Source organism: Corvus hawaiiensis, chromosome 4, assembly GCF_020740725.1.
Source record: "Corvus hawaiiensis isolate bCorHaw1 chromosome 4, bCorHaw1.pri.cur, whole genome shotgun sequence".
In the NCBI taxonomy this organism is placed as follows: domain Eukaryota; kingdom Metazoa; phylum Chordata; class Aves; order Passeriformes; family Corvidae; genus Corvus; species Corvus hawaiiensis.
This window is the reverse complement of record NC_063216.1, coordinates 35841977-35966752: the sequence shown is the minus strand read 5'-3', so window position 1 is coordinate 35966752 and position 124776 is coordinate 35841977. Positions and strand designations below refer to the sequence as shown.

The following is a 124776-nucleotide window of genomic DNA, read 5'->3' as shown; positions in this document are numbered from 1 at the left end:
CAGACTAATAAAAGACCATGGCCAAGATTTTAAAAAATTACTAATGGTTTGGGTGACTTTTTGTGTTGCGTATCCAACCTGAGACTCTTTCCAGGACCTTATTTTCCGTAAGAGACAGCTAAGAATTTTGTGTTAATGAGGTAATTTTTAACTTGAGAAGCTGAGCGATCAAAGGCAAATACCAGTGAAACACAAAGTGCTCCTGAGACCATGAACAATCTCCCAAAAAAGTAACAGTATGAAAGGTATTTGGACAGCAATAAAAAGAAGTGGTAAAAAATATTACAGTAAAAATACTGTCGATACTCACTCTGAATTTTGGAGACAATTTCTAAAAGATACTGTTGGGATTGTTCTAGTTTGAGAAAGATGTCTCAAGCTAATACAGGATTTTACTACATATATCTCCTTTCAATCCACGCTGTTAATCAAGAGAAAGTGTATTAAAAATATATTAAAAAGTGAGGCGCATCAACAACTGCAGGGGTTGGTAACATCTCCTTGAGAAGAGTAATGTACATGCTTGAAACTAAAACAGCTCACAACCTTGAGAAAGACTTGAAGAGTAAAAAAGTAAGACCCATTGGGAGGAGATATGGACAACTGGGAGTGCTGTTTGGAGCTGTTGCTCTGTTTCAGCATCAGAGTTGCTGACAGTGAAAAAACGCATGGCTTTCTTTCAGTAATGGCTGCCATATGTCTCAGATTTAATTCGAAGCAAGGTCTGTTAAGCATCAAGCATGTGTATAGTTCATCACCAGCAAACCCAAGAGTATACTGCAAGCAGAGCTTATTCATTAGCCCTGTGGATTGCTCCATTTAGCAAAGGCTGCAGTCCACACTCTCTACTGCCTAAATTTGGGCAGTACTTTACCAAAAAGCTATGTGCCTTGTTCCACAGGACAATCAGTTCATCTGAAACAGGCTCTTGAATTATCTTCATGATTACTAGAGAAAAGGCAACATTTCAAAATCTGAAGACAGTAAGCCCAGTTTCTGTATCCTTCATCATATACTCCAATGGTAGCTCCAGACTTCTTCAGTGGGGTTCTGACTTTTACTCAGGGTTCAGTCTGCTTCTTTCACTCCTGATGACTGGCACGTAGACATCTCTCTTTCTGCATTGTGGGTCTGAGTTTTACCCAGAGTCAAAAAGACAAAACTTCTATTTCCAAACAGTTCCCGGATCACCAGACGGTGATATATCTCAATTAATAATATCTGCTGCTCCTTTAAAAAAAAAGCCTCAAAAGGTCAACAAGATCAAAGAGTCTAAAATAAAGCAGATGACTGAGCCCTTCAGGCTAGCCCAAGGGACACTGCAGGCAGATCAAAGGACCAGCCCAGATGCTCCAGACCCTGCTTCTATGGATGTATTTTACTCTACATCATTCCTAGTGAACACAAGAAATTAAAACAAAACAGACTTAGGAGCAGGAATGCTGCACCACTCCTAAAGCCTAGAATTACCCACTTAGACCTCTCAGTGGAAGAAATTGCATTTCTTATTTAAATAGGCATTTTTTTGTGCATATGCAGGCAGATGAAGTGTAGGGAATTTACCTGGGGAGCTTTCGGTTTAGATCAGAATACATTGCTTAAAGAAACCCTGGAGAACAGATTGACCAGCTTAATTTTTTAAATGGATTTTTTATATAGGATTTAGGAAGATAAGATCCTATTCTAAAAGTCCAGAAACAAAACTCTAGCGATTTACTTTTTGCACTACTTCACTCCCTTGAAAAAACCACAGTGGGAACTGAGTAGCTTAGCTTAAAGAGATCATTGTAGAGCAACACATTTCAGAAAAGAACAACTATGGAAAAGGGCTCAGCTTTTATGAGAAATATACTGGTCTTCTGAATATGCTTCATTAAGTAATTTTTTGGCACTCTGTTCTCTTTCTCTCTGTTTTGAACTCTTTACCACAGTGACACCATAAGGTTCCATGACACAATGCCAAGATCTGGTATTTGTCTTGGCTTGCTAGGTTTACTTTACCTACTATGTAAATGTTGCTGTCAATCTCTTACTTTAGTTTGTTTTCATGCTTTCAACAATTTCAACACTGAAACAAATCTGTGCTACCCAGGGTAGCAAGTTTTGATTTTTAAAATGCTAAATTTATCTTAAATTAAATACCTAACATGCATTTATCAATTTCACACATATATAGAGTTACTGGCCCACATGTGACTATTTAGATGATTTATATTTTCCAGACACTTAACAGTAAATTAAAACATGTATTAGTGTTTGGATGCCCATTCTATAAACCTGCAGTTTTGAAACATAGATCATCAATGATTAAATATTCTGAGATATCATAAGGATAGTGAAAACAAGCTGTTTTCACTATCATTTAATTATATCCTCATCCTTAATTTATGTTAACGTCTGTTTTCTTATTTTCTTCTGTTGTTAAAGAAGTCCAAAAATATTTTAATTCATCTTCATTTTGGATCCCCACAGATTACCAGAAGTTGAAACTTATATGAAGTTCTGTCCTCTAAAATAAATGACAAGGGTTTCATAAAAAAGAACTCTCACAACTTAATGAAAAAAAAAAATTCCCCTTATAGTAATGCTCTGCTATAGTGATTTTGCCACATGAGAAATTCAAGGTTCAGGGCTTTTTTAATATTTAGAAAGAAAAGCCAAATGGCATAAGCTATATGAAAACTCAGGTCTTATTTTCCATTAATTGTAGTCACTTTTGTTCTAATTTTTAATGCAGATACTCTGGGGAAATACTGAAATTAAACATTAAACTATGTGACTTTTTTTTTCTTAAATTGCGATATCAGTCATCGTTTCCAAGAGCTGGCGTTTCCCAAAGCTCTTGAGTTTTCTTCCAGAGTCCCGACTTCAAGCTCAAATCTCACTCACCATGACCACTCCAGTCACTGATTATCCTTTCAGATGGAACATGTTGAAACTAAGTCTTTACAGTGTAGATGAAATTCCTCACCACCCAGCACTTTGATGCAAACAGACACCACCTTTTTGTTTGAGGACAGCTCTGGAACCCATCTCCAGGGAGAATTCATTGTCCATCCCTGTCCCAGAACCATGCAGTGCTCCAGAGCCCTAAGTAATCAAAGGGATGTTCTTTAACACTTCCTGCTCTTTTCTTAGATGATTCCATGCTCTTCATGGTGACAGCTGGGAATCCTAGCAGTAAATGCTTAGTTCCCTTCTGCTTTCTGTGTATAATATATACCTCAGCTCAAGGCTGTGATTTTCATTAGGAACAACATACCTTTCCTTCTTTTTGAATCGAGGGTGGGAATAAAAATAGTGCAGGGGATGATTCTCCTTACCCAAACCTAGGAACCTGAATAAAAAAAAAAAATTCATTTTTTACACATGTAGATGTTTTACATATTTGACGCATGTACACGTTTTACACAAATTCGTCTTTAAATCAGTGCGGTATTGCACACAATCTTGAGAACTTATTAGTCCTACTGTTTATTTTTTTGACAGCAAAATGGCTGTAATCATGAAAGCTGAACAAGAAGTTCAGGAAACATTTGTTCATGGAGTTTGGAAACCAGTGCGCATAGTAAGATGGATAGCAAAATCACATTATGTGATACTGGAAAGATGATGGAAATATGAAAGTTGATAATTGTTTATCTTCAAGACAGCTTATTGTTAAATCGGTTTATAAGAGATGAAATTTCTAAAGACTTCCAGTACTTCTGTCTGAAATATTATGCATGTTTCAATGTAAGCATTATCATCAATAGAAATACATATTTTACAAGTATTATTTAATAAGTTCCAAAGTGTCTTTGAAATTATTTGAATATATGCTCTAATCTGAAATTATTTGAATATATGCTCTAATCAGGTGGACCAAATACCACAACAGTCTTGTATGCATTGCCCCACACTAGGACTCACAGAGTAAAGACAGATTTTGCATGTCTGATGAAGAACAGAAGACTAAAGTGAGCAAATTCTTTAGTATTAAGCAGCTAGTTAAGTTTTCTGGCAAATAAGTGTGTTAAATTCAACCATTTTAAACAATGTAGGTTTTTTTTCACAAACTTTAAAAAATATTTTTAAGCATCTCGTAACAGTGGATTTAGACACTGTAACTCAAAATATCACCAAAGAGCGCTTTCTTGGGAGAAATGAAAAGCTCCATGATCATTTATATCTTTCCTTATGAGATGAGTTTGCTTTGCACTCTTTTGTCAGAACAGTAGTACTTTTTCCAAAATAAAGTTTACCTCTTCTTCAGAAGTCAGGTGCATTTGACCAAATCCCTTTGTTTCTATACTGTTATATGGATCATAAATAATATTTCTCCTCTCATGTATTTCCCTAATTTCTTCACTGCCTTCTTAATTAGACTTTCTTTTCTGCTTTTCTTTAACAATTTCAGATTAAAAAGGTGTACTATACCACAGAGGTACTACATAAGAGAGATTATTCTTTAAAAACATTCTAGTAATCAAAACTTGTTAAAAATATTCTGCTACCTGATCTATAGATTAAGAATTCAAATTACAAAGAGGAAGATAATTCACCTCCCAAAATATGTAGAAGGGGTTACACCCACAAAGCATCATGGTTTATAACACTAAAGAGTAGTAATATGTACATTTTCAAATGTTTTGGTGCCCACTGAAACCCTCAGTACCTGATAATATATGTATACCTTTATAAATTAATGGAGGGATAAACAAACAAACAAAAAACCCAGCAGATAGAACCTTAAGGGTCCACAAAAGCATGAAACTGAGAGCAACTTAAAGTATCCAAACTGAAATTTTTAAAGCAAAGTATTCATGTTATTTAGTGGGCACAGCCTTGAGCACATCAATCTCACTTTTGAATTCATTCAAGTTGGGCACTTCAGGCAGGTCACCTCTCTGAGACAACAGATGGGATCCTTCTTGTGGTTCCAGTGTGTGTAGATATGGGCACAGTTACTTCCTGTTTAGCCCACAGTCACAGTCTTATCTCAGAACCCTGGTACAGTGTGATAAAAAGTGTTTAAGCCTCTAAAGATGCTTTTCTTTACATAATGAAGTGATAATTTGCCCTGGTACTTGAACCTGACCTTTCTACCTTCAAGGTGAGGAGTGTCCTAAAGTACAGTTAGCACTCCTTTTCTTTCTCTGTGCTAACTGATGTTGAACTGTTCAGATTAAGTAGAAAAGAGAGTTATTTATGTATGAAAGCCTTAAGGCCTACCAATTAAGTTCTTTTCTTACAGATAGAAAGTTTTTTAACCTAAGTCTTTTAACTTTTTTAGTCTAAATCTGAAAAAAAATTCAGAACTAAAATGTCCTCCATGAGCATTCTGTCCACTAGGATGGTAACATGTTTGCCAGTTCTGTCCCACATGGGAGAGTTAGATGGGATGGATCTTTGACTTCACTACTTAGTAAATCACAAGTGTTAGAATGGGAGCAGATTTGCACAAGTCAGCTAAGGTATCGAAAGAAAGATTCCACAGTTTCTGTCTATGGAATCAATATCCAAATGTCAGCTGAGTTAAGAGCCTGTATCATGGGAGTTGGAATTATGGATGGGAACCTGAAACAAATTTTCCACATGAATGTCATGCTAAATTCTTCAGATGTACAACTGGTTATTAAAATTGATATTGTTCCCCATTGGTTGCTAGTATTCCTAGAATCACAGATTCACAGAAATTATAAATAAGTTTGAAGAAACATCTGAAGGTTATTTAGTTCAACCTCCTTCTAAAACTAAGGCTAACTTCAAAGACAAGTCTGTCCCTCAGGGCACTGCCCATGCAAGTTATGAAGATTTCTGAGGATGGAGAGTCCACAGCCTCCTTGGGAAATCTGTGACAGTGCTTTATGAACTCACTGTGAAGAATTTTTTTGTATGCCCAGCTCAAATTTCTCTTTCTGGAACTTTTTCTTTGCCACTGTTCCCTTTGACCATGCCCCCCAGAACTGGACACTTTTTCTATAGCACTCTTTTAGGCAGTGGAAGACTGGACTGAGACATATGGTATATTCAGAGAGGCTAAGGGAAGTACCTTGGCATTACCTGGAAAGAAGAAGGCTGAGGGAAGCTCTCTTAACAGACTTACATCTTAGTGACTCTTCACCAAACTTCACTTTGCTTTTTAATCTCACAATTTCTTCCACCTTCAATCTATGCTTGTTACATCTGTATATGTAACAACTTTTGCTGTTTAGTCCCCATTTGTCCAAATAAGTTGGTTCATGCTAAACAACTACCTATTTATTGCCTTTCACTAAAGCCAAAGGTTTGCAGTAGAGATAGGACCCTGCCAGGTTCCTTGCTCTAGAAGTACAGCTCTATTCAACAGCTAACTGCTCACTCTTTTCATGATCCATTTGACTATGCTGGATTTATAAAGCAGTAGGGGGCATGAAGGATTTATTATTCCAGTAGTCCAAAAATTATTGTGTCTCTTCCTGTTCCTTCTAGGGAACTTCTGCAATTAACCTAAGATGAAAATTATCTTTTAAATCAGACAATGCTTGTCTACTTGAAAGGTAACTGCATCTTTGCAAATGGCTGTGCAACACATTTGCAGACCAGTTCCTAAAATTCCATGGGTAAGGTTTTTGTTGGTGGCATTTGTATATTGTTGTTGTAATACCTCCTTATATTTGTAGCTAAGTTTCCTTTTTACATCTGCTTTCCAATTCATGTCTTTCCTAGAGTTCTTAATTTTTGTGAGTTCTTCCATATGAAACTTCATGTGAAAGTTTTATGACATATTTAACAATTTTGACCTTAAACAAGGAGGAACATGCTATGGTCCCGTGCCGGCTAGCATGCTGTCGCGGGCACCGAGCAATCTTCTGCTTGCCCCGAGTGAGGATGGACAGAGGCCGACCGTGGCGCCGGGAGGCCGGCGAAGCACCTGCTTGGGTTTGCCTTGGCCATCGGTGGTGAGGGCATGCAAGGAGGCAGGAAAAAAGCAGAGGGACTTCCTTGTGGGGGAAGGGGTTTATTCGGGAGCAAAATCCACAGAGAAAAGACCAGGGAGTCGTGTACTCCCACGGTCAGGGCATGGAAAACACACAGTAACCCATGGAACATCAGCCAGGGGGTGTTACCGAGGTGGGGAGAAGGAATTACAGCAAAGGGGAGAAGGGGTAGGCAGGGAGGAGTAACAAGGACCAATTAACAACCGAAGGACATAGAACTCTCTGGAAATACAACCAAATATGAGAAATAAGGGGAGGGGAGGGCTGCGGCCCATGGTAAGGCACGGATTTATGTATTTTTCACAGCCTTTTGAATGCTCAGGGCTTTTGGGCTGGGGCAGCACCAAACCAATGGACCTTTGAGTCCACTTGATCCGGCTGACCCTGGCTTTGGCCATGGTTCACTGCAACAGGAACACATATTGTAAGTAATTGTATAGCTATACTATAGGTTGCATAGTATGTTGTTCTAGATTCAGGCTAATTTACCCATTCCACTGTCTCCATGCTACTGCAGCTGAGTTATCTGTTCACATTGCCTGCTTTTAAGTAACAAGTTTGCACCTGTACACACAGACATATCATAGTATGACCAGGTTAGGTGGAAACAGGGATGTGTGCATCATGTTTTTCAGTTTCCAGAATACTGAGGGCTTTATAACCGAGGTCTATCACTTTCCTTCCCAGGAAGGGCAGAAATTGCAAGTTATAGTGACTCGGTTTCCAAGGCATTAGCTCTGCTAAGTATTCCCCAACATCTAAATTTCTGCATAGTGTCTAGAAAATCATTTATGTTGCTTCCATAAAATGAGAGCTAAGGAACACGTATACTGTTGCCTGTTTCTGGAACATATGTAGAGATGGCAAACTTAAGCAGTCTCTATAGTGATTTAGAACACTTCATTAGTGCAAAAGCAGAAACCTGAGCTTTTGTGCCTCATAATATGAAAAAAGAAATATAGTGGCCCATCTCTCCTTTAGCATGTACTTTTTTTTCATAAATAACAAGACAAGCAAGTTGTGCAATGTCATATCTCCCCAACTAACCATGAACGTCTGAACCACAGAAAAGAGATGTTCAAGATAAAAATGTACTGCCAAATGCCATTTTCTTTTACTTGGCTGAGTGCTCATTGCAAGCTGTAAAGGTTCCCTAGTTTCTGAGGGAGGTCATTAGTACTGTTTGCTATTTTGACAGAGGGCTCCCCTCTATTTTATCCCTTGAACAGAACATCAGAATGCTTTGTAGACATATGTGAATTCTGTCTTTGCAACATAAGTGTATGTAGAAAATATCCTCAACAAGTTCTAATCTATCATGAAGTGGACTGTTCTCAGTCTCACTGTTAATACCTTTTCATTTTGCATAAAAGTAATTGGTTTGCTGAAACAAGCTGAAAAGAAGAACACACTTCTGTTGTGTTGTTAGATCACAGCAATCAGGAGACAAATCTCATTAACAGTTTGTGCTCTAGGAGTCTTAGTGTATAGTTAATTTTTCTATGAAGGGAACAGTTGGGTTAAAAGCTCCCTGGAAATGGTTAAATACCATATCCTGTACATTTTTCTTTTCTTTGAGGAGTTTTGCATGCACTTCCTTCTTCTTTTTCTATGTTATAATGCCTAGGTGCTATTCCACAGTGATTCGCACTCTGATGTGTTCCCAAAGCCCCAGATTTAGATTTCATTCTTCTATGAAAATTCTAGCCTACGTGTAACAAATTTTACTGTCAGTTCTTCCTGTATGTGGGTAAAAAGCAGAAACATTTATGAATTTCAAAACGAAAAAAGCAAGGAGGGAAATACTTCTATTGTTTTCTGAATCTCTCCTTTTGTTTTAGTCCCAGGTTTCTTTGTGAAATGTTTTGATTTTGGACATCTGGAATTGGCAACGTGTCAGCTAAATGGTTTGGTGTGAACTGGTTTGGGGTTTTTTTCAGAGGTGATAGCTTCTGCTTTTGCTATAGAAACTAGCAAAGTTTCTGTTTGAGTATTTAATAGTCTAGTAGTTGAAAAGAAAATAGTACCTGTGGGATGATCTGTGCTTGCAAGCAAGCCACTTGCAGCTCTCAGTTACTAACACATTTATTTTAGTGTGTTCCAGGATGCTGACAATATTTGGACTATTTATTGCTGGGTAGAATATACTACCATGTCTTTACCATGTGTAGCTGCATTTTACTCACCACCTGTGGTTTCTGAGAGATTCCACTGTTCTTTTGACTATACTGAAGCATTAATTTGCACGTTTGCATAGTGCCATGATTCCCATCCTGCAAACTTCATAAGGCTTCGATTTACTGGCCAACACAAATGTAGTGGTGCATGTTAAATTATGTTTACAAACATATTGAAACTTCAAAGTAGAGAAAACAGTTTATTTAACCTTACAATAAATTTTAATAATAATAGAATAGCTTAGATTTTCTTGTCTTAACCTGATTTTTTTTTTCATTTTATAATAGAAAGAAACATAGTTGACAATGATATGGACAAAAGAACACTATTTGATATGTTTTATTCTCTACAGTCTCGTTAAAAGTAGCATGCAAGTAATTGAATAAAAATATTTGTATATATGATTTATTTTGAAATAACAATTATACCAGCAATGAATAAAAATCTTACCAAGAAAGTTAAATGAAAGTATGACAAAAAGAAGAGTAAACAATTTTTAACCTGATTTTTTTTTCCTTATCTTTCACATATTCCATTAATTTAAGAAAGTCATAGGCTCTGAACAGATATTTTCATAAATTTTAAATTGTTCGAGGATTGTGAAATCATTTGTAATGGGTAACAATATATAAAAGGCATGATAATTAGGAAAGATGGACAGGAATCTTGTATTTACACAGGCCAGCTCATACTGCTCAGTATAACCCATGATGAAGCCCACCTGACTTCTCTGTGAGTCTGGAACCTGCTGGCATGTATTGCATGCATGGATATAGATTTTTATGAAGTTGAATCTTTTTCATCAGCTCACCTAGCCAGATGAAGGCATATTTTGCACCAGATTTGGTAATTCTTGTGCTTTCTAAATAGAGCCATTTGTAAAAAAATATGCACACGTTCCTTTAAGGTTGCCAAGTGCATGCTAAATATTAACGAACAGAATGGATAATAGGCAGATTGACACTTGCTTTAAGGCATATCCTAATTTTAAAGCACTATCATGGTGTTTTATTCTTGTAGTTACTCCCCCTGGAAGGGAACTGGATGATCCCAGGTATCTCACTCCAGTGAAATCTCAGCAGCCACCCGGAGGCAGTTGTACATCTCCTGTGGCAGGTCAGCCCGAGTGAGGTTGTTTCCGTCCAGGCGCAAATGTGTGATCTTGGAATAGGTCATTGGTCCAACTACCTTACAGAAGCTGCTCAATGGGAACTCTGAAGCAAAGGGAATAGAAATAAGAGGAGTGAATAATTAGGAAAAATAGGACAAAATCATTATTTTTCTGTTCTTTTTGATTTCAGTTGGAAATCGTGACCTTAATTCATTATACTATTTTCAGTATTTTGCATTTACACTGATGTAAATCCCCATAAGTTTATTGGAACTTGAGGGACTTGTGTTGGGAGAGGTTCTTTCCACTAGTTGTGAGAGGTTCAGAATTTCAAGACTGAGTTTTTCAAATGCCATTTGCTCCCAGTACAAATTTGACTTTTAGACTTCAGATTTTATATAGAGGTCTAATCTGGCATTTAGATAAAAGGAAAAATCAGTCTCCAGTAAAACTGGAGATGGGATAGCAGAGGGAGGAATCAGTCATGTTGGGTACATTACAATGGAAGGGTAAAGCTGTTATGTAAGATATTGAAGGAAGTAAAAAGTTTATGAAGAAATTGAAAGCATGATACAGTCTTACCCTAAAGAACAGGCAGTCTAATGGGTGTCTGTGTATCTTGTATGTATTTTATTTGAGCCATTTTGATTTACCTGTTTCAAAAAAAATTCGGGTTGGAGAAGAGTTTTGCTTTTAAATCGTGCAGCTGAACCTTTCCACATCAGGATTAGAAGGTAAGTATAAATGCAAAAAATGCTTATAAAAATATTTATATGTGTTGTAATTTATATTTCATGATTTATGTGGTCTCTATTCTGTTGAGGTATTATTTGGTTCACATAATACCAGACAGATCTTGAATGGAAATCTGTCTTGTATCCTATGATCAGTATTAACTGTAAGCTAGAAATTACGTGAATCACTGAAATTCTCTGCTCAGTATGCAGAGAGCATATATACCCATTATATAGACCTCTTACATGCAGAGAAGATCTACCCTCATGAGAGAATGTATGTGAATAAATCTGATGTCCCCTGCATACCACATTGTGTAATTTTTCAAAGAGGGTCTTCATTCCCACCTGTGTTTCCTTTGGGTCAGAGAGAGGATTAGTCTATTGAAAAGCTCCATAACTACTAAAGAAGCAGTCTGAGACTTCTTCAGAACACTGAAATCAGATGAATTCACACAGAAGATACTTTAAAAGGTTAAAGGGACTCCTTCAATGAACTCATGCATCTCATAATTTCCGAGACATCAAGTTAGTATTAGAATCAAATGCCATTTGTTTTACCAATCATAAATCACCTTATGTATCTTTTCAATCTGGCTACTTAACTCATCTAAGAAAATGTGATCAAATTGTAGTACCAAAGGAAGTGGAGGAAGTACCTTTCAAACCTCTTCATTAACTTTTGGATTAACATTCTTCTAATCGGATTCTTCCAGAACTTGCATTACAATAATTTTCTATCACTGATGAAACATGGCTTTTGTAAACTAAGTATAAAAGTACAGGCAGCTCTTTAGAGCAAAAGAGCTTAGGTAATTTTTGGACAGATATATGATGTTAAGAGTGGGTAATGACTCATGTATCTTCCACAAAATAATTTATTTTGAGAGGGGTTAAGGAAATATAATTCAAAAGGCAGATCTTGATCAGCAGTTTGATTAAAGCAAATCAAAGCAATTTCCTAGATTTTGTGTAGTGTGCAGCCTTGTTTTGGAAGGGTGAGAGATGAACGGCATCCTTTGGGCAGCCCATGTTGTAATATAGTAAAATTTTATGACTTCAGACCAATTCTGATACTCTTCTGGTTCAGAATGTACCAGCAGAAACAAACTAATGATTCTTGCGCATTAAGATCATAAAATCCTAGATGTTTATAGGATTATGTCTGTGTGGAATTTTGCTGAGTGAAAACATAAATTCCTGAGATTTTAACTCATTTTCTTGGGGTATAGGCTATACCATTGACTATTTAGTTCCAGTTTTCTTCAGATAACTTGGGTTTAATTTGTAAAATTTAAAATAAGCATGAATTCTAATATTGATTTCTTCCATTGTCTTGTCATTCAAGAATGACATGGTAAGTATAGTTTTGCTGACTAAAAACATTTAAAAACTTTATAAATTTAAATTTTAGGGGTTTTTTTTCCATATTGTTACTTTTGAGCATAAATTCTAACATTTGGTTGCAAAAGAAGATATGCTTATACAAGATGGATAGATGGTTAACTACTCAAAGGATGTAAACCTCATACATGTAAACCACAAAATTTAACTGTGTTACCAAAATTCTGATCTGTGCTGTCTGTTTATGAGACTAAAACCACTTTGGAAGTGGATGGAGATCTTGTCCTCTCAGAAGTCAAATGAACTCTGTCAGGGACCTCAGTATGATTTTGCTCCAGTATTTGGTCCACACCATTTGAATGTGGGTGTTAATTTTTTATACTCCTCATATAATTGTCAGTTGTTAAAAGCATATTAAAAAATGTTTCATTTTAATGGAAGTCTCCACTAGCAGAAAATAAGTGAGTTTTGTGAGTGCACTTGATGAGCTGTTACCTGTATAAACTATATGAGGAACTGCAATCCATGAGACTAGAACACTAGTGGTATAAAATATCTCAGTAGTTTACCTCCTCTTTTGTTACACTTATTAATGTTGCAGGTGAAAAACTGTCTTCCTGAATTTATAAAATTCAGGTTCAGAGGCAGTGTACCTGGAAATTTTCCCAAATATTTTCCCAACGCAGAGTTCTTACATAAGCTGGATACTGAGAGAATAAGAAGTATTGGATAAAAATTGGGTTTTCATCTTACAGTACAGTGGGCAGTCCTAACAGGATTTGAAGTTCTGTAGTCATAATTCTTGGTCTGTTGTCCAGTAATTGCATGTGAAACAATTCTAGACCGGTCATGTTAAAAAAATCCTTTGGGAATTGCTAGAGCAAACCAGAAAAAAGACCATAAAGCACCTCCACAAGTCTGATTAGAATAAGCACAGTTATGGTGTGTTTCTTGATCCAGTCGATGGACTGGAGCAGAATATATAGTCTCTTAAGTGTCTTCTGGAACGTTTTCATATTTCCCCTTTTATACTCCATTTGCATGGTGTAATCCCATTACTTCCTGGGGTTTTGTGTGGAAGCAGTAATTTTCTCCTTAATCCCTTACAAATACAAATGATATATGGAGAAGTCCATCTTTGGACCCTCTTCTTGTTTCACTGAATCTCTTTGATCCTAGCATTTTTTTTCCATCCTGCAGAGTTTCTTTTTGGCTTGAGGGAGATATAGCAAGTTAAGAACTCTGGAGAAGTATCTTTATGTTAGGTCTCAGTATAATGAAAACTTCAAACTAAGTAAGCATAATCTGAAAGATTATACCTTTTGTGTATTTTAGGACAAATTATCATTACTCCTTATACAGAAGACTCTCACTGCATATGTGTACCATGAGGCCACTGTATGGAAAGGAAGATGGCCTTGTTTACAGTCATCCTTACACAAATTACTGGTAAATTATAATAATTTATTAAACAAAGAAACTGGTCATTGTTTTGAGGCTAAATACTCAGAGATCAACCAACTCAATTTTCCAAAAGACTAAGCACTCACAGCTGTAGGTCAGATGTCATGAATGGTGAAAACCAAAGGCCTTGACTGCCCTATATATGGTACTTCATTAAACTGTAATGGTTATTTCTAATTAATTTTTATCTCACATTGTCAATCAGCATCTTAGGGAACTGTATATTATGCCTGTGAAATTAGATGAGAAAATTGGTTATTGAAGTCTGCTAGATTTTATGGTAAGGAAAAATCCCAGTAAATCATAATCATAATCTTGCATCAGTCCATACAACAGCAATGACAGTATAGCAGTAGCAGGTGAACACCCACTCCCCACACCATCCCCCTGGAAATGCAGCTTTCCATGAAAAGCTGAAATTGTTGTCATAGTTCCTGACTCTGAAGTCCTTGGAAAAGTGAATAGCAGCCAAGCTTGGTACCTGGGTAGGTTGCAGAAGGCTCGGATCATTCTAAGGAGGGAAAAGTGCCTCATATATCTCATGAGAAATTAAAAATCATCATGGTTAGCTATTTTAGGAGTGGCAGAGTATCTGGTAGAGTTCCACAGGTTGCTGTACATAGGGCCTTAGGTGGGATGCATTAACTCATTGCTTCCCCTCATCAAAACAAGGAACTGAGATGCATGAGAAAAAAAAAAACGCTGAGAAAAATGAAACATAGTAAATACAAAACATTTCAAAATGTCTTGCTCTTAAACCTTGATGGATACAAGAAGGCAAACAGAAGGGAGGATTTTGTGGTTTACTTTCTGTCAACCAGCAAGATTATATAAATCCTCCTGCAGAAACACTGTTGTGACACATCTCTCTCTCCATCAGGGATTACCATTGACAGAGGTGCAGCTGGAGAGCTTCTGACATGGTGGTGAGGCCTCTCCAGCTCTGCAACAGCTCCTTGTCAGCCCAGGAACGGGACAGCCTTGTAAAGGCCCCGTCTCAGCAGAAACCTCTGTGGTCTCATGCAAGGTGTGGCATTTCTTGACTTCAGAAGGAACATTTTTCAAATCATAAGTGAATGGAGACAAGCTTGCCACCTTATCATATGATGTGGGAAATGGGAATGAAAAGAAAGAACAGGGGCAGCTCTTTGGATTTCAAGACAGGTTTGGAGGGATACTGCGTGAGACAAGGGAGGAAAGAAACAAATGCAGTTGCTTTGATGTGTATTTTTCACTGAGTCTTGTGCCTGCTACCTTATGAGTTTGTTGTCATCTCCCTTTCTCCTCCCTCCAGCACTTTGACTACCAGCTCCTGTAAGGTTACCATAGTCAGATCCTCACCTGACATCTCTCTCTTTTTGTTGTCTTAAGAATTCTGAACATCTTTTGCACTGATCAAACATTTCACAGGTATTTTTTCCTGAATTATATAAGACAACTCCATTGGCTTCTATATGGTTACTCCAATTTAGATGAGATGAGAGTTTGAGCAATAATATCCACATTAGTATGAAACCAGAAGTTTCTCTCTCTAAGTATATATTGAGTGGCTGTTAGGTTCATGTTCTTTTAACATGAATGTGGACAGCTGTCAGGTAAATGTCAGTGTGCTAACAGTCTAGCAAGTACTATTTTTTCAGACTGGTTCATCTATCATTTCAGATACTTGCATTGAGCATCATTATCTAGTCTGTGGTAAACATTAATGAATACGTGTAAATTTAACTCACTGTTAATTTTGTTGACTTGGAGGTAGAAGTTTTCCAGATTCTCACTGACAGTTGGAATGCTCTTCAGCTGATTGAAGGAGAGATCCAGCTCAACCAGTGATGTGATGTTGAAGACATTACCTGGTATTCCAGAATCTGTTAATTTATTGTGGGATAAACGTAAATATTGCAGGGCTTTAAAACCTTGGAAGTACTCATCGGGAACATTGGAAATCTGGTTATTATCAAAATACAGCATGAGCAAAGAGTGAGGCAGTCCTGTTGGTAGCTTTGTAAGTTGATTGAAGCTTAAGTCAAGATATAAAAGTGAATTCAGGCCTTTAAAAGCCCCAGAAATAGAATCTGCTTTCAGCTGGTTGTTCTGGAGGTGAATGACAGTCAGATTCATCAGTCCTTCAAGTGCACCAGGATTGACTTTTGTGATCTTGTTGTGACTTAACTGCAGATCATCTAGAGTTTTGGGGAGTGGTCCAACAGCTTCAGTCAAATTGTTGTAGTTAATGTGAAGTTTCTTCAGGTTCTTTAGTTTAGAGAAGACTCTTCCCTTAATTTTTGAATTTTCCAAATGGTTGTGATCTAGGATAAGCCACTGTAGGTCTGTTACATTGTCAAACGTGTTTTCTTCAATTCCCTCAATCATATTGTTTCGAAGATAAAGGTATTTTATTCCACTTGGTACAATGGGAATGGTTTTCAGCTTAAGATTGTCACAATACATGGCAGTAGGGTAGCTTAAAGGACAATTACATTCTGGGGCACAGACTGCTGCGGATGGCCCAAAAGGATCATAACCATAATCATCTCCAGGACCGTAGTCATACTGGCAAAAAATGCCACTTATCAACAGCAGAAAGACAGGTAGGGAGTTTAAAGTCATCTTTCTAATGTGTCTTGTTCCTGTATGGTGAAAGGGAATAGACAAGATATTACTTCAATTTTTTATCTCTTTCAGCAATATTTGAAATTTTACCACATAAGGATTATCATTAAAAAACCAATTAGGCTTCCTATTTAAAGTTTTTAGTTCAGAAAAAAAATATTAGGTTGTTAGTATTACATTGTTACTCCTATAAACTTACTGCCCATGTCTTGTATAACCTTCCTTTGTAATGCAAAATTGCTGGCCATTCTGCTGTTGTAAGTAAACCTTTCTTTATATCTTTCTGCACTCATTCATTAAGTTACAAGAAAGATGATGAAGCACAAGGTTTTTAAACTTGGCACAGAAGTTTTCAGTTTTGCTGAAGGCCATATTCAGAGGCAGTTCAGCCATTTAAATTCTATCAAGCATTCCTAATGTGCTGAATTGTCTCATATCTAAACATGTGGCTATTTGACCTAAGTTAGAAAGAGACAGAGAAGTTAAAACTGAGGGTAATGTTCTGATTCATTGTGTGTTGTTAAGCTGTATGTAGCTTGAAACACCTTTTACTCATGGATTATGTTCTGTAAAGCATGGTCTACTAAGGTTCATAGCCACCTAAAGAAAAAAAACCTAATAGAAATATAAAGCATATTATGTTTAACACGCCAAACAACCAGTATTGCATATGTGTGCAGTGGATCTGAAATGGCTGAATCTGACAGTGGATCTGAAATGACTGAATTTCACATAGTGAAAATCTTCTTGCAAATCCTCTATACAACAAATGTGTTGGTTATATTGTATGCCCATTCTAAATCAATTGAGCAATAAAACACTGGCTTCACGTAGTTAGTCTTTCGGTTCACATACAGCAAAAGGACACCCCTGGGTGTCCTTGGGGTTATTTGTGATTCAGTATGACTGGTGTCACTTAACTTTTTAAGGCCATACCTTTCTCATCAGATACTCCACAGGATGTCAATTAATCTGTGAAGACTAGTATCTTGTTTAAACCTCTTACTGGCTAGATAGATGTTCTGCTGGAAAAGTAGGTCTACAGTCAATAAAGTCAGTAAGCTTATTTTGATTTTCACCAGTAAGAGACGAGGCTCCAAGTACTCAACTACTGTTCAGAGAATGAGAGGATTAAGAAAATCCTTAAAACCATTTTTTTTCTCAAGTAGTTTCAGAAAGAATGTGAAGCCCGTAAACAGACCACAAGACATTGATCTCAGATCTGGGCAATCTTCCAGCAGAGTAAGTTAGTCTTGCTATTGGAATTGTTACACAGAGGACTTAAAGTGCAGGGCCATAGCTACAAAGTTTTCCCTAATTCTGAATGTCTTTGCTTCTATTGATTGATAAAAGCCACATCACATTCTAGTGAGGTAACAATCTCATTTAAAGTACCTGTAGGCAGGGCCTATTTATCTCATTCAGTACAGCACAAAGGATTTTTAAAAAATGTTCTTATGCTACCTCCATTCAATAAACCACAAAGTCTCGCTGCTAGATATTAAGCTGCTGTTCCCTGAAAAAGGCATCTGATTACATAGTGTCTCTATGGTGTTGGTCCTATCATATTTACCTAATTACAAACCCAAGGACAATTATTGAAATATTAGTTGTCAGTGTAATTTTCTTTGTCTGTCTTTCATTACTGCATGAGAACATGCAACATGAGCATGAGCTCAACCCTCAGTCCCCTGCTGGTGTGAATAAGTACATCTCGTCTGAAAGCAAAGACTGCAGTAACACAATTAATCTCAAAGTCCGGTCCTACTTAGGTACTAAACATTAAAGAGAGGAAATCAAGTGCTTCTGTATTCAAAGTACAAAAAGAGTGTAATGAACTTCTTGGACTACACTCTTTGGCTTTAAAGTGGCATTTTTTTTACACACGTCCTTAATTTTATAGTTTTAAAATAACATAGACATTTTAAATTCAAATTCTATTGTTCTTCTAGTTTCAAATTATATTTGTAATGCTAAGTTTCATTATTGATATAATAGTCTGACAATCTTTTAAATAGTGTACAAACTCTAGCTGCACTGCAGAACCCTGGAAGTAATTAAAATGTTAGATAACAAGTGTTTTTGAATTAATTTATCGACAATGTTTTAGAATATATGTGACAGCTCTGTAGTTCGAGGGCATATAGGCATGCATGTGACATAAAATACCAAAGTAAATATCTGATGTATTTAACTTGTTTTATTCATGCATTTCTCATTCAGGTATCTGAATGTTTCTCTGTCAGAAGTGTAAAAGGTTAATAGATCATGCTTGTTTGTCGCACTGAACTACATGAATCCAAGAGATAAAATCAGAATATATTCTTAGACGTTTATCTTACAACATAAACATGCTTTAACTAATTGCCTATGCCTGTTCTAAGCAGTTGTGTTGCAAAATACCTGTGAAAATATTTGTGAAGTTACTCAGGCAACTTGCCAAAACATACTAAAGGTAAACCCTCGATTTTGGAAAAATGCTTGCTACATTAGAGTAGACATACTATTCAAACTATGTTTGACCTTGTCTATATTTCCTTAATTACAAAGTTATTGTGAAACAAAATAAATACAAAATTAACAGTCAATCAACCTTAATTCTGTAGCTAAACTTCTTATACAGTTTGCAGAAGATTATATTTTTAAAAGTTTCACTAGTATATTAAAAATGTGCTTTAAAATTAATTAGAAAATTTAAAATACCTACTGTTTCCCTCTCATTGTTTATGTGATTAATTATTTAAATATAAGGATACCTTGTCTTTTTGTAGAATGAAGCAAAATGATTTAACAAATGGGATTTACGGAGCTCTCACTAATACTATGAATGAAAAAGTAAACAGTGAGTACTCTGACAAGCTTCTTTGTACTGTATATCAAATCTTTTTTGGAAGTAGAACAAAACAGACTGTAAAAAATTGCAACACTGATGTACAAAATATGTGAAGTTGTTTTAAGGAAACTGAGAAAGCGAATCAACTAAGCAACTGTTGATTTGTGCTCAATTTACAAATTGGCAAAGTTATCCTGTCATGTTTTCACGTTCCCATTGCAGCTACATTTAAACAGCTGAACATTACCGTTAAAACATGCAGCAGCACTTACCTTACTGCCTTGAAGCTGCTTTCCTTAATTCCCAGAGCAGATGCAATAAGAGACTGTATCAACCAATATATGCTCTAAACAGTGTCAGGAGGTAAAAGTCTGCCAGATCCTCTGTGTTACAAGAGGGAAAAAAAAGCCCTAGTCACGCTGTTCTCTGAAGCTGCTATGTCATCATGGTGATCTTGTGGTGTGGCATGTACAAAAATGCAGCTCTCTAATGAACTGCAGGTGGATACCATATTTCGTACAAGGACAACCCATCTGTTCCTCCTGTGGAATCAGAGAATGATATTTCACAAACCTGAGAAAGTTTAAGAGCCATAGGTTTATACAAGAATTTTTTTGTATTTTAGAGGGAAACATGTTAGATTTTAAAACAAATTGCAAACAGGCTTTTGTTTTCCAACTTATTTTATACTGCTAGACATGAGCTAACACATAGCACTCAGACCTCAATGCTGCTGTTCTTCTTCAGCCAAGTGACTCATTCATTTTTCTGTCTTTTTCTTTAACTATCTTATGACCACAGTAAAATATCCTTAATAAAAACTTTAGCCTAAGGATCAGATTCAAATATTATCTTTGAATCATACCTTTTTCCACATTACATACTGAGTTCAAAGATTACATACTTGAGTTCAAAGATTCTTCTGCAAATCACTGGAATTGATTTGGTCTGGAGATTTTCTTTGGTGGTTGAATGTATGTTTGTTTAATAAAAACACAGGAATGGGTTTTCAGCAGTTTCTGTAAACTCACTTCATACATTTGTTCATTTTTGCATTTACAACTTTCTCCTGCTTTTCAGAGTCTGGAACTACTCAGCTTTATGTTGTCTGTTTCTTATTCCATGGATGTAGTTCAAGAATGCATCTTAAGGTTTGGATGAGATGTTACTTTCACCCAGCAATGTCGAAAAATAATGCATTAAGAAAGTAACTGTTTAAAGTGTATCTGAATGCTTCCATAAGAACCTTCCCTTATCTCTAAATGGAGGATATCTTCCTCTTAATGAGAGGTATCTTTTTTTCACAGATTTGGGTTGGGACAAATGTCAAATGTGCATCCAGAAAGCATGCAAAAGCCATTAAGCGTCTTGTGTGTTTAATTGCATTTGACTGTTACTCTTGGGGGTAGAAATTCAGGGATTTTGTCCATTTTCAACTTACTGTCTTTATGAAAAGTCATGGTACAGAATGTGTCTGGGCTGGAGAACCCTAACAGTTTCCTGAAGAGGAGGCTGGATATGATCTTCTCCCAAAATCTGCTGCTGATGCCTGTCAGTTTCCACAGCAGTGAAGGTTACTGGGAGCAGGGAAAAGCCAGTGCCCTTCACTAAGAACAGGAAAGACACCAAACAATTTCAGACCTCTGTGCTTCTGCAATGCCCCAATTAGCAAACAAATGTGCTCAACACAGAGTGCCATGTACCAGTGCAGCCCACAGGGAGTGAATGTTATGCTTTTGGATATTCTGAGATCATGCCTGTCTCCGTGGTGTGGGAGAACCATTCACACACTGGGAAACATGTTGGTGACAGATCATAACTACATTACTACTTGAATGGTGCCAAGATGAATGTGAAGCAGTGGGATTACAATAGTGAATTAATCTAAGTGAGAAACTGCATGGTATCAGAAATGTAGAAGTGGACAAAGCTGCTGTTGTTCTGCGTGTGAACAAATGGAGACCAGATGGAGTTTCTTATGCACAGAATGATATTTATCTGAAAACTACTTCATTAACTTTAGTTGACTAAGGAAACCTAAACTGTGACTTGACTACAAATGTAGCAACAAGCAGGAGCACTCAGCAAGAGCTCAGTTGGAATAAAAAAGTATATTTCATACAGAAAGAGATAACCTTTAAAGTAATACCAAGGTTTTCTCAGTGGAAGAACATATATCAAGGTGAGGAATGGAGCATAACTTTTGTAAAGAGAATTTTAAAAATTGTGGAAAAGACACTAATGCTTTCTCTATGGATTTTTTTTTTTGAAGGACAAGCCCAATATTATGATAAATTAATACATATTTTGAACTCTCAGTAGCAGGTGTAGTTTTGCTTTTGCAGTACAAATAGAATTGTACATTGGCTGTGAGTACAGGATAATCCAGGCTTAGTATATTTTTGGCACAGCTGTATTTATGAACCAGTTTTTCTGTACATCCAGTATACATCCTTTTTCTCATTCTGATAACAGAAATACAAAACATGCATATCTTTATAATTTACAAATCTTATTAAGCAAACTGATGTTATTTTGCAATTAACATATGGTAAAAGCTTGGGTCACATAAAGTTCAGCTCAGACTTGTTCATTCATATAGTTCCTGTCTTGCTGACTGTTTTAAATTAGCTATGGAAATTGCACAGTCAAGATGAAGTATCGCATGCCTTCCAAAGTTAAGATATAAACCAATAGATTTTCCTCCCTTTTTAATAGGATTTTTACCATCTCTCTACTCTGTTATTTACTACTGTTCCTTTGGCATCATTTTTATGCTTTTCCCAATCTTACTGTTCTGACTCATGAAGCTCTCACCTCATAAGCCTCTGTTTGGGAGAGCAGGTAGGTACTACAGCCCAGCAAATGAAGGTATTGTTGCTTCTGCATCAAAGGGTGGGAGTGTGGTTGGGTGATTTCTTTTTTTCTGGCCCTATTTTGTGTTCTGTGTAGGGATTCTTTTGGTAGCTTCAGAAGATTTGGTAGATTCAGAAGTCATGAAACAGCATGTGAATGAAGTCTAGCTAATTTCCAAGGAATACACAAAATAATATGTAAATTCACCCATGTCACCTAAGTTGTAAACTGGTTATGAGTATACTTCACACTGATGATGTCAGCACATATTAAGAATTCACCTTTACAACTACTGTGCTCCAGTTCTTCTTCAAAATTTATCTTCTTTTTGTACCTTATTTATTAATTTTTCTTTGATGGGAAATATGATCAAAACTTATTATAATCTAATTTTCTTTTTCTTGTAATACATGAATAGAAACACTTCTTTTATGTGATCCAAAGTTCCTTTTTTTTTTTTTAATTCATATTTTCCTGCCTGAAGATGGCCAAGTCTAATAGGTTGTAATGAAAGAATCTGAAAGCAGAACTCACAGCAAGAGTATCAATTTGCAGTGGCTGAGATCCAGCCTTCATATATTGTCGAGTTACAGTGTCACTATTTTGTTTCTACACTCATCAGTGATACCCTCTCTGCTTTTTCTCTCTTGTAAAACTGCCTTCTCTATAGCTTCCATGCACTTCTGCGTAAATGGAAGTTCCTCCCAAGCTATTTGCTTTTAATACCCTTTTTCCAAAAAGACTCAAGTTACGGAAACCTAATAGATATTATCTAAACCAACTGCTGCTTTGTTTTCGTCTTAAACCTGCGCACACATCTGGTACACAGAACCAAGAGGTTTGGGTGCCCAGGATCAGGTGTAGGGTATTTGTCATGGGAACATACAGCCCCAGAAAAATCCCTTGTTGAACTATTCACATTGCTACATAAAATGAGTAGTGAGGTTTTTCCTCTGATCACTCAGAATTTAAATTAAATATTACTCTCAAGATGAAATGAAGGTTAGCTCATTTTATTTGGCTACCTGCAGCAGGGGTTAAGAAACCTCCATTAAGGGAAAAGGCTGTTCCATGGACGACCTGCAGCAAGCCACTTAATTATAAAGAGGTGACATAGTGTTTATACATGATGTTTTCTATGTCTCAAAATAGTAAATATACAGCCTGTTAGCCTATATATAGTGAATAAACAAAAATATTATGTTGGCTCAAATCACCAGGAACAATTAGTCTTAACTAATTTTTGTAAAATTTTTGTAAAATTTTTGTAAAATTCTGCAGCATTTTGAAGATATTACTGAAGGTTGACTCATATTTAACAAGTTCCACTAAAAACAATTCAGTTCCAGATTCTGGAGGCTTTAGGTGTTTATTTTTTCATCTGAAAACTTCCATTCCTCCTAATTGAAATTTTATTTTTTCAGCCTCTACACTGGGTTTACATGTTAAATGGAAAGTGTTAGAGCACATATTATAAGCATTACAAAATTTGTGGTGATCCAAATCCTTCTTTTCCTTTCTCCTAAAAAGGAAATACCAGCTTTGGAAACTTACAAAAATGGTAATAGTATTACAACCTATTAGCAGACCACAACAGATATTTTAGTTGAGCATGAGTCTTTGTTTTTGCCCTTCCGAAACACTGCTCACTGTTTTGTTTCAAACTTGACAGCGTCTATATTTTAGTACTGTTATCCTCCTCTCCACTGCTTTTCAGACTGTTTTTTATTTGATTCAGATGGTCAACAGCAAAATTCCTTGTATTTGATTCAAAACTTGATCAAAGTTTTTTTATGATAGGGGCTAAACATGAAGGCAAGGGTCTGTTTTTAAACCAGACTCCTTAATATATACTATATGTTTTGTCATAGCATTTAAAATCTTCTGATCCACGTATAAAAGAAAGTTAAGTGCCCCTGGAGCATGAGACAAATCAAATGATTCCCAGTGTAAAGAATCCAAGAGTATCTCAAGGAGCTGTTGAATTCGTGGGAGAGTTGTGGTTGTAGGTGAAAATTATAGCAGCATCTCTGTATTGTAAACAGTACAGATAATTTATGGAAAAGGAAGAGTTGGACTTGGCAAACTTTGTTAGTTCACTGCCTATTGTTTGTGTATCATACTAAACATCTTTCCATAATCTAAGCATTATCAATGTCTGTCTGCATTCGGATCACTGCAGTTTAAGGCCAGAAGGGATGTTAAATCACCTGTATTCTGCTGTGTAACCAGAATACAACATTTGGCCTTCTTCTAGTTTATGTGACGCTGGACTTAAACAGATCCGCTAAGTGATAAATCGTCTTTGCCATGAAGCTGGGACAGTTTGGGAGCCACTTAATGTGCAGCTTTTAAAAATACTGTCCACTGTCATTTCTAAAATGAAGCACCTTGGACAAATCTACTGCAACTGCAGAAGATGCTTTGCCAAGTTTAAAACCTCATGAGCAAGTAAAGCTTGCTAGATAATATCTATTATATCATTGTCTACCTATTAGTAACTATTTTGATGTTAGTTGTCACTTAGTTCATTACCAACTGAATGCTGCATGGGATTTTATTTTCCCTAGGGCTGGTGGCAGGTTAATAGCCTTGAGGTAGAGCTCTTAAAGTCCATGAACAGTAACACCACATCAGTGTTCTGGTATTCCCAGGCTCATAAAAATGGACAGTAAAGGAACCAAAGAACATGTCTTCCTGAGATGTTTAAGTACAAGCTATTATGACAACCAAATCTAAAAGTATTTATCACTAGCAAATATTTTTTTTTGCTTTTTTTTCCTTTAGAAAGAACCTGGTATAATAAAAATGCATCACTCTGAAAAAACAAATCTACTTCTCTCTAATTGCAGAGAAACAATGATTATTTTTGTTCATATTTCATTGCTAACCATTGTCTTGTGTTTCTTTAGGTGTGCTTCTGTAACTTTACTAGAATTAATTTTCCTCATCAAAAACTCCATCTTCTTCCAACTATCTTCAGCCATGCTATCTGTCACTGTCACTGATATATTCAGTGAAACTCTTATTTTTTCCTTATTACTAATATGTACAGGGACACTATTACATATACTTAATCTTTCTTTTTTCTTCATGTCTCACAAGTTTTTCCCTCTCTAATTACATTTTTTCAACTGAAACCAAGCAAGTTATGGCTGAAACTGGCCTTTTTTGGGTATTATATCAAGAAGCAAGAGGTATTTGAGGACACACTCTTAAATTCTGTTAAAGTATAGGTATTCTTATTTTTCTTACCATTTTTTCCTCTCAGAAAAGTTTGTTCATCCTTTTCCTGTTTGGAGACATTGAGCTCGTCTGAAAGACTGGCTGGAAATATGGTTTTGGCCAAATTAAATGGTCAGCTTTGGCAACCACAGATTCCAATCCAGTGATTTAATTATTTTTTGTAAGGAGATCCAGAGTGGATTAACCTCATCCTGTACAAAACACCTTTTGTCTTAGGAATTGTGCAGTGTTGAGGAACTCTACTAATGCTTTACTCCAGGCTGCAAGGCACTGCTAACAGCATCTCACAATATCACATTTCCCATTAGAAAAGCTACTTGTTTTTTAAGTTACTCCACCTTATATCTCACTAAGATTGCCTGAACTTCTCTGTAAGATGCAGACTTTGTTATAAATGGTGTCAGGTATGTGATGTGCCTCACATTTTGATCCTGAGAGACAGCAAACCCAGGCATTTACATGTGTGACAGGAGTCCAGGCACTCCTCATGTTCAGTGGGGATGTAATAAACAGTTGTGGAGCCTGGGGAGTGATTCAGTTCCCCAACACAGACACCATAACAGTATTCTGTTACCTAAAGGTAGGTATCTAGTATTATTTTGAGAGGCTCTCAGGTGTCCAGCTCATCTTTACAGATTATGAGACAACTTTAACACTTGTGCCTTTTTCAAATGGTAGCTGATGGCAAAGCAAAGAACTCCACAGCGCTTGATAGCAAGGCATCTGCAATTAAGCAATTGCCGGCTGTCGAGGAGTTTCAGTCAGGTGATGAAAGAGCATCTAACTGACATGCCCTGGGCTGTACAGCACAGCCAAGGGGGGTCTGGCTACTGTGACTCAGGATTCTGAAGAGATCTGTCCTGTCCTGAAGTAGTAGCAGGAGGCCAGGCACATATAAGCAACCCAGAATGACATTAGACACTTATCGTTTGGAACCTAAATTGTGCCCATGGAGCTCTATTCCAGGAAATAATCAGTCTCCTAAGTAGTATCCTCACTTTCTGTAAACTGCCTGACTAGTATTTTCTCCAACAATTTTCTCTGCAGTCTTCTCTTAACTGAGTATTCAGCAGAACATGTGCAACAAAATGTCACAGAAATATAGCCAAGCAAAATGAGATGTACAAGTCTGGAAATAGTCATGATCTATTAACCCACAGGTATTTTCCGTTTTCTTACCACCTCAAAAAATCACAATAGTAAAACAACCAAAATAAGCAGTCCTCTGAAAGGTCAAATAAAAACTTAGAAGACAGTTCTCTGTTTCCATTAGACCATCACTTGAGGCCTCGCTGAACAGTTTTCTTTTTCTTTAGCCAAGCAAAGCTATTCATATATAACAGTATAAGTTATATACATTGGAAAGGAGAGAAACTATTCAAGATATTCTGTGTCACAGGTGTCCATAAACTTATTTTGAATGGACACAAATGTGTTTAAGGTCTAAGCTGATCTTCATCCAAGTCAAGAATGGCCCAGCTGCACTAACTTTTCCGTCATCCTGCAGTGTTTTAAGGAGAATACAGCATTTCCCAATTAAACTTGTTCACCTCCCATAGATTTCAGACCTCTGTCTAAGCCTAAATCTTTTTTCTTCACGTTATATTTTTTTGGACTTCAGCAAGCACCTAGCAATTGTATTTGGATAATTCTGTATCTATATATTTGTACAAAGGTGTGTCTGTTTGTTAAATGGCAAACTGAATTGGATCAAAAACTGGAGTCAACATCCAGCCCTTTAGCTTCCCAGTAGGCCTTTTAATGCTTTCATAACATTTTAATTTTTTTTTCATATATGAATACATTATGCTATATAACAGAACAGCATTTTGAAAGGTGCTGCATCTTTTTGGAATAACAATAGAAAGCTAACTCAGAGAGAATATCTTCCCTTCTCTCTTAGCAATGGCTTTTGGGTTGTGTGTATGGAAAGTAAAGCACTGCAAACAGATACAGTAACTCTTCCAAAGTCTCAGTCAGATCAGAACCCCATATTATCAGCTGTTCAAAGATATAAAAACCACAGAGATACACTTTACCATGAAGGATTGCAGAAAGCATTACAACTGACAGAGAAAAAAAAGTAAGGAAAGCACTCAGATAACAGGCAGATTAACAGCACTTTCAACATTTGGATAGATAAATACAAAGTATTGATGTCCCAAAAAAATTCATTGTATAAAAGTAAATCAATGACTTCTCTCCCCTTTAGGCTTTACCTGCACTAGTAAATCACATAATGTCCCTGACACTGGCAAGTCATTCTTCACAGCATTAGGATATTAGAATGGGTTTTTGCATGATTCTAGTCTGAACTGAACAATTCCTAACCAGGCTTTGGGACTTATCACTCCCACCAGAGAGCTTAAATGAAGCCACCGTGTTTCATAAGGCAAGAAAACCTTACAACAGAGATGAGGCTAAGCTGTGTTCCAGGCATGGAAAATGGCATGATTTCACTTAATAACACAAACGTATCTTTAGACTCTGGGGTATAACCTAAGCCATCAATAAGAAAGTAGACATTCAAGTCCTAAGGTTTCTGACGTGCCCTGATCCGCAATTTGAATTTTATCAAATTATAATTTCATAGTTCCACCATTTTCTCAAACATTATATGTGTTTGCATGTGTGTGGTTGTATTCATACTGATATATTGATATATTTTGCTTTACACTAAGGTTTTGAAGAAGATACATGGACTATTTTTAATTTTCAAAGGAGAAACAAGATCTGATTCCAAGATTTAGCAGAGTAATAATATTTAAGTAGAAAAGCTGGTTTCACATAGAACTACTGACACAAACTTAGCTACAGCAGTAACAGTGAGCAACGCTATAGTTTAGGTCATTTTCTTGGCCCATAGAAAACTTCTAGATAGATACAGATGATAACAACTTGCCAGTTGTGGTAGCAAACCCATTGCTCCTATTCAATCTCATGAAAATAGAATGAGACTTAGGATCACATATTTGTAATAACTTTACTCATAAAGGGAAGGGTTTTACACTGTGTTTTAGCAGTTAAATCTTTGCCATTATTATGGACCTTATAGCACAACCATAATTGAATAACCCTGAGACCCATCAGATATGTGTTATCTCCGAATGGTTACTTTTCCAGGGGGCCCATATCAGGCTCATTCTTTCAAGCAAGTAGGGAATAAATGTGCAAGTGATAGCCCACAACATTTTGATTCAAAACTTGGTGAAGGGAAGAAAATGTTAGCTTTACCAATTAGCAGGAAATCCCTCTTCTGAAAGCCACCACTGATGACTTGTCACACACTCACAATACAACATTTTTAGAAATGTGCCTTCCAAGGCCTTGGAAAACAGGGTTTGGATTCCTAATTAACTCAGGTGATGTTGAAGATTTTACTCCAGCCTCATCCACATTCTCCAGCCACACTGCCCCTACCCATTGTCCAGCAGCTGTATTCAAGCTGAATCCTGGTCCTAGCTCTGTTGTAGGTATGCTGTGCCTAGTTTTGTACCTGGAATTATATTATTGACTTGATATCCAAGCTGGACCTTAAGCCTGCCTTCTCACTGGACTTCAGTTGCCAGATGGTTGGCCCACCACAGTTCCAGTCATTCAAACAGCTTTGCTGTGCTTCATTGTGTGCTGTGGGACTGTCACCTCGCTCCTGAGGCTGCTGCCCTGCCTTGTGTAACTGCTGGCTCCCAGCTTGCCTCCCCTTGCACAGCTGCTCTCCTGCTGAACCTCAGCTGTAAGCTCAGGGAAAGAACAAGGAATTGAGCTTGAATGTAGCTCCTGGACAATGAGTGGTAGAAGTCTAGGTGGACAGAGGCTCTAGAAGAGATGATCATGGCAGCAAGAGCCTACTGGTGTACTCAGGGCCCTGATATTGCATTTGGAATCACAGAATGGTTTGGTTTGGAAAGGATCTTTAAAGATCATCTAGTCCAACCTCCCTGCAATAAGCAGGGACACCTTCCATGAGGCCAGTTTGCACAAAGCCCAATCCTCCCTGGCCTTGAACATTGTCAAGGATGAAACATCCACAGCTTCTCTGCGCAACCTGTTCCAATGTCTCACCAGCCTTAATTTAAAAAATATCTTCCTTGTATCCAACCTAATTCTACCATCTTTCAGCTTAAAACTATTGCACCTTATCCTGTCGCTGGTAAAAAGTCTCTGTCTTTCTTATCGTCCTTCTCTATATAGTGAAAGGCTGCAATAATATCTCTCCTTAGCCTTTTTTTCCCCAGAACAATTCCAATTCTCTCAGCAGGTCTTTGAAGGAGAGGTGTCCCAGCCTTCTGATCCTTCTTGTGACTCTCCTCTAGTCCCTCTCTATCAGCTCTTTCCTGTGCTGGGGACCCCAGCACTGCATGCATAACTGCAGGTGAGGTGTTCAGGAAAGCGAAGCAGAGTCGCCTCCCTGGACGTGATGGCCACATTGCTTTTGATGTACCCCAGGATATGTTTTACTTTCTAGGCTGCAAGTACACATTGCTGGTTCATACCCAATTTTTCATCCACCAGTATCCTGAAATCCTTCTCTGCAGGGCTGATCTCAGTCTATTCATCACCCAGTCTGTACTGGGATTGCTACAATCCTCAGGAGGTTCACATGTGTTCATGTACTACTTCACATGCTCTCATACCAGCCCAGAAGCTGTCCATGAGGTAATCAAGGGGCTAGGAAGCACTTTTATCTCATCTTCCTCACTTGAAATGTGAGGGAGGGTAGATCCAGGCTGGAGGCATCCTCAGCTTCCTCCTCTGTAGGACAGAGCTTTAGTAAATGGGACATGTCTTTTTCTCTTCCTGTTAATGCTATTTATTTCTCAGCTCTGAGGAATAATCTAAAATCCTCGTGCTGTTGCATTTTTTTCATAGTATGAGGCCATTTTCTCTGTCTAAGATGTAGGGAACAGGACAATCCTGTGTGTCAGAATTCTAGCAAGGAAGTTCAAAGGGAATATTACCACTTCATTGTAATTTAGTCCTTTGACAGCTGTAAAGAGACAATCTATTTAAGTTTTTCCATAACAATCCAATTATCTGTTTCTGTTAAAGAGAAATTCTCACCATCTTCTCTATCTCTCTGTAATCTACAAATGCAGAGGCTCCCTGTATACAAAAAAAAAAAGGTTGGTATGTCTTTAAAGAATTTGGTGCTGAAAATGAACAGTAAAGGGTAGAAAGCTAAAATATAGTCAAAAGGCTAATCTTTTTGTTTCATTTTCATGATGGCATGATGGAATATTAAGTCACTCGAGGTTTAGGATCTCTCAATCACTCTCTGTTAGCTAGCACTTCAAAAACAGTGCTTTGTTTCAAGAATTCATTGCAATGTATCCATGTTTTCCTTCCATGTAGGAATGATGTGTATGGACAAACCTCTGAAGATTTATTCTCAGAAGGGAATAAGCCTTTTGAAGCATTTCAGTTGTCTAGAGTTTCTAGCATAGGCAAGAAGTAGTTAGAATTATTCTGTCTTTCATGTCAAGATTATTTTATACATCTTTAAATTTATTTTCTTTTTTTTCTACACTCTGGAATTTGTTTTATTCTTTACAAGCTTTGGATTCCTGCAAAGATTCAATACCTTGAAATTAAAAGATTAAAGGATTCAGCATCAGAATGCTACGTGATTAGGTTTAATTGGTTCTGAGTTTTTCCTGTTGAAAGGGCTTTGTAACATGCCCTTAGTAGCAGACACATGGTCCTTATTTTCCATGCCTTTGTATAAGGATTTGAACACTTTCAAAAATTACTCTGTAGAGCAGGGCTAGCCTAAGTTATCTCAGTTAAAGTCTTCATCTGGAAACAATAATGTAACTTGTATAAAACTGTAGTTTCAAATATAGCAACAAAATCCTTAAGGCTTTTTTATTCAATTATAATATATACTCTAACATAATAGTTGAAAATGAATAAAAGGTGTAAGTAGGATTTATCATAAAATATGTATTTCAATGCTGTTGAGACAATAACATAAAGAGTTGGAAAAATTTTGCTTGATTTCATGTTAAAGATGAACATAGAAGGTTTTGTAAATTGTAATCTTTTATACAGAATCACATTTGGAAGGAACCTCTGGAGATCATCCAGTCCAACTCCCCTGCCAAGGCAACTTAGAGCAGGTTGCACAGGAACTCGTGCAACTCATGCTGAGATGAAACTTCTGGTGGTTTAATTTATGGCCATTGCTCTTTGTCCTGTCACTGGGCACCACCAAAAAGAGTCTGGCACCACCCTCTTGACACCCACCTTTAAGGTATTTATATGCATTAGTGAGACCCCCTCTCAGTCTTCTCTTCTACAGACAAATAGGCCCAGCTCCCTTGGTCTCTCCTTATAAGAGAGATGCTCCAGTCCCTTAATCACCTTTGTGCCCCACCACTGGACCCTCTCCAGTAGATCCTTTTCTTTCTTGTCCTGAGGAGCCCAGAACTCGACACAGCACTAGGACTGGCCTCACTAGAGGGTAGAGGGGCAGGATCACCTCCCTCAACCTGCTGGCCACACTCTTCTCGATGCATCCCAGAGTACCATTGGCCCTCCTGGCCACAAGGGCACTGCTGGCTCATGGTCAGCTTCATCCTCCAGGACTGCCAGGTCCCTTTTTGCAGAGCTGCTCTCTAAGGGGTCAGCCCCCAACCTGTGCTGGTACTTGGGGTTATTCCTCCCCAGGTGCAGGACCCTACACCTGCTCTTGTTGAACCTCACTGCGTTTCTCTGCTCAACTCCAGCCTATCAAAGTCCCATTGAATGGCATATCAGCCACCACCCCTCCTCCCCAGTTTTGTATCATCAGCAAAATTTCTGAGGGTACATTCTATCTCTTCATCCAGGGAATATCCAGAATAAAGCATTACATATTCTACTCTCCATTCCGCCAACAGCTAGGAGCAACACAACCTATCGATTAATATTTGTGCATCTAAACAAAATATCATGCCGTTTATAACTAGAAATCATCATTTTCAAGTATTCACCTTCTCTCCTTCTGGGTGTGAGCCAACGACAATACCTGGGATATTTTTTGGGACAAAAATTTCCTGGATGAAGGTGGTATAGACAGGTTTTTTTGGTTTGTTTAAAACCAGCCTTTTGTATTTAAAGAATGGACAGCATATTTTTTTAAATTTCTGTTCAAAATTGATGCCCATCTGTATTTTTCAGTTCCTCTGACTGAAAATATTGGAGCTATTCATGTGGATAAGTGTTTGCAGATGCAAGGCCTACAATTATTGCTGCTTTTCAAAAGCTTCTTCACTGTGTTTCATGCTGCAGACATACACATGGATATAGAAACACAACCATCACTGCTTCTCATCACACTGTTATAATTTTGTTATTAGTTTGCTGCTGTAGTCTAAAAAGAACTGTGAATTATATATATATATGCATGCATATATATACATATTTAGAACAATACAATTTCTCACAGTTTTGTCCATTCTTTCTCCCACAGATTTAAGTCCAATTCAAGCAGGCAGTAACAGAGCATTAACATTCTTCTGGTCTGCTGACTTAAAACACCCACATAGAGGTAATCTCCAAAGCTTTCAAGCAGCATAATGTACACATTGAGTAAGGAAACTGGCTGACAAAGCAGTTTTGAAGAAACCACATCTTTATATCTCAGAAAGGAAAGTGTGCAGTTTAACAGGCAGGGTAAACAGCCTTCTGTAGTGCCTGTATCCAGACTGATCCTCTCATGCACTTATGGCACACTAACAGCCCTGAACTTCCAGAGCAGGAAGCAGGGCAGGAGGCCAAAGGCTGGTTTGTGTCACTTAAAATGTAGCCATTGATGAGTCTAGCTGTTTGAGTGTTTGTGTTGAGTGTAATCCAAACACTCAAACAGTTTTTGTGCCTTTTCAGGACATCCGCAGAAACTGTGTTATTTTGCAGATGGAGCTGCTGGAGCATTGTTAAGGCTTTATGCTAAAAATTATCAACTACTTTTAATTTCACAATTTCATATTGAAGATGATGCAGTTAATATTGAACATCTATCTGACAGCCCATGTTTGCCTTTCAGTGCTCTGCAACTTTTCATCAATATGACTCTTTAATTTATTTTCCTTTTTATTGAATGAACTACTTTCAGCTAAATTAGGGCAACTCTTTTGAAAAAATCCCAAAAAACACAAATGTAGGCCAGTCTCTGAAGCAAAACTAACTTCAGAGCAATGTGTGCATATAGACAGAATGAGCAAAAACCCATCCTTGTTCAAAGCAAGCATATTTGATCTTAGGTGTACAAAAAGACTATTGTTTTCACAGCTCTGAACCTCTGGATTAATAAAAATAGAAAACCAAAACAGCAGAGTATGTGAATTTGGGTACCCTCTTCTCATAAAGCCTCATAAACCTTTTTCCTTCTGGTTTTCTCTAGTTAACAGTAACTTTGTTACTGTCCCTCAGTGACACTAGATGGCACTTCAGAGTAGTGGTGGGATCAGAAAGCCTGTAATCATTTTTAGTTATTTTGCATATGATATTAGAGACGCATTAAGTAAATGCTTGCTTTGAACAAACACAATTTGTCAGCTTTCTCCTATTTTTTACATATGAGTGTGAGGTAGAAAATGCTATCTGCTTTCAAAAATAGCTAACATAAGCAGAAATAGTTTGTAACAGAGTGGTTCACTAGCAGCGCAAAAAAACCCCTAAAATAAACCCCAAAACAAAACAAAAATAAAAACCCAAAACCCCCCAAACCAAATTATGGGCCAAAGAGCTGTTGCCAGACCTTGTGTTTAGAGGATTTTAGGAGCAGTTTCTGGAGGCAACTGAAAAAATGTATGGTCCTGGAAATGAGGGCAACACACTGATGCCAAGGATTTAGGAGCTGATCCTTTCCTGGAAATGAAATTAGTGTCATTTATACATCAGCAATTGAGTATATGATAACTGTCCATAACCTGGTGCACTTTAGGAGAAACCAGACTAAAAGATGTCCACACCCTTGCTGGAGGTAAGGGATATGATGCTTTAGGCTGCACCAGGAAACAAGGGTATTATTCTTTATGTGTTTGAGTCCAACAGTTGTGACCATTTACTGTCTTCATACTTTACAAAGAGATTGGGGATGCTCCGTTGGGCCCAAAGCCTTTCTGCCTTAGTTCTCTTATTTCTTTCCACCCAATTGTTTATGGATTTTTTGTGTTTGGCTTTTTTTCTTTCTTTTTTTTCTTTCCCTGTTTTAAGTGGAAGAGGCATCTGTTTTGTATTTCTATGAAAAGTAGTTTTAAAAGTAGTGGGCTTCCTGCTGCTTTGAAGTCTCTGCAGATGCTGTGTATGGATAGAATCCTATCAGTCAAACATCACTGGTGTGGCTGCACAATTTATGGAAAACCAACAGTGTGTTTACCTTTCAAATTTGTCATGATCTTGCTTAGGTCTCTTGTTACAGGATTTGCTCATTCTGCTTCATTGAGCAAGTCTGAGAATCAGGAAAGTCCTGATATCTTTGCAGCCCTTGGTTGTTAGCAGGGAATATATTTTATGAGGAATAACTTGTGCTTTAGCAGCAAGCAGCAAGCTTGAGAGGGGACATATCATGAGTACTACAGGGGAGGACCAAACTCAGGTATTTTCTTCTGGACTTAAAGTTTGTTCTAATTTCAAAGAAAAGTCTTAGTATGTGATATTTTAAAACTATGGATGGAGAAATGGAAAGCTTGTGCATATGTTTATATGGTGCTTTATGTAATTATTATTTGTTGTGTGAATCTCTTTCTGTAACCATGTACATACAAACCCTGTGGAGTTTTTCAAGCTAAGACAATGCCTTTGTTCTTGCTTGAAGTGCCAGTGCTTAGCTTTCTGCATGAAGTCTCTGTCTGTACAATAGCTGATATCCAACCAAGAACCAAAAGGAAAAAAACATAACTGCTGATTTTCTGGAGAGTTTTCCCTCCAGTGACAGAAAGATATCATATACTGTTTGTTTTATTTAAAAATAACACTCTGAAAATGTGAAACCCAGAAGAAAAACAGATGGAAAGCAGAGAAATCATTGGCTACTGTGTGAAGAAGACATCTCAGAACAGTGCAAGCATGTTTTTTCTGTGTAATGGCTATAGTGAGTCATAATTGTTTCCAAATATTTACTACTGAATAAATGACAGCTATAAAAAGACTATATTTGTTTGCTAAAAAAAAAACAAAAAAAACAAACAAAAAAAAAAAAAAACTATGAAAGTTAGGCATGAAAAAGTTCCTTGAGGCAAAAGAATTTCACACAACTCATTCTGTCTTTAGCTATCATCATGCCAAAGATGTTCAATTTTCAAGACTTAATTAAAGTTCTGACACACTATGTTATGCTATCAAAACAAAAGAAGAAAGACAAACACTTTGGAGTTTGCCTGTATTACATTATTCTTTAATATAAATGACATATAAGTTTTACAAATTAGAGAGATCGACCTTGGAGTATTAAGAGTCTGCAGAAGATTCTTTTCAGGTGATGTTTCTATTGAGTATATGCTTAGCTTTGAAGATTGACAGTAGAAATTTGCAGCCTACCTTTGATGTGCTTGCTACCCACCAGTATGGGTTGAAGAATCCCAATTTACAGAGGGCTCCAAATCACTCTAAATAGATACTTCTACAAATGATGCCCCAGCAATGTCCCTAATTGCAGTTATTTCACTTCATATATTTCTAGATTTACGATTTTGCTTATAGTCTAAATTCCACAAATTCATCAGATGGAGGAGCCTGCATATCTCTACTTCACAATTAATTCCTTTTTATAAAAACCAAAACCAGTAAAGGATGATGACAAATGTACAATGCAGAACAAGTGAACAGTGAACTGCTATGGTTTTTTGTTTAGATAAATACATGGAATGATAACAATTACTAAACCCTTATACCATACTCTACAAGGCAGTAAAGTAATAAAAACTGCTCTTGTGGCTAAGGTGAGAAGGATTTGCACTAGAGAAATTTAGTCATCGAGCTCCAGATACAGGTTACACATTTTTTACTGCAGACTACTCAATATTTTCTTCATTAGGATGATGTCAGGCTAATTCTGAATAGCATTGCTCTAGAAGAATGGCAAACTTTAAAGAACTATGTGTACAATATGAATTTATTTTATTTTTCCAAAAATAATGACATTAGCAACAACTTTATTTGCCTCTGCTAAATAGATACATTCAGAATTTTCTTAGAGTTATAGTGGATATTTTTAAACCTCCAGGGCTTGAAATAAATTTAAAGGAGGTAATTCTTACCTTCTCAAGTCTCAAGATGATTTGAGATTTTTTTTCCCTCTACTATTTTTCTCTGTGTGTGGCTATAAAAATAACCTCAATCATTATCTTTTTTTTTTTATATATCATAACTTGACAAATATTTACTCCGAATTTCATATACAGTGGAATCTGAAAACCTGTAGCATTCAGCAAACTGAAAAATGCCACAGAAAGCATGCTGGAAAAGAACGCCGAAATAAGTCAGTTTAAAGCACAGTTGGCAATTCTTTTTTGATGGTATGCTCGCTCTTGTACATCTGTAATGTCTCATTTATTCTACATCAATGGATCACCTCCACTTTAAAGTGAAGTTTCTGGCATTTGGCATTAATTGTTAGCAACGACTTTTTGAACAGGCCTATAACAACAGATACTTTATCTGGAACACAACCGAACCCCATCTTTAGACATCTATTTGTAATTTCCGATCTGTACTGCAGAGCGTTCATGGATACACCGGAAAGCAGAGGGCTGGATTTCCCAGTACTGCACGGGGTTGCTGAAGAGGCTCACGCCGGAATAGCTGGCCTTTTTGGTGTTGTAGCCAAGAGGGCAAAAGTCGTTGATACCAATGGAAGCAATCTTGTTGTTATGAAGATAGACCACCTGGAAAGCATAGAAGTACTGAAGTGAGAAATAGAGCTACCATGGCAAATTAGATAAAAGATTTCATATTAAATGCTCCGTATGTGTTTTTTGCAATATTATACAAATATATCTTCTTTCCAAACGAATCCTTGACTCTGTTTAGCTTTGAAACACCTAGCATACACCCAATTGGAATAATTTCTACAGAAAGTGCAGAAACTGTGCAAGGCAATCGAATAATGTTACTGGCAGCTGGCCATACTGTAGCCAAAAGAGGAGCCAAAGATGTGAAATTATTAATACAGCGCTGTGGCTCAGATGCAAGTGCTGTACACAGAGAATGTATTTGATGGTGATTGGTTTCTCTCCAGCTCTAATACTTTCATTCTCGTGAGTGCAACTATACAGAACTTAGAGCCAAAGTAACCACTAATGATGATTTAAAGTAGTTGATGTATATTATTTTGCTCCAGATTCACCATTTCTGAAGAATTTTTCCAAGCTACATGCAAGGGGTAATTTACGTTTGGTAGTCTTTATTCTTTGGGAGCTTTCTTTCCTGTAAAATATTAGTCTGAGTGAAGACAGACTTAGCTTGTTCCCAAAAGGCAATATTTCTAGATATCTGGTCACAAGGACCTCAAAAATACTAGTGATGTGAGATGCCTATTTGGTCTATTTGCCCTCCTGATGTCATTGTTTTGTGATATAACAAAGGAAAGGTTTTTGGGAAAGGCTGCAATATATCCCTGAGTAGAACTGAAAAAAAAAAAAAATCAACAGAAGAAATGTTCTCAGAATGTATTTTTTGAGTAAAGAGGAAACCAAAGTACACAAATAATCCCATATTTGTTGTGGCCCCTCAGACACGAAGAGACAATGAATGTACACCTCCAGGTCTATACACCTCCATAACCATTTCCACAAAAAAATCAGAATAAGAGTCTTGTTGTATGCAACATTTCCTTGATAATTCAAGAGTTTATGGAACTTGCATCAAGTTACAAATACGATGCACATTTCTGCTCAAGACTGAATAAACACACATCTATCATTACGAATCTTTCAACTATTGCTCTCTGAGACAGTATGATAAACTTTACCTGTATATATTTGTGTTCACCCAGTCCACTGGGTACTCTGACAAGTTCATTGTTGTTCAAGTGGAGCTCTCTCAGATGAGGTACATTGTTAAGAGAGCCATTCTCAACTGAAGAAATACTGTTGAAACTGAGACCCAGTCTGAAAAAGTAAAAAAAAAAAAAAGAGGAAACCAACAAAAAATATGTTAAACTTGTCCACATAACTATCTTTCTTGGGTTGATTCCTTCTCTACACTGCTGTTGCAGAACAGACCAGGCTAATTTTAAGAATTATGTGTGCGCTAGGTAGAGCTAGGTTAAATTAAAAAAATTAAATAAGCTTGACGTGTTGTGAATATTCATAGCTATCATTATAGCATTCAGCTTGTGCTTATGATACTGCATTTGATGAGCTGTACGACTAGTCCTGGTGTAAATACATACTGTGCACCTCCATAGGCACCAGCCTTTCTTTAGAAGCTGAAACACTGAATAAGTGATACTTGTAACTTTAGGAGCACTGTCTGTAACTTTTTTTGTCAAATTGCACAACCCATGTTCCCAGAACTGTTAACCTTAAAACTTCACTGCATCCTTCTAAGATAGTTAAGTAGTTAGAGCCATGTTACCTACTGGAAACAGGAGCTCAGCCATACTTTATGATCCCTTTAGCAGGACATCAAAGTGGGACTTACACATTTCTCCAATCCATATTTTTCATCACAAAATCATCCTTTCTGCTTTACACATCCACATACTAGGTTTATAGCACAGTTTATGTTCCATTTGGATGATCTGTTTCTATCTGTCTATTTCTGTGCTAATAGTATTCTGGTTTGCAATTACCAAACAGCACAAATTTTTCAAGAGACTCCCATAAATTGCAATACTCTGTGTTGTAGTAAAGAAATCAGTGACAATACTTCAGGAGTTGTCATCATCAGGAGTCTTGTAATTTGAGAAAATTATTTCTATAAAGGCTAAACCTAGGTCATCTATTTTTCTCTATCTTTTTTTCTTTAAGCAATCTTTTTTTTAATATTGAGGGGGAAAATGCTCTGAGATTTATTAATAGCTTAATCAATAAGAGAATTTAATATAGGTAATAAGAAATCTCATGTTAAAATAATTTGCTATGGATGAGTACTTTTAAAGAGAGCCTTCCTCACAGTTATTTAATAACCTGTAATTCTTTGTGGCTTGTAGCAGTTTCAGAAGTCAGGATCTGAACCTAGAATAAAATCACAGAACTGAAAATTCTTGTTCTATCTTTATGGCAGAGAAGTTTCCTAATATTAACTAATATTACATATAATGCAAATAGTCTTATCATACTCATTTAAACATGGCAATGTTTTCAAACTATTAAACAACGAAGGAGAGTTTAATGAAATCTCTCAGTTACATCAATAGGAATTTATTTCACTCAGAAATCAATTCACAGTATCCCATCCCCTTGCTAGAATTTGGTAATTAAGAATTTTCAGATGAAAATTATTAGAATGAACTTTCTTTTGAATATAGTATACCAAATTTTAGGAAAGCTTGGGGGATTGGATCTTACAGAGAAATTCAGTCTGAAGTTCTGCAGAATGCTTACAGAGGACTTCAGTGATGGGTATTCATAGTGGATGTCTTTGAAAGGATTGGGAAAAAACCCATCATGTTTTGTCAGAGGGCTATAAATTCTTGTTTGACACGTATCTAAATATGTGTTCACTACATATGCAGGTCTACAAGCAGATGTGTCACACCTGGGAGACCAGTATTAAAAAGACCTCAGTTCTGACTCTCATATTAGTCTGTTGAAGAAAAAGTAATCCCTTTCCATAGTCTTTTAGGGAAAGAATTAAATTATAGGAGTGCGTAGTGAAGTGGACCTAAATCCCAGGAGGAGTGAAATTATATATAATTACATCTCCTCTAACTGTCTTACAAAAAACTCTCAGTCACTTGGGGCTATGCTTACAGATGAAGTAAGTCAATATTATTGTGTAAAACAGAGGGTGATTAAGAGTGTTGGGAAAGAATACGGTCTTCATCATCCTTCCCATAGGAAAAAAAAGGGAAGAATTTGAAAAATCATTTTCGCTTCATACATTGATATATTACTTCCTTTTATATTCATGAATGAGTAACATTTTTCCTGTGTTTCAGTAGATCTAGCCCCAATGTTCTAAATCATTGAAGAGCATAATCAAAAACATATCTCAAAATTGAAGAAATTCTCAAATACTTTTTCACCTTTTTTCTCCAACATCCCTGCTGGACCATTTCCACCATTTTTTTTGAAAGAAACTTCGTGATGCTCAACATCATTATTATTATTATGGGCTTAGAATCAAAGAACCATTAAGGTTGGAAAAACCTCTAAGATCACTGAGTCCAAATGTTAATGCGACCCCACCATGTTCACCACTAAACCATATCCACAGGTGCCACATCCACATGACTTTTGAACACTTCCAGGGTTGGTGATTCCACCACTTCCCTGGGCAGCCTGTTGAAGTGCTGGACTAGACTTTCAATGAAGAATTTTTTTCCTAATATCTAGTCTAAAGCTCCCTTTGCTTGGTTCAAATTCCACTGTATGGAGCTAGACTATTTCAGTAAGCTTTAATAGGATATAGACATTAGTAATATCAGATGTGTAATGTGAATATCTTCTTGGAGCTCATTCCTGTGTGTAATCAGCAAAGTCTTTGTTGGGTTTACTTTCATAAGATTATTGGTTTTTCACTGAAGCAGTCTATGAAGACTTTTGAAAGACTTAAGAGTGATTTTACAAGGAAAACAACCAAATAAAAAGGACAAATATTGTACATCTACTAGAATGCAGGAAAACTCAAAAGAAAATGAGCAATAGACCTACACCAAGCTCTTGCATGAAACATTTTACAGTTTAAAATACCTTAACACACTCAGAAAAATTACCTGTTTCTCAAAGTTTAACTGTGCTTTAGGGCAGCAATTAGACTGTTGAACTTGAGTGGACATGAACAAGGTTGTCTGACCCTGTCCTAATATCTCTGAAAACTTCAGTGTGTAAATAAAAACTGGGGTTTGGTATGCTGGGCTGGAGCTCTTCCATAGCTCCCTCCTTCCCTCACCTGTGTGTTTTGTTTTGGACAGTGTCCTCCTTGTTCACCAAGCTGTGTTCTGCCTTACCTCTCACCTTTGCAAAAGAGGATCTCTGACTATGCTGAGGTTACCTGCTTAAGCACAGGGCAGCAAGTGGTTTAAAACTTGGTGCCTGCTCTGAGCAGCTCCACATTTCCACATCATGGTCAACAGAGTATCTTGTTGCTCCATACAGTACAGCCACAATAGAAGCAGCCCAAGTTTAGATATTTTTAGGAGTCCATTAGCACTTGCTGTTTAAAACTTTATGTCTTAAGGCAGACTTCCAACAGTGTTGTCCATGTGATGCTGCCTGTAGTGTTTTCCAAGAGTGAATGTGAAAACATAAAAACTGTGTCATCTGCAGGACAGCTCACACGCCCCACAACCCCCACATCCAGTAATGTAAATTACTCTCTACCTGAGCAGTTATCATCTTGTTTTGGTTTTGAAAGTTTTCATAATTTCTCTGACGAGTGTTAAATTCTATACTAAGCCTCTGTTACAAAAAATAACTGCTTCATAGTCCTCTAACCCCTGATTATAGTACTTTTATTTTTTCATCAAAATCTAAGACAAACTTTTTTTTGAGTCTGTGATCTAATATGAACGTAAAACATAAGATGAAATGTCTTAATTTATAAGCCCTGGAAAGCTGTTCTAAACTTTATATCTTGAAATTTTCAGATCCAAAATATGTGTTGTGTTACTATATACTTCACTTCATTGAATTGCTGTCCAAGCTACTATAAATACTAGTAAACTTAACTCCTGCTGCTCAGTAATCTTTCTCCGATTTCTGTTTTCTGCCTTCATTATGACAAGAGAATGATTGAGATGAAAATTCATTAATTAGATTCAGTAATCTGATTAACAGTCTTGATTATCAGTCGTTTTGATCCATTAAATTATTTCCATAGTAAAATTTAAAGTCCTAAATTATCAAAATAATTTGTAGTAAAGGCCCATTTTACTATGCTACATGTTTTTTGATGTGAATGAATTCCCAAATCATTCTGTATAACTGCTTTTTGGGAATTGTTATTTTATTTTCCTACAGTTAGAGAAACTTAATCAACAATGTAGTCACAGATTAGCAGAGTAAAATCACTCTGACAGTGTCAATTTTTCAACTAAATTTTATGATTTTTTTTCTTAATCATGTTCCTGGACTCATTGCAGTCTTGCCTTTCTTGAGAAACAAAGGAACCATTGTTGAAAGAAGTTGTGGTTCCCATATGCTTTTTCCTCAGTTTCTAGACAAACTGCATGAGCAATGCTGTGTCCCAAGAAAGCTTCATAAACCAAAGATGGCCATACAATGAAAGAAACATGCATAATTTAAAAAAATCTAATTATTCTCTCTTTTTTTTTTTTTTTGGTAAAGCAAATAAACAGTTGTCCTGAGCATATAGCACTCAATTGAAAACAAACAAAAAGTTTTGTCAGGAAAACAAGAGAAGTGTTTGTTGTCTTCAATCAGTACACAAATCCTTAGAAGCCTTTTCTGCTAAGTTATGGCTATTTCAATGATTCTAATACTAATGAAGCCCAGACTGATGTTTTCTAATTGTGTGTGTGGTGATTGCAATTTCAACTAATATTTTATGTGAAAAGAAGAAATTAATTCTTACTTTGCTAAGTTGGTGAGTCCAGAGAGACCTTCAGCATCAACTTTGCTGATTTTGTTGCCATCAAGGTGGAGTTCAGTAAGGGATGGAGGAAGGCCTGAAAGAGAGAATACCATCAAATTACTTTTGATTAAACTGGATTCTTTTCTTTTTAAAAAATACTTGTATTATACCAAGGGGTTTTTACAGTTGACAAAAGATTTTTTCTAAACACGCCCATGAACAATTCAGTAAATGGAATAAAGAACTTTCACAATCAGGGAAACTGAAAACAGCTAGTAGCAATTTATTTAGTGTGAAATAAGACCAAGCTCCTATAGTCATTATAAAACAGTTAACTCTTGAAAAATACCTAAATTAAATTCTTCTCAGTTATTACTTCTAGCCTTCATGATAATGTAAATAGCACATATAAAATATTGTAGGAGAAAGAACTTTCATTTTAGTCAGACTACCCACATACATAAATGTACAAACACCTGGCACCTAGATATTTAACAAGTAACAGCGGTAGAAAATGCAATTGTAAGTATGAGGCAAAATAATTCTAATGTTATTTTAGCTAGAGTCCATAACAGTTTACAAATTCTGTTTATCAGGGAAAAAAAAGAGGAAACATATTTTACCTATCCAAGGTCCCTCAAAGGAACATCCAAAACAGGAAATATGGGAAGAAAAAAAAGTGATAACCAATATTATCTTTCAAAAAGTTTGCAGCCATTTCAAAACAATCTGTTGGCTGAAGTATGAATAAATTGAATATAATTTCCTCTGTAACAGAACCATTCCTGTTTGTTTGTTTTGTTTTTAATAAATTACAATGAAATTGTTCTTATTTTGTAGGAATTTGCAATTAAATACTTTACTATTGAAAACTAGCAAAGGTTTCTGTTTTGTTAGAGGGACAGTATTTTTGGCTTCAAACCCACAGACTCATCGAGAGCTGATTTTATGCTTGTACAACTTCAGTTAATTCTACACAAATTTACAGTTTTGTAATGTTGATCAGGCTCAATAACCAGGCTTGGATGCTGAAAATGCTCCTCCATTTTATATTTCAGCCATGAGACAAGAAAAGAAAAATAACATAAAATGACATTTTACAGTGCACCTCTCGTGAACCCTCTCGTAATCAAACGCCAAAATTTTCCAAACTAATTAAGGTCATCTGATCTAAAAATAGATAGTCTAAGGACTAGGACTAAGTCAAAAATCTTCCATAATATGTTTTTTACCAACTGACTAAAAGTTTCCAAATTATACCTGTGCAAATCTCTGAAATAGTAATTGAATTTCTTACCTTTTGGGATGCTTGTAATGTTGGTGTCTGCAATACGGATGTAGGAGAGCCTCTTCATCCCCTGGAAAGCTCCATTTTCAATGCCTGAGCTCTTGATTGGATTGGTGCCTAGTTCTGCCAACAAAACATGACTGTGAGCTGTGCTGCAGTGTAGGTACCTGTATTCTTCAGGTCAAAGCTAATTCAGAGAGACAATTTATTGAAGCATTTGTTGGTTTTCTACATATAATCACTGATCAAACTAAAAACAACATCTCGAAAAAACACTCAGTAGTGTTTGTTATAATTTCTCATGCTCATACCTAAGACAATCACTTGATTCAGTCCGTTAAAGACAGCTTTCCTCAACTTGGAGATCTCATTCTCATGAGCCCGTATCTCCTGGAGAGACTTTGGCATGTTTTCTGGGAGTTCCTTCAGGTTGTTCTTAGACAGGTAAAGTCTTTCCAGTTTCTTCAGAGGAGCAAAAGCTAATGGGCTTATTTTGCTGATTTTGTTGTTGACAAGGATCAGTGCCTGTGGAGTAATAATCAAGGAGATCTCAGATGATCACAAGGGAAATTACTTTAGCGGTGAAACACTTAAAAATTATTACTATTTTCTAGTGCCTTTTGATGTCTTCTGATGGCAAATTATGTGAGCTGAAGAAAATGCAATGCAGTACTAAAAAAAAGATTATAATCCTCTGAAACAGTGAAAGATAAGTCCTAGAGAACAAATACAACTTTTATTTCATTGCTGAGACTGCAATGCAGCTTCTGTTAGCATCCATAATTTATGTTCAAGAATAAGTAAAATTGTTCCCATTGTGAAAGCTGTGAAGAACAAGACAGTCACAAAAAATATATATAATTTTTGTCTGTTTGGGTATTTTTTTCCTGACTTTGTTTATCCTAAGGATACTCTTATATCTTACCCATCATCACACAACACTTCTAACCAGTTTCTCCTGAACAGAAATATTCAATAAAGTGAAGTCACAGCCCAGCTTAATAAAAATATGCATAATATCACCTCGTTCGTCTTAGTCTTATAAGACTACACTTACTGGATTTCTGACCAAAAACAACCTCTTCTTTTTTTTTTTTTTTTCAGAGACATAACCTATCTTTTTGATAAGCGAAACTTTGTATGGAAGGGGAACAATCTGAAGCATCGTGCTCGAAGTCCTGCAGTTGGGCACCATGGAACATACCCACTTTGCCTTCCCTGTCAGTGCCTAATCCAGTTCTCACAACTCTGATATCTACACTCAGGGTAACTCTAAGCAAACTGGCTGTCTGTTCAGCCAGGGGAGAAAGGTCTCCATGAAAGAACTGTTATCTGTAACAGATATTCTCTGTGTGACTCTGAAATTGTACATTACTTCTAAGTCTCATAGATTAATTCACCATGACACAAAAGGAGAGAAGAAGGTCCCATTACTGTCATAGCACATTAATGGAAAGTATTTCAGATACAGTAGATACTGGAATGACTCTTATAATTCCATCTGTTTGCTATGTACTCATTACATTTACAGTGCTGCATGTTTGTGCAGTGGATTAGGTAGAATGGGCCATATTAATATTGGTATAATATCTACTTATATTTATTACTAGGGCATCTTTTTTCCATTATGCTAGCTTCAGAAACAGAAGACAAAAGTTGTATATACTATAGTGAACATTCAGAGCATTTTCATACACTTTCATTATTTTCAGAATTACACTTCAGTCTGTTTCTTGGAGGAAAATGGAGTGTTTGAATTATCCCACAATCAGTTAAGTACTAAAACAATGACAATACTATCAGTCTCTGTGACAGCACCTCTCCATCATGGAAACTGAAAGAGAAGTGGGAAGATAGTTTAAAATGGTGATGTGTGTTTTTCCCCTAATGGACTCCTCTTGCAGATCGCCCTGAGCAAAGCCAGCGGCGTGTACTCTGCATGGCTTCATCAAGTGCATGGAAGGCTGAACATATCTGGTTTTAATTTTGTATGCTGTTTAGAAATAACTCATATGCACGAGGAGGTAGAAGAGGTCACCCACAGTTCAGCAGAGTATTTCCCTCACAATAAGCCTGTCCCAAAATAAATATGTTGGTCAGTGGAAGCCATGGCCCCAACTATCTTTAATTTGGGCCTGTATTATAAAATCTGACATGAGAACACATGGATACTCATTGGGAGTGGTTTCCTGATTCATGATGGCCAGAATTGTGATACAGATGTAGATTCTGCTTGTAGAGAAATTCAGCTACCTGTACAGTATTAGGACATGGCAAACAATCCAGTTATTTAAAAGTGGTACAGTTGGAATTATGCTGATTAGTCTTTTACATTGTTTTACTTTCAATAATTGAATGTGCTACTGCTAATTACATTGTGCTTTATTTTTATTAATTTCACCATGGATTTCTTTTCCATAGATCTCTAACCCAACACTCAGTGAGTTTGGACTCATGTTACGAGCATTTGAAATTTTTATCCTGCGTCTTGCTTTGTACTGCTTAGCCTTTTGTTTCAGCTAAATATCTGCCTTACCTTTTTTATTTTTTCTTTGATTTCTTTTAACTTTGTTACCTCTTAAATAAAAAAAATTGGGCAACATTTATCACAACTGATGATTTGATGTGAAATATTTCTTGATGGAAACAGGTAGGTATACATTCAGCTAGGCACTGTAAATATTCTCTGAGTAGTTGATTGTTATATCTCTTCAGAGTGTAGCTGATACCCTTGATCAAACCCAGAAGTTATCTAGGTACCTAGGATGAATCTGTTCTGCTTTGCCAGTGCTTTCTCCTGAATATGTAAATGTTATCCTGGGGAAACACACAGAATTGTTTTATTCAAACACTCAAGGATTCTCTCATGTAGAAATGATGGTGTTATATCAAAGGTATGTATAAAAATACTAATTTCACAGTGGGAACATATGTTTGGTGGTATAAAGTGGGAAGGTACCACAAGTCAGAGTTTACAACTTTTTCTGTACCAGAATATTATTTCCCACTTCTCTGCAAGTCCCTGCTCCCAGTATTTTAAATCTGCATTATTTTTCCACATTTTTGTGCAGCTGTAAAGAGGGAAAAATAAACCCACACACTAGAGTTTGCAAGTGAAGTTTTACTGTCTCCCAGAGCAACAGCAAATGATGAGGATAACACACCAGTATAGCACCTGGCAAGCCATAGTCCTGGATTCCTTTCCCACTTCACAATAACGCTATTATATCCCATACTTAAAGAACTAAGTCATTAGCCTTGCAGCAATGATGTTTACTTTCCTGAGAATGTGTCCCGTATGGTTTGCATGTAACAAAAGCTAAACCAAACCAAAATAAAGTAAAATTAAAAACTCAGGGGATTTAGAGGTCAATGAAAACAGGAACTAGGGGACAAAAACCTAGGGAAAACATCTGCAGGCAGTGTTACAGAGGAATGGATCTTAGGCAAAAACAGGTCACATGGACCAGCTATCCTGAATAAAGCCCAGATGGCATGGTGGGACATTACATTCAGTGTGTTAAAGGGCATACAAAAAGTTTGTACATGGCAAGAAGTACTTGGAGAGAAAAATAAGGGTTGGTTTGAAAGTGTTCACAGTGCTGGAGCCCTTGATCACAGACATTGCTTGCAATGCTGCTGGTATGAAATGATTTGGCAGAAATATGACAGCCTAGAACAGAAGTCACAGGAACTGATGCTTTTATTTGAAAATCTAACTTCTTCCACACTTTCACTTTTAGTGGAAGAAAAAAGATATGTCATTTAGAATAAATATACTTCCTAACCCCTACAACCTCCTCACCCCAAAAATATTTGAAACACATCACAAATTCACAATACAAAAGACTGATCATACAAATGTACAGCCTTCAACATGAGCTGGTATGGGTGCGATGACATATGGCCTTAAGTAAAAAAAAGGCAATAAAGAAAGAAAAAATGAAGAGGCATAAATACATAAAGTATTAATACATCAGTTAGTCAGGCTGAGAAGGTTCATAGTAATTTGCCATGGAAAAGAGAAAACTTTACTTCCATCCTCTTTTTCCTGAGATAAAGTTTTTTTCCTTTGTCATTATATAGCATGTAAACTGCACTGTAAACATTGACTCAGTTATAATATCACACCACCTTATCATGACTGGCAGTTTAAGTGGTGTTCAGAGAGAAAAAAAGGTTTAAGCTTTTCTCCAAAGATGATTTTCTTTTTTAGTGAAACACCTCTGGTATTTCTGTAGTCAGGAAAAAAAATAAAAATCACTGTATGACAGGAATAGATGCTGGCTATGTTGAAGTCAGTGGGAGTCTGGCCATTTGTCTCCCTCTGACCTGGTTTCTACCTCAAACATTTATTCCTGACACAAAAAGGAGGATTCACAATTCGGGAAAATTTTGGAACCCTTGTTGGCAGGCTTTTGTCAAAATACACCCTGACAAACTGCAGCGGCAGAGTGCAGCAGTCAGGATGGAATTAGCATACGGTTGTTCTTCTTGCGGTTACTAAAACTTCCAATTTTTGCCCTGTCTAGGGGTGGGGAGCAGGGGATTAAATTTTCTGGTGTAAATTAATTATGTGAGAATCTCAGGAGACTGTTCTGAGGGGTTTCAATCCCCATTCATCTTAATTTAGTATAGTTTAAAGCTAGAGGCTTGCCAAAACCAGAATTAAACTGGAAAACTACCAGCAAACTGTTATCAGCATGTATTACATAGTGATACACCTGTTTTGCCAGCTGGGGATGGTACCCTTATCTAACATTAATTCTTTACTGATGCATGCATCCTTCGGGGTTTAAACTGAAAAGTCAATCTCTGACCCAACGGAATTTCTTTAATTTCCTGAGATATGTATTACATTATTACCTGGGTTTTATTACAGTTCTGCTAGGAACAGTTATATCTTAGGAACTTTAACCTCAGGAGCCAGGCATGCCAATAAAAATAATAATAAAATTCATCCCATTTGTTTACCTTATGTTTTCAGTTGTTAAGTCATACTTATAACCTGGATATATAGTCAAGGTTTTCTACCAAATTATTAAGAATGTATGTACACTTACAGAAAAAATAAAAAAAACAAACAACCCAAGAACAAAATAAAACAAAACAAAGGAAACAAAAAAAAACCAAAAACCAGAACTTGACATTCTTCTCTAATCATCCAAACCTAGGATCAAGAGGACATAGCTAAGAAAAGCAAGGAAAAAGGGATGGCATGGGAGCAATAGGGAAGAGATTAATGAATTGTGAAGGAAGGAGATGTCAAGGCATTGGAAAAACAGCCTGTCAGTACAAACAAAAGAAGCTTGTGTAAAGCAGCTTGATCACACACACAGTACCTTGTTGAATAATCTCACAGAGCAAACGAGTCTGCTGCAGACCTAGTTTGCCTGGCTTTTGAGCTCTCACTGGTACCTCTCATGCAACATGACATGCACAGACGATGAGGGAGCAGGCAGTTCTACATTTTCCTTTTCTTTCAATCCTGTCCTTGCCTACTATGACAAGAAATTTTGGTCATTCATTAAATTTATTACAATTGATCTGATTTTTTTATTGTTGTAGTCTATAAAAATTTCCTTCTGTCATTAGCCTAGTATGCTGACTCTCCACAATTTTAAGGACCTCAAAATATTTTGTCCTGTTGTTTTCCTCACATGAAAAGATCTTTATCCACTGTACAAGAAAGAAGTTTTCTGTGCATGTGGTGTGCTGCAGGCTTGTTCCAGTGGAAAATCGCACTGTGGGTTAAGCACAATGCAAAGGAGAGTCTGAGGAAATGAAAACTCTCTAAGGGAGTGCTCTATTTCAGAAAGATTAACTTTTTTTCCCCCTCTGAATATTTGTTAGAAACCTAAAGCTGCACCATCTTTTTATGCCTGGGAAAAAGGAACTGAAGCTGTAATGAGTCATCAGAAGACTGGATTATTTAATTAATATTTTTTGGTCTCTTAGGGGCTTTTCTGTATCCCTGAAAGATATTCTTAGGCTTTTCTTCACATTTTTTTTTGTTTGGTTTGGGGTTTTTTGAGGGTTTTTTTGGTTGGCTGTTCTGTTTTATTTTATTTTGTTGGGTTTTTATATATAAAAAAAGGATGGCATGAGACCTTCTAATCCAATACATTATTTTCCCACTTGCTATTCCTACAAAGCATGTTTCAGTTTCTCTGCCTGCATATTTAGTGTTGATAATCCTTTAGTGTGGATATGGCAATAACTTTAACGTCCAAATTTAAATCTTTTATCTCGTGGGTCTTTTCCTTCAGTTTAAACAAAGCTGGTGTTAACACTGTTGTATGCACAGCCATGGGTTTGCACAGTTCTGCTTGCTTCAATTAAGTAATATTCCATTTGATTTCAGGCCAATAGAACATTCATCTTCTTTCACTACACTAGCACTGTGCCAACTGAAAAATTCTTGTTGGAAAAGCATGCAGTCACTGTTCTGTTTTTTGTGCTGTTCTTACAGGGATCTAACCCAGAGCAGTTTCTTTCACCTCTTTTTCCAGGTGCCAGGCATTATGCTCGTTTGCTTTGGCTTTGCCACACAGCCTGCAACTCCATGTGCTGTTTGTGTAGACTCCTCCTTCAATCTGCATGAGGGCTTACTCATGTAGTATTTTGGATTCTTTATTGTGTCCATGGGGTCAAAGTACTGAACTCCATCCAGAAATGTCAGTCTGCCTGGAAAATTCTGACAGTTCCATAGAAATAGAGACTTTTTTCCTGGCTTTTCCAATAGCTTTCCTGTCTGACTTTTTTGCCACAGGTCTAAGCTGTGAGCAAATTTCTTACATAATATCAGACAGTTTTCTGAAACCATGAAACTCAGTCTTCAGCCTTTAAAAAAGACTGTCTTCAATTTTTCCCCAATTCTCTCAAGTGCTGTGCTAAAAACAAAAAAAAACCCCAAACCAACCAAACAAAAAAATCTTCTCTTTCATTTTCACATAGAGGGAAGTCTCACCCAGTTTTTACAGTACAACGTTTATAGTTTAGCCACTTTTTCCAGGATAATTTAAAACTGTAAAAATATCAAGTGCACTATAACTGTAGACTCTGATGTTTCCTGTCAGAAATCTATTATTTGCAGGTAAATATTCCTTTAGTTGCATCCTCTTCTAATTGCTTGCCATATTTCCACAGCTGCAAATTTTAGGTGCTCTTGGGAAATCTACTTAGGAAAATTTTCAATGCAAAGAATATTTTGGTAGGTTCAAATTTCTCTTTCATCTCCAGTGCTGTGTAGCATAAGCAGTTACATTTGTACTGAAAGAGAAGCCATAGGCAAGTTATAGGTAAATCCTTTCTTTTCTCTCTACTTATTCTGTGTTTCAGTACCAGCTGAACCTTAGGTTCAACTCTACTTGTCCATGAAAATCTCTTCTTAAACTAATGCACCTGTGGTTGGTGACAGCTGTAAGTATTAAGATGGTATTTTAATGGATTATTCAAAAGAAAAAAAACTGTATAAGCTTTTTTTTCCCAAGACTTGTGAAAATTGGTGTTTAAAGAATTGTTCCCTTAAGTGATCACTTCAAGCAAAAGATTAACTCCAGTTTCTCATTTTAGATTTTGGAACGATAATACTGTTAATTTTTGTAAATCTTCTTGTTTTAGTAGAGTACAAGCAAGTTTAGTAAAGTCTAAGAAATTTTTGAACATCACATTGTCAAGTGTGACATTAACCCAAGCCATATCTATCAGGAAATAAGATTAAAAAGCACATACATTTTATATATATATCTCACGCACTCACATATCTTTAAAATAAGTGAGATAATAGAGCTCTGTCTATAACAATGCTTTTGAGTTTTACTTTCTAAAAACAATACTCCCTCTGAAAATTATTTAATTGAAAGTTGGGGAATGGGAATCGCTCCCAGATATTACACAGGAATATTCCTGCTGAGAGCAAAGATAGTACCTAGTTACATAAATGTACTGCATGACTAAATTATTTTTTTGGGGAGGAGATCATAGAATCATAGAATGGTTTGGGTTGGAAAGGGACCTTGAGAGAACTGCAGTTTTGAAAGTTATTTGTTAAAATTTATGCTAATATATGATTTCCAGTGGTCCCTAAGCATGTACTGGGTACTTTTGTGTGTAAGCCAAACAAACAGTTTCTTCCCTGAGGAGTTATTTATTTAATTCACTATTAAATTGTATCTATTTTTAAAAAAGAAAAAAACAAAACAAAACAAAGAAAACCCCTTAGAGTTAACCTCAATGAGATAAAATAGTTCACAACAATGTAAGTCACAGCAGGATGTGTAATTGAGTCCTGAACCAAGTGCCAAGTGGGTAGAAGTCACTGGGAGCAGTGATTTTCATCTGCAATACCATGCTCTGACTCATTTAATGCAGCCTCATGAAGAAGGATTGCCAAAAGATTAATTTCACTGATAATAATTCTGTCTCTTTTAGAACCTTGTAGATAATCTTCACTGAAAACACAGGACTTTTTTCCAAGGTGGAAGAAAAGCAAAACAAATGGGCAGGAATTACAGTGTCAAATCTGTTCTGCAGCCAAAGAAGGGAATTGAAAAAAAATCTGGGTAACAAGTTGTCTTATTCTTAAACCTAGCCTACTGAAATGTGATGTGGAAAAACGTGTTTTATTGACTTTAGAGGTTATCTGCGGGAGTAGATCAAGTATAGACACCTATGCTAAAATTAGATGACATGAGCTTCATCATGATTCACCATGGAGATCCCTTCCCTATGGACAGTCTGGCACTCTATCTATTACTAGATACTTTTAAAAAACTGTCTTCTTGATGTTGCATTGAAACAAATATTTAAGAGGGACTTTGGAAGAAATTAAAAGAGGTGAAATTTTATAGGATTTTTTTTCCAAGTATGAGTGGTAGAAATCAGGTTCTTGTTTGAAACAGTGCTTCCTTGGGTGATGATATTGGCACCAGTAATGGACAAAAAGTGGGAGTTGGCTCCTTGTTTGTGAAAAAGAATAGAATAGAATAGAATAGAATAGAATAGAATAGAATAGGGCTGTAAAGAGCCAGGGAAGCAAAGCTAAATAATATATTGTTTATAATAATAAAGGATCAAGTGGAGGAATACACAGAATGAGTTGTTGAAAGGATAGAAAAATATTTTCAGACATATGCCTGAATTAGGGTATTACTTTCAAAGACAGAGAATAGCCTTTTTCTGCTCTATAAAGAAAGATATTTCAACAAAACTGAGGCAAAAGTATGAGGTATGAATTTTAAGATGTTGATAAAAACTATAGGCAGGGAAGACAACCTCAGAGCAAAAGAATTTAGAAACAGAGGAAGGTAGCTGTCTGATGGAAACTTGGAAAAGAAGAGGTGAAGCAGAAAAAAAAAAAGTAGTCACAGAAAAGGAAGGAAAATATTTCAGCAAAGAAGAAACCAGACAGCAGTGTTAGAAGAGACTGGCAGGTAAAGAACGATGAGGGTGGAGCTTAGCTAAGAGAAAGTTATTGCAAAAACACAGTTTCACTGTAGTGCAGGGGGCAGAAGAGTGATTTGGAAAGATTCTTGAATTAAAATTAGTACAGAATATCTGCTGACAAACATGGCACATACAAATCTCGGTGAACTCAGAGGTGGGAGGGGAAGAAATGCAGTAATAAGTGAGTGACATGGCAGGGTTGAGATGGAAATAACCAAGTCACTGTGCCAAAGAGACTGAAAACAGAAATAAATATGTGAGAGAAGTTATGATGGAGGTCAGGGGACTGAATGGACAGGAGACAGGTATAAAGAGCTGAAAAGAGATGAGAAACTTCTGTAGTAGGACAAGAAAGTTTGCGGGAGATGAATGGGAATAGAAATAAATAGGCTGGGCTGGTGGAGGAAGATCACAAAGTATTTAATCAGTTTTCCTTAAAAAACACAGTACCAGGCTAAAATCACATTTTCTCCCCATTTTTGTTGGCAAATACCAGTTCATTTTTACACTTACATGAAGATTCTTCAGGTTCTTGAAATCTCCTTCTTTAATTTCAGTGATTTTGTTGTTCTGTAAGTCCAACAGGGTTGTGTCTGGGGGAAGGTCTTTTGGCACCTTTTCCAGACCTAGCAACAGTGAGAAGAACAATTGACTTTGAAAGAAACTTTAAATAAGGGACAGCGCCTTTCTTAGCAGCATTTTCCTTTCAGTAAACACCATTTCTAGAACTAATTTCCTGAAGCAGCTTATGAAGACTTATTTGAAAGTGTTTCTGTCTCCAGCCAGTCAAAGAGAGTTTTATTTTGCTAAGTTGAACCAACATTTATTTATTCACATTTCCATTATGGCTTTTCTGAGAATATATCTGAGTTATAGCTTAAAGCAAAGGATTAATTTGGGAAAATACTTTCTAACATGTTCTATTCTACTCAATTGTGTGACTAAAATTTCTTTTGGAAAGAGATATGGCATTTTTTATTTTCACTGGGTGTTAGCTTTTGTGGACAGATAACATTTCCTGCTTTTAAAATGTACTAGGCTTTTTGAAAGAAGTACGATAGTTAATTATAATAATTTCCAGAAAAAATACTGTTTGTTTGACAGTAACTGAATAAATTGCAGTAAAGTCCACCTTAAAAAAAAACCAAACCGCCAGTCCACCTCCCCCTTTTCTTTAAACTGAAACTATGTCCAAGTTTTCTGGAGAACAAATCTCTTGGTTTCACTACAACTGCCAAAAGAACATCAGACAGTTTAAATTAAAGACTCTCTTTGGGACTATTTTCTGAATAGCTGATATGTAAGTCTGATGAAGTCATGGAAATGAAATTATTTAGTGTTAAATAACACTTGCTTTACCCAGCTTTCCTTTCATACTGTGACTTGGAATAAAACAAATTTTTATGGTCGTTCTGATTTACCACAAAATTAAAACGTTCTTTCCTAACTAGCCTTTTTTTTTTTTTTAAACAGAATGTGAAATGCTAAATGAGTAGTTGGTAGGAAAAAATTTCTAGACACTAATAAAGTCTCTATATGGGCAAGTAACAGAAGTGGACTTCTCTGAGTAAAACTGATTTTTCACCAGTAAATGTTTTAACTAGGATTCCTGAAGCTGTATTTGAACTCTTCTCGGAAAGATCTCTCTGCAAATATTTCCACTCTTTTCCCAGAATGACGGTGGACTGCACGATATTCTTCTCAGAGGAAAAATATATACATATATATGTTATCTTTTAAAGTCTATAAATTTAAATCCCAATCATGGCGTTGCAAATACAGTGAGATATACTTCCCAAAGATAAGATTTGATTTGCCCACAATGGCTGTAGAGATTCCATCCTTGGAGATACTCCAAAGTTGTGTGGATACAGCCCTAAGCAACCGCCCTAAGCAGGGGAGTGGCCTAGGTGGTCTCAAGAGTTGATGTCCAAATTCAACCATTCTGTGATTCTGTGATACTTAATGATCATCAAAAATGAGTTTTCACACACAGAATGCAGGTTTCTCTGTCAAAATCCTATGTATAGCAAAACTTCTATTTCAATCCTTTCTCAGAATATATATGTGTATATGTAAAGTAAAAGTACGGTAAGATAAAAAATATTAAAATATTAGGATCAGATTTTTATTAAAACTGAGTGCAATAAAAATTCACCTGACTGAGTTTTAATTACACCAGAATTCAAAAGGTTTAAAAAGCAGAATCATGCAGCCTGGAATGAATTAGTAAAAGCTTCATAAACTGACAACAGCTAAAACTCACATCTCATCCTGTTTACCTTACTGATATTCAGTGTACAAATATTTGATACAGATTGAGATTCTTCATATTACTAAAATAAGTTTTCCTCATTTAGGCATGGACTTTGTTTTTACTTCAACAGTTGCAAAACCCTCATTACTTTCAGAAGTGTAGTACTAGAGTTCCAAATATATAAGAATGTGATACTGTATAATTTGTATGTTGGTTGTCTTTGGACAGCTTCTGTCTTCCATGAACAGGACTGATGCCAGCAACTAAAAATTCTTTCCCAAAATACACTGCTTTTTCAAGACCATAATTTTGTTAAAACTTCCTACAGTCTAGCAACTCCTATAGGGTTTTTCACATATAAATAAAAAACCCCAAGGATTTAATTACTTATATTTAAAGTAACATTAGTATGTTCTGGTTGTCAGTACACTTGTATTAGTAGACTTTACCTCTAATAAGTGTTATGGGAGACAATAGGGTGCAAGAGCTGTACAGCCACACTTTATGGGATGCCCTTAGAACATACTTCATAAGAGCACTTGGGGAACACTTGGATTGCCACTGAAGCGATAATTTGCCAGAGACTAAACTTCAAACTAAATTTCCAGCTGTACTTTTCAAGCTTCCAATTTCAGTTTCTAAAAGCTTAAGTGTTATCCATGAATATGGTAGAACTGATAATTTCTCAGAGCAATAGACTTCCAATGTTTCGTATTATAAAGATAAGACAAATTTAATAGTAAGAAACCCATTTGTGAAAATGATTTGTAATATCACTTTCCTGTCTTGTACTAGAAACTAGAAGGATGTACAATTCAATAATTAGCTCTGCATGCAGAGTATAAGTGCCATTATTGAATTGATGTACAATTCAATAATTAGCTCTGCATGCAGAGTATAAGTGCCATCACCTGAGGTGTTAAATAACACCATAAAAATTTATTTTGTTACCTATCCCATGTATATTCTGTTATACATTCCTGGAGCTGTTTTTAAAAATGTTTTCAAAACCAGCTGTAAACATTATATTTCATTTTTTTCCTTGACTTGTGTGGGTTTTGAAGAGCAAAGCGATGAGTACAGGGTACACACCAGCTGCTGAGGAGACCTTGCATTATCAGAAAGCAGTTTAATACATCCTCCACCTGGAAGCTAAACCATCTGGAGCTCTCCAGTGGAGGAAGAGTTTATAAATGGGTGAATCTGGACACTGACTTGCAAAATCAGCATCTAATAATTCAGGACTTAACTGCATTTGAGGTGTAGACCAGATCCACATTTACTTTGGCTTGTGCTTCAGATTGCAGGTCTCTGTATAAGTTGATGTACCTCCAGATAGATACATGTAGGAGGAGCATTGGTGTACTGCAAAATAATCCCTGTGCTGAAGGCTCCCAGCCTGGAGAGCAAAGCTTCCAACCTTTCTGGTCAACAGCAGTCAGTTCAGATGAGTGGGGGAGCCTGAACTGGCATGACATTGTGAGAGAGTTTAAATCAAATGGAGAAAATTGTAATCCCACTGGAAGCTCAAATGGCTCCTGGGATACAATTATCATATTCCATGAATTTTTGAATTCCAAGATTTTTTGGTTCTTCTGTCTGGGAGACAGAAGTTTAGAGGGGAATTGTGTAATCGTGTCCTTACCACCGATTTCTAAGAAACTCAAGTGATGCCCGTGTACTTCTGAAGCCGTGCTGTACAGTGTGATCACACATCTACCTACAAACAACTTCCAGTGAGATTTATGTAATACCAACCAAAAGGACAACTGGTTTGGAAAATACCATTTGAGTCACCTCTCAACCATTTTAAGAACAGTATAGACAGATATTCCAGCTCTTGGTTGTGATGTTTTTATACATTAAAACTTGCTCCTTGAAAAACCATATTAAACTCTTATAACAGTCTGAGTTTTTATGTGAATAATCAGTGCTACACAGTTTGGTATTCAGTTCCCTGGAAATATTTCAGGCTTCTAGTTCCTAAAATTAACTTATAACTGATTATAAATTTAGATTCTTCTGCCTTTCCCACTGTATGTTAAGTTGAAAGTACATATATCTTTATTTATTTTGGTTAAATAAAATTAAGTCAGTTATTATTTAAGTTGGCAAATAAATTTTTTAAAAACAAATTTATTCACAAATACCAAGAAATGGTATAGCTCCACCCTTCCAAAGTCCTTTACACTGAGATTAGGAGCTTAAGGATTCTGGAAATAGAAGAGATTTAATTAATCAGTTCATGTATCTTAGTCAAAACAACCTTTTGATTTGCACTGAAATTTTTCTTTGGAAGAAATCATGACTTCTTTATAGAAGTTGAACAGCCATTAGTTCCTGTATCACAGCTCAGATTTCTATTATCCCTTATGAATTTTTGTAAGCAGAAATTTCCTACTGTTCTACATTATCAACCTGGAGCAAACAATTATTCCCACCAGTATACATTTATGTGTGTAAAAATGTATGCGCATGAAAACTCATGAAGAACAGAATAAGCCACAGGACTACAAAATGGAGCGGGGGGGCGGGGGGGGGAAGTGTGTAAGTAAGCTTGAATATTTCCTTTTCTTAAGATAAGATGAGTTTTATTCATGACAGGAAAACCTCATGACAGAAGTTTTCCTAATTTTTTGTACATTTACTTGCTACACCACAGATTTTTGAAATAACAAATACCATCATAATATATTCAATAAAAGCCAGAATAATTGGATCGTTAACCAATTTCTTTCTCACACGAGAGGTTCATCCAGAGTCACCTTTGGAGGGGAGATGTTACATAGACCAGGAATCCCTGTTTAGTGGGAGGTTGGAGAAGGTAACTTTGCAGAAATCAAGCTTGTCTCTGTGGGATCTCATCCATGTGGGTTGTAGCCTTTTATTATAATTTCTTAAACAAATGGCAGTGTCTGGCTGTGATTGCTTTATCTCCTGTAGAGGACAGAAGGCTGATAGGTCTGGAGATTTTATGAGACCAGAAATTAGGCAGAGAAGAGCCAAGACTGGTATAATTAATCCCTTATCTGGTCCCCGAGGGTGAATCAATCAGTGGCTAGCCATCTCCTGTGCAGCACTGCACCAGCCCAACTAGCACATGCTGCTGTTAGCCAGCCAAACAGGTGTAGGAGATGTAGCAAGAGTTGGGAATAGTGTGAGGATGTTATGGGTTTGGGTGTACACAGCAGGCTTTATTATTTCTGCAGCTGAGGGAATAACCTGCTCCGCTACAGGAGCTGTGATCAAGTGGCCATGGAATCGTTTAGCCCATAAAGAAGGGTGAATTTTGAACCCTCCTTCCCGTGCAAAGGTTTCAGTCCACTGCTCCAGCTTCTCAGCAGTGAGAGCCACAAGTTAGTCTGCATCTTGGCATGGAGCCACATTTCTGCTGAAGCCATACGACTGTTCAGAAAAGGAATGCAAGATTTATGGGGCCAGAAAGGGAGACTAAGCAAATGGAAGTCTGAGTCTGTAGCCCAGAGATGAGGACACTTTCCTGAGAATTGCATCTTTGCCACACTGAGACCAAGAAGTCAAAATAACAGATATGTGAACAGTAAGAATTATAAACGATTTCTGCAATACAGCAGAGCTTGTGGTTTGATTTTTTTAGTGTGCTTGGAGTACTTTGGGAGATTTTTCCTCCACCTATCCATTTTACAAGCAGCAGCAATGGGGTTTATTCCTCTGAATAAACCTTTGCTTTCCCAGCTGGAGAGCATGGACCAAAAGGCAGAGAGACATCTGAACGCTGTAGCTCAGATACATGTGTTATTACATTGCAACACTTAGGATTATTATCACAGGGGCCATAAAATGGGGCTCAGATAGAGACTCTCTCAGTTTCCGCAAACAGCTGCTGCCAGCTGAGGAATTTGGACTGAGCTCTGTGTAATTCCCAGCCGTGATCATCAGTGGCTGCACTCCCAGTGGAGGCAGCCTCTCCAGCAGCTGCCAGGGCTGCCTCTGCACACTGCCATGTGCTCTCTTTGCTCCAAGCCCAGCTCTGCTGCATCCCACTGATGGGCAGCCATCCTCCCCTGGGGGAATGACCTTAGCAATGCCCTGAGTGGACTCTGGGGCAAATGAGGCGAAAGGCAAGTTTACAGGGTCAGGATACTTAGTCATGGAAAAATAACTGGATCCAAACACTGCTTTCTGGAAGGATGGCAAGGAACTGCTCTGAATGCTTTGACTTAGAAAAGTTTACTGATGCTTTCCCAGGCTATGTGCTACAGTATTTACTGGAAATTTGTTCTCTATTGTGTGGGGTTTGCAAATAGGAGTAATTTCATTATTTGCATCCATAAAATAACAAACAGTTGTTTTTTTCTACAGAGAAGTATCCATATCCTCCTTCTCTCTCCCACTTTCAAATTAAAAGTTTGTTCTCCACCTTTTCCTCTCTTGCTATGAAATCATCAATAATCTTTCTTTTTCTAACAGATACAAAAAAGCCTTATGGAATGCATAAAAGTCTTAAAATATATATTCTTAAAGGTGATTCACAACCATTATTTAGACCTTTTTCCTGTTCTGCAGTCTGCAAGACTCATAAGATCCATTTTGGACTTATTTTTATCACAGATTATTGTTTTTGTGTATGTCTGAGCCTTCTCATAGGAAAGAACAAGAAGACAAACTTCATTCCCCGCTGAGGTGGCCCCTCACAAGGGTAGACCCGTTTATTTTTTTCTCCAAACATTTATAAAATTGCTTCCCAGAACAGAGTGAGGAGCACAGAAAAATAGAAACGAATGCACACGCATTGTGATCAAATGCATAGTTCTCCATTGTGACAGTACCAATAATTATAAAATCCCTAGCAGAGGTATAAAAGTGAATGCATTGCTTTAACTGCTCTTTTCCACTTCCACCCAGCCTGTGTAGTGAACACATATTTCAAAGTATAATGGATATTGCAAGCCACAGCTGTTATGAATTATTTTTCACTGCTAGTCACATTTTTGGTACAGATAGAGTTAGTCTCCTGGCTCCAAAAGTTAATACCTAAGAGTAATGATATACTTTTGAAGCTAAAATTCAAGCAACTTCCAATTCTGACTTTTAATTACAGTGATCTCAAAGGTATTTGCTTTCTCAAGAACACTAGCATTTTAGATAGGCAGAAAAATATTCTGAAATAATTTTTAGACTTCAGGGATTAAGACATAAAGTGAAATAAAAATCAAGTATTATGAGTTTTCTAGTTAACTCGTAGAATCATCAGATTTACATTTCCCACTGCCATGGTTGCAGACATAAAACATCCCATCAGAGAGCAGCAACTGACCCATGTGATTCATGCAATCTGCCAGCACCATGTGCACAATGGCTTTACTCAAAGTGGATGCAATGCAGATGTACTATCCACGAGTACTCACACAGTTAAGGTGAAACATTTATTTCTTCAGTCATAAGAGAGCATTTCAGTGACTCAGAAAAGTGAGCATTATCTAAAAAATTATGTTTTGAATGACCCTTTGGAGTAATGTTTACCTGTGTTGCTGGTTAAGTTAGCAACAGGCAACAGATGACAATTTGAGGATAGTTCCCTCAACTTTTACTTTGGGATTTACCAGAATTAGCTCTAACATAATGTCATAAGGAGTCATTTGGAGGAGGTCTTCTCTGGTTTCAAGTAAATTTACCCCTTCCTGTTCTGACCACATGGTCATTGCACAGCCCTAGTTTATAACCTGAGGGCAGAGATATGTTTCTGGTTATTTCAGGTACTTCTAAACATAACACAGCCATTTTTCACAAATGTTGCAGAATTGTTGTCAGCCTACTCTCATGCAAGCAAACAATGGAAGAAGCTGCTGTAATCATGTCTGGACATAGTGCATAACAATTAAACAAATTTTGGAAGAGAATTTTCTTATTGAATCAGGAAGTCTGCAGACCTGCTAGCTCCTTCTTTCTACTATAAGATGTTATATATACCCTTGTAACTCTTTAGACATATTTGCTTTGCAACTTCTTTTATTTTGTCAGCCATTTAGTGATAGAGCTTCCCCAAGTCTTCTGTAACTGTAACAGCCATCTCCAGCCCAGAAGATGTAAACTCTCTGCCACAGAGTGAAAAAATAAAGAAGAGAAAGCAATTTTTTGCCCCTAATCCTGAACACATTAAGACTTTAATTCAATTCTTTGCCTTTTCTCCTATATCTCTTAGGTAGAGATACTCAGCAACGAGTTTGATTATTGCACCACTACAGACACTTTTCTTCCATGTCACCCTTAAATATAAATTCATTGAGAACCTCTTTTTTTTTTCTGAAGCCCAATCTGCAGCAGTAGAAGGGAAAACATGTACTCCAGCACAGAAACTGAAACCATTCTAGGCTTTCACGTTTTAGGTGATAGAGGAGTTGCAAGCAGAAGCTGGCTCTGGGATGCCTTATTGCATATTCCTGTTGTGCTAATGTTGTATTACAGGACCAGACTGTAGTCCCATTTACATTTTGCATGTTTTAAAAGCTGCAACATTTCTATAAATAACCTGTCCATTTGGGTTTTTTGCCATTAAGTCCCTAAAGTTGCCATCAGGTGGGAAGAAATCGTTTCTTGCTTTCACTGTTATTTTTTTAAATATAATTACTGCATTCCTTATTGAAATTAAAACTATAAGCATCCTCTCCTTAACAGATTTTTGTAAAAAACTAAGACCATTCCAAGTCAGTCCCAGGAAACAAACACAAAGATGGTATGGGATGCTCTCCTGGATGCCCCTTCATATGAGTATGCATGCAGAGAGTACATAAATTCTTTAAATACTGCTTTTCACCTTTTTCATTTCCTATTGACTGCATGTGGGGTTTGCAGTAGAGTTGCCTATATAGGAAATGCAACCTTACTAAAATCAGGGTCATTTATACAGAACTGTTTGAGTCTCATAATTGGCTCCCTAAATTGAAAACTACGACACATCTCCCATCTTTTTTTCCCCCCCAAAAAACCCATGCAGGCATGGTCCTTTGTCTTGAGGTCCCAGTGCGTCTGTGTTTATTTTTTCCACCTCTATCCTTGCAGAGAAGCAAATGAGCAAGTTCTACTCTTTTGTTCAGGCTGGAGAAGAGGAGACTGAGGGCAGACCTCATTGCAATTTCCAGCTTCCTTGGGAAGGGAAGATGAGGGGCAGGCACTGATCTCTTCTCTGTGGTGACCAGTGACAGGACCTCAGGGAATGGCCTGAAGTTGTGCCAGGGGAGGTTTAGGTTGGATATTACAGAAAAAGTTCTTCACCCAGAGGGTGGCTGAGCACTGGAACAGCTCCCCAGGGAAGTGGTCACAGCACCAAGCCTGACAGAGTTCAAGAATGACTTGGCAACACTCTCAGGCACATGGTGTGAATCTTGGGGCCATCATGTGCAGGGCCAGGAGCTGGATTTTGATGATCCTGATGAGTCCCTTCCAACTCAGAATATTCTGTGATTCTGTGATTATCTATCTACTTTGCTTTCATAGTGTAAAGGACAACAGTGCTCTGTGTAAGCATATTAAATACAATACAGACAAACACACATGTAATTTCAGCATTTGTAAATTTTTTTTTTGTCAGGGCAGGCATGGAAAACAGGATGAATAAATTTTTTAAAATGGCAATGTATTTCAAAGAATATAGTTTTTGATTTGAACTTTAGAAAAAGACTAAAGTATATTCAGAAAAATACTTTTTTCCCCTGTAACCTAAATATACATCTTCTTTTGGACCACTTCCTTTTAATCAAAGATTCAGGACACGTTTAAAGCAAAATATAGACCACTGAGTCCAAATTTGATGAGGTTGGGACACTCCAATCTGGGTTTGAGACTGGTGTTTTGAAAATCTGCTTAAAACTAGACTATCTTCAGAATACCATGGTAACTGGACTGTGTGAACAGAATTGTCCTGAAGAGCTGGGTGCTAATACCAGAAGTTTCTTGCTCTTATCATTGGTGACTACACAAAGAACCCGAATTCCTAAATCTCCTCCCTGTTGATATGGGTTCTCAGTGAACACTAGGAAGGAGCTTTTGGACTCTCTATCTCTTCCTTGGCTAGGAACCTTCCACAATTAAATAGCAGAGGCTTTTTGTTGTGAAAACACAGGTATTTGTAAAATGGCTATATGTCTTACCAAGTAACACACCCTATAAAGGTGTTAAGAATATAATACAGATACCAGTTGCACCTAATAGTCCATAAGGTCATATAAGGAGTGATTATTTAGCATGTTTTAAGCATTGTAATCACCTACAATGACTTATAATTGACTCACATTTTACTGGCTATCTATTAGCTATTTATTTGTGCATTGGGAGGTTTTAGAAATGAACCATTGTCACAGAGCAAACCAGAAAACAGTTTTTTCTTGTATCACTTAGACTTGGCAGTTTGGATTTCTGTTCCTGCCACTAGGCTTTCATAAATGGCCTTTCCAAGCCTGAAGCAAGCAAACAAATCTAAAAAATTAAGACAAAAACCCAAAACATACAAAGCTGGTCACTGTTACCTTGGAGTAAGCAGTAAATAAGGAAGGATGTGCTTAGAGTGGATTAATTTTTATCTAGGATCATGTTTATCAGCTGAAACTTAATTACATCAGTAATTCAGGTGGTGATGCAAGAAGGCCTGTCTTTTACTGCCATACTGGCAAAAGATAATGGCTTTTTGTTAATATAAAGTAGTCTACATCCAGGCAAATATTTTTTTCTTGACATTTTCCCAAGAGTGTTTTCTAGTTATTGGGTCTTTGATTTAATAATTTGTCAGAATGTACTGAGCACTGGACTTTAATTCATGTTTTTTTAACTTCCAGGGCATCCCCAATATTGTATTGAAGCAGAATATATGTAAAAAATTTAATAACCCATGCCAAATTTATTACAAAAAAACCCTGGCAACATGGGTTTATTTTTCCTTGCCTTAATTTTAACACACATAACTTCATTAATCTGAAAGTAAGTTGTATAGCCTCGAATGGTCATTGCCCTGCCTCGGCAGTTTGGTTCTCCAGGAGCGATGCATCCTTTCCACCTTAGACAGGATGAACCACTGCATGGGCAGCCCAACTCACCCCATGTCCATGAAAGGAAACCAGATGACTCTTAGATTCTTAACATCACCCGAAATCACTCCTATATTACAGATAATGCCTGTGATATTTCATATAGATCCTCCAGTCTGACCTCCAGCATGTTAAGAGTATTCCAATTCACCCAGTCAGCACGTGGAATGCCCAATGGCTTGTGCCTGATGATAGCCTAAGTTATGTTTGGCTAAAGAATGCCAGTTTTAAGGCCAGGGTATTATGCTGTAGATGCTATTCTCAGTATAAGTGACAGTATACTTTCACAGATTTCATGGCTATGATAATAGTTTTGTTAAATGATCCAGTTCTATGAAGCCAGGGGATTTCATGAGATTGTCAGCTTCTATTATACATAAAAGGAGTATGACTTTATTATTATCCTTATTGTTAGAAGAAAAAAAATACATAAAACACAAAATAACTTTTCCTAAAAGCTCAGCAGTGACAGTGTAAATTCACCAAAACTTTTTTAATTTAAAAATTGTATTTGTTAATATCTGGCCATTTAAGGATACATGTTTTCTTTTATTGCATGTTTAATAACCTGTAAGATTTTGGGTTGAACATTTATCTTTGAAGGTTATGTTTCAAATCAAGGTATATTGTAAAGGAGATAATTGCCTTTATAGTGAGAAATGAAGTTGTGACATGGAGTCAAAATCAGAAAACGGGTGTTCAGATATTTCTGGAAGATTTCATACAGTGAGATAAATTATCTTTTGTCAACAAATAAATTGCTCAAATTTGTCAACAAATAAATGGTTCAGGTGTTGAGGAGCCATCAGTTAATATATTGAGACACTCTATGTGTTCAGATAAACTATCTAATGTTACCCGATCCCAGTGATAGTGCTTTACATATCTGTGACCTTCTCATCTCCTGATCTCAAAGTGCTTTTCAAACTCACACTCCAAATACCCATGCTTAGATCAAATGTATCCTTCTTTACACAAGCTGGAGAAACCCTGAGTTTCTGAGCTGTGAGAAAAATTCAAATTTTAGCTGTAATACTGCTTGAACTTTGTTTGCTGACATGTCTATCTTGCACACCTTTTAGTAACCACAAAACCTTCTTTGATACTCCCAGCAAGAGAGATGGAGAGACCTCCACTATGTCCTGTAAGGTCTCCAGGGAGGGCAATCTCATTACATCCTGTAGAGAGACACTGCTCATTTAGAAGGGGCTGCCAGACTTACCTGAAGGTGAAATAAAGCTCTGACCACCACCTCTGAGCGCGCTTGTGAAGCATTCTGCATCTGCTGCAGGGATGAGTAATCACACATGCATCCTCCTGCCTACCAGGGCACTCTGGGATGAACTTTACTTGGGACTCCCTTTGGGAGGATGAGACTTTAAATGGGACTGTTAATCCTTGCTAGGGTTTTTATGAGGCGTGTTTGCCTGGCCACCTGACTGCACACCTCCCCTGTACGTATTATTTTAAAACAGGAAAAGAGGCCTCTGACCAGCTACATCAGCTACTCCCTACCTGTGCTGTGCTCTAATAAGGAAGATGTTTGTGATTTCTATGGAAAGCCTGGATATAACATAGCAATGCCTCATACTGAAGCATGACCAAAAAGTAAACCTGTGGCTCCCTTTTAGCAACAGGAGGCAGATTCATAAAAGACAGCACTTTTATAAAGATAGCATGGTGGCCTTTCTTGGTGAGATCCTTGAGCCTGTTCACAAAGGTAATACATCTCATGAAATAGGCATATGGGGTTCTGCTATTGATCCATCCATAACCACAACTTAGAGAGAATTCTTTTTTAGGATGTGAGAAGGCAGCGTTCTCCTTCTTGCCAACTCAGCTCTTGGCTGAGAGGCAAAATAAATTAATTTGTAGGTGTGTGCTTAGGAAGATATGACTGAAGTTGAAGAGTATAGGAATGCAAAAATTCAGCTGACAAGAGTGTAATTGGACCACTGGGCATTTTTTTTCACTGTTTTTATTGAACTCAGATTTTATTTTTTTTGTTATTCCCAGCCAGTGCTCATGAGAAAAGGGGCAAACCTGATCTCTGGTCTCTGGATCCAATAGTTCTCCTGTGGTTTATTCACATAACCCTGTGTCAGATAGCTGGTTTTTTTTTCCTTATGAAGTAAGAGACTACAAATAGCAAATGCCCATTTAGACACAAAAGAAACGGGCTGAGGAAGAGGAGACCTTTCCATATGTTGCCCGTGTTAGGGTCCTCCAGCTACCTTGCTCTGGCATGTCTCATACACCCATGGGCTGGTGGCTGTAAAGAGCCCTTCCATGCCAGAGAGTGAGTAGGAGAAAGGATCCTGATTCAGGTTTTAACTTTCCTTTGTGAGACTTTATTTAGTAAGGTCTTAATATGTCCTTGTGAGGAGCCTTGTTTTTGCCTGAATTTTTTCTTCAGTTAGTACCCATGGGACTAGATGACTAAATTTGATAATTTTGGAGGATGGATGTAGCTAATTTGGTTGGGTTGGAAATGCCCAGAGCTGAAGGGAGAGGTAGTCCAGGAGCGCAGGTTAATAAGGAGGCAGAACTGTCACTGCTGGTTTCACGGCTTCTGTGTGCAAATCACCCTCCTGAGCCCTGAAATATGAGCACCCTTCATCCCACAACCCAGGAGCATTCAAGGTCACCTCCACAGTTTGCAACAGAAGGCCAGCCACAGCCCTTCCTCAAGTCAGGATGTAAATATGACTTTGCCTGACTCTGTCACACAGAAGCGAATCCAAGGCCAGAAGAGAGTAGCGGGCACTTTTGCCTGTGAGCTGGTGACACACAGCTGTCCTGTCCCCACTTGCAGGGCAGCCAGCAGCCCTGTGTCCTCATTAGCCTCCCAGCTGGGCCATGTCCCATCAGGGGCTGTCACAGCCGTATGCAACAAGGATGGGTGAAACTTAATGCCAAGGCTGTCACTGAGTGATAATTACTTCCTTGACCTCTGCCAGGGACATATTATTTTTTTATTTTTCAGGGCCGCATATTTTGAGCCCAGGGAGATCTCTTTTCCTATGTACCCAAAGGCTAGATGCTATCAGCCCAGATGCTCCAAAAGCAAAGTATTTTCATTGCATGATATGCAGCATGTGGGTTTAAAGAAAGTTCTTTCTTTTCACCCCACTTGACATTCAATGGGAAACACTGACCTGGGGCCTTGACTGCTGTATTTCTGAGTCTGCTTGTCAGTATGGGACTCTACTAACCCAGAAGTATCTTATGCAGTGGATGTAGTGCAAACCCTTTGTAAACCACATGTGTTTGAAGGAGAAGTGCATGACCACAGGACCATGTACAGGAGTAAAGGGTCCCTGTGTGAATGTCTCTACTTTTTTACCAGGTGAAAGCTCATTACGTTCTGCAGAACTGAAACAGACTGAGAACAAGTTCTCAAAATAACTTAAATTCCATCGGCATTACTAAGTGTAACAACAATAAAACCTAAGACTTTCATGGCATGTGGGGCAACCTCCTCCCCACTCCCCACTCCATGTTTGCTCTCTCTGGCACCGAAACGGCAAAAAAAGAAAATATCTTTCAAGAGCAACAGTAGTGTGGAAGCTTTATGAGTGCATGGCTAGGTTAGCCCACACTCATTTGTGCAACTTGGCTTGCATTGTTCACTGGGTCTTTGCCAAACATATCTGTTGCATAATTACGTGGCTCACTTTAATAAATTCACAGAAGTTCCTAGGGGTGTAGCTAAAGTTTCCCCCTCCTTTCTGTAATTATACAACCCCTACCACCATGAGACACAGGTCCTAATTGGTGGATTTGTGCCATGACTTATGGTAATTATCAAAGCTAACATTATAACATAGGAAAATAGAAACACCCAGATATACATTTAAAGAGCTGAGAGAAGACTTAAAGAAAAAAAAGTTCTATAAAATCATGAGAAGTTATTTGTCTTTTTCCTTGTGAGAAAAACTAATTTTAATTGATTTTCTGCACTGTACACTGACTAAGACTGAATAATACTGGTTAAAACCAAGAGCAGTCCCACTGAAGTCAGCTTCATTACTTGACAATTCTGCATGGAAAAGTCAAATACAGTGATGGCAGACATGGCCTCATATCCTGCTACTCTGACTGTGCACACAAGCCCTTCCCTTACATGAGGGAGTAAGGAAAGTTTGTGAGAAAGGTTCTCATGGTTTCAGCTTATATAGTGTCTAAGAAAGATATTTAATAAGGAACTCCATAATGTGTTCATTATTTTGGAGTGTTTCCAAGCTCTTTCTTCCAAAGAGCTGGTTCCAGGATATATGATTCAGTTGGTTATTTCATACTCATGTATTCCAGTGGAACTGGTATGACTTCTATGTTGAGGTACTAGACAGTATGATTAAAGGTGTTGGACCTTGGACCACACAATTTAGAACCTTTTAAAATGTTTCCATCCCCACATCTGACCTCATTGAATTTATTTAACCCTCATCTGAAGGAATAGTTTGAAAAGTTATTTTCTCTGCAAGAGAAATCTGTGGTCTTTCAAAGAACAGATGAAATGCACAAATTCAAACTATACATTAAAAAAAATCAAACATTCTTCATGATCATAACAAGCACCCATCTTGCCAGGGCTTTACTGTCTACGTTGTATAGTGAATTCTAGTTAAATGCAGCTGTAGCATATTTCTTTGAAGAAAGTCAGTTATGGAGTGATGGAGCATAGCAGCCTCACCAACTCAGCTGCCAGCCCGTGACCAGAATGCGAGCACAGAGCCTCTGAAGATACTCTCAGGCTTACCTAGGTCAGAGCACTGCACCACACGGAGATGGCACTGGCAGCGGAAGGGGCACACTGGTCCAAATCCAGATATGACAGGATCATCCGTTGGAGCCATGTCAGCTGACCCCTCATCCTCCAGCATAAAGTCAAAGAGGCCCTGCTGGTGGAATGGCTTGGCCAAGCATGCTGGCAGCAGTAGGACAAAGAGCAGAGCCAGCCTCTTCATGGCTTAGTTCATCGACTCCCAGCAGAACCTAGGATTCAAAGCAGCGGATTACCAACAGAAGTAGCAGTTTCCCATAGCTGCACAGTTCCTCCTGAAGGAAGTCCAGCACATCCACCAATTGCATAACTGTTCCTTTCAATAAAAGAAAACTGAATTGCAAAAATAGGACAGTTATGTGATAAGAGTCTGGTAACTGCTTGTCAATAGGCCTTTTTTTTTTATACAGAGCAGTTTGAAGGCAACTGTAAACACATCTGTTTGCATATTTAGAGTAATATTTATTAGGAACAGGCAGTGCTGTCAACTTTGTTATGCAAAAGAGTCATAGCAATAAGCCACATTTTCCATGTGCCTCTTTTCTGCCAGCGTAACAGTCTATTTGATTTCATTAGCATTTATTTCATAGCCATGGGTTTGACCCATGGGGACAAACCTGAGGTTCCCAAACTTACTGTAATTCAGTATTTCATGTCTTGAAAAATATTTTTAAGTGTCAGCTTGCTGTGTGTTTTAAGTTATAGCCTAGTAAAACTGACTGAGAAAGAGTAGGATTTAGTGAGAGTAGGGTGGAAAGTGAGGGGAAGATCTTTAGTTGTTTAAATGCACTATAGTTCTTTCCTAGTTTAAACAGCACAATAAAACGGAATACAATGTTTTGTTATATCGAATAGTCTTGGTTTTCTTTCCAAATTTTGACATCCACCCTGAGAATCCTCTGTTTTGCACTGTGTAAGAATTTGATTTGATGCTTGTAGTGTTGTGTGCACACTTTCTAATATGATCAGGTCTTCATTCTGTAGACTTTCATGCTCAGGAGCAACTTTACACAAGTATGTATTGTCATAGATATTAACAAGAAAAGCTGCTTAAATACATGTTCTCAGGACTTAGGCCTAGATGTATTTCAACACACTGTAGGTTGTGCTACCTGTCTTGTTGTGCATTAAGGACAAATTACACAATTGTTTGCAGGTTTTGTATAAAGGCTGTATAGACCAGCTAATTTTCTGAAAATTTTCTTTTACTGTGTATTTTATATAACGAAGTTCATACTTTACAAACTTTAATTGGTCTAAAAAAATCCACAGAAAGACAAAATTAAGAAATCTGCCTTCAAATTGCCAAGTGACACAAAGGCAAACTTGTAATTTATATAGGACTTTTTCTTAAAATGGATGGCATAATCCTGAATACAGATGCTGCTCTTTGTAATGAAAGCAAAAATGTCCACTTCCTTCTTCAGGCCAATATCTTAAAAATGCCTTGTCTGAGTGCTAGCTGGGATTACTTCTGCAGAAACCTTCAGGTCTGTCTCTCGAGAGGATGATAAGGATATACTATAAAATATACTGGTGGCTTAAAATCATAGCATACATTTCTGTGATCTACCTGACAGGAAAATACGTATCTAACATCTTCAGATACCCCAAAGACTTCAAAGTGAAATCACATGGAGTAGAACACTGTTTATGTTGTCTCTTTAGGAGACATATTTGTTTTCTTAGCTGGACATGAGAGCACTTCTATTCCTGGAACAGATATCTTACTCACTGTGTGCACTGAGGGGTATCACAGACCCCTACATCAGCTAGAGAGTTTTTAGTATGTCCTGTCAGCCAATGTTGTGTAAACTCATGGCATGTAGCAGGGGAAGGCTGTGTCCCCATGTGGATCATCCTCCTGTACTTCCTCCTGCCCTGGCTCCCCACCAGCACTGGGGCTGTGTCCCCTTGCCAACAACACCCCTACCAGTGCAGGCAGAGTGCACAGGGTGTCAGGATGTCACAGCCAAGTGCTGTTAATGCATGGCAGTGAGCTGGTACCAGGGTTTAATTTTTGAAATAGTAATTATCATGTTCAAATCATTGTAAAATAACAATGCAATTTATTAATAATCTGAAAGGAGAAGAAAAGTTTGTTAAATCATCACCATTCATCACAATAACTTGCCTTGTGATAATGATCAATAAAATGTTACCCCAGCACAAATTATTTTTCAGAATGTATATTAACAACAATAGACATTGGGAATGCTGCACGCTAATCCTTGAATGGCAGTGGCAGTCAGGAATTTTTAAAGACCTTCCTCAGCCTTTTTTTTGTGTGTTAATATGATTTTAAAACGTTTTTAAATATTTAAAACTTCTTTATTCGCTCTCAGGGTCACTGCTGAAGTACCACCCATCCCAAGAATGCACAATCAGGATCCTATCCTGGAGTTTAATTATTACCACTCAGAAAAGCAAAAAAGAAATTAGAAAGGCACTTTAGAAGTGTTTTCACACTTTGCTTCTTATTCACATTAATATTGATGATTTCATTTATCTCAGGTAAACCCTGTAGCAGGCCTTTCCTTTGGTCCCTGTTTTGTAAAAACTGTAATAAAATCAGAAAGAGCTGTCTATAAAGGAAAACTGTAGAACAACAGAGGATATCAAGTATATAATCTGAGGATACAGCAAAGAAAATAGCAGACACAAGCTACATATTAATAAAGATACAGGAATAGATATCTTCAGTCATATACGCATTCATTCTGCAGAGACGAGTATCTGCTCCTATTGTTTGCATGTGTAATTGAACATAAACAAAGGAAAAGATATACACAAAACTGGACTACCAAGAAATGTTTACACTTCACTTACAAGAAAAGAGTAGAGAGGGCAAAAAATCTGCATTCTGTGACACAATATTTATGTCTGCAGGACATAACTGTTTAGAAGTCCTTTAATTATGTGTTTACAATAAAGAAGACTTTTCCACAAACAGAGGAAACTATACCATAGGCTTGGCCACATTTCATTTTAAAATACTACTGAAAAAATGCTTCATCAGTTCACGTCACCACTGTATTGGTGGTCTTCTTGTCAGTTTACCTTAATATTAAGGTTATATTATTAGTTCACCTACTGTCAGAAATCTCTTAAAAGTCCACAAAGACAAGCTAAACAATATTTTTCAGTTTCAAAAAAATCCCCTCCATTTTATGTTATGCCCATTTTGTGCAATAAAGTCTAGATGTGAAAACACAGGAGCTGGAAGTTTTTAAGAGAATAAAAATCTTTTAACAGGAGTTTCAACTGCAGGAATTTTCTTTTCTACTATTTCATTCATAAGAACCTTCTTTAAACATGATTCCCTTGTTTGTACCCTGTAACATAGCACTTTCTAACATTACAAAGGCATACACAGAGCCCATTTAACTTACTACTATGCATTTTTTTCTCTGAAATCGAAATTATATTCATCAGTGTCTGAAATATATATGAAGAAACACATGAAAAGGAAATCACAGAGAGCAGTATAAAGCAGAAATGTAAGCATACATGCATTTTTTACACTCTCTACATCACCGATTCTAAACACTGGATTGCAGAGAATATACTGCTGCAAAAGTTTACAGCAAAGAAAAAGAAAGAACTATAGCAGTGCTTATACAAATCAAAACAAGAGACAGAATAGTCAAATAAACAGTAGGAAATCTGCACAGTCTTTGAGAATGCGTTCTCATGTTTCCAAGAAACAAAAGTACTGGACAGAAAACTTAACATTACTAAACATTTAGTAGGATTTTTAACTTGCTTCTCCTAAAATTCAAATAGTTCTTGCCATAGACTTGCCCGAAGTTTTTTAGTGCAGCATAGTTCAGGAGAATTGCTAAAAACCGTACCTTTTAATCCAGGGATTTGCAACAGGAGCTCTCAAAGCTGAGATGTAATTAAACTAAATATTCAACCCAGGCAAAAGGCTTTGCAGGTGTGGAAAGGAGGAGGGGGTAAATTCAGCTCAGTGACTGTCACTTGGTGGAAAACCCTCCTGCTTCTATTCCATAGCACAGTTAAAAAATAAGGTTTCTCTCAATGAACACAATCCAGGCTGACACCCACATTAGATCATATGGTAATGATATGTCTCCTGTATTGTAGCCAGAAACTTTATCAGCTCTTTTGCTTTCTTTTCCTCCTTTTCCTTTTTCATTTGCTTTATTTCTCTTTCATCTGTTTACAATCCCAGACTACTTGTACATTATAAAACAGATTCTTAGCTGTAATTCATCTTACTTATTTTATTTATGTCCCTACAACATATATTTAGGAAAGTTTTCTTGGTTTTAACTATGGGGGGTTTTATGACTCATTAATGAAAAAAATGTTTAGCTGTTCCTCTTGTTTATAGTATTTGGAAATCAAGGAAATGATATAAAATTAATCTCTGAGTCAGGCAAAGTGGAGATTAAGACCAGAAAAAAAGGGTTAGCTTTAAGTAAAACTGTTTAAACAGATATCAACCTGCCTTTGCTTATGGTATAATCATGTCAAACTAAGTAGTATATAGTTTAATATATTATTATCTTGTCTAATAATAGAGTTTGTATGTATTTTTTCAAACTACAGCATGGTTTTGATACATATGAAAATCATGTTTTCATTAGTAAAATGATTCTAACATTTGTGGTTAGAGCTGCTTTATATAAACTTTGCTTTTTTTTTTTTTTCACTGCCTTCTCACCAGGACAGCAAAACAGAGGGGAAATTAGCTTTAACTGTTTGGTTTTTTGGTCGATGGTTTTTTTGTGCTTTAAAATTCTTTTTGGTGGGTTATTTTTTTTTGTTGGGTTTTTTTAAGAGAGAGATTTTTTTTAAAACATGGAAGGAAAAATGGATCTGACTTATTTTTCAGATTTATATTTTATTTTAGTAATTTCTGGTTTTATGTAAATGTCAGTGGAAGCTAAAATGCAGTTTGTTTATTCCTGCACAATTTTAAAAGTCTAGTGAACTGAAATGAGATCAAATACAATAATTACTATTTATTTAGTCATCCAACCACATTGTGAACATGTGTAGCTTCACTGTGCTGTTAGCTGTCCTATCTAAATACTGAAGGCTTGTGTCTGTGTGTTTTGACTTGTATCCTTTTATTTATGCCCCTAGGCTAAGACCAGGTGCAAATCTGAAATTAAAGCCTGTAAAATGATGTTTAAAAGAAGTCAGAATTTTTAGAAACACAGTAGACTCTTGAAATTTTAGCTGTCCTCCTCATTTAAATTCAAGAAGAGCCCTTATAAGAGATCATATAATTGTTCTCCTTTGGTGGAAGAAAGCATGGTAGAATAATTTTGTTAGTTTTGGTCTGTGTAGAACAAAGGTGTAATCAGACATCTTACATTACAGAGTCTTTATGTAGCTGACTCTAAAAGTTAAGATCAGTTATTCACCCCTAGTCCTCAAGCTAGCTTCTTTTCCCTGCCTCACCACTGGATTCAAGACTGCTAATGGTTTTTGTTGTGACATTTTTCTGCATATGATTAGTGGTGTTCCAAGCTTTTATGCTTACAACAAAGCCTTATCTTTGTCCAGAAGTGTCGCCATGAGGCTTGCTGAAATCTTGGCTGCATCTTAGTAATGTCAGTTATTTGAACCTTGGTCACCAGCTGCATCTGGTGTTTAAAAACATTTCAAAGCAAGATTTTGATGAGGAACAGGTCAGGGTAAACTTGTTGTCAGTTTGCTTCACAAAACCCATTCATATTCTTTCCCAGCAAAGCCCTAATACATTTGTTCTGATACCTGTTATGGGGTTGAAAGGTGTTGTAATTTAATGCCTCAGTAATTTCTTTGGAGGCAGAGGGGGGATGAGTAGCCATCTCCCCTTCTTTTTGTCTTAGGTATTAGGGAGATTCAAACCAAAATATGAAGGTAAAGTTGGGAACAGCTGGAGCACAGGGTGCTTGCTGGGTGGACTGGGGGCTGCATTTTCTTTCATGAAGTTCATTCCAAGAAGCTCAGAGGGGGAAAAGATGTTACCAGCTTTAGGAATGATGAAAAAACAGTTATTCTACCTGTTGATACCCAGAAGTAGAAGAGGTATGTGTTAGGTGTCCAGCCCTTCCTGAAATGGAAAGTGGAGTAGGGTGGAAGACAGAGCAACTGAATGGGAGACGACACATGACATTGAATATTGAGGTAATACTCTATTAATTGTTTTGAATCAAGGAATCACTGAATCATTTAGGTTGGAGGAGACCTCCAGGGTCATTGAGACTAACCTTTGACTGATCATCACCTTGTCAATTGGACCGTGGCCCTAAGTGCCACGTTCAGTCGTTTCTTGAACACCTCCAGGGATAGTGACTCCACCACCTCCCTGGGCAGCCTGTTCCAGCACTTAAGAGCCCTTCCCATGAAGAAATTCTTCCTGATGTCCAACCTGAACATGCCCTGATGCAGCTTGAGGCTGTTTCCTCTTATCCCATTGCTGCTTGCCTGGGAGAAGAGACCGACCCCCACCTAGCTATAAACTCCTTTCAGGCAGCTGTAGAGAGCCATAAGGTCACTCCTGAGCCTCCTTTTCTGCAGGTTGAACAACCCCAGCTCCCTCAGCTGATCCTCTTAGGACTTACTCTCTAAACCTTTCCCCACCTTCACTGACCTTCTCTGGACACGCAGTATTTGTGTGCTTTCATGGGAATGCAGATCCTTTATGAAACAACTATTCCTTTAATCCCACTCTTTGCCCCCTGCTGTGTCACTCAGAAGATAAACAACTTTAAAAAAAACAACCAAAGAAAAATATTAAGTCATTATGTCATTTTATGGCCCTTGACCATACACAGTGCCTAGCACCAATCAGCTATCCTTCTCAGTCTGACCTATTTTGACTATTGCTTAGTCAGTATAAAAAAATCATTATTAGAACAGTCTTGGTTTCTATGTGACTTTATTACTCCAATTTAACAAACTTTTAGGGCTGCATGCTGCTCCAAATACTGATTCCCAGAAAGTCACAGGCAACTGCATGTTAATGTTATTTATATAACAATATTTTTATTAAATTTTGATGGATAGCATCTGCTTCATTTGCTCTTAGCTTATTTTGTGAACCTTTCAAAGGGCAGTGGTGGGAAAGAAGGCAGGAATCCTGCCCTGCTGGTGAGTGCTCTACCTGGGTCCAGTGGAAGTCTCTGCAGGAAAGAGATGAACACTGCCCTGTAAGGAGCAGGCATTTCCTGGGGAAATTGCTCCTGGAGCATGGGGCTGAGCTGGGAGAGACATGTTCAGCAGGCACCCAATGCTGCCAGAACAGGTTGCAGACTCCTAAGAGGAACTGACATAATCCGTCCCTGGGAGTAGAAAGAAAGGCTTTTTTTTAGGGAGTTGGGGAAATAATGGGTAGCATTTATTGCAATCCAGAAAGCTACTAGGATGAAACAAAAGCAGGAGGACAGGATCTGTTCTGCAGGAACATGTTGTCCCAGAGATTCAGATTCTTCCTGATTCTAAGTTTTCAGTTCTAAGTTTAAAGAAGGCATTTTCTTGGGCTGCCTTCTAATAGATCCCAGCTTTGATGATCAAAGACTGGTTAGCATTGTGGTGGCTGTGGTAAAGAAGGGCAGGCAAGTCTCCCTCAAAGTCCTCCTAAATCAGCTAGGTAAGTGCCAATCCCCATCAAGAAGGAATGAAAACAGATCCCCTGCTTGGCTGCCTCATGGAAATCCTCTTCACCTCCTCGGTATCTCACACCTGGGCTTTACTTGCTTCCTAGCATTTCATCTTCCACATTCACTAGGTACTACAGTCACAACACTAGGCACAGTAATTTCTTCCAATTAAGTGTAGTAAACTGTTCTTCGCAGTTAGCAGTGGAGTTCCCTTACTAAAAATGTGTGTAAATATGCACCCCAGCTTAGTAAACATTGATCCAGGTAAATATTGACCCAGGCACAGCCTAACAAGGTAGTTAAAGAGAAGAAATGTAATTTCTGGATATTCTGAGTATGAAAGTTTCCTTCAGTGCCTTGTGACCTCAGAAATTATCATCCTGAACTCCTTCACATTTCCATCAAAAGGGCTAATGTATCAGATTTTGGATGTGTGCTACCAGTAGCATTTTATTTATGCTTCCGTGAAAAGCAATTCTTGTACAACTGTTTGAACAAAATGCAGTCAAACTTCAAAAGACAGAGCTCTCTTTGGAGGAACAGTCTCTTCTGTCACTGTCTGTCTTCCCATCTCTCCCTTTCCCACCCTGCAAGAGTGTGTACTGTGTACCTCTCATGGTCATGTCTCTCCCCTGAAGGGAGCCTGTGGAATCTACACGTCACTCTAGGAAACTAATTCAAATTTTCCTCAGCTGAAGTATCTGACATGATCATATCCTTTACTTTGGTCTCTTTTCTTTGGAAAGGTCTATCTGTTCCTGTACTTGACCCTGGCTTTCATTTCCACTGGCTTTTATATTCTCTCCTGAATCAAATCATTTTGTCCAGGTCTATCTAGCAGCTGTAGAAGTCAACCACATATTGATGTAGCCTTACTTCTCACTATGATTTCAAATGCTCTGAACTTAACTTCCACCCTTGAGGAGGAAGCATTTCCTGGCTATTCCTCGTGTTTTTGTAGTGTAGATGTACATTTTGAGATTTCTCTTACCTCTCTCCCTCAAAAATGCAGCAAATGCAAGGTAAAACTAGACTTTGTATGAGTCCTACCAGCTCCTAGGCATACTGCAAGAAAAGAATGAGGAAAATGTAAAAGCAATTGTGGACCAAAGATCCCAGAACTTCACTGTAACTTCAGCTCTTCACCTTTAGTTAAAGAAACTGAAGAAAACATAGGCAAAATTGTTTGTTATCACGCCCATTGATAGACCTTTGTATCAGTACTGAGGTGCTCCATTTTCTGTGCTGTAGTGACAGACAGCATTAAATTTTGTTCCTGCCTGGTTTTCAGGTGAGCATCAGCAGCCTCCTATCCTCCAGAAAATCTCTTATGTGAAAGAGAGAGTGTGCTGACAGATACTCCTCAGCAAAGGTTCCAGGAATCTACAGGTCCCCATGAAAGACATTTTCCCAGAAAAGAGTGTCACTTTGGGAGTGTGGGCTGTGAAAGAGGAAGTGATGGCTGAAGAGAGAGAATTAGTTTGGGTAAGAGGAGATTAATTTTCTTTCCAGTGAGCAGCTCTTTCATCAGATTTTGGCCTTTCTCTATATTTTGCAGTATCTTGAGTTGCCGTCCAACTATTTTCAAGGTTCAGATGAAAAATCCAAACCATAATTCTCATTTTAGACCATGCTCTGGACAAGCTTCATCATCCCAGCTGAATTACACAATGCCCTAGAAAAGGATGACAGTAATTCATGCAAATGTTGCAACTGTATTCCTTGCAGGTACTCTTTTAGTCATGGGTTATGAACCAGCATTTGAAACAAGGCACATCCTGTGCTGCTCTGAGCAGCCTATTCCCAGATTATGAAACACATGTGAATGCCAGGGTCATCTTGCATTTCCAGCTTAGTCATCACAGAGAATAAACTTGTTCAGGGGGAGCTAGAGACTGTTTTACTGAGGGAAGTCCAAAAAAAAGGAGTGGAATAGAAAAAAGGGACATTTTCATAAAGTTTTGTGTCTTTTTCTCTGTATTAAAATGCTCATTTTTGGCAATCTGTTGAGCAAAAAAAATTCTAACTTCAGCTAAATATACAAAATGGTGACTTTGAAGATATAAGCATTGTCATCACAAAACTCACCAGTTTTGTATGGACTGTGTGTCGTCATCACAGAGGAAAGAAGGGTGAAATTGAAGTTTATAAAAGAGTTCAGTAGAAGCTTTCAAATTGATTTTCACAATATAATGACTAAAAAATAAGTGTCTTGGACATTTTAGGAAGAGTCTTTAAAATATGCATTGTATTTCCTTAAGAAATTAAAGAGTCATTAACTTGCCTTAACCAAGTACGGGCTTTTCTTTCACTACTACTTAAAGTATATCTATTCTGCTTTTATTCTTATAAATAAACTCTTCAAAGGATTCTGCTAAGAAATTCCACTGATGTTCCTCAACAGAAATTTTCCATAGCCAACCTGGATATAACATAGTGAAGTTTTCTAAACAAAACAGAGTTTAATTCTACATGGAAAAACTTTAAATGTGATGGCAATTCCTTCAGCTACTGAATTACAGTGGAATGTTAATTGGTAGTCAGAAAGAAATGAAGGCTATCCTTTTTCTACACCTCTTGCTACATTATTCAGCATTTTATTTCCTTCTTTACAATTTTTTTCTCAGTTACCTTCAGGAATATTGTGTTCCAAAAACACCAGCTACATTTTAATTTAGAGGATAACACACATCCCTTGTGTTCCAGCTGAATAAAAGTTAAATTACTCTTATCATAAATGCTCTTCTTTTGCATTTATTTGTATCATTTTTGGTTTCTTGGTTGGTTTTTTTTAGATCTGCATACATAATAGATTAATTTATGAGCATACTGGGACACAGCTCCAGAAGACATAAATCATACATCCTATTGAAATTGCAGCATGCTGTGTTTTATGCCATTTCAGAACTTAGCCACTGATTTTCTTGACTCATCTTCATCTACCAAAATATATGAGGAACCCAAACTTTTCTGTGGAAAGAATTTCATTCAATATTTGGTTTTCCGGGATTCTGAGTAATTTCTGTACAAGTACATTTATTTTATTCTTATTTAACCCAGTTACTCAGCTCTACTGATGGTTAGTAAAGCTTTCCCAATATTGTACATGAGTATCTGCTGCAAATTAAGCCAATTACACTTTATTCTACTTTCTGTGAGACATCTCATGACAGTCTTCTTCATAGCACCTTTTGCGTACTTGAAGTGTCATCACTTCCTTCCTGTTCTCCAAACTGTTAATCCTCTAACCATTTTGCTTGCTACACTTTTTATCCAAATCTTATGATTATTCATTTATTCTTTTATTTGTGATTTTTAAGGTCTCTTCCAGTCCAAACCATTTATGATTCTCCCACAGGTTCTCTTAATTAAAGGGGGTACTGGAAGACTGCTCCAAAGTCACCACAAACACTTCTCTTCAATAAACACTAGCAGAACACAGTGAATCAGCTCTGATCAGATTGGAGCCAAGCTCCATTGTGTGTGTCTTGGAGGCAGACATCATCAGCAAAAATATACATATGGTGTGGAGGTTATTTCTGAACACTGCTGTATTTAACAGCAAATGAATGACACTGGACATCTACTTCAAATGTCTGGAGTACCAAATCTTTCTGAGACTTCACAACAAGTAAGTCATGCACAATGATTACTGATCTCCTTGAGGGATTGCAGGCTTGATCTCTTCATTTTTTTCTGGTGTAAATATTGCAGAATAAAATTTAGTATAAGGCTATGTACAAACTATTATAACTGGGTTTACAGAAGTAATTTAAATTGGATTGATTTAAGTCCTTTTAGCCTTGCAGAGATTATTTGTAAATGTTTCATGGGAAGGACAAATTATTTCAGAGAAATCTTGTGGTTTGTTTAATTTGGTCAAAAAAAAATATTCCTATCTGTTAATATGTCTGAAGTAAGAAATTATGGAGTAAATTTGCAATGCCATTGAGCCTGAGTTTTCCTTTTCACTGCTACAAAGAAAACATGGGTGCAGATTTTATAGCAATCCATTTCACATTAACCAATTACTGAGGGAACGTATTAATGCTGAGACATGCAATCAGGTGATTTGTCAGCATGAAAGAATAGCCAGGCAATTTTAAAATTGCTGCTCAACAGGACTGTAGAAGCATATAAAGACAACACAGTTTTTTTTCTGGCTTTGAAGAGACAGTAATCCAGATATTTACTTGTGAGAACCCTTCTTGGAGGGTGGATATGGAAAAGGCAAAGTAGTTGTATTCATTATATGTCGCAGTAAATGTCATTAAATGTAAGGCAGTCCAGTGTGCAAAAATATGTATGCCTTGAATATCTGAAAAGTTTATGCTTTAGCACATAATGCTATAAATAATGAGTGCTACCTGGGAATAAGCATCTCTTTTGAAAAAAAATACATCACGCAGATCATTGAATGTGAAAAAATTAAAATATTAAATAAATTAAAGGAGGAAATCAGAAACATAAGAAAGAAAAAGGGGGAAGGAGAGTACTAGATGGAGAAAGATGAAAATCCTAACTAAGCCTATTGCTTATCAGAGTGAGCCACTTAAAGTTATCCTCCCCTAGAACATATATTTTTCTGATATCTTCTCCCATTATTCACCAAAGAGACTTTAATAATATATACACTTGAACACTCCCACAGGGTAATACTTCCTTCTATTTTCACGCTGAGAAATTTCTTTGGTCACTCCTAGAACAAGGAACCTGTATTGTTACAAGGTAAGTCCTATGTTCCAAGTCTCTTAATTTAAAAAGTGGACTTTTTAAAAATCTCTGAATGACAGGCAAATGACAGAGTGGAATGAACACTGGAATAATACCAGTAAGTACTAGACTCCTTTCAAGACTGCGTGTGGCACAGAGGCCACTGAAAGCAACTTATCTTCTCACTGACCACTGCCAGACAGGGCTTGGGCTGGATATTTCAGCTGGTTGCCCTGTTGTAGTTTTTGGGTTTTTCAGAGGATGATAAGAACAGAAGAGTAAAAGGCTGTCAGTGGCATGTTGGAAAACTTTTGTAGCTTATGTAGAATGGGCCCTGATAGAAGCAGAAGTCTCATGGACTTTCATAAATTATCAAGCAAATCTGTTTATTAGATAGGCATTGCACTATTTTTTTTATAAGGCTTTTTCTTCAAATATTTATTTCCCATATTTAACAACTTTTATTTGGTTTATTTAAAAAATAATCCTGCTCTTTGGAGCAAGTTATTCACTAAGTGAATTTTTTTCCTCCAAAGTCATCCAGCTTTGCACATAATTTAAAAGAAAATATTTTTTTTTCCAAAAGCCACAGGAAGTTCTAAATGCTTATTTAAAAGAGGGCAATGAACGCTTCCCAGTAGGATGTAAAAGTAAAATAAATACCATTCCCAGTCACATATTGTTCAGATAGACACAAAACAGATTATATGAGAGGCCATGAGAAAACTCCCTTCATTAATGGGATGAGAAATTAAAATAGTTTGGATAGTATTATTGTAGTCCATTTGCTCATATTATTATAGTGCATTTGCTCAAGGCTGTTTTCATTATTTTCCAGATATACCTCTTTTGCCTTATGGTAGAACACTGAAGTACATTTTTCTCCCAAATAGTTTGAAAGGAAAATTTTTGTGTGAGTGTGATATTCTGAATTAGAAATATAGTAATATAGAGGATTTTTGCCACTGTTCTTTATTAAGAATAAATTACAGCAGAAAAGACTTAGAAACACATTTCCCAAAATAAGTGTCAATGGTCAGAAATAATTATTTTCCTCCAATCCCAAACTTTTTAACCAAATTCTTCTTTTTGCATTTTAAAGATTCTTTTCACAAACTATTGTTTCAGTGGGTGCCTAAGTTTAAAGGATGTTGCAAACTCCTTCATCTTATTGCACACAAGACATTTCCTTGCTTTATTTCAGTTGGTGTTGAATGGGACCATAAATAATTAGGTCAGTTTTGGGCATCAGCTCAGTTGTGCTTGTTCAGTGGAGCTGTGGGAAAATTCAGTACTTCTCAAATGAGACCACAGATCTGGATATAAGCATATATTTGGGGAATTGTACTAGAAAATTTAAGCTACTGTGAAATCATGTATGAATAAAACATTACAGGAAGAATAAGCAGATATTTAATGTACCGAAAAAGTGTTGGCTTGCATACACTTTAATAAAGATTTGTATTTTTATTTCCGCAGAACATGTTTAGAAGGACCACTAATTTCAATAATATGGATTTAGCCCAGATTAAAATTTTTTCCACTAATGATTAAGAAACCATTTCACATGTCCCAGCTCCAGTATATAATACCTTCTATTTCCTTGGCCTGACATCCTTCATGTAAAAGAATATTTTTGGAATAGCATGTAATATACTGTTGTGTGTTCGTGATGGCGAGTTTTATGTTATTACTGTAGGCAAAGTACCAGGCACTTATGGGGAAAACACGTTCAGTGAATTAGCTAGACAGAATGCACAGGCTTCTTGGCAGCTTTACTCTTTCACTTCTTGCTTTTCAATGTACTAGGAGTACTTCTAAATATCAAGTAGAAAAAGTTTTTATGCCAGAAAACATATTTCTGCCACCTAAAAAGTGGAAACAATAGAAAATGAAGGCTGTAAACATTTTAGGTTTTGACTGAAGTGTTTCTTATCAGGTATTTATCTAGTAACATGAAAACAAGGCTTATTTGTCATTTCAGTTCTCTAGGAGCCATTGTAAAAATCTTAATATTAAAACTCTATATGTTTAAGTGACATTTGAAAGGCTGATTTTTGAGTTCCATCCTCGCGACCTTTTAGGAATATGTCCTTTGTTTGCACTTAGCAGCACACATGGAAAGACAGGGATATTGACAAAGGCAACAACTAGAAAACAGCAAAAAATCCCTGGCCCTGAGTAACATTCTTGGCATATGACTTGTCTTTCAAAAACGGGTCATTTCTGCCTTTGCATTGCTCACTCTCAGGGATTTTAAAATATATTGATGGTCGTTGCAATTTCTGCAGGAGGTAACATTCAGAAATTTGAACCAACTTCCATGTGTATATAAGTTCAGTAAAAACAAATACAGAAAACAAAAGAAAAATAATATACAACATGTTTGAATACTCAAAAATATTTTGCCCTTATACACACCTAAATGTAGTGCTAACTCAGAACTCAGTCCTGGTTAAATACCTTTTAATTCCCATAGGTGTGTGCAATTTCCAGCTTATATTTGTTCATACAGGGATTTCTATGGACAGGTGCTGAATCTTAGGAACAACTTCACATTTTCTAAATATGCTTACAGCTGTTTGAGATTTTGGATATGATTCATGGAGACAGGCAACTCCTAGGATCCCACAGAAAAAATATTGCTTGCATTACTCTGGGTTAAAATTACACCCTATAATATGGTCATAAATATTAGTCAATCCACTCACTGTAAATATTAGGTAACATACTGGTTTTGACATGCACATTCATATTTCTTGATCCACCTTGTAGATATGTCCAAGTGTGGACACGAAATGAAATTGAAATTATTAGCAGGGAATCATTTTCTTCTCCTAAACACTAAAACATAACCCACATGTTATTAGATATATTGTCTGAAATATTAGCTCATTACTGAAAAAACCTGCTGGACCATATCTGTTCAAATCTGAAAACAAGGACATTTTCCTGGGGCTTGCTGATGATTTCCCAGCAGCTGAGTGCACCTTTCAATGGACTCTTTCTCTTTATTTTACTTAAAAGCCATTGAATCATTCTTCAGATTGCTGTGACCACATCAGTGTAGGTTTAAAAAAGGTGGTCTGAGCAAGGAATTGCATTTACATCCAGGTCTTTAACAAATAAATACTCCAGCTGTTTGCTGCTGCTACAGATCGGAACTGTCAAGATGTATCTTAATACTGAGGCATTTTATTTTTGACAAAATTTGGCCAGTAGCAACATTTTACCCAAGTCTCTTTCAGCTGATAAAATGATGAAAGTTGAAACTGTAAGAGCTATGGTCCTTCCCAAAAAATGGATTTCCTGGTTGCACAAGGAGTGGATGAAGAAGTCTGATTCGAGGCCCGTTGGGGTCTGCCCCTGGAGCAGTGCTGATGGCCTGTGGTGGGGCACCCCTCAGAGGGCAGCCCCTCTGTGCAGGGTGTGCATTCCTCTGCGGGGTGTGCGGGCCTGCCTGGGGTCACCTGAGCCAAACCTGCACCTACAGAAGGTGAATGAAGTGGAGATTGTGCCCTCACAGCTGCTCGTGGTGCAGGGCACTGCCAGGAGCTGAGCCACCATCCCCAGCACTCTGGGGTCCCTTCACATCTGCAGTGAAGTGCAAGCCACGTTCCCAAAGGACTACAGCCCAATTCATCAGGAATGGGCCATTAGGAAGTCTTTGTATTTATTTCAGTTGCGCAACAACTGCTTTTTTACAACTATTTCAGAATATAGCTTCCTTATTAGGCCATCCAAAAAATTAACAGATAAAGAATGTGGAAAACCAAACAGAAGGCTGCAAACTATTTGTGATTTCATGAAATATATGATTTGCCTGCTGATAAATGTTACAGACAGTAACATGCCTGTTTTAACACCATTAGAACTGCAAATATGCTACCTTTATAAATGTCCTTTGGAAGTGTTTTGCTGCTAAATTCTACTGAGCCTTCATAAACATCACTTGTAAACAGATAAAAAAGGAAAGTGTTTGGGTTTGCTAACTAAAATCATGTTAGCATTCTGTATGCTTCCTTAAAATTAATTAATCAACAGACAGCTGAAAAGCTAAGAGCAAAGATAAAAAATTGGGAGTGATTAACAGAAAGCAAATGAAAGGCAGTTTTAGGCATCTCTGCTACAGACAGTCATAAAATACTGCTTGTACTACAACAGTTGCTTAAATATTTGGTAGAATAGAGCAATTTATGCATAAGAGAGTATAAGTATAGCTGCAGTCAGGAAACTGTAAAACTAGAAAAAAATTAATTTAAATTGAAACCAGAAGTATGGAGACATCCTATTTTCCTTTTTTCTAGTGGAGGATTGTTTTTTCATATATGCATATCAGCAGGGAACCTTGGCCTCTCCATGGGTGTAGGGGTCTGCACCTTCTTGTCATTTTTAGGCCAGTTGCAAAGAAAGTGAACTGGCCCTGCTGCCCACGCTGCTTTGGCTGCAGCCCAGGACACATTTGGCTCTCTGGGCTGTGGGTGCACATGGCTGAGTCATGTCCAGCCTCTCATCCACCAGCACCTCCAAGTCCTTCTGGGCAGGGCTGCTCTCCATCTGTTCATCCCCCAATCTGGGCTGATACCAGGGGTTGCCCCAACCCAGGTGCAGCACCTTGCACTTGGTCTTGTTACACCTCATGAGATTCCCATAGACCCATTTCTTGAGCTTGTCCAGGTCCCTCTGGATGGCATCTCCTGTTCTTCAGGTGTGTCAACAGCACCATTCAGCTTGGTGTCACCACAATCTTCCTGAGGGTGCACTCAATCCTTTTGTCTATGACATTAATGAAGATATTAAGTAACACTGGTCCCAGTATGGACCCCTGAGGGACACCACTTGTCACTGCTGCCCATGTCTCTGAGCCACTGATCATTACCCTCTGGATGCAACCATCCATCTACTTTCTTATCCATCTAAGAGGCCAGTCATAGAATCCATTACTCTCCAATATAGAGGGAGGGATGATGGGGGAGGAAAATGTCAAAGACTTTACAGAAGTCCCAATAAACGACACCCTCATCCTCTCCCTTGTCCACTGATGGGGTCACTCAATCACAGAATACCACTGGGTTGGTCAGACAGGACTTGCCCTTGATGAATCTGTGCTGGCTGTCCTGAATCATTTTCTGGAAGCTGAGTAGAGTTCAAATGAATATTGCCTCTCTAAGACCAACATTTTTCCTTATTTCGGGAATGTGAAGCATTTATAGTAGTTAATGTAGTGAAACAGTTCTTGCTGTGATGAGTTCCAAATGAATATAGTGATCAGAGGTTCAAATTCTTCCTTGTCAAGAAAGGAGTTAAGATAATAGTACTCTCCAAACACAAGAGGCTAAGTTTGGGCCTCAAAAGGAAACAGAACTTGCATTCCTGTGAGAAAAACAGACAAACAAACTTATTAAAAATACTTTTGTCACAGCAAAAGTGCTTCTTGCAAGTAAGGCCAAGGGCATCTTTGAGCCTATAAGAGGAAGAGAATGCCAGCAGCAGTGACAGCCACTCTACAAGCCCCCTAATGCATCACTTCTGAAGAGTCAACTTAGTTTCCTTCCCATGTATTTCAGATTTCACATCTAATTTCATAACACTTTTTCTTTTCAGAAAAGCAACATAGTATTTTTTTAAAAACTATCTGAACTGAGGACAAAATGGCAGCCTTAATTATGAATGTTCTGCCTGGTTTTTTGGTTTAAAATACTTCCTGATGAAGTTTAAAGACATTTTGTGCCTCAATAACATGAGTACAATTTTCATTGTTTTGAATGACTTAGATGTCAGAGGATGGTCTGAGCATCTGTAATTTGAAGACCATATGTGAAAACATTCTCTAAGGAGTAATATCATATCTTTAGGCAAGAAGGTCATTTAAAATGAAACTTTCAGCTAATTCTTGCATACTAGTAGTAGTCAGTTCTCAAGACAGTAAGTAGACATGAAGGCAGAAAGTCCAGTAAAAACAGCAGAATAGGCACAAGTTCTTTGTAAACCCAGTATCATCCAAAGCCAAAGGAAAAATATACTGCTCTCACTACTCATGCAGCATTTCAACTCTTAAAAAAGAAAAACAGTACTTTGGTTTAGATGCTGCACTATCATCAAACAGCTGAGTTTGCAAGGTTTTTTATACTGAAGATAAAGAGGGAAGTATCTGCTGCTCTTTTTAGGAACTCCCTCTTTTCTGCTGTTTGCCTAAGTACAGTTACTGAACAGCAAGTTCTCCAAAGGAATGAGGTTTTGGATGGAAAACCATTGAAAAATAAAGTCATGGTTAATATATCAAGTGAAAAGACAAAAAAACCCCAAACTTTTTGCAAAGGCAAAACATTATGAGGAATTCCTATTCAATTGGTCTCGAGCTAGTGAAATTTATTCTTCTCAAGCCTGAATTTGAACTCATTATGTTACAAACCTTGTTCTAAGAAGGGACAATTGTGGTAGAAGGGATCAAATCACTGACACAGAAACAGGTTGTTGACCCTCCAAACAAACCAGGAACCTGTTACTGTGACTTGAAGAGGAGGAGGAAGAAGAGTAGGGTAAGATGAAGTAGCTGCCATGTGGCAGAGTGTCACCCTCCAGGAGTGTGAAGAAATTATGAGAGGTGTTTGTGGAGAGTGGGTCCTCTAAAGGCACCAGAAGCCCTCTGCTGCATTATATCCATGAGACTCACAGAGCCATACTCAAAAATTGTATTAAATATGTATAGTTGTTAGATGCTAACAGACAAGACTTACCAGCTGACTTCACAAGGCTTCTGGATGCTACATGGTTAAGTGAGAACTCGTATCATATTAAGAAAAAACAGCCATATATAAAAAAAAAAGCATAAATAATTCCCTCTAAAAATGCTGTCTACCTTCACATGTACCAGTATGGCAATGGTCACAAGACGTGTGCTTGAAGAACATTTGCCATGTATAGAATGTTGCTTTTCAGTGCCAGAGATCTTTAGTCCGTCTTTAAAATCCCATTAAAATTTTTCCAAACAATGGTGCAGAAAAGTGCAGAAATGGTGTAGGAAAAACAGAGGAGAGAAAATGAGGCAAGGATTCCTAAACAGAGACACAAGCAGAAATTATTTTACTTCTTGAATTTTTAATTAAATTAAAACTTTTTATACTAGCAAAAACCATTTTCCTGTCCTGTCAGCTATAAGTGCCATTCTTGTTGATTGGATTGTAGGAGGAGAGTATTAGTTTGCCAGACAATATTCAGTCTTCTTGCATTTACTAACTTGTTTGATTACTTTCTTAACCTGTTCTATCAAAATCAGGTCTCTAAAATAACTCATTTTAGCTTCAAATATTACTTTAAAATGCAAATGTATGGAAAAAATTTCCAGTATACTTTTACCACCTTTTGATCAGAAGAGGAATTTTGAAATATATTTCCAAGTATCAAAAAATGAACTTTTATATAAGGATTAAGTGAAGAAAATATGAGGAAGTTTTCTTCTTTTTTTTTTTTTTTTTGGCGCTTCAAAGCATTTTGCCACTCATAAGGATAGTGGTCACACATATCTGAACATTTTTGGCAAAGCTGCCTGCTACAAGCTGCATAATTTCTGCAATGCTCTTCCATCCTAAACTGATTATTCCAATTTGTGTTATTTCTGAGTGCATTGTTACCATGGTTTCTTTTTTTCCACTTGTGTTGCTGTGTGACTACATAGACACAAGTAACAGGCACACTGCTTACACTGTTGAATCACATTTAAATAATCACATTTTAAAGTGTACTGCAAACTATCTTTGCAAGCAGTACGGTAGAGGAAAAAATGCCAAGCCAAAAGCCTTCTCAAGTCTTTCAAAACAAGATGCAGAAGAAAATTTTTTGTAAAAAAAAAGCTGACATAGGAATTCTAACAAGTAGCTCTGCCAAAGAGTTCCTCTTATAAAACTGAAATACTTAAACTGCTTAGTTAAAAGAGGAGAAATTATCAGACATACAGAATTCTAATTATTCTATTGTTGTAGCTTATAGCATGCATCTTAAACAGTAGAAAATTGAGATGTGTTCCTGAGACAGGGTTCCCAAGCTCAGCCTAGCATGATGACCTACAGAGTAGTAATGTGGCTCCCACCAGTTCCTGGGGGAAGGCAGTGAGGACACTAACCTAGATGTGGAGCAGATACTGGTTTCTATTTAGCATCCAGAATGTACACTTTTAACACAGAGAAGCAGAAGGGGGACCCCATCTCCCTGAGAAGGTGTATGATCTTCTCAGTGGTACTTGTATTCACTGAGCTCTCATAGCTTCCCCAAGCCACTAAAAATAGTTTACTGAGAAACTAGAGTAGCTCCAAATCAGTTTTTCTGGTTGGGAAAAGCTGTAAGTAACACCCCAGAAATCAGGAAATCTTGAACCCAGGCTGGGTTTCCCAAAAACACTGGAAGGCCTTTTCCTAAATCATAGTTGAGTTTTGGCATGACCTAAACTTTGAGAAATCATTTTAGGAATTTTAGATTTTTTATCTACAGTCATATAGGGTGCTGCCAATGACAGGGAAACCAGTGTGAATGTCCCCTATATTTCCTTCTCTGCACTTCCAAGATCACTGTTATATTCAGAACAAAGATTAAAATCATTAGCTTTTCTCTCAAATGCTATTTGTGGTAGTTTCAGGGAGATATTTGGCAACTTAACACTAAGACCACAAGCCCTACAACTGAGGAGACAGGAGCACAGGAGAGGAATTAATGACCAAAGGCAGTACACAAGAAGAGGGATGTTCCCATGCTGGTTTTGCAGCTGTAGCCACCATCTCATGAAGCTATTGACTCGTTTCCTTAGTAAACTTTGCCCTTAATGCTGTCTATTCCTGTTCAAATTTCTCAGAGCACAGACGCCGCCATGCCCCATGACATATTTTGGTACGGAGCAAGTCTCTTCTCTGCTCTCTACATGCTGTCACTGTTAATTAAAAGAATAAGATAACCTTTTCTTCCCACAGCCAAAGCAAGAATGTGTCCTACAGCTGCTGATATTCCAGTTTAATCAAAAAAGCATACACACCACCAGTTTAGTCCATGTTCTTTCCATTAGTACACAAACCATCTGTCACTCAAACACCGGAGTTTGCTCTCAAAAATCTCTGGAATTCCCATCTGCCATGTCCACAAGTATGAAAGCTAAATTTCTCAGTCACAGCTGCAGGATAATTTTCAGCAGTTTTATCATAAATTCGTAGATGTTAGAAACAATTCATGCCCTGAAAATGGAAATTATTTTAAGTAAGATTTGTGAGATTTGAGAGATAATACAGCTAAAGGTAATTCTATTAATTGCATAACCTTTGGGTTTAACATGATGGAAGTAGAAGAATTTAGTCATAAGTGCCTCATAGGGACAATATGGTCACAGTTTGCCTTTTTGCCCCTTCTCTCTAATTCAATTCCTAGTTCTAATCTCAATATTAATGTATTAAATCAATGTGATAGCATCACTGATTCTTGGGGTGCTCCTGCACAGGGCCAGGAGTTGGTCCTGATGATCCTGATGGGTCCATTCCAACTCAGCATATTCTGTGACTCTGTGATTCTCCCAAATATACCAGGCACCATAATTGTATGCTATTACAGCAGTGGAGCACTGTACTGCTTTTCTCATGGAACTTGGCAACAGAGGTGCTGTGTGACACACGTGTCAGCCAGTGAGCCCTATAAATCCCAATAGCATTGTCTGGACCTTTTGGTGAATACAACCCTCTCTTGAAAACTGAGAAGATCACTAGACTGTTCTGTAGGAGTGAAGTCGTCACCAAACCCGGGTTTCCATGGTTAAAAAAAATATTTACAGTTCATTTGCTTATATTCAAATATACTACTTCTTCCCAACCACTAAGAGATTCTGAACTGATTTATAATTTTTTCTACTAACTCCCAAAAACTGCAACAATAGATCTATTAAGAGAAGGGAAATGGTGGAAAGTGAATTTCCACATTAAGAAATACACTTCAAAAATGATATTTTCCATTATTTCCTCACATCTAACTGTGCTAGCTATCAATAAGACACCCAAGGGGATTCTGGAACTGAAAAAATTAAAAAGATTGATTTCTTGTTTATTGATTCATGGTTTATTTATGTGTTAACAATGGAGAATGAATACACATTAACATCAGAAGGCAGCCCTGGAAGAATCACAGCTGCAGATTGCTGCTAAAAGCATCTACTCTAAACAGAAAAGATAGGCTCCTGAATGGGTTTAAAAACAAAAACATTACCCCTGGAGTGGCAGCAGACCTTAGACCAGTGATAGTGTCAGAGAGAGAAGTGATACCTGGGAGGAAAACACTAAGTAAAAGCAAAGATAAGAAAAAAGGGGACATTGAAAAGAAGAGGGGATAATGAAACAGTGTTAGAGGAGAGGCAGCCGTTTCTTAGGTGGAGGCAAGTTAATGGTAGTTACAGGTCCAAATCTCCCCTAGGTAGGAACATCTCCAATCCTCACAGGACCCTCCTTGGGCTGCATCTGGAGCTGCCCTTGTTGCTGAAGTTTCTGGCTAGATCTTGCCTCTGAATTTCACCCTGGAGGATGGGTAGGAAAGGAAGAAGATGACCTGAATTTTAGGTTTCCCAAAAGTCTCTTTTGCATGGTTCTAGGGTCAGAAAGATACTTGGGAATTCAAGAGTTAACAGTTGGGCCCTGTCATATCCCTTCTCCTCCAGGACAGCTGCCCATGCCATCTGGTAGAAATGTGGTTTCTACCTCACACAAAGTCTCTCTCTCACCACACAGTTACTACAAGACCTGTTTATTCCACTGCTGTAGCATATTCCCTCCTTTGCAGTTTTCTGTTCCCACCCATCATTTATTCATAACAGATGACATTGCTGCTGGAAAAATGTATTGTGAAGGTGTTTTCAGCCTTTGTAAAAACTCTAAAATATGTGCAGAAAGTCCATTATTAGCCTAGGTTTGTATAAAGCCTTCCCTCCCTCTTTTATTGTTTCCTTTTGGTATCCTTCCATGTAGCAAAGTCTACATACACATAACCCAAATATTTAGGACCCAAAGCTCTCAAATGCAATCCATGCCTGTTCATTTTCTTTACAGAGAGTAAGGCTGTGATTAGACATGAAATAACTGTAGATAATAAATCTGGTCCCAAGGACTGAGTAATCTTATTACAAGTGGGAAATGACGGTTTATTCATCAACATGTGGAGTGCCTTAAAAGTGCTGTAATAGCCAAGCTAATGTAGAGAGGCAGGGAAAGTCTGCTTGAAGAAAAGAAGGAACCTCTGGTGATGTTTTACATATGTAGAGACTTATGCTGGAAAAAAGAATAATGTACCTTATGTCCACTCTGGAAAATAGGCTAATTATGAAAATATTTGGGATGTGAGGCCTGCATAAATGCTTTCCATTAATACATCAGGTCTGTTTTAATGTTCTTAAAAGAGGCAAGAAGATACGTTGTATATGGTGGAAAGGAGATATAAATTCACTTGGAAGTGCATTTTCTTTCTGCTTGGAAAACCTCATGGTGGGGTGTCAGTCTGGTGTCATGTGAAACGCAAGATTTACTTCCAAAAGGGTTTTCTTTTGAGCTAGTTGTGGTGTGCTAGTACAATTCAGTTTGGGACAAAAGGAAATCTGTGCAATTTTCCGGAGAAAGAATCAATTTTTCTCCAAAGCTCTTTTCTTTTTTGCATGATTCAATACAATGCCTATAATGACAGCTGTTTCCACTGGGATGGGGTCTGCAATATCAGTCGAAAAGAACTTGTAACTGTTGACACTCAGCATGATTTTAAGAACCTTGATTGCCAAACTATAATGCTTAATTATCACATTTTTTCTTTTTTCATCTGTGAAGTGTGTGTGCAATTTTTTAATTCACACAATGAAATCTGAACAAAAACTAGACCTTAAGCTGTCCTTTGTGGGGTTTTGTTGGTTTTTAAAATGACTGGCTGTGGAGGAGTGTTTGCTTTAGGGGTCAGAGGTGGTATTCATTCATCAACAGTGCAGGAATTGAAATGAAAATTTTATTGGAAAATAAAGCACCATGAACATTTCTCTCAGAGCTAAATTAAATGTCGGCTTTATACCTGTCAGCCTACATTTTTCATTCAGTAATCACAAAGATGTTCTGAATGCTGCTAGTATTTGAGCTAGTTTCTAAGCCTTGAACATTTGAACTGTTCTTCGTTCTGGCAAAATGGAAGAAACCATTGAGCTCCTTCCCAGAAAAAGATGACTGGCACCCTCAAAGCCAGAGCTCCAGATGTCTGCAATGCCTCAGCAGAGGGTGAGTAACACTGGGAAAATTGTCTCCACAAACTGATGAGAGTACAGAATTGGGTGTTTTTTGGGTTGAAATTGGCTGATTTGTCAGAATGAGATAGAAATTAAAAATACAAGCTCTACAGTTTGCAAAAATCAGTCTAATTTTATGAACTTTCAGGGTAAGTATGAAACCTTCGTTCCTCTGTAGCAAGGAGCAAAATTCTGAATTACTTCTAGTACAGAAAGTTATCACCCTAATATTTGATAAAAATACATATTAAAAAATAAAAATAATGTAGCAGTGGTAAGGCAAATACCAAAGAAAAATAATCACCAGAAAAATGATTTAATGGTTTCAGCAAATTGGCATCAAACTAAGAATTGACCAAGACAGTGTTTTAATAGCTTTCCATTAAGCAAAGAATATGGGACATTTAAAACCAGGGAAGGAGACAAGACAATGTCACCACCGTGACAGTTCTGAAGCTTGTCAGTAAGTTTCAGATGAAGCAGAAAAAAGCAACTCGAGGGACCTTCTAACTTTCATCTCATGTTGTAGACTAGATGGTTGAGCTAATACTGCCCTGAGGCTGCTTACAGCACCCTGATGAATGCAGCAGTAGTTCAGAAATTTAGAAGGTGTTTCGTTTAGTGGTTTGTTAGCAGCATGCTGAACCAGTACAGAATACAGAAGGATATGCTGGCAATCACAAGTATGATTCTCTTGTTTATGAAATAGAAAAAGATGCTATAAATAAATGTCTGAGAAGCCCTGGTACTTACTGCTTAAATGCTTGAGCTGGTCTAGGCAATAAATAAATAAATATTGTTACTCTTTTCCAAGCTGGTGGGTAGAATGCTCTCGCAATGTTTCCAGTACTTTATGCCTATGGCTTGGTCATAGACCACAAGTAAAACTTTTCCATGAGCAGTTTGGAATTTCCACTTCCGCACAAAATTGGGAAATGCAGTCATCATTAGCACAGGAGGAAAAAAAGGAGTTTCAAGAAACTTCTGTCAAACTCCTGCACCACAAAATTGTTTGTCTTTGAGTTATTTTGTTTTCACACCGTGTGTGTCTCCTGTAGCACTCCTTAACTTGTAACTGCAACTACAAGAGCACAGCACCATCCATAACGTGACAAACCCGAGGACTTCAATCCATATAGGATCTAGAGCATTCATGAAAAGAAAATGTCTGGGGCTGTTGCACAGAGGTCCCACAGGACCTCAGAAAGTGAAGTAATGGTGGAATGATCAAAGTGGAGTCTGCGTGGGGAGCGGAGGACAGCATGTGAGAAAGATGGGACAGCTACAGTGACAGAGCAGGAACAGGGAAGGTCTTGTTTCATCTGGCATCAGAGCTACCCATGGGAGCTTTGGTCAGGCTTCTTGGACAGCCAGGGCAGGGAGAGAGAGGTTTTTCTCCTTCTGCCTGCTTCTCCCCATTTGATTTTCTATACCCAGTTCCCATGGTGCATGGATGAAACAGAGGAAGCAATAGCCTGTGTGGGCACCACAGGACTGCAAGGCAGCTGCTCCCTGCTCTTGGCACACCTACAGCAAGCTTCACCTACACCACGTACCATGGGCAGCTGAGCTACTGTGCTGCTGGCACTCCCTCTGATGACCATCCTGACTGCTCTGAGCATCATGGCCTCCATGGCTTCCTCCCTTTCTCTTCTTAGTGTCAGGTGGAATGACATCTTCCAGCACTGGCAGGTTTTGGGGGCTGTCCCTGTAATACTTTCTTGAGACAACGTCTTAGAAGCAGGTGGTTGGAAGGTACCTCAAGAGGGCAGATGTTCAGCTCATCCTTGTGTTTGGGGGCAGCTTCAAGCATACCTACACCATACAGACATCTGAGCATTTGGATGAACATATCTTAGTGTTTAAAGGGATTCTGAAATTTCTCTAAGTAATCATACAAATTCTCAATTAATGACTGATCTAAATCTGTCTTGATGCAAAATAAGCCAGTTTGTGCACATCCTATTCCCTGTGATGCAGGAACATAATCAGTCACTGTTTTCTGTGTAGCTGTCTTGGCATACTTGTTATCATTTGCTTTTTCAACTTCTTATTTCCAGACTAAACAAACCCAGTTTTCTCGTATTTTCCACATAAGTCTCATTTTCTGACTGTCTGTTTAATAGAAGACCACAGACCAGCTTATGGGCTTAATTTTGAAATCCAGGACTGAGCTTCTATTATCTATATGCTAGAAATAACAAGGTAATATCAAACACTGCAAGACAAGTGACAGAAATTTCAGAAAGGAGTTTCATATCTTGCTAGCATCTAAAAAGCTCTTATGTGCAAAGGGATTTAGTGCTCTGAATAGTTTCAAGCAGGTAAGTGGTGAATATACCAGGGAACTTTGGAACCAGCATGTTTACTATTGTGAAAAATAATCTCTCTTCCCAGAATCCTTTCTCTCTCTCTAGAGCTCTCCAGACAATTTCAATTGCATGAAGTAAGGGAAACTTATGTCTGAAAGCAGCAAACTGAAAAGATACATGATCTCATAAGTTCCTACTCAATCTGTCCCAGTGTTTCACATATTACAGCAAATCTCTTGCTCGGCATTTACAAGAGATACTTCACACTTTGTGGCACAATTGCACTTGTTGCTTTACCTTGGGTGGTGCTTGTCATTGATGCTGCAACTACTGTCAACATTTAACTGTACTGATATTGTAGAGCATTTTCTGTTTCATAGTTCCAATCAGGATGTGTAATTTTACCCATTTGAGATCACCTTTCACCCATTTTTTGATCTTGCTCTTGCCTAGAAACCATGAGCACCAAACAGCAAGTGTGCCCATGTTGGCAAGAGTGGGCAGGAGCCTTCTCAGGGACCTGTCAGCGTAGCTCTGCAGCAACTCCTTGCAGAGGCAGGGCTGATCCAGCCAGCCCTGCTGGGCGAGTCGTGAAAATGGCAGCTCGCAGTGAAACTCTTCCAATCCACAGCCCAGCATGAGGTGTCTCCAGAAGCTTGCCATGGACAGGCTGTTTCTCAGAGTTTGCCAGAGAGCTTCCCCCAGCATGAGTGGAGCCTCTCACTGAATAGGGACACTGAGAGGAGTCAAGTGGGGAGCCACAGTCCCCTCCCTCCTCTGTGGGTTGCTCCACTGACAGCTCCACCAGTGCCACAATGACAGCAAGATGAGACGACGTTTCCCCGTCAGCCCCAGATCAGCACAGTGGAGAGGGATAAAAGGATCCTCCGAGTGTGACAGAAAGGCATTTTCTAAACCCATCACAGACTGGGAACAGCAGGTTAGTGAGGAGGTGCTACTGCCATCTTTTACTGACATATGATCACGCTAAGTCCTGGAGGGAAATGCCAAGGATAACATACTAGATGTCTTAAGAGACTTGCAAGGGAAAGAGATGTCTGATCCAGAAAACGTCATGAACCTTCTTAACAGAGTTTCCACCTTGTGCTGCATTAAAAAGCAAGTATGGAGCTCCATGTACTGTTGGGCCAAGCACTGTTCCTACTCCAGAGTGCTTAGTGAGCTGAAGGAGAAATCCCTGCTCTCACTGGATGAAAATCACGTGTTTCTCCCAGGTTTTAAGCACCTTCCACCACAGTTAATTCTGTGTTCCTTCAGAGGTCAGGGCGCTAATCTAATCTTTCTAAGGCAATATGGTTGCTACTGGGAGACCTAATTACCTCTACTCCTTCCAGTTTACATTTTTCTGTGATGAGGGGTTAGGAAAACAGGGAAATGCCTACATTTTGTACTTTCTAACAAGGTTTTTGAGGTAAATCACAAACATGTAGGTAGTAGTATAGTATAGCAAATTAAGACGCTTGGAAGAGAAGAGTAATTTGAGGCTGCCACACTTCTTTTCAGCCCTGATGTACAGGTGTCTGTGCTAAGTGATGTACTCAAGATGTGTTGGATCTACTTACTATGCACATTTTACAATATTAGCTTTGGCAGAGTGCATCTGATGATTTGAGGACAATGACGATGAGCATAATTGCTCACCTAGGAAGCAGACACAAAGTCAGTCCAGAGCTTTTCAGACCCATGGGGTTGCACCATGTAGTTGCTTAGAAACATACCTGAGATTTTGGATGTATGGCAGCCTGGATGGAGTTTCTGAATGAGAGCAACCACATCTCATCTGCAGGCACAATCAAACGGCTGTTTATCTGATAGCAAATCTGTACAACCCATACAAATACTTCCAGAAAATTTCATGTTTGATTAAAAATTGATATTGAACAGAAAATACAAATAGATGGTCTCTCTCCTTCTTCATCTTTCCTTCCCTCCAAACAAGTTACCTGCAATTTGCCTATTTTTTTTCAGTTGTTTCCTCCATCTCCCCCTTACCTTCCTTTGTTCCATCTCTTCTTGTGCTATTAACTCTGCTGAAACCAGCTAGCATGTAACAGGAGGTTGTTCTTTTCAGCATCCTCTGTTGTAGAAGATGCTAGAAATAAGAGACATTTTAAGGTTTTCCTGGATTGTGGAACTGTCATTCAAGCAGGTCATGTCTAGGACATCACTAAAATGAAATCCTGCAGTTTTTTCAGACAGTTTTGTTTTTTGGCTTGGTTTATCTGATCCATGCACCTCCAAAGACTTTCTCTTCTCAGAATATGTCATCTAGGCCACCAGCATTCTTCCAGTTGTCCATGCCTTACCTTTAAATGACCTCTTTTTCTAAAGATTAAATCCATATGATCTTTCTTTCTTTGTTTCTTACCTTGTTTTTCTTCAGTTTCTGACAAAACTGGAGACAGGAGGAGGGCACTGTTGACCCTTGACCGGTTTCTGTAACTCAGAACACATCTGGGAAGGAAGAGCAGAGTGATCTCTGGTTCCAGCCACATCTGACATTCCCCTACCTCCCTCGCCTGTTTCCTTCCTCCTTCTGCTGCCCTGAACTCCCAGACCCCTCCTTTACCCTTTAGCTGCTCCCTGACTTTTAATTCTTTTTGTTATTCTCCGTCTCTGCGCAGTTCCTCCTTCTTTCCCAAAATTGCTGCTGGGTATTCACCCAACACTTCCCATCCAGCACATACATCTTGCACTTTCTTTTCACAACCAGCTTCTAGTTAGCTGGAAGACTCTGATTACATTTCTTCAATGCACATATATCCCCTTCAGCAGAGCTGCATTTTAGTGAAACGCCTGCAGACATTTCTCAAATTTCAGTCAAGAGCAAGGTTCAGATTTATATTGCTTGGGTGTGACATGGAATCAGCAACCAAAGTATGTTCCCTTGAGCAATTAAGTTCATATAACCCCTGGCTCATGGGCAGATATTTGCTGGGATATTCTGCCTGCCTGCCAGTGCTCGCTTTAATTCATCTAGTGCCTTACAGCTAAGCATAACTCTCAGCAAAGACTAATCTCTTTCCGTTTTTTCTTCTTTTGTTTATTCTTGCCTTTTTTTTTTTTTTTTAATTTAACAAAAAATGGCTTTCCTGGTCTTGTTTTTCACGGAAGCAGCAGCTTTGCAGTGAGCATCTGAGAGTTCCTGGGGTAGGAGTGAAGCCAGGCTTTGCTCTGTGGGCAGTTACATAGCGATTCGCATGTAGACACAGCAACAGGTTTCATGGTATTTTATCCAGAAAGTTGTATCTTAAGAAACTTTTGCTTATTGAACCAGGTCTAGACCACAAAACCAATCTTGCATCATGAGAAATTCTAGACAAGACCAGAAAGAGTTTATGGTCTTACATGAAAAAAACCCAACTTGCAGACGTAAGGAGTTCTCCACCTTAGTTACAACAAAACTGGCAATGTACTATAATAAAACACTTGAGGGCTCTGGCAATCACAAAGCAGAAACATAAATGCAGTCCTGCTTTTCTAATATAAGCACTATAAAAACAGTTCTACTGTAATGGGTAAAAGAGCTGTTAGATGAGAGCATCTTTGATTAAGAAATCTTAGACCACATCAGACTACCCTATTGTCTCTTAACAACTACTTTCGGAAAAATTACAACATGGACTGGTCATGCCAAGTAGGACACTTTAAGATGACCAGCCACTATCACTGCCTTCCCTTTGTGATCTGGGACTGGGAAGATCAGCTTCAAGAGAGTCCTCGCTCTTTCTTCTTAATGACTCACAGATGACTTTGCTGGCATTTCCTGCAGTTCCTCCCAGAAGAAGTTTATGAAGTGTTTAGGGTTCAATTATTGCTGAATCAGTGCATCTCCATTCAACAGGAAAAGAGAAATGCACTTCCATTATCATCTTGCACTGAGGTTAATTAAAAACAGCGCTTCAGCTGGTTGCAGCCTGTTTGCCAGTTGTATTTTGTCACATTTTGCAGTGATATCTGAAAGCAGTGGTTCTGCTCGTGTGTTTCTACACATGTGTATGTATTCTGGGGCCTCATTCCCTCATGTCCTATAATTCACCCAAACATTGGTATCAAGGACAATGTATCCAGCCATCTTTCCACAGCAGATGTGATCTCATTTCTAAAAGAGGTCAGGAAAACCTTGCTGCAAAAGAGCAGGTCCTGATATTCTTATTTCACAGTTGTGGCACCTCAGCTACTTTCAGAAAGCCACCTCCAGTATTGTCCTCAAATGGGACTGTCTGGTTTGGAATATTCTTGAATACTTCCTGTTAAATGGTAATCCAGAAATAAAATCAAAAAACCAAAATTTTCACCACATATATTTTTCAGGGCTACACTCTGAGGTTTTTTCAGAAATATCAAGCTGCCACAGTGCTGTGGTAGTTTTTTCAGAGGTCCTACATAAGAACCAAAACCCCTGCTTGTACAGTCCCCCCACTGCCTTCTATCTGGTTTTCTTGATTGTTCTTGGACATTTGAAAATGCCTGCTGAAACTTTAATTACAACTGCAGTAAATGTTAAAGACTTCTGCAGTTAAATTGCTCACATAGCACTGATTTTGTTTTGGTTTTTTTTAATATGAAAACAATCTATATTCCACAGCCAATTATATCTGCCTTAAATAAAGTTCAGAGCAGAGAAAGACCTTGATCACTGATGGTATTTAACTCCCTTTAAGCAGCCAAATCACAGAAGTACAGAGGTAGATAAAGAAAGGCTACTGGTAATCCACAAAAATGTTGAAAACGAATGCTTGGTCGGCCTATCAGTCTAGTATCTGTCCATAGTTCATGTCATAGAGTTAAAGACTGCAGCTTGCTGTTTCTCCAGAGTGCTGGTTTTACACAGGAGACAGTGGTGAAGGTTACTCAAAATGCAGACCCTCCCTTCAAAGACAATCCTACTGATTTTTATCCTGAGAGGGGTTGATCAGCCCCGGTGTGACAGTGGGGAAAATCTTCTACCATCCAAGCTCATATGATGGAAGGTATGAAGAGCATTAAGGGAGTGGCTTCAAGAATGAAACTGCAAGAGATCAAAAGAACACCGTTTGTATTTGTCTTTAGTTGAGACTTGACTTGGATACCGCTAACAGAACTGCTTTGATCTAGAATCTTTTATTACTGCAGAGAACAAATGCAAGGAAGAAAATATTCATTTTAATTACTTTTCTCTGTTCCTCTCCCCTGCCCCAGGAAAGTGAACAATCCTGATTGTGAGGTAGTTCTGGAAGTGAAGCTGTGTACTGTATTTCCAAGTTCCTTTTTTAAACTATATTTCTAGCAACCAGCCACAAAAGTTATAGATTGTTAAAAAAACCCTGGGTTTGGGCTCATGCTAAAATGAAAGACTGATTCTCTAGAAATCCCTGAGGCAAAGCAAACTGTGCCAAGCATAATTTTGCATCCTTGCTGATTGTCCTCTTTGTCCAGTGCAGTCATTCATTTGCTCTATCACATGCTCCAAATTGTAAGAACAGTATAAATAACATTTATCAGAACACTTCTGGCCTGTGACTGCCAATGACTATGTGGGTTTCTCTGGAAGTTTCCATACTTTTTTTCTTCTCTGCTCCAAAAGACATTGCCTGCTTCTATTTTTGAAAGGAACTGAAGTGTTATTCCTGTAATTGCAGAGATGATTACTGTGTCATTAATACTTTATCTTTCTTCTTATGCACAAAGATATCTGGAACATATATGTATATATTTTTTTTTTGTTAAGGATGGCTTTAACTGGCCAGCAAATCTAAGTAGGAGCCACCTGATTTTCCAGGGATTTGAGCAACACAAACTTGTATTTGAGGCTTTGAATGGGATAGGGCTGAGGCAGATCCTCTACTCCACCCACTTTATAAGTATGATTTATTAGCAAATTTTTTCCAGTAAAGCTTCCACTGCAGATCAGAAGGTATCCTTTTTTAGTTTTAGAAATTCCAAAAAATATACCCTTTAGCCTCAGTGAGACAGAAGACAGAGTAAGAGATGCAAGATGCTTCCATCAGGGCCACAACGTCATTATACTTTAAATTACTTAAAAGGGAAAAAAAAAGCAGCTCTTAGAATAAAGCCATACAGGCTTTCTTCTAGTACTAGGAATGAGCTGGATAAAAAATCCAGAGAGGAACTTGATTTCTTTTACATTTGGAAGCCCCAGTGGTTCTACAAAACCTTGACCTCTTACAATCTTCTGTCCAAGCTTTCTTATTTACTCCTCTCTGTCCTTTCTGTGATAGCTGTCACCCTTCAATAAAGTGCGATCTTTTCCGGATTAAAACTATTGGCCTGAAGACTCCCATAAAGTGGGTCTTTTGAGTGATGATCCGTGGTGTCATGTAATCTCATATTCAGATACAAACAAAGTAGCAAATAAGCAAAGGAACAAGAACATTTTATGTTTTTAAGGTGTAACAGAGGAATAAATAACATGTAGTTTCACTATGTCTACTTTAGTGTTTGGATCAGCTGCTGCCAGAGTAGGAGCACAACATTCAGGGCAGCTCTATCCCAGAGCACGTAACAAGATGACAGGGCACATGGGCCAACAACCATACAGGAACTTCCATTTTTAAAACCATGACTGAGAGGGAGGAGTCTTCACAAACACTTGGTTCTAATTCACTCCATTTTGGTTCAGACACTGGCCAACTGTACTACTCAATTTTCTTCTTATTCTGGTTCTGACAGCCACAGACTCCCTCAGTAAATGCCAAACAGGAACTGTGATGTAACTAATAAAGTCTGAGTCTTCATTCTTTCCGTGCTGTTTATGTAGTGGACTTTTGAATAAATTCAATTTAAAATAAAGCTCCATGGATTGATCTTGGCAGTTAATCACAGGATGTGAGCAAGAAGGGAGCTTCTACTTCACATTTCTTTAGTTGCTGAATCCTATTTCCTAACAACTGTTCTTCTACTACTGCCAAAGTCCTGAAGCAGATCTCTCTGAAGAAAATATCTCTACATGGATTTGGGGGGAAATGGGCTTCTTTTCCTCACTATGATATTGAGGTTATATCACTGTACATAAGAGAAAGACTGAAGTCACTCCAGAGTTATAAGGGGCCCTGCAAAACAATTTACAATGATATTAACCCATGGAATTCTTTCTGGCAGCTGTTTCTATGGAGAACTCTCAACAAAGAGAAAGGAAACATGAAGAATTTGGGGCAAGTTTTACTCAGTCATATTTGAGTTTAGACTTGCAGATTTTTGTGCTTTTCCAAATAGAGTTTGATGGCATCACTAATGTGTAGCATAACAGGAGACAGAGACCAGCTGTGCTTTGAGAGTTAATCCCATAAACTGCTTCCAGAGAAGGTCACATTCAGAACCCTGAGGGCTTCCAATCTGTTCAGACTTGAAAGGTATGTCAAGGAGGAATTGACTTTAAATCATCCAATTTTAGCATGCAGTTGGGCCCCAGCACTGTGAATCCCCCAAGCACACAGCAAAACACCAGAGGTCTCGAATTTTGCCTCTCCAGGAGGATATATGTAATAACCAGAGATACACAACACTTAGTGATTTATTTGACACAGTACCTCCTATGACCTTTAAGATAAAAAGGTGCATTTCCTCTCACAACAGTTGTATTGCTTGCAGTACAGTACTGTGTACAGCATGTAGGGCTCTGATTTAACTCCCATGCTCTGTGAGTGTTTTAAGGCAAAATGTCTCTAAAACTGCTGGACAAGAGCTCACATCGTTTCCACACACATATTAAAATAAAGAGGGGAGGGAAGGGAAGGGAAGGGAAGGGAAGGGAAGGGAAGGGAAGGGAAGGGAAGGGAAGGGAAGGGAAGGGAAGGGAAGGGAAGGGAAGGGAAATTGAAAGTTCATTAGAATATTATAACTGTATAGTAAAAAGCAGCTGTCAATACAAGATCTAGGATCATTTTACTCAATAAAGGCATATGTAGAAATCCAAGGAAGTGTCATACAGCCCCTCTTTTTACTTGCTTTTAGATTGCCTAGAATTTTAGCAATCATCGCTTAGTAACCAAGGTAAAATATCCAGAAAATTCAGTAAAGTTCATTCTTTCTAAGGTTGTGATGTGCTGCTTATTAACAGATAGTCCATCTCATTTAAACCAGAGGGAAACTATTAGTAAAAAGATACTTCTCTATTAATCAAAATGAGACACCATTTCACGAGGACTGATAAAAATACGACTTCCATCACAGACAGCGAAATATGACTGGGGAACTGTCCCAGAAAAACTCCACTGTTCTGAATGAGATATAATTCATTCTTTTATTATTCCTTTTTAACACCTGAGTTGCCCCAAAACAGAACAAGAAACTTCATGTGGGGTGTTTGAAAATCTTGTCTTATGCATAATTGCTTTTCACAAAGACCGACAGACCTTGTTCACAAGTTACACAATTACAAGTTACAGTGCTAAGGGGAAAGGACTTTCATTTCATCTAACTTCCTTTATCTATGAGTGAAGCATCCAAAGTAGTCAGATATCTATGCAACCTTTCTAGTGCATGGAGAGGGTTAGGCTGTTATAGGAAGTGATTCACCCTGTTAATCATACAGACCTATATTAAGATGATTCAATGACCATGTTGCTATGCAACTTCTTTCCACAGGCCACAGAAGAAGCCTAGATGGATAGCTGAGATTGGATATTTAAGATCCATAAACCAAATCCCTAAGGTACTGGAAACCCTTTAAAATCTGTCCTTTGCACCATCTTGCCATCCCACCCAGCATGGCAGTGTTAAGCTCTGAGGAACAGTCACTATTTTAACATCAATACCTTGCACCCAGGTCCCACACCGCCCCCCCGCCCCCATTCACATAGTGTTTCTTCCACTTGCTGTACCCACTCAGTGGCAAGAACTAGGCCTTCACCAATTTATAAAAGGAAGGCAGTAATTATACATCTCACGTGTCCAGGATTTCCATCCTTTACATATATATAGCCAGGGTATACAGTGTAGTTAGGGTAAGGACAGTATCTGAACAAGTATTTTTACTTAGGGTGAGGCTAAGTAGCGTGACGCTACTGCTTCAGAAACATTTTTCTGTGAAGTTATTTTATACTTGTCTGTCTTCAGAAAGTGAAAGTCCACGGCTTGTTTCTTCTTAAAATTTTCCAGAATATGAGTATTTATATTTAATGATTATTTATATATATATATATATAATGAATATTTAAGCCTGTGCTTTAGCATTCTCCTTAACGAAGATACATTCATCTGTCAAACACTCTTCCAGAATCCTGAAATCAGCTTTGGTATTGGGTTTTCCTTTATCTTAAGACATTTAAAAAATATCCTAAAACATCCTAAACTTTATAGGTATTGCAGCCTTTGATTGTTATCTTTAATGGCAACACACTGAGATTTTGACTTTTCCTCTGTTTCCGTGAAAATGACATGTTGAAAATGTTGACACTTCAGTTGGCCAACTTACTTTTTGTATTTTGAAATTTGCAAGCTCAGAAATACAACTGAATGGAATTGCATTTCTTGAGGTTTTATAATGGTCCTAAGACATCATAAATTTTCTCCTTATGCTAAAGAGCAGTAGGAAAAATCACTACATCCCTTCTGTAGAGCTGAGGCTTTTACCCCTCATTTGACAAGCTCAAGTTCAAGGATCACTTGGGACTAGCCCTGGGACTAGCACACAGCTCTTGCACTGCAGTGTGTGCTCTAACCACCAGGCAACTGGGTGTGTGTGGGAGCTCTCTCTGTTTTCCTCTTTCACACTTAATCAGCAATTCTATCCTGAACATAAAAAGGCTGTCTTAATAAATTTTGTTTAAATAGCGGATTCCTGTGGAAAGACTCAGTGACAGCAAACAGATATTTTCTGACCAGGAAAAATATCTTGCTTGTAAAAAGAGGTTTTCTGACAGCTATATTAGGGCAAGGAAGGTTAATTCCACTTTTCAAATTAGCTGGGTGTGCTATTAGGATTTATCCTTTGATATATCAGCTCATACTCTAATGGATCCCCTCATACCTTCTTTGCAAAATTCCATTTGGGTTCCCTAAAAGTAGGATTTGAAATGATCATTGCAGTCTTCAAAAATTTCCAGCTTTCATGGTGTTAATCTAAACTTGTAACACTTGATGGTTTCTGGGAAGCTTCAGTTCTGCAAGTTTCATATGCAAGTTCTCTTGAGGCACGATCTAAGAATTGTATCCTATTTCTTAAGGTAAGGTTTGTACATGCTGAAGAAAAAAATCAACACAAATTATCGCTAAGGATAACTACGAAAACAAAAACCCCAGAAGGTAGCATGGACTTTACACCTACGTTTTTCTTTTTTTTTTCTCCTTGTTGCAGTCTGTTATGTTTTTTGACCACAAATATTGGCAATTCCAGGGGCTAGGGGGAGGGGAGGGGGGTTTAGCACACTTTTAACAAAGGCCTTTGGGTACATTTTGTTAATAATAGAGACCACAGAGCATTTCACAATATTTATGAAATCTAGACAAGGAAGTTTGAAAGTTTGAGGAAGATGTCCTACAGTCCTCTGCACTATTTTTCTTCTCCAGTGAGAACTTTCTTCACCTTTTGACTTCTTCTGTCATAACTCGTTGTGTATTTAATCCTATCTGTGTCTAATCCAATAGTGGATGGGATGCCAAGGGTAAGAAGGAGCAGCTATACATTTGTACTTGTCTATATCTCACCAGACTCAGAGATGCCTGAGACTTTATTAACAACTATCCCAACCCAGCTGCTAACAGCATGCCTGAGACACTAGAGAGTTTCTGCTTAAGGTTACATGAAAGTACTTCTTCAGTATAATTCTGTATCTATTCCTGTCACGGAAATTCCAAAAACACTGCTGTCATAGAACCACACTGACTGTGCCCATATAGTGCTTGTTTGAGTTTCCTGTGAGACCAAATTCCTAAATCTCAAACCCAGCAAATTGGTTTTTTCCTCCTGTGAACATCTTTCTTGTTCATTATATGTCAACTATTTTCTTTTCCTGGACACTTGTCTGACTTTGTGATAAACACAGAACAGCATTTAAGTTATTAAGGAATTAAATAATCTCATTGTCTTGGTGTTGGAAACTTCACAATGAGTCTGAGAAGGTTGCACGGGGCAGATGAAAGAGAGTTTGGTGGAACAGCATACATTGTAATTTGCTATTGCTTTACACAGTGCCATAAAATACTCATTATAAAGTATTTTATAATACTTTGGGTTTGGGACTAGCACATGTGATATCTAACCACAATATACAGAGCTGCTCTAGAAATTAAAGATATATTGTGCAGTTAGAGAGTTCATAGTTTTATAATACACTGCTTAGATTCTTGGGATCAAAAGGTAGAGAAAAGCGCAAGGATAAAATAAGAAGATTACTAACTTTAAATAACAGGTAAAATAAGGGCAAACAACACTTCTTTTTCACTGCATTAAGCAGTCGAGTGTTTGTCCAGATGCTTTGTATTGATGTTCCTTATTGACTCCTGTCAAACTGTTATCAAAGCACTTTCCTGCTGTGACTATTTTTTTTCCTTTTCCCCAGGCTAAAATAGGGATATGTGATATCTGTTCTCTGTTGAGCTGGACCAAGATCAGATTGGCAAGATTGGCTGCCAGGCACTAAAAGAAGCAGCAGTGAGACAGCTGGGAGAAAGGTGCTATCCCTTTTAGTTTTGAAAATATGTGTTCAGACCTAATTGTTCTTGTCACCAGAAATTCTTGTGTGAGCCTCCTAGACAGCTCCCAAAGGCCAAGATGGTCAAACTCCATGAAGAAATGGAAGCAAGTTACAGAAGAGGGGAGTAGTATTGCCTGTGAATGGGTCTTGGACCATGCTGTTCACCTTCAACTAGTTTTCAATGTGGAAGGAGGGAAAAAATTAAAAATAAATTTGTTCTTTTACTTAGTAAAATTTACATATAATAACTTTTTACAGGTTTTCAACATTGCTTTATTAAAGCTTCTTTCCTATCCATTTTCTCTCACCTTGTGTCAGGAGTCCCTGCAAACTGCTTTACATAGTCCATAGGAAGACACAAGGGAAAAAAGTAGCTGTGGGCATGGGGTCTCCTTTCATCAGTTTTGAGGCTTTCCCCACTGCCAAGATCCTGACTGTCTTATTTCATTAGTGAAAAGTATCACACTAGGGACAGAATTCTGACAGTGAAATTAATTGGAAGGAGAAAATTATAGCCCTGTACAAAGAAAAGAAAAAAAATTGAAAGGAGAGAAAAAAAACCAACCAGGCTTCTTCCACCATGCCTAGAGTATCTGATGGAAAAAAGAGCACAGGCTGTCTCAGCAAGGCTAAGGGGTCCAAGTGTGCTGAGCTGGGCTGGCGTTTGTTGAACAGGGAACAAGTTCTTAGCATGTTTATAGAGAAGTTTATAACATGGCACTTTGCGGAAAAAGCACCATGTAAACAAATAACACAAAACAGAGAAGGAGAAGGATGAGACAGGAAATGCGCTCCGGCAGTCTCACAAAAGGCAATAGTCCAGCATCCACCAGAGGACCCTCTGCAAAGTGCTACTATGAGCACTCACAGGTTTGGGGAGACACCCTACACCTCAGCCATGACCCTACCCACACACTCGACCCCACAGCCTGTGTGTAATGCAGCTGGGATACCCTGCAAACTGGCTTGGAAGAAGCACTGGGCTGCTCTGTGCATGGGCTGGGAGGTGATGGCACAGCAGCACGCACAGCTCGGCTCCATGGCTCTGGGCAATGCAGCCAGCAGCCACCTCCCAGCCAGAGCTGCTCCCTGAAATCCCCTTTGTTGAACAGACAGAACCGAGAAACTCAGTAACCCCACCACTTCTGAACTTGTCATCACAGTTTATATAACCATGAGCCATCAGCTCTTTCACTTCAAATACTGCCTCAATTTACGTGGCATAGCAGCAATCTGGCTTTGATGGAGAAAAATGTGAAGGAATGTGTTCCCTGGGGAGTAATGCACTACACAGACAATGTGAGTAAGAAGGAGGCTATGCTGCTAAATGATACACATTTCCATCCAGAACATTTTCATTAGTCTTGGATCAAAATTAAAGTTTCCACTCTCATTTGATGAAGGTTAATCCAGATTTCCATGAGATATGTCCAGATACAGATGTAATCTCTTTAATGAAATGCTCTGCCCATTCATTTCTTCAGCTTCTCTTTTTTTCTCCTGCATTGAAGATACTACAGACATATGGAAAAGAATGAAAAAGAAAAAACATGAGGACTCAGAAAAACTTCAGACTAAGAGATAAAATTCCTAGGACTTTCAGTAACAAATTCAATACAGGACTGGCTAATGTTTAGACATTAAAAGGGAAATGAAAATTATAATTAAAAATTATATGACTGTATTACAACATTACTTTAAATTCCTATTTTTCAATCTTTTTTCAATCTTCTAATGAAGAACTACATTTTTTCTCTTAAAATATTATCCTTTAGGACTTAAAATGTAAATAAATTATTTACTACAATCCAATTTCCTAGTGTAGCAGCCGATATTACGCAGCTTGTATTGTTACTGTCTGTAACTCAGGAAATCCACTGCTGAGACCTTTTAAAATTTCTAATTGTATATCACTCTTTTTTTTTTTTTCTGAATTTGCTAATCGTTTTCCATCATTCTTCTTTTGCACCTCATTGATCTCACACTCATTCCCTTAAAACAGTATGTCTCAGACAACAACTCAACTGAGTTATCCCTGGTAAAAACAGATGTTTAAAAGCCACCTATCACTTGCATAAATTTGTCTCCCTCCTTAAATGCTTATTAAGATTCCTGAGGCTCCAATACAGCTGACTATTCTTTCTCAGACTTCCTGATTCAGAGACTGAAATATTTAAGTTCAGTGTCTTCAATAACTTTCTTAAACCCTCTTTATTTTCATCAGACATCCTATGTCTCATGACATACATTCCATTTTGCTGACTTCATCTGATGGGATTTCCAATTTCTGGAATATTATTCTTTGCCTCATGACATTTTCAATGTTTTCATTAGCTGTTCTGGATTTAGTGTTCTTCTTTTGTGAGATAATATTTAACATGACAGCAGCATTTACTTCTCCCCAATCAAACAGAGCTCAGGAATAAACCAGCAGGATCACTCCAGAATTTAGCACCTCTGCTGGTAAGCATAGATCAGCATAAGAGAAAGAAAGAAAATATTTCAAGGGAAGTCTGGCTAACTCTAAAAAAATATAGATTCTTTACCTTTGACAAGTCACCAGTTTGCATGCTATTTGCACAAAATACCACAAGCAATCTGAAAAAACACAATTAGTGACTTTCAAATTTATTGCCTCAAATCCAGAAAATAAGTGGAGAACGATACTCATCAGGTGTATTATAGTTCCTACAATATTGGATTGGTGCTTATGCTTAGGTTTTGCTACCCTCAAGATCATGTTATATTTGTTGTTATTAAAGGCATAACTGAGACTTCAGTTGACCTAAGCGTGGGGGTGGTCAGACAACCCAACCATTGAGTGTCTGTGACTGACTTTTTCCCCCTGGAATCGATGGTATCTTTGCCATTAACTGCAAGAGACAGAGAATCAGATCCTGATGACAGAGAAAGGTATTTTACTTGCTTGAAACTGAAATTCCAGGTACAGATGAGAATAACACTGGCGTCTACAGTGGTTTCTTGTCATATACAAACTGGGTCTGGAGAGTAAGAAGGGAAGATCATGTGGGCTCTATTCCTTACCAAACTCTCATGTCTTCTTCTGCAGTTAAACAGAAGGGCTTCTTGATACTGCTAAAAGGACACTTTGCTCTTTCCAGCTTATTTCTTTTCCTCATATTCTCCAGTTTCTCCCCACTCCTGTATTGTTAGCTTCCAAAGGAAGGAATATAAGACAGCTAATGAACTAGTGGTATTCTTCTGCATCACAAATATCCCAAAATCCCAACTGGTCTCCATTTCTTCTCCACATATTTTACACCTCATTCTGTAGTTTCTGCCACTACAGAAAATATTCCAAGGCAGCACTGGCTTTAGAGACCGAATCTGTTGAAATAGGCCATGGTTTGTTCTATGAGCCTACAGTCAACTGGCATCTATGAGCTAAATCTATGAGCTTTGTGTCAGTATGAACCAGAACACAAGATGGCTCTAACACTTTAAATCCAATGTTTGATTATTGCACTGAAGAGGAATAGTCTTATTCCAAATGTTTATTAAGGTGTATTCCAGTAAATTCGCTGCCTTCATAGTCGTCTTTTTTCTACAGTGTTCCACTTTGAAGATGGGTGATCAAAAGTTTTCATCCAGAATTTTCACATTATATGCATATAATGTCTAGATGGATTAGTTCTTTAAAACAAAAAAATAGAGAAAAGCTGGGAGGACTCTTTACTCCCTGTACTCAGAGGGAACACAAAATGGCCCCAGCATTCTTGCATTGCAGATAAAAATGTGGACAAAATGTGCTTATTGTGAAACTTTCCATTAATTTTAAATAAATGTCAGGTTGTATTATGACCAAAAGTTTATGTTCCTATTACTTCACAACTTCCCTGTGTTGACAGGCTACATTAAAAAAGCCAACCTATTTGTCAACATTAAGAATTTGCCTGATCCGTTCTTTTTCCCATTTTAATTTCTTCTCTTTTTGGAAAGCGATCAACTTCTGACTCAGAAGTTTCCCCAGATTTTCAGATAATTGACCTTAGGGTTTAATCAGGACTGAAAGCAGAAGCAGGTGGGAAGAATCTGCAATTTTGTTTACAAGGACATTTTTCCAGAAACCTTGCTTGAACTTAGTGGAAACATAGCTTTAATTTTCCTTCCATAAATGACAGATTAAGTGAGGTTGCTCTGCTTCAAACATTTGACTGCATGCTCTAGTAGCCTGCTAGAGGCCTATTAAGGTTATGACAGCAATGTGACTTTGTGTGACCATTTTTGCCTTTGAATCTACATCACAAACCTGAGGAGCTAGAGCCAAAAAGAGGTCATCCTCCAACAGTCCCTTGCACCATGTAATGGTATGAGCGCCTGGAGACAGTCTCCCTGCTTGCCATCAGAAGTCTCATAACCAAAAAATATCAAGAATGGCTGGTATGAAAACAACAGTAATTCAGAACACAGTGCACCATTCAAAATTCAGCGTAGGCAGAGCTTTTCCATAGCCTTTGGTCTAAGAGCAGGAAAGAAAACAATGTAAGAGTTTGTATCACTTTAAAAGCAAAATTACTGTAGTCCTAGCTAGGTGTTTTGTCTTTACTGTTTTCACCAAAAACACATGCTAAATAATAATTTTCATTGACTTCAATATGGTAAGCAAGCTTTCAAAGTGTAAAGTAATGGATGATTAGAACTTATTGGAAAGGTGACTATGGCTGAGTCAGAAGAAAAAAGGGCACTGTACTTAGAAAATACAGAGGGCCTATCAAAAGGGTTGAGGGTAAACTGTGGGTAGTCAAAAGGCTTTAGATGTTTGTATCAAGACTGGGCTCTTGAAGTTATCCAACTGTTCTTTGTGCATCTACTTGAAATACAAAAATACGCAACATTTAGGAGAATGAAGAAAAAAATTTCACTCACTGCAATATCCACATAAATGAATTTAAAGCAGTCTGAAGTATTTTCTTGTACTGGTATATTTTTATATGTAATGTCTCCCCTACAAAGTATTTCTCCCAGGGTTATTTACAGAATATCAGATAAAAATGCCATAAAAATAACTGAAATATGTTCCAAACAGTGGTAGAGATGCCAAAGCAGAACAGAGTTCTTCCAACACACTTATATTATGATTACTTAAATATCACTGGCTAGTCAATAGCGTTGTGAGACATTCCTGTGTGGGTCAGTGGATTGTTGTTGAACTAAGCATCATAAAGAACCCAAATGGTGTTTTGAACTAACAAAAAAATTGAACTGAGAACATCAGTAGACACAAGCTAGACAAAATAAAATTTAAAAAAAAACCCCACCTTTAGAATGTTGCACATATCTGTTATTCCTAGCTAGAATAAAAGCCTTTACTCTTACAGACCAAAATATTTGGCTTTATAGGTGTTTTCCATTTGCCCAAAAAACTGCCAGAGGAATGGGTAATGCCGACCTAATTTATCACTTCATTAGACCAACTGGGATCAAAGAATCCTTTTGTGGTTTTCTGAGACGTGAAAAAGAGGTAACTATGAAAACTAACTCCCAACTTTCCACTATTTTTACAGTTGCTTTTTTTTGTTTTCATTTCTCAAATATGCGCAACTATGTAGGTGATGAAAATAAAATAACTAATCAGAAAAAAAATCTGTATTTTCCTGTTTTGAAAGTACTTGAAAAGGTAGAGGAAAATACTGAGCATGAGACTTTTATATTTTTGTTGCTGTTGTTGTTGTCACTATTATTATTTGCCAGACAGTAAGGTAGGTCTGTGTCATTTTCATGAAATGAGACCTCAGGACTGGCAGAAGGACTTTTAAACTTGGGAGATAGATATTTTTTCAACACAAAAATGAACTTTTCCTTAAAAAAAACTCAGAAGAGAGAACACAGAAATAGAAAACCATAAATCCTTTCTCTTTATCCATCCACTCTTTCCTTTCATGGCAAGCCTTTTGCTCCAGACCTCAGTATCAACAACTAAGGAACCACCAGTGCTACAATAAACTTTACAGCCTTTTTGAGTCCTTAGTAAAAGTCTAAGGAAAAACCTAAGGATGTTCTGATCCTCCTTTGTGTGCCTACCTCCACAGATGTTGTAATTTAATAATTTTTGCCTGATTTTTTTTTCTGTCCTTATATACAGTTTGTTACTAATTTTTGTGTAATCTTTCTGTTTTGTCCTAGCCCTTTAATGCGATTCATAAAATACCTAAGAAAGAAGCACTGAAATAGCTACACAACAGCCTACAGTCCTTTTTTAGGGGGCTTTTCACACAGCTAATAATCTAGTCCCCTGTACAAGGGAGCTCTGTACTACGATGGTTATCCAGGCATAGCCTATCTGGTAGGAGAAAGTAGATGGAAGGGCAGAGGTGTTGAAAAATAAAATTAATTGTTCTCAGCCCATAAGTGCCTAATATTATACTTAGACAAAATAAGTCTAGAGAGGCTTACATCTCTTGTAAGGAATGCGGAAAGCTGGAACATCATAGTTGCTGCAGAAGAAATGAAATTTACCTTGTTCATTATTTTCTTCTTTTTTTACCTGCATTGGGCAGAGAGTACTGAGCACAAAAGAGGGGCTGGGACAGGCTGTGCAGAAGTGCCTTTGCACCTCAGCAGGAAAAATGAACACAACTGCTCAGGTAACATTGTCTGAAAGTCTTCTCCCCCTTTCACTTGTTGCTTAACAAATTCCTCCACTAAGGAATGACAGTGAATGGAAGAAAGTTATGAATTTACCAGCTTATTTTGGAATAAGGTAAAATAAGATTATTTCTTTTGGAAATATAAATTGCAAGTATGTAAGACTACTCTCTATCTATACACATATATACTGACATATCTAATGAATATTCTGCTTAGGTGAAAGACTTGCCCAGGATTCTGTCTGAAGTTCATGAAAGTCCTGAACTTCTCTTTTTTGAAATTTACATTTAAAACTTATTTTTATAAGGAAGAAAAATTATTCCAGTGCACCTCGAACAAAGGAAGCATTACTGTTGCCTCCATTATTCACTGGAAAAATACCAGGGAGCATATAGAGCTTTACATAAACACTTTGCTATTTTATCTTGTCTGTGCTTGAACCTCCTCAAAAGTCAGGTATTTTCTTTCCATATTATCCTTCGGAGATTAATAATTTATACCCACAAAGTATAATTTATCCTAAAGTTTCTCACTGTTTCCCTTTTTTCAACTTTGCTTCAGCCTTCTCACCACTAATATATGCACCATCTCTAACTATTTGGAAACCAAAAGAGTATTTTTAATAAGTACAGATAAAAACCTCAGGAGACGAGTGGTGAGAACCACTCCTGCTCTGCTCTTGGATACATTCACTCTCTGTGCCTATTATGGCTTGATTTATTAGGCTGTAGATATGGTATTGAAGTAGTTTTCTCTCTTTCTGGTGGGAATTTACTTTATATTAGCAACTAAACATTAATTGCATTGGACAACTAGAGCCAAGTCTGGATGGTGGGATTGGGTGTAATTGTGTGTATAAAGCCATAGTTCAAGACCTTGCTCTGTCTGATTGGGCAAGCTTGTTTTACCACATACCTGCCAAATACTATAATGACCTCCACCCCACAACCACAGGCAATTTTAGGATAAATCTCTCTCTCCCTGTTTCTCTCTTTCACATTGCTTTTATTAGAAATGCCATCCAGTTGAAAAGCATGGCACTGTATTCCTTTTTTTCAAATCCACTTCCCAGAAGATTTTACCAATGAAACAATAATATTAATATTAATATTAATAATAATAATAACAACAACAACAATAACTGAAACAAGTTAAAAAAAAACAAATAACAAAAACAACCACTGCCAAGATAAGTTAGGATATTTTCAATTGCCATTAATGGTCCGAAAGTGAAGCCTTATTTTTAACTGAAGCTTTTACTGAAGCAAGCAATTATTTTTATTTTCAACCAAGATGGGAGTGTCTGGAATGTTACTTTTTATTTTAAAATAAGGCATCATTTTCACCATCAACACTCAGATAGGAGCCATACTGATTGCAATACTAGTGGTTGAAAGGTCTGAGCATTTTTGTGGTTTGTTGAATAAATATCAGTAATTCAATTTTGGTGTTCTCAAATTTGTGGAATGTGATATTTGGAAGAGTATAAGAATGGAAAATCATTCCACTCTGAGAAACAAATGCTTTCAATCTTATAACACTAGATGGAAGAAGGGCTTTTTTGGCTTGCTTTGCTTTTTCACATAGGGGGACAAGAACAATTAAAGTCTGTGCAGTACTTAGTAGATAGAAGTGTGCTCACTGATTAAAAGATTTTGTTTCTTTTAGATATGCTGATCGCACGTAGCTCATCAATACTCTGTGTTGCTGTCCAAGAGTAGCATTCAGTCCTGATACTGTAAAATGTTTTCTGTGCGTGATTCAAGTGAAAAAAGCTTTCAAAGTTCCTAATTTGATTTTCATTTTTTTCAGGCAAGGGATAAGGTGGTTTCCAGTCTGACAGTCTTGATTATCTGTCTCTGCTCAGTGTCTCCAGTTCACACTGCAAAAATCCAGTCCCAGGAACTAACTCAATACTACAGTATTTATTTTCTATGTGAAATCTCCAAAGACAAACAAAAGATCTTTTCAAAAATAAAATAAAATTTAAAAAAAAAAAAAAAAAAGGCAATATTCAGCCAGCACTCAGTACACAGTTTGTGCTGTGGAGTCTTCTTTATTTTCTGTTACTAGGTTTTTGTCACATGGAATCACCTCTGCTGCTCTACCTATTGCCAAATGGGACACATTCACAAGGAAGTCACATTTGAAGTAAACAACATCTGGGAGCACTGCATACAGTAACTGTTGTGGTCAGAGGCAGAGTTTCTTCCCTTGGATGATAGTTGTCATGTAAGTGCCAAGAATGCCTCTAGCTGGAAAACTATTATATTGCCAAAAAATAGGGTGGCTAACATTCTCTTTGGTGCTGCTTGAAGAACCCAGGGCCCTTGAGACCCTATAAACACTGAAGGCTACTATTTCTGGAACACCGTCCATAGCATTTGCATCTTTAATTACACGTAACTGTTGGAAGTGTGACTTATGAGGTTTTCATTTGGCCTAAACTGAATAAAACTGATGGTCCAAAGGAAAAGGGAAAAAGACTGGATGGATCTGCTATAGTACCTGGATCTGCTAGAGGAACCTAGAGTACTGCCTGCAGTTCTGGTGACCCCAAGGTAAGAAGGACATGGAACTGTTGGAGCAAGGACAGAGGAGGGCCAGGAAGGTGATAACTGGACTGGAGTACCTCCCCTATGTTAACAGGCTGAGGAAGTCAGGGCTGTTCAGCCTGGAGAAGAGAAGGTTGAATGGAGACCTCATGGCAACATTCCAGTATCTGAAGGGGCCTACAGGGAAGCTGGAGAGGGACTCTCATCAGGAATTGTAGTGACGGGACAAGGAGTGATGGGCACAAACAGAAAGAGGGGAAATTTAGGCTACATAAGATACTGGAACAGGTTGCCCAGCGAAGTTGTGGACAACCCAACCCTGGCAGTGTTTAAGGCCAGGTGCCCTCTCCTGATCCATGGCACACACTAGACCTGTCAGGACAGTGGCCCCAGGAGTCATACATACTTCTGTCCAGCCACAAGCAAGCAGTGAGCACCCTGTCTCCCCTCCCTGTCCCCACAGGAAGATCAAGGGTGCAATACTGCTAAAAGAAGATTAGAGAGCTTTTAAATTGCATCTAACACCATTTCTTTAATCCCTAGATAGAGCTTTGCAGTGTAAATATCATGCTGTGAAGACTTAAAAAAATAAAAGTCTTGAACGGCCTTTTTTTATTTTTTCCAAAATATGTAAATTCTACACAAGAGGAGGTGTCCCCTACATAGCAAACCAAGTCAATGGCTTTCTATTTCAGTACAAGAGTTGACAATAAAATAAGTATCTGCCTATTATACAGTCCAGCTGGAGGCTACTGGCAAGTAAGAAGTTAAACAAACTCAGAAAGCAATAATGTCAGTTATTAAAAAACCCCAGACATTCAGATTGTGTATTGATTTCTATATAGAAATAATTCCAAATAAAAGGAAATAAAAGCCTGGTTTTGTGTGTGGTAGAGCTGAAAGATTCTTGGAAGGATTTTTTTGTAGGAAACATAGAGAAGTAAGCTAGATGCATGGCTGATGTAATTATGATCTTATGCAGAATTCATATGCAAAACTTCCCTCCCAGGTTCTTAGAGGAAGAATATTAACCTGGCAGACGATAAATCTGGCAGCTGGTCAGTCACTAATAGGGAGATGTATGAGCAGAGAAAAGTATGGGTGGAGAAAGACAAGATGGGAGAAGTCAGGGATAGGGGGGGATTGTGTAGTTTATGATTGTTAAACAAACTGGATTCCAGAATGAGGGGATGACTGTGCGGATGGGACTGATTTATTGATTATGGGGGCAAACACCAGAGAAGGGAAAAAATGGGATATCTTCATAAATTCATCTCGAAACCATTTCTGGAATTATTATATGTTTCGGTTTAATTGCTGTCTTCTCAGTTTTCCAATTTGTTCTCCTTCCTTAACTTTAAAATAGACAATGAGAATCAATGTTCTCAAAGTTGTGACCAAGATTTTGCCTACGAGTGGGTCTGGTATGTACCTAAACACATTTACTGAATTAATCCTGATGAAAAGATTATATTACAGGGGTATGGGGAGGGAGAAAGGGAGGAACATCCATTCATACATGGAAATTGTGGTGATGGGGAAGCACCTCTTTCCGAAGACAACCTTCAAAGTTAGCACACACATTCAAATTACAGTCCTTAAAACATATGGTCATAAACAAACCAGGCATCTCTGAGATGTCCAGCCCCCTCAGTCCACAGACAAACAAACAAAATGTGCAGAATTTCATGCACAGGTTGCACAAAATGACACGTTCCCCTTCACTTGAAGAGCTTCTCTGTTTGTATGAGGCAGCTGCCCTGGGCATGAGGGCTGGGCATGGCCTTGCAGCACTATGAAACCAATGCTGGAGGAAGCCTGTGCCTCCCTCTGTGGCTGGTTTCACAGAGCCAGTCTGGTAGAAAATAATGTGCTAGAGGTAATCACCACAATTATTACTGTAGTAGAAACAGTAACCGTGATGTGGTTTATTTCCATTCCATTGAAATGTCAAGAATCAGAATTACATGGCTCTGAGGAATAAACAGTATCTGTGGCTACCATAGCCTTTACAAAGGCGCTTCCTTTGTTCCTTTTATTTTAACAAAACTGCTCTGAAAGCAGTGCTCCTCTGGCACTCCAGTTATGTGTGTGTGTACGTGTGCTAATGTGCATGGAACAAAAGGGTGGAGAGGAGCTCTGGGCTGTAGTTACTACTTGGAGTATGTCTGCTTTGTACTTAGGAACCTTCTACAGCTTCCAAGAACAGCTCGATAAATCACGCCTCTTCCACTGAAACTGCATGCACACACCACGGTACATTTTCAGCAGGGATCCAGATGTAAGCAATTAGGCCACGCTGTGCTATTCTGCTGCCTCCCATATATGAGACATGTCTAAATAAGAATAATCCAGCTCCTTCCTAAAAACATGCACAGTTCTTCCCAGACAGGCAGTGGTTAGCCCACGCTGGCAGATCCAGTGAGCACTTTCCAACGTCAGGGTCCAAATAGACGTCTAGATGATGCTCGGACTGCACGTTGGGACAGGGTCCTATCGTTCACCAGATCTCACTTCCCTCTTTGCTTCGCTGATACGAAAAGCTCTGGTTCTGAGGTGCAGGGAGGTTCAATCAGGTGACCCACTGTGGTCCCTTCCAACCTGACCCATTCTGTGATTCTGTGAAGCATAACGTACCCTAGGGGTCAGGGACAGCAGGGCCCTCCAAGAATTGTGTTCAAGAATGCTCTCAGTCCCTTGTGGACATGAGGTTTACCAGGCACCTCAGAGGATGCTGTCATTTCCACTTGTTGTCTATTCTGTGATGAAATTCAATCAAAAAAAGAACAGCTAGGGAAAACTGGTATGCTGGAGAGAAAGGTTTAGGCCTTCAGTAATGTCTAAACAAATGGCACCAAGCCAATTGGGTTGAGTTTTTTTCCTTAAGGGATTTCAGACTGTTCTGAATGCAATAAACAACTGCCACTGGGGAAGGCAGACATATTTTCTTTTCTCTTGAGGTATTGTCGATGTTATCCTATGTTCTGTGATGGAAAAGAAGTGTTTCTTGAAGGAACTGGAAGGTTCCCATCAGTAAGATGCAGAAAGAAAAACTCTAAGCAAGCTATTTGATTGCTCTTTGAAAAGATGCCAGAGGTGGATAGGCACTACAGAGACATTACAGGCAGGCTTTATGACATTAAAAATAACATTCCAGCCCTCTTTCAACTGTAACACTGGATTAGCTACTAGCTGGTTACCATGATAGCTCAAATGTTGTTCTAGTATTGAAATACTTGACAAGTCCATTGGACTGGGCTGCACTGACCCCAAGAGATGACTATGGTTAAGACATTCAAGTCATCCTACATTTCTGCCCCTAGAGTTATTTCTGTAGTGTGTAGACACACACTGAACTATGAAAGGTATAAAGATGTCTATGATAAAGGAGGCTTTTTACAAGGAAGTTTGACACTCTCCAATTCTCTTCTATCTGTGAAAAAATCCCTGAGAAACCACTGTGAAGAAAGGAGCATCCACTTACTGGGTGGTGCAGCCCATGACTACTCAGTATTTGTGGGGTAGGGGAGAACAGCAACCATTTAAATGGATATAATGACTTCAATATTCTGGAAAAACTATATTTAAGCACAAAAAATTTCATACACACAAAGAGTATATATATATAAAAAAAAGTTGATCCTTTACTTCCCATTGTGTTTACATCACTTCTGTAAAGAATCTGACACACACTAACGTCCTAAATATTTCTGGAGTTCAGACATCTTATACCATAATCATACCTTTTTGCTAGATTGCGAAATGCATGAAAGCATTTTGTTGTCTGGCCTTTGAAGGCTGAGGGGCCCACAAACAGCTACAGGAGAGAGGTTTGGCTCTGCCTGCTGGCTGATGTGCCACCTGTCAGAAAGCCCTTTCCTTTTTGTGCAGATTCCTAGTTGACCCAGGCGAGCAGCAATGTCAAGTGCTGCAGGGAGAACTCTCTGCATTTCAGTTCCCCCACAGGAATGTCTGGGGCTGTTCCTCAGGAAACATCCTCCTCTAACCCTGCAGGCAGCCAAGGAAGCAGGGAACATGCTCCTGATGGCCAGCACACCCTTAAGAAATGTTCATCTGCAGGTCTGGCTGTATTTGTTTGCTACTTGTCTGTGACCAAAACAAGGTCTTCTCAGTAATGGTGGATTTCATTTATAAGACCCTTTCCTTCTCTAGACTCCTCTCAGTCTGTCTCAGCACGCCACCCCACCAGGCTACTCAGCAACCCCAGAAATATTTGTTCTTCTTATGCTCTTTCTTGTCTTTTTTTGTCTTATGCCTTTATCTGTTATCAAGGGAGGCATAAGAAAATAACATCTCCTCAATTTCAATTTCTTGAATTTCCCTTTCTTGAGTCTGTTATCCAGGGAGGCATAAGCAAATAGCTTCTGATTTATTTCCCTTTCTTGAGGAACTGCAAGTTACTGATGCTGGGCTTAGAGGGCAAGAAATGCAGGCAGCCTCTCACTTTGGCTACCACGAGCAGTGTTTGCATGTCTGTAGGCAGCAGTAAGAGATGACTTTTCAAACCTCCTCATACTAAGATCGTGGCCAAAAGCAGTATGAGGATATATTTTCCCTGACCATTTCAGTGGACTTTGAATCAGAGAGATGGACCACATGTCCATGGACATGGAGCACCTACAGCATAACACATCAATGCTATCCCCATCTGTTCTAATCTTCGGACTTTCCCAACATTCATCAGGTGACCAGTAAAGAGATCTTGTCTTCCTGAGATCCACACAGCACACCTTGCCAAAAGTTTTCTTTCTCGGCAATTACTTCCAGGGCTGGTTATTTTGTCACTGGGTTTCTAATTTCACTTAACTTCCCAGCTACCCAGAGTTTTACCTCACAGTGATCTGAGACAGGTTCACTAGTTTTTCATCACAATCACTCACTTTCATACAACCAGTCCTTCCCCCTAACCAGCCAGCCATTTGGAGATTTGATAGGACTATTTGAACCCAAACTTTAGGAGCAAGCTCTGCCAAAAATTTTCCTTTAGATAAACATGACCGCCCCTCAGATTCTGCTAACAGCTGTTACAAGAGAAAAGAGTTCCTCATGCAGCATGAGAGGACAAGCTTGTATTTTGACTCCTGTGGCAGATGATGGAAATAGGGGTTTGATACGTTGTGGAGGATTTTCTGGGTGGTTTTTTTTTTTTAGTTCAGCTACAAACTAATGATTAAAGTGGTAGTTTACAAGCTCTCCAAAGCTGAATGCATGGAACATTTCTCAAAAAGAGTGTATAAAAAGCATCATATTTATCTCATGAAGTTATAATGTGGGCAGTAATTATCAACTTTCCTCTGTCATTCCATGCACAATTCTTTCCAGTCTCTGCTACATGGTATATTAACAACCCCTTTCTATCCAAAGCAGTGGTAAGGCATGCTTCAAAAGAGTGCATTTTTTAAGGCTTTGTGTGACCTTTTCATTCTGTTGGCCTTTCCAGAAAAGGATGATGAATACAGTCTAGCTTGTTTGAAAGTTGCAAGTGGTCAACAATGTCTCTGTGGCATGTGGTGACTACAAAGCCTACTATAAAATACATGGAAGAATGTTTATATGAGAAGTTACAGTGCTGGTAAAACTGGACAGCTGTACCTCTGAAGTAGCCATCTGCAAAGCCACAGCAGGGAAAAAACCACATATTGAATCCAATTAAAAGCTTTCTGAAACTGCCTTGAGGCCCTAACTGCAAGAGTAGGTGTATACCAATACTTTTAATTTTTGACCTGACTCCTGGACTGCCAACCTGGACGTCAAGCAGCTGAAAAGAATGCTGGGGATGTGGCAAAGGGGAGGACCACCACAGCTTCCTGCCCAGTGACCCTCAGGACCAGCATGTGGTGAATTCTCTCCAGTGCTAATGGACAGCAGCCCCTGAGCTAGGGACAGGCTGCTCCTGGTCACCAGCCCCCCACATGACCATTGAAATAGGTGTTACAACAGGCTGGGAAACACTGGCACTCCTTGAGACACCATAGCTGTGCAGCCCTGGGTTTTAAGCAAGCATTTTCTCCTCTTTTGATCAACGTCCATGTTCTCCCTTCTCCCTCTACATCTCCTTCCAAGATCTGTTTTGGTTTAACCCTGAAATGCAAGGGGAGTAATCTAGGTTAAAGAAAACCCAAAACAATGCAAAACACAACAAAGGACCCCCTCCCTATTCCATCTTCAGGCATTTCTGCAGCTGCAAACCAGAGTGCGTTTTTTTCCGTTCAAAGCCACAAACCAGCCGGAATTTGCTAAAATGCTGGGCTGGTGCACATGAAACCTTCAGCATGCCTGTGAACTGCCCTGCAGCTCAAGAAATTCAGAACTGGTCTGTCTACTTTCCCCCAGGAGCCCCCCAGATTTTCTGCCAGTGCCGCCAGTGCCGTTGTGAGCCCCAACATCGCCCCTTCGTGGCTGGAGCTGTCCTTCATGTGGCTGGGCCAGGGGCCCCTCCAGCTGCTGTCTTGCACACTGAAACTGAAAAGCACTGGCATGTTTACAGAAAGGGGTGGGCTCGCCCTGTCATCCCACCCTCTCCCCTTAAATTCCAGTCTGAGCAGGTCAGACTAAACAGGCTGTGTGTCCTCCAAAACAGATTTTGCCTACACCACCCTGCCTCCAAGCCTTAGTCCTGAGTGGCCAGGAACTGCAGCTGATCACACAACTCTTTTATGATATTCTATCAGCTTTCATTTTGATCTCTGAAAATCAAGGTTCTCCTTATGTATGAGACTACTTTCTCTTCCAGGCAGCATGGTATAGCAGCCTCAGTGCATCTGTGTGTGGGGCAAGATCAGTGGTGGAGCAGGGCAAAAGCACCTGCAGCACACCTTTGCACCTCCTTACATTTCTGGCAGGGCCATGCTATGCATTAGACCACTTACAGAGTTACTTTATTCTGCTTTTTGCAGCAGGCAAGAATAGTCAGCACACAGACTGTCACCCAATCCCTACCTGAAGACTGATAGCAGACTGATTTTCCCCACACATCCCTCCCTAGGATCCCATTTTCCCTTCATCGATCCCAGTGTGAATAATCAAGGAACACCCCCAGCCACTGCCAGGGTGGTAAAAACACGGAGCACTCAATGACTTGTTCAGGACTCCATTTCTCCATGAAATGGAGAAAACTTTCTTCCTCCTCCCCTCACCCCCCACATCCTCCATTCTC

General features: G+C 38.0%; 2 protein-coding genes and 1 long non-coding RNA gene across 3 annotated transcripts; 1 reads left to right on the top strand and 2 right to left on the bottom strand.

Moving 5' to 3' along the window:
- Nucleotides 1-9326: 9326 nt before the first annotated feature.
- LUM (lumican) lies at nucleotides 9327-19753 on the bottom strand. Its single transcript, XM_048302397.1, has 3 exons — nucleotides 19509-19753; nucleotides 15524-16420; nucleotides 9327-10354 (listed from the first exon to the last, which is right to left on the bottom strand). Exons 2-3 carry the CDS (start codon nucleotides 16398-16400, stop codon nucleotides 10200-10202), a joined length of 1032 nt encoding a protein of 343 aa, XP_048158354.1. The 5' UTR covers nucleotides 16401-16420; nucleotides 19509-19753; the 3' UTR covers nucleotides 9327-10199.
- Nucleotides 19754-35694: 15941 nt separating this feature from the next.
- On the bottom strand, nucleotides 35695-73912 carry DCN (decorin). Its single transcript, XM_048301956.1, has 8 exons — nucleotides 73712-73912; nucleotides 69834-70069; nucleotides 54272-54384; nucleotides 44623-44836; nucleotides 44321-44434; nucleotides 43024-43117; nucleotides 38291-38429; nucleotides 35695-37205 (listed from the first exon to the last, which is right to left on the bottom strand). The coding sequence occupies exons 2-8, from the start codon at nucleotides 70039-70041 to the stop codon at nucleotides 37011-37013; spliced, it is 1077 nt and encodes a 358-aa protein (XP_048157913.1). The 5' UTR covers nucleotides 70042-70069; nucleotides 73712-73912; the 3' UTR covers nucleotides 35695-37010.
- A 7043-nt stretch (nucleotides 73913-80955) lies between these two features.
- On the top strand, nucleotides 80956-105452 carry LOC125324320. Its single transcript, XR_007202928.1, has 4 exons — nucleotides 80956-81113; nucleotides 82134-82210; nucleotides 94376-94458; nucleotides 105386-105452. It is a non-coding gene; the product is annotated as an uncharacterized LOC125324320 (long non-coding RNA).
- The last annotated feature ends 19324 nt before the right edge of the window (nucleotides 105453-124776 follow it).

Bases quoted from the DNA above. Each gene is read 5' to 3' on its own strand.
- LUM (XM_048302397.1), bottom strand. From the start codon at position 16,400: ATGACTTTAAACTCCCTACCTGTCTTTCTGCTGTTGATAAGTGGCATT. The intron at 10,355-15,523 runs GTGAGTTAAATT...CCTTTGCTTCAG, and splicing joins CCAAGTCAACAAAATTAACA to AGTTCCCATTGAGCAGCTTC.
- DCN (XM_048301956.1), bottom strand. From the start codon at position 70,041: ATGAAGAGGCTGGCTCTGCTCTTTGTCCTACTGCTGCCAGCATGCTTG. The intron at 54,385-69,833 runs GTAAGCCTGAGA...CACTGTTGCTAG, and splicing joins GGTGCAGTGCTCTGACCTAG to GTCTGGAAAAGGTGCCAAAA. The intron at 44,435-44,622 runs GTATGAGCATGA...TTTTGTTGGCAG, and splicing joins GAATCAAGTGATTGTCTTAG to AACTAGGCACCAATCCAATC.